Below are 144,179 nucleotides of genomic sequence, written 5' to 3'. Positions count from 1 at the left end.
GACCTAAAATTTTTAAATTCATTTTAAAGGGTCTTCAGAAGTGATTTTTCAGGATATCTAGTAGCAACACTATCTCTGACTGATCATTTGCCTACCTTTGAATTGTTTGTAACAAGAGGTAAGGATCCATTTAGTAGCTAAAGTGAAGTGCAATAGCACTGTTTCCCACCTCCACATTTACTAAAAATGTAATGGATGAAACATCTGAAGTGATTTTCACTATTGTAGTCCTCACCTCTACTTGCAATGGATGGGACATATAAAGACATGCCTTTCATGCTGTTACAGTCTCATACCAGAGGATGAAGTTTTCCCTAAGAGGCTTGGTTACCCTGGAAAGCATTTTCCTAGGGGCCTTTGTGTCTCCTGAATGTTTTTTTTTAATATTTGTTAGCTTTTCAGTTTACTCTACCCTTCACCAAAATGATCTAGATTCTTGGTGACATTTTAGACCCAAAAAGTTCTCATCAGCAGTACAAAGGTTTTGTTGTTGTTGTTGTTGTTGTTGTTGTTTCTGGGCTCCTCTGCCAAATTTTGGAATGATGGCAGTAGTAGACTATGTTAGAAATATTTTCATCAAGATTGAAAAATTGGCTAAATCTGTAGAACTTGTACAAGTATCCATGAACTTCAAAGGTTTTTTTGTTGTTTTTTTTCAATGTCACACAACAACTCGTGCAAATTCTATATGATAGTGGGTTTGTTTGTTATTGTCATTAAACATGTTTTTTTGATTTGGGGGAATTTTGTTACTTCTTTGAATGTGCATTACCTGCTAAACTACTATTTTATAAAGCTGTTGCATGGTAAAAATCATTTGCACTCACACTGTTGATCATGGCCAAGTTAAAAAGGAAATGGATCTCATTTTTGGGTGAGAAACCTTTGAATTCTGCCTCTCCTTGGCTGACACATGATGTAACTGATTGTGAACTATATATTCTTTATTTTTTAAAAATTTTATTAGTTTTCCCTTGTATGTGTAATAGAGTAAGTACTCTATTTTCTTTTTTTCCTCTCATTTTTTGTACTCAAAGACATGTTACCAGTATTAATGGTTTTTTAAAAATTTGCAATAGGGTAAATTTAAAATGTCCATTAGCCCTAATGTCGATGCATACCCAAAAGCTTTAGACTATGGAAACCTGCCATTGATTGTTAAATATTATGGGACTTTTATTAATAATTGTGTCTGATTCCAGGAGAAGAGATCACAAAAGAGCCACTGCACAGTGCCAATAAGCACAAAGTTAAGGAGACCAACTAATCCTTGTAGGATTGATGAGATTCTATGCCAAGACAGGGGACTTGAACTTATTTTTTTTATTTTTTTATTTTTTATTTTTATTTTTTTTAAACCCTTAACTTCCGTGTATTGGCTCCTTGGTGGAAGAGTCGTATGGGTGGGCAATGGGGGTCAAGTGACTTGCCCAGGGTCACACAGCTGGGAAGTGTCTGAGGCCAGATTTGAACCTAGGACCTCCCATCTCTAGGCCTGGCTCTCAATGCACTGAGCTACCCAGTTATCCCCTTGAACTTATTTTGAGGTTGCGGCTGTTTGACATACGTCAGACACAGTCTTCCCCATGCCACATTCCGACAAGTACCTAAGTTTGGCTACAATTCTGGCTCCCCTATCCCTGAGAGCAAAGGTAAAATCAGACCAGGGAATGCTATTTCTCATCTGCTTCAAAATCTAGTCCCTTTTCTTTCTTTCATAGTGTGGCAATTTTCTATAGTCCTGGCTGATGATTGAGTAAATGCATAATTGCTACTACAGGCTTGTGGGACATAAATCACTTTAATTGGGCCCTGATTCAAAGACCTGTTATAGGTTTATTTTTCCTTACTTAGAATTTTTACATATAAGACATTGATATTTTATATTTCATCCAGAAGTTATTTTTTCCTTTTTTATTTGTTTTTTTTTTGATGTTTTTTATTTCTTTTGACAATTGATTCATATACCTCATAATTCAGCCATGTATTCCTGGGTGATCCATGTGTTTGTCAACACTCTCCTTAAGGGGGATTGTATTATTACCCTATAATGCAAAGTTCAAATTCTTTTGAGAGTAATTTTAGGATAAGAAACTTGCTACCTCCCTGAGTCAAGAAAATGAACTGTTTGGAGAAGGCACCATGAAGATGCCTGCAGAAACCACACACTGCACCAAAAGATCCAGAGTGAACTTTGGGATGTGGGGATTTGAACTGTGGGGGGTTGGATGCATTTATTTTGAATGTACATTCTTATGCCAAAGGGGACTACCCCTTAATTGGCTTTTTGTCAGTGCACATAACATTGGTTTTGTTCCTTTTCTCTTTTATTTCCCTCTTATCCCCAACTTATTATAATTTCCCCTTAGAAAGTGCGATATTGTATGTATCTCTAATTGAAGAGAGATATAAGTTGGTTATATGTACTGATTCCATGGGGAAACTACCATGTAAATCTGGGAAATTTCTACATGCTTATTTTCCATGAGAATCACAGAAAGAATTGTGTAACTAGAATTTCTGTGCCCTAAAACTACTATTCCCAGCATCCTGCTTTCATTCTTATATTATGTCCTTATGTTCTGGAGATAAAGTTTCTATAACTCTGCCCTCTCACTCTCTCTCTTCTCCCATGAACATGGTCGAGAAAAGCTTCTCTTTACTCAGGCTTTTACTTTTGCATTTTATTTCCTCTACTTCAAGCGATTATTAATAAATCTTATAAAATATAATACTTGGAGTTACTGGATATTAATTTTAATCTTACAGAGCTTAAGAATGATCAGATTTTATGATAAAAATTAAACAGCTGTTAATTTGGAACATAAATTTAATTTTGAGGAATTGAATGTAGCTCTTTGTTCTATTTTGTGGTATGGTTTGCCCTGTATGGCCATTGATTGATCTCTTTATCTGACAAAATGAAAATTTGGCATCCCAATCTACCTTTTAATGCATACTTAACTCATTTGGGAGAATATGAAAGAAAAATTTTAAGAGATTTTGATAAACTAAAGGAAAAAACACTAAGTTCAATCACTAATTAAATGTACCTATAAAAGATAGTACATTAGTGTTTCCACAAATTAGAATGCACTAAAAAGTACACAGAAAATGATAAAGTTCTCCCTTTCGGAATGAGATATCTCACTTCAACCAAGAGAGAGGCAAGTAGAAGAACAGGCTTGTAGGTCAAGATCTGACAGTACATCCATTCTAGATCTCCCAGATGTGACTGTGTAGCTAAATGGCCATCTGTTATTTGCAATCAATCCACAGATACTCCACCCATATATCTAGATATCCTCTGATTATATATGACTGAGTCTTGCTTGTTTTCCTATTCTGTCAAAGCAGGTTTGCCTAGTTTCTAGTCACAGTCACCCATGGCCCATCCCTTTTGCCAATTAAGCCCTGGAATTGACTCCAGGCCCAGTATTCTATCCACCATACTGCCTAGCTGCACCCTACTACACCCCCAAATTACAACAGAATATAGATAATGTTAATGCATAATTCTCTAAGTTAATATGGGCTCACAGAGATCGTTTTATTCCATTTAGTACCTCCCACTACTGATGTTGCTTAGGGGTAGGCTGTAAAGAGCTTTAAAAGCCAAATAGAACTGTTATTTGATCCCAAAGGCAATAGGGTGTCACTAGAGTTTATTGCACAAGGGAGTGACATGATTAGAATAGCACCTAAGTGCATCACTTTGGCAGAAGTATTGAGGATGGATTCCAGTGAGAGAGACTTAAGACAAGAAGGGCAAACAGGAATCTACAGCAGCCCAGATAAAAGTGATAAGAGATTAAATAAATCAAATTATAATTATGATGAAAATATATTTAGTCTGATATTTTGATAGATGGATTTATTGTATTGGCTATTTCTTTCACTAATACAAATCACAACTTTTCTACACTTTTCAGCATCTGAAATATGGCTTTCCATAGATCTTCCACAGGTATTATTGTCTCATAATAATCATTCAGCATGCTAAGAACCTTCCTATGGTAACTAAAAAATACCAAAGTACTACTTCAGCAATTGTTTAAAAGAGACAAGCATCCCATCTCCATTTTTAGTGACATTCTCAACATTGTCTTTTGGATCAGTTTTTATGCATGTCATAAATTGTTAGTACTCTTTACCATTGCTATCTTTTTAATATATGCCCTACATTTATTATCTATGAATATGTTGGCTCCCCTTATTAGCCCCTTAAGTATAGGTAGTCTCACTTTTGAATTTTCATTCCCAGTGCCAGGTCTAAAAAGACAATAATGCACATCATTTATGTTTCTATTGTACTTTGAATGTATAAGGAAGGGGATGAGTAGCCCCAGTATGCATACTGGGGCCCACCTGTGGCATAGCTTTTTGTTAAATGGCTCCAAGAAAGGTTGAATAGATATTGCTAGCCTCTTCTCCCCTGATCCTTCTCCAAGGGAGATTTTCATACCTGCCAAGAGAGGAAGCAAGAAGTTGGGCCTAGAATCCACTTTGCTCATTCAGAAAGAAGAAGCAGTAAGCTAAAATTATATCCATCTGCTCTCTTAAATATTGTTCATCCAGGGAATATGATTGGATTTTCTGATTGTTTTGTCATTGCAAGGGAAAAGAAGGATCCTAAGCTTTTTAGCCAAGGCATGACCCCTTTCCCACCTAATACCAGTTCCACAATGAGCACACTATATACCAGACTATACAGAGTGAAGGAACAAAGTAATTTAGTTCAACCAAGTCTTAGATCTCATTCAAAGGGAAATTCACTAAGTATCTAGAGTAGCAAGCAGGGAAAAGGGGAATAATGGAGTCTGCCAGCTCCTCTCCTATAAGCTTCTTCAGAGATTTTGCTTTCAGCAACTTGAAGTAGAGTTGGCCTTTTCCATCTTCTCTCTTAAAGATGGAAGCAATGCTATACTAGTAGGAGATTCTGGTTTGAAGAGTCCCAAAAGGGGACTCCTGCTTGAAGAGTCCCCAAAGGGAAACTTAATGAGGACTCTCCCTGAAAGGGACTAGCCTTTGGAGAGTCCCAAAGAAAAATAGATGAGAACTGAAGCTCTAGTTTCTCCCCAACTCTGCCCTACCTTTCTCATAGGACAGGGCATTCATCTCCACCTATAAAGAGAGTTCCATATCAACAGACTTTGAGACAAAGGTTATATATATATATATATATACATATATATATATATATATATATGTATATATATATATATATATATTATAGATACATAGATACATAGATTCTTTAGAGACAGGAATGTTCCATGATTTTAATCCATTGCAGTAAAATCAACAAGCATTTATTACATCTATTGTGTCCTAAGTATTGTGGATACAAAGAAAGGCAAAATAATCCCTGCCCTCAGGGAGTTCATAATCTAATCAAGGAGACAACATGCACACAATTCTGTACATACAAGATATATATACAAGACAAACTAAAGATAAATACAAAAGGAAAGAACCAACACTGTTACCTACCAGGGAAAAATATGCATGGAAACTATATACATGGAAGATCTACATAAATGGAAACTATATAAATGGAAGATTACCTCAGAGGAAAGTCACTAATAATGAATGGAAAGGAGAAGAAGGGAGCAGGAAAGGACTTTTGAAGAAGGAAAGGTTTGAGGTGAGTTGAAAGAGACTGGAGAAATCAGAAGGTAGAATCAGAAGGAGAAAGCATTTCAGTTATGGAGGAAAGAAAGCCAATGAAGAGAGATGGAGTCAGGATGCATGGTACATTCAAGGAATGGCAAGTGGTCCATGGATTATAGCTGGATCACAGAGTGTGTGGAGGGTAATAAAGCATAAGAAAACTGGAAAGAAAGAAGCCAGGTTGTAAAAGGCATTAAATGCCAAACAGAGCATTTTGTTTCTGATCTTGTAGGTAGGAGTGGGTCACTAGAGTTTGCTGAATACTGGAGAGTAATGACATGCTCAGACCTATAATTTAGGAAAATTCTTTTGGAAGCTGAGTGAAAGATGTCCTAGAGAGAGGAGAGATTAGAGTCAAGGGAGATCAATGAGAAAACTATTTCAATAGTGAAAAATGGAAGCTGTATAAGTAGAGAGAAGGTTATGTGTAAAAGAGATTTTATGAAAATTGAAATGACAAAAGTTGAGAACAAGTTAGATATATGGATGAGTACAACTAAGTCTACAATGACAATGAGGTTATGTGTCCAGTTTAACAGGAGGATTTAGCAGAAAAGATAGTAAGTTTTATTGTGGTCATAACTGAGTTTGCAGTGCCTATTTGAGATGTCCAAAACATAGCTGTTAACATGGTACTAGAGCTCAAAGGAGAGATTAGAGATAGATATATAGATGCACAGAAAGATAGCTCTGGGAATCACTTGCATAAACATGATAAGTGAACCTGTAGCAAACAAAATTAAGGTAAACTGAGACTTTGGCCAAGCAGATAAACATAGAAAGTTTACAAATAGTGAAATTTAGCAAAGTTGTCTTCTTTTTTGCTTTTCACACAAAATAAGTAATTATTCAATAATGATTATTCTTTCCTTTTAAAGATATGGAAATACCTACATGAAATTATGAAGTGAATGAGCAGAACCAAGAGAACAGAAATATTATTTGAAGAATGACTTGTGTATGTCCACCTCCAAAGAAAGAAGTGACAAATAGAAACAAGCAAGACATAGCTTTATATAAACATATCCTTTTTTTTTACACATATCTTTTTGTCAAATGATGCCTTCTCTAGAGTCATGAGAGGAGAAAATGAGAGAGATATCTAGGACTTTTCATGTAAAAAACATATATATACACCAAATATACCCAATCAAATACTTCATAGGTTTTAATATTATGACAATAGTTTCTAATAACTTAATTAATAATTGCACATCATCCCTACCAAAGAGTTAAATTTTCCAATGATACAATTGCATTATCTTCTTCATAGAATTTCTTAACTAATGGATTTCTGAAAATCACAATACAAGAAAAATTAGAAACACAATAATAACATATAACATCATGTATCTAAAATATGAAACAAAATTTATTATCAGAGAGATAACATTATTCAGTTGAATCTATTTCCAAATTATCATACATGCATAGAAAATCATTCATTTCATCACCTTTAGCATTTTATAGTAGCTACATTTAAAAACCCCAAATAGAGTTACCCAGTATTGAGCAATTATATTCAATTTTAAAAATAATAGTTATAATAACAATTGTTAGCATTTACATAGTGCTTACCATATGCTGGGTACAGTAGAAAGCACTTCATAATCATTATATCCTTTTGATCCTTGCAAAAGTCCCAAGAGATAGATCATCATTACCCTTACAGATCAAATTTCTGAGGTAAACAGAAGTAAGGTAACTTGCTTAAGGTCACATAACTAATTAATTTCTGAGACAATTTTGATTCAGGTTTTTTTTTTCTGAGCCATGATCATTTTAATGCCAAATAATAAATGTAGTTTGTATTAGGTTCTATTTTGCCACAATCATCCTATTTAGTTTCAGAACAAAATTTCATCTAAATCAAATCTATATTTTTAATCACTAATGGTAACATTTAAAACTTCAAAAATTTCCCCAAGGGCCATTAGTTGGCAGTACTTCAAAATTTAGAGTCCCTCTTTTTTGTTATCAGTTAGTTCAATTTCAAGATTCATATGGTGACATTCCTAGTTCTCCATAAGTTTCCTTTTATTTCCTTTTAAATCACCCAAAGAATCAAATCAATTATTTCTGTTTTCTCAATCTAAACCTACTCAAATACTTTAAGAGGGTGGTCTTACCTTTTCTGGAGGCAACTATTCTTCTCCGTAATTTTTCGTTTTTAACTGGAGAGACTTTACATGATGGTCTTACATTAACATCCCTTGCTTTTAAGGTTCATGAGGATTTTATATTCCTCATTCATATAACAATTAAATATATTCTTCTAATGATTCTTCAAGGATAGAACTTCAGTATACTCTTTAAATAATTCCACATTTTCAATATATTTCTATAATTTCCACATGATATGGAATAACTGGGGCAGTTAGTGCAGTGGATGGAGAGCCAGGCCTAGAGATGGAAGGTCCTGGGTTCAAATGTGACGTTAGACACTTCCTGTGTGACCCTGGGCAAGTCACTTACCCCCAATTATCTAACCCATACTGCTCCTCTGCCTTGGAACTGATATTCAATATCAATTCTAAGACAACAGGTAAGAGTTTTTAAAAAATCACACAATGTTTTTCAAATCTTTCTTATCTCAAGAGATCAAAAACCTCTCTAAAACCCGTTTCCAAATCTTCAAACCCTTTACTTTCAAATCCTTCATTTACAGTCAGTGCCAACAGTCTAAAGCTTTAACTTTCTACCCAGTTCCTCATCTGTTATAAGGAAAGGATAAGTTATAGCAGAATTGATGGTACACTGTTACCTCTCCTCTCTCACCTAAAAAAAAAAAAAAACCCAGTCCCTGTTCTAGATAATCTGCACTAAATCCTCTTAGTTGCTATAACTTATCCTTTCCTTATAACATAACTCTACTTATTCAATTTTATCTCTTTCTTCTTATATCCTTTCAAAACTTCACCAGTCTTCTTTCTTTCATATTCTGATCCAACACTACCCTTACTTCTTTCTGTTTGCTCAGTTTCTTTCATCTTTATTTCTTATCCTATCCCAGACTATCTATAGAACTAATCTTTATCCATTGATTACTTCTTTGTAATTTGGCACATAAATTTTTTCTTACATAATCCTGGTTAATTGCAATACTGTTGCCTTTGGGGTTTTTAAGAGCTTAGAAACAATGATCTTATCCAATTTCTTTTGGAGACTTTGCTTATAGTTTTCCTAAAGAAGTAGTTCTGTTCTATCATTCATGGAAGAAAAAAACAGTGATAACACCAAAACATTCTTCTAAATTAAATTTCACTTACTCTTAGTTGCTCCCTGATTTAAACAAGGTTTTCTCTTTTTGTAGTCAGGGAAAAAATTTAATAATGAACAGTTCTTAAGTACCAGATAAATTTCAACCTTAAACTGTGACATTTTTTTTCTTTCTCTAATCAGTAAATTCACCTTCCCCTAATACTAAAACAGTAAATCGATTTCTCTAGGAAAAGAGTGATAAAATCTTGTTTCTATGTAATTTCCAGTTTTAGTCTTGTTTTTCCTTAAAACAAATTCTACAGTGTTATCCCAAAAATCACTAAAATATTTCAGCATTTGCAAAAACATTAAAACTACAGCATGAAAATTCATAGCAGATAAATTACATTCCAGTCACAAATTTCATCTGTAATTAATATATGATGCTATAAATTTCTATAGATTGGGAACAGAGATTTTCTCTTATCTGTCTCTTTTCCGACCTCTAAGTTGGCAAGAATTTAGAAAGGCAGAGAGAAACTTTCTTTTTAAAGAAAAAAGTTTTCACTCCATCTCCTTTGGCTGCCCATACCCCAGGGGAAAAAAAAAAGCTAGTTTGGCTTATAAAACATAGATTATATGACAAGACTAATTTTAAAAAAACACAAAAACTGGTGTGTACAATTAGAAGTCCCTTTTCAGACTGAATTTGGGATACTTCTTGTATGTTTTAGGCCAGTGACAGACAAACTTTTTAAAGAGGGGACCAAAGGAAAGAAAATGCTCATCTATCAGTCTATTTCTAAGGCAACTCTTTTGAAGTTTCATTGTATTGTATCCTATTCGTTGTATTCGTCAGATTAGGAATAATGTCACATGGCCAGATAGAACATTTCAGGGGGCCCACATCTGACCCCATGGGCCATAGTTTGCCCATCACTGTTTTAGGCTAATTTTTCTCTATGATGTTAGTTACTCCCTTTTTGCCTGGAAATGTTTCCCTATTTCAAGACTTCTCCAACCCCTTCTTGAATGGGAAATATCCTTTCAGCTTGAACCAGGGGTTTCCTTGAGAAAAAAACAGAATTCAACAGTCTATTAATGAATTTCCTAAGGGGCATCTATATGCATTGTTTTGGATTGAATCAGGAGCTCCCCATGAAGGAAAAAATTCTACCAGGGTCTCATCTCTTAGGGAGATTTTCCAGGTTATTATTTGCCAGTTATTGCCAAACAGTCACACTAAGCCCAAAGAGTATATGAAAACAAATAAGCATAGTTGGAACTTACCCAATAGTGTGAAGTTTCAGATAGGAACTTTGAAGCAGATTCTCACAAAGTGGTCTCTTGGTAAAAATACCTCCAAGCATTCTGAACGGTTTCCTCAGAGAGACTGCCCCCAGAGCCAACATCCCCTCTTGACTCCTGGCTGGTTCACCCACTGTATTGATTGAAATTAAGGTAAACTGAGGCAACAAAGTTCTGAGCACATTCAATTTATTGGAAAGGCTCACAGGTACCAATAAAAGGTGGATTTAGCTCCTCAATAAGCCCAAAGACCTTGAGATGCAAATTAGTTTATATAGATTAGAGAAAGTGAATAAAAATAGAACATGTAGGCAGGATATAAGATTAAGTCATGTGGTTTCCATAAGAGATGAGATTTTCTTTCTTGTCAATAGGGAAAGCCCATTGGTTGTGTCTATCTATAACTTTGCAAGAAGTAATGGCACAGAGATAATAGGTCTGGATATAAAGACAAAATAGTGATTTACAGGAAGTCTGAACTTCTGGACTGTAAGAAGAATGTAACTCAGAGACAAAGAAGCATGACTTAAGAAGTTATACAAAATGTCAATGTTTAGTTTAGAATAGAATCCATTTCCAAATGGAATCAGTTTGGTTTTCTCAAGCTCATGTGAGCTTATGAGATCACTTGAGTGAAAATATAAAGGGAGAAGAGACTGGGCCTAGAGCAGACGATGATCAAGTAGATAGGAGGAGAACCCAAAGAGTGCAAGATTTTGGGATAGAAAGAATATTCAGGAGGAATGAATGACTGACAATATCAAAATCTGCAGATAGGTCAAGAAGAATGAAAGGACTTTTGATTTGGCGGTTTTGGAGAAAAGAGTTTTATTTGAATGAGGAGGCTAGAAGATAGATTGCATGAGAATTTAGAAGTGAATGAGTGGAGGTGGGAGCATCTAATAAAGGTGGTAGAACAGTGTAATATAAAAACAATATAATATTTCTCACAGTATTCTGACAAGGAGAGTGCTAACCCCACCGCCACTCCATGCCTGATGCCATACCCCTCCCCCCATATGCTGGGTATGCCTCACTCCCTACCCCCTTCTTATCCTATACAGGGGAGGGAAGAAGCGCTCCCATTGGGCTGCTAGTCAGAGGGGTGGGAGAAGTGAGGAATGTCCTGAGCAAGTGAAGAAAGGGGAAGGGGAGTAGCCCCAGGGCTTCGATTCTACTCCAGCTCTGCTGCCTTTGAGATGCCCACTTTACCCACTATGTGATCCCATTTGGGCTTCTGGGCAGAGGAGGGGGGGTAGGGAGATGGTATTGAAAAAATGTCAGGCACAGTGGAGAGGGGGAGAGGAGCAGCTCTGCCCAAGGCCCTCTGCCTTTCTACTAATGAACCCTGGGGGTAGGGAGTGGGGGATGGGAAGAGAGAGTGGCCAATCACCTACCTAGAGAGCTCTGTGTGCCATCTTTGGCACCTGTGCCATAGTTCACCATCACTGACATTGATTTTTGTTTTGTTTTGTTTTGTTTTTTAAACCCTTACCTTCCATTTTTAATACAAAAATTTTAGTACAATAAGTTTTACACATGAAACTCTTCTCGAATGCTTCCATTTACAAAAGCTATATATTTGCTTCTTTTTCTTAGATCTTTATGTACAAATGTCAGACTATTTGAAAATAATTATTTTTAAGCCATTAGAAGTCATCAAGGACTGACTATGACAAACATTCTGCAGAAGACAAACCTTAAATTGTCTGTCACTGCCATATTAAGGCTGTTTTCTGATTTAAACTTATCTATCCTTCACTTTTGTTATTCTTTAGTCTGGGTGATTTTTTTTTAAACCCTTACCTTCCATCTTAGAATCAATACTATGTATTGGCTCCAAAGCAGAAGAGTCATAAGGGTAGGCAATGGGGGTCAAGTGACTTGCCCAGGATAACACAGCTGGGAAGTGGCTGAGGTCAGCTTTGAACCTAGGACCTCCCATCTCTAGGCCTGGCTCTCAATCCACTGAGTTACCCAGCAGCCCCCAGTCCGGGTGATTTAAAAAAAAAAAACTTTTCAGAAATATTGGTCAGTTACTAAGAAGATTTTTTAGCAGAATAAGGCTGATATAGAGAGGATAGAAAAGAATCATATCTGAGGAAATATGAATGGACATTCTAGTGTATCATTGTCCTTTATAAACCATGGTGCTAGAAATTAATAAAATACTCTATATGAGTTGTGACAAAAGGTGAAATGGGATTATCAGCCTCCTATTCCAAGAAACTATGCCTATATTAATTGAGCCCAAAGTTGCTTTAGGATTTGGTGGGGGTTTTGGATGCTAGATCACATTGTTGATTCATATTGAGCTTGTAATACACTTAGACCTCTAGATCTGATTCAGAACAACTACTACTATCTAACCATACCTCTTCTATCTTGTAACTTGGGTAACTGATTTTTGTTTTGTGCCCAAATATAAGACTTTATGTTTATCGCTATTAAATTTAATTTTACTAGTTTCAACCTGATGTTCTCACTAGCCTGCAGATATCCTTTTGGAGGCCAGTAGCCATTCAGTATATTGGAGCTCTCTCCCAACTTTGTGCCTTCTGCACAGAAGATAAGCTTTTATCTAAGTCATTCAGAACTTCCTTTATGAAGACCTCCAAGTCAATACCATCTATTTCCCATTGTTATAGTTACTATAACAGTCCTTTAACATATGTATGTAAAAATATACATAAATTTATGTCTGCATTTATATTGTATATTATTATAAATCTAATTAGCATAAGTCATAGTGGCAGGGGGTCTGTGTTTTTTACTTTTGTTAACATCACAGTTCTTAATTACTACAGTATGGCTACTCACTGTGTATTGTGGGATCCATATTACCAGGATTCCAACTGCCTTTAACTGCCCCCTCTCTTAGAGTTCTAGGGGGCACTATGGAATTCTTTGATGCAGCTTGAACCCCTTTCAGTAATATGGATCCAACAGTGTTTAATAAATATTAACTAACAAATGGCAATAGTAGCACAAACAGGTGGAGGTGTTTAGGGTGAAGCATGAATTATCTGAATCACCATCACATGAAGGTAAATTAGGTCAAACAATTCATTACCATCCAAAGATGAATAGCTTAGTGTATATAGAATTCAAGTGCTGACTAGATCTTACTGGTTTTCATTCTATTTTTTTCTGAAAATTTTTTTTGGCAAATTAATAGTATTAAATATTCTATTCCATCTCATTGAGGGGCTTGACTTTAAGAAAGAGAATGCTTGGTTAATGAATTAATCAGTATATTAAGTCACTTTTACATTTGAAATATAGCATGGAGATGGTAGTTAACAATTTTCCTAAAAAAATATTTTACTGGTACTGTAGCTTAATTACTTTAAAGATAAATTCCAAAGCCTTTAGTAGAAAAGCTCAGAGAACTCTGTGTGCTACCCAAGAATAAATAGGTCTCCCAGGGCCCCCTTCTGCTCCTCATCATTCACAGTGAATCTCTGTTCAACTTGGTTCTCTGCATGGAATTTCCTCAATTATGTAAACAAACCCCTTTGGAAAGCATACATATCCATGTTCTATGCTTCACTTGATGTTTTTTATCAGAGGGTTAATGAACAAAGTAGCTCATGCTATTATATATTTCAAAAAATCTTGAACAGAAAACTGTTCAAGAATGGATATTTAATGTAAGAATAAGAGACACCTTGTTGGAAGAGAGCTATTAGGATAGCATTGTTATTTTATAAAATCAGATGCTTTTTCAAAGTCAGAAAAACAATAAACCAAGTAGGATTTTATATTATTTACACTGGATAGTCATCCAGGAAATAGAACTGCTGATGACAGCAGAATTCTTGTGGTATAACTTAGTAGTTTTGACCTGAACCCAGGGAATTTTCTACTGTTGGACTAGACTCAGACACAGGAAATTGCTACATAGACTCCCTATGATATTTCTGATAGCTGGGAAATTGAGAGCAGGGACCATTGTTATTTATTTGATCTGCACAATGCAAATGAGGGCCTTTAATAAGTGCTAGTGATGACAGTGGTTGTTTGACATCATATTATTCTGTTTGCTAATCAGCATTACTAGGGAATAGGATGGTTTAGAGCTGTGTTGGCAAACCTATGGCATATGTGCCATAGAGGGCACAAAGAGCCCTCTTTGTGGACACCTTGACAGCCAGAGTTCTTTACTAGAAAGGCAGAGGGACTGGGGCCAAGCTGATCCCCTCTCCACTTTGCCTGAGGACATTTATCACATCACCTGCCCCTCTGCCCAGCAATCCAATGGGAACACTTCCTCCCTACCCTTTCTGGGATAAGGAGGGGCAGGGTATAGGGCAGGGTATAGCACAAGGTCTCTTAAAGGTTCACCATCACTGATTTAGAGTAATCATTGGGTATTATATATGAAAAAAAGTACTTTGGAGAAATTTACTCTGATGGCAATGGAATTATCAATAATACTAGTCTGATAGAATTTTTGAACCATTCTGGAAATGTCCTTATTCCATGCTCTCTCAGGAGACCACAGCATTCTTTCTTCAGGTATTATTGGTTCATTTTCCTTCATAAATCATTTGTTAAGTAAGTTTTTAATTCTTTTCAAAGTTTAACTCACTTTTGCTTTTAGAATTCATTCTGTTGGTTTACTTACTTTTCCTCTTATCTTTGATGTGCTACTTTCTTTTTCTTTTGTCCTCTTGTCAATCACTAGTCTTTCCTGCATCTTTTTTTATGGAGACTATTGAGTTTGTGTTACCAAGCTGACTATACTTCTTTGCTTTGGGAAATAGAGGGTTCCCATTTCTTAGTAAACTCTGGAGAATTAGAATAGCCCCTGTTGATTTTCCAATTCCCTTTTCCTCAGGTTTGATGCCTGGGCAAGAGCATTTTCAGGTCATCTGCTTCTTCTTTCTGCATTCTACATTCCCTACATATGGTTAAATATAATTAGTATTTGCTACTTTTTTCTGGTGATAATGGTGAGGGATTGCTTAAGCAAATCATTGAGTCATACTCATCTACTTAAAACAAATTATAAGATGCTCTAATATCTAAATGAGCTAAAAATTAATCTCAACCATAAGCTTTAGTTTCAATCACAGTTTAAGACTGAGAATAGTTTTTGGAACTAAAGTGACATTACATAAGAATCACATTTAGATTAGCTAAGAAAATATGGTTATACTCAAGGAAGGGTTCATTTATGAAAATATCAAGTTACTTTAGAAACAGGATTATTTCAGAGATTTGAGTGTGGTATTTCAGTAAATCCTTTGAGGAAAAAGTGTTAGAGAGTGAAGGAGAAGTCTTGGCATGGGCCTTGGCCCAAGTTTCTATCTGTCTACTTCTCTCTTGCAGGAAGACTTCAAAAGCTTTAAAGGGTTCCTAGGACTTTGTACTACCTATCTTTCCATAGGTGTTCTAATAGCATCTTCACATCAGCTGATAGCAGTGTCTTCATTAGGAGTCCAAAAAAAGACTTAGTTTAGTTTATTCCTGTTGGCTCCTAGAGGAGCATAGGGCCGCAACCATCTCATACCAAAGGACTCTGTTCTGGGCAACTTCCCCCATCTAGGCCCATGTCATTTCAACAGCCTTTGTTTCGTTTTCAGCAGATCTTCGCCAGGTCTGTTTTGGCCTTCCGACTTTCCTCCTCCCTGGTGGGTTCCAGCTCAGTGACTGATGGGATACTGAATTGTTCTTTCCCAAAGCCTGGTATTGGAAATCTTTTCAGGCCATCTGATGTTCAAGATGTGACGTAGGCATCTGTTAACATCTGCCTTGGTCATCAGAAGATTTATCAACGAACTGGCTTCCCAAAGGCTTTCACCAGCATGTGTCATGGACTCTGTTGGAGAGCAATCTTCCAGACTAGGTGATCGTTGGTTTTGTTGGTTTAATGAGGTTGCCGTTTCTGTAGCAAGTGAGATTTTTTACGGGGTGAGGTTGCTAGCCTCGCGCCCAACCCTCCTCCTTTTTCAGCAGGGCTTGGGACCATCCTTGGCAGAGTTTGGTGGAGTATGCGGGTAACGATCCCGCTACCTCTCGGGAAATTTTCTGTATCAACTATTTTTGCCATACCACCCAAGTAAGGACCCCTTTTGAAAAAGCTACTGAAACCTGGTTGACAAAATAGATTCTCAATTGAAAACAGTGGGAGAAACAGTGGTAGGGCATTGTGAGATATAGCAGTAGGAAAAAAAAATCCTTCAAGAATAGTCCCTTGAAAGGATGTAGCCAAGCTTAACAGACTTGACTAATGAGAAGGGGAGCTAAGATAAAAGCTCCTTGGCATGTGCTACAGTGGGGTGGAGGATGGGGAGTATTCAGTGAATGTCACTCATTTGCCAAGTTTGGCCCTGGTTACAAAACTACAACTTTATGTTGTGTCATCATCTACCTTTAAGAGTGATTTATCTGTGTATGAAAGTTCTCTGGTATTAATTCATATATATTTTTATGGGGATGGGGAGGAGGAGGTTCTGTTTTCTTAAGGATTTAGTTTTAATTATTCTACTTTTGGTATTTAATTTAGTACAGAATGTTTGGGGTTGAAGAGGTTTGGAGAAAGTGATAAATCTGCCATCTTCCTTTTTACATGGCCCTTGATATTTTGAAGCTATATTTTTAAAAAACAATATTTTCATCTCTACAAACAAGTGGTTTTTTGTTTTTCTTTGTCTTGGTGTTGTTTTTTTGTTGGTGTTCTCGTCTGTGTGCCTAATGAGGTGTTTTCTATAATTTTATGCCATCGTTTATGTGAAAGCTGAAGAAAATACACAAGAGTCTACAAAGTTATACCAACTAACATTTTAGCTCAATAAATAGTTATTGAAAACCAGCTATGTGTTACAAGGAATATCTTTGAAAGGATATACATACTCTAAAAGACAGTAATATCAAACTAAAATAGAAATGACAGTCATTAAATCATATATACAGGACAACAAAGTGGTGCAGTGCTGGGCCTAGATTAAAGAGGATTTGAGTTCAAATGTGGCCTCAGACACTTATTAGCCATGTGACCCTGGGCAAGTCATTTAACCCTATTTGCCTCAGTTTTCTTATCTGTAAAATGAGCTAGAGAAGAAAATGGCAAATCACTCTGGAACCTTTGTCAAGAAAATCTCAACTGGATCAAGAACAGTAAGACACCACTGAAATGAATGAACAACAACAATCCATATATAAGCGTCCCTGCTGGCTGTATGTTGACTAGAAAGTCAGAGTAATATTATCTATATTTTATTTTTACACCTGTATTTTTATGTATTTTGTTAAGTATTTCCCAATTACATTTTAATCTGAGTATTGTAGGTCACATGTTTAACCCCTCTCATATTTCAATGTCCTCAAATATTCAATTGAGAATATTGGGGGTGGGGTAGAGAGAATAAATTTATACATGGAAAATGAGTAATTTAGGCAGTATAAATGCCAAATAAGTAATACAATCAATGTCATACTAGTTTAGACAAAGGAGATCACTGTGAAAATGGTATAGGGAAGGTTTAAAGGAGGAAGTAGGATTTAAAAGACATAAATTTAAATATGCAAAGAAGCAGTAGGAGGAAATAAAGTGAGGAAATAACATTAACAAAAGAATGTGCAAGGTATATAGATGATATGATAGCCAAAGCAGTATTAAGAAATAGTGTGAGATAATTTTAGATCCCAAAAGTTGTAGAAAAACTGTCCAGATCTTTGAATGCCAGTCTGAGGAGTCTGAACTTTAAAAACTTTATCTTGTAGACAAGGAGGAACCATTAAAAGTTTTTATGATGGTTGTGATATATGTATAGTGGAAAGAACCTAGATTCTAGTTTTGGCTCCTCTATTAGTTTGACTTATGACTAAACAAATAATTTCATTTTTCAAAAATAAGGGCAGGAGTTAGACTGGATTATCTTTGGATATCTTCCATTTCTAAGATGCTATAATAAGAGCTTCTACTGAAAATGGAAGAAATAGGGAATCATTTAGGTGGCTATTACATGAAGGCATAAAGGGACTTTCAGGAGATCACAGAATTGTTGGTTTCTTTTTCTTGTTATTTTATTTTACAGATGAAAAGGGAATCTTCAGTTTCTTTGAGGTGTCTCTTCTAGTTCTAAAATATATGACTTCATGAATTTAATCCAGTGCTCTGGAAGAACACAAGTCAAAATTCATGCATATCTCATCTATAATTTCTTATAGAGATGTTTGTCACCAATATATCATCATCATTATGACAATGAAAGTGTGACAAATGCTGTCAAATATTAGTTAGTATATTATTAACCAAACTTTAAAATGGGGGAATTGGATTATATTGTAGGATGATAAATTGTAGGATCACTACTTTCTTTTGTTTCTCCTACCTAGGAAGGAACCTCAGAGGCCATCTAGTCCAAATTCTTCAGTATGAAGATGAAAGGCCTGGGAGGTTAAATAATATACCCAAGGCCACATATGTAGTTAGTATCAAAGGTAGAATTCGAACCTTCGGAAATTTCAGACTTCCAGCTCAAACTTTTTAGGGGCCTGTATATAAGAACCTTTCATAACTGATCTTGAACCTGTCTAAAAGACTGATGTAAATACTATATATAAATGAACAGGGTAGAATATGTCAACGAAACAGAGTATATATTTTGAATTATTAAAAACTAATAAATCAGTTTTTCTCTGAAATACAATTTAAAGTTATTTTTTCTCCCTTCTCTTTAATCATGTGTTCAAATATATTTTGTTTTGACTTTCAAAAATAGAAAAAGAATGCTGGAAAAGAAGTTAACATACAAATTCAAACCTATTAAACAAGAGATACCAAATCAAAGCCCCAGGATTGATATTAGTTTTAAATACTGAGTCTTAAAATTTTTAAGATTTAGCCTTAAAATAGATTCTAATTCATTATTCCTTTTCTTTTTTTAAATTATCTCAGATCAGTAGTAGAATTTCAAAGGACCCATAACTGTTGTACAACAAACTTAGGTGTTTAGAAAGAATATATATATATCATTCATAGCACACAAGTTCACCTTTATTGAAGAAATGATTCATAAAGAAATATTTTCATGCTGAAAGGAATAAAGAAATGGAGGAATTCCATGTGAACTGGAATGACCTCCAGAAATTGATGCAGTGAAAGGAGCAGAACCAGAAGAACATTATACACAGAGACTGATACACTGTGGCACAATCAAATGTAATGGACTTCTCTACTAGCAGCAATGCTAGGACAATCCAGAGGACCTTGTGAGAAAGAAAGCTATCCATATCCACAGAAAAAACTGTGGAACCAGAAATGCATTAGAAAAATATATGCTCGATCATGTAGTGCAGTGCAATAGGGATGTGATTAGGGTTTTGATGTTAAAGGATCACTCTCCTGCAAATATAAATAACATAGAAATATATTTTGAACAATGACACATGTATAACCCGGTGGAACTGCTTGTAGGCTTTGGGAGGGGGTAGGAGAGAGCAGGGATGAGGGGGATTATGAATCATGTAATCATGGGAAAATATTCTAAATAAAAATTATATAAATAAATAATATATTCATGAGGAAAAGAAGAAATATATTTATGAACATTTTGAAAATTTGTCAATTTTACTGTTTTTTGGGATGAGCTAGTAGCCTTGATAGGGGATGTGGTAGAAGACCAGGAAGCCTGACTCATTACTTCCTGCTCTGAACGCCAGAGTGTGGTAGCCATCTATGAGTCTGAGTTCATTCCCTATTAGATCTCTAAACTTTACCCCATTTAGAATGATAATAATGCCAACTATCCCTATCCTATTTTGCCTCTCTCCTATCCTGGGTCCTTTGTGGTTTCTAAAGTTTCCTGTGAATTCATGCATTCCATTTTCTGAGGCATTTCTTTGCTGCATCATAATCCCACACATCTTTTTCACTTTTCCTATAACCCACTGCATTTTAAATTTTTCAGTCACTATTAAGCTTAATTGTACACCTATGACATAAAATAATGCAGTCTACTATACAATATAAACTTGGCTACCGGGGACCTGAACTAGATGTGTATTAGACACCTTAAAAACAAAATGCCCAAAATTAAACTCATTATCTTTCACCTCAAACTCTTCCTAACTTCTTTACTACTGTCAAAATTCATCCAAGCTCACAACCTAGGTGTCACCTTCAACCCTTTGATCTCTTTCACTCTATCATTTTTTGCCAAGACCTATAGATTTTACCTAACGGCTCTCATATACATCCCTTTCTTTCCTTTCACACTACACATCAACCTGGTGCAGGTCCTCATTATACACACCTGAACTACCATAACTGGCTGCTTGATCTGCCTAACAAAATTTCCAATTGCAGTCCATCTTCCACTCAACTGTCAAAGTGAACTTCCTAAAGCATGAGCCTGGCCACTACTCAATAAATTCCCATGATTCCCTATTCACCTTCAGGAGTAAAAATAAATCTTCTCTTTGGCATTCACTTCCCTTTATAATCTCCTCCCATCTTCATGCCCTCACCTCCAGTCTTACTATACTGTAATCACCACTGGCCAACTTACTCTGTGATCCAGTGATATTGGCCTCCTTGCTGTTTTCTGTACAAGATATTCTATCTCCCAACTCTGGGCATTTTCACTGGCTGTCCTTCATGCTTTGTAATTCTCTTTGTAATCATCTCCACCTTCTGACTAATTAAGTCCTGCCTAAAATCCCACCTTTCCCCATCTACCTTAATTCTGATACCTTTTTGTTTGTGTGTTATATTGCTGCAGGAACTATTCTTTGCCTTTCTTTGAATCCCTCATACTTAGCCCAGTTCCTGGCACATAATAGGCACTTAATGTGTATTGACCAACTGTACTTGTAGTTAGGAAGAAGAGATATGTTCAGATTTTATTAGATGGAAAAACACCTCTGGTGGTTCTGAACAATCCACAGTTGTGAGGATAAAATGAGATGATGTATGCAAAGTGCTTTGCAAACTTTAAAGTGCTATATAAAGGTTAGCTACTAAGATTTCCAAAGTTCTTTCCAGTTCTTTCTAAAGTTCTAGGAGTCTTCTCATTTTACAGAAGAAATCAAAGATCTTAGAAGTTAAGTAGGTTTCCCCAAAGTCTCTCAGTTAGTCATGACAGAGCCAAGACTAAAATTCCTGCCTTTTTTTCTACCATACCATTAAGCATCTCTAATATCTTCTACTGGTGATTTAATGATCTGAAAAGTCTCTTTTCAGTTAATTGCTTTTCAAGTCAATTCAATAAAGATGCAGTATTTTCTTTGGGCAGAATCTAGATGAGAAAATATAAAGAGAAAACAAAACAAAACAAAAACCACAAGTCTCTAACCAAAAGGAATTTACATTCTTATCCTATAAACTATATAAATAAACATATATTCTACTCAGCAAACTGCTGGGGCTTCCTAATCACCTCCAGGAACAAAGATGAAAGGCTGGATTTGACATTCAAAGCCCTTCATAATCTAGCCCACAAGACTCTCCATCTCTCAGCTCAGAGCATTTTTCTCTGGCAGTTTCCCCATGCCTAAAACATTCCACTGACCTCTTAAGTATCAACTAAAATCTCACTTTCTAAAAGAAGCCTTCTCTAACCTCATTTAATTCCAGTACTTTCCTTCTTTTAATTATTTCCCATTTTCCTGCATGTAACTTGTTTTGTTTGTAAATATATATATATATATAAAATGTGTTTTTACGTTGTCTCCTCCATTAGATTTTAAGCTCCTTGATAACAGAAGTTGTCTTTTCCCTCTATGTAATCCCAAAGCTTAGCACAAAGCCTGGCAGAGAGTAGGCACTTAATAATGTCGAATGAATGACTTGCAGAAGCAGGCTTTGAATTCTGATCTTCTGATACAAGAGCCAGTGTTCTTACCATACAGCTTTTATTTTACAAAAGAGGCAATTGAAGCCGCTTTGGTTCTCTGACACCAAAAGTCTAGTGTTCTTCACGCACACAAACACTTATAAATAAATATAATCCCTTCATTTTGGAAATGGCAAGTCAGTACTATTTGCACACGTCAGCACACACCTACACCACCCTGATTTTGCATATGAGGTAACTGAGGCTCGCAGAGACTCTCTCCCCGCTTTAGGAATACGACGTATTAAGAACAGTAGGTTTTAAGGCTGTCCCATGGAAGTCCAGGGCCTGGTCCAGAGAAGCTCGATTATTGAGGAATGAAGGGGAGGATGATAGCCAGGAACAGCCTGACACGCGCACGCGCGCGGCTTCTAGGGGGTCTGTCCTATTCTCTCCAGACTCCAGAGAAGGACAGAGGTTTGGGAACCGAAAACCACCCTCAAGGTTTTCGGGATGGCGAAAGACGATACTAGCCTGAAGAGGGTTGACAGTACGACTGGTCGAAAGTTAGCTTCCAGCCAGACTTTTAGCTCACATCGAAGTCCGCCTGAGCGCGTCAAAGGCTCTCCTTCGGATGCATTTTTCCAGGCGACTACGTCCCCAGAAGTCCTTTTGGGTTTTGCTCAGGTCCCCAGGGCCGTAGGTTCCAAGCTAATCTTCAATTCCCAGTCCCTCCTTCTCACCCTGCTGTAGACATGGCAACGTTCCACCTGACGTCATGCGCCGATGCGCGTCGCTCCTTGCTTGCGTCACTGCCGGTGATTGGCTAATCCGGCAGGACTGTCCCTCCCCTTGGCGGCGCCCGGGCCTCGCTCTCGTCGCGCGCGCCCCCGCATGGAAGGGACTGGCTGGGCTGCCGGGGGCCCCGGACTCCCCGCCTCTTCTCTCCGCCCCCATTCCCTGCTGCAGGGTGTCCTCGAGCTTCTCCGCGCGCCGCCTGGCAGTTTGCCTCGTCCTCGTCCTCGCGTCTCTCATCCATGGCTGCCGCCGCGACAGAAGAGCCGTTCCCCTTTCACGGGCTTCTCCCGAAAAAGGAGACTGGGGCTGCCTCATTTCTCGCTCGCTACCCTGAGTACGATGGGCGAGGGGTGCTCATTGCTGTGTTGGACACCGGGGTAGACCCGGGAGCGCAGGGCATGCAGGTGAGGGAGCTTTGGAGGCCGCAGCCCCAAGGATGGGAACGCTGGAGACCCGGCACAACGAGGGAGGGGTTGTCGGGGAAGGGGACGCTGCCGCCGGGGCGCCTCTGGGGCTGCCCATCGCGGCTGTGGTATGCAGGAGGAGGGGAGGACCGGATCACGCGCAGGCCCGCGGGTGGGGGACTAGTCCTCGCGCGCCCGCCAGCAGTGGGCTCGCCGCCCGCCCTGGGGATGCTTGGGGCTCCCGGAGCTTGGCGGCTAGGGAAGGAGGGGAAGGGAGGGAAGGGGAGGGCCGGAGGGTGCACTTGAAATAGACAATAGCGGCGTGGCGGGCCCTTCAGATTCTCTGGGGACTTGTGTCTAAGGGCCACCACTTCTCCTTTCCTGGTGACCCTGCCTGTCCTGAAGCCCCTAGATATCACGAATAATCAGGGTTTTTATTTTTTATTGCTGGGGAAGGGGAGGACCATTTTGAATGGGTAATCCAAATGAAAAAAATTGTCTTTGAACATTCTGTTTTTTAATTTGTGTAGCTTTGTTGCGAGTGGCGGGGAAGCGTTTACATTTAACGTCAAACGAAACGGATTTCATTAAGTTATCTTTAGGGGAGGTTATCAGCTTCCGGGAAGTTCCTTCTAGTAGTTTTGGCTATTCTGGTGTTTTTGTTGTTGTTGTTTTAATTATAAATTAGTGCTTTCTTTTTCTATGGTGTGTTTTGAATCTTTGTGTTGCATAAGATAAAATGGCGAAATAAAATGAAGCTTCTATAAATTCCTGTTTTATTTGAGGATAAATTGAATCGGGTTTTTGTTATTCCTAGGAGGGTGCTCTTTTTTAACATGACAAGTTTTAAATAATTCTTTAAAGGTTTATTATACCAAGCCTTCAGGAATACTTAGAAAAAAGACTATTTCTTGCACTTATAATTACAAACATAAAAAGCATTTAAAGTTTCATATAACTATGGGATTTGCTGCTGGTCAGTAACAGTATTCGGAGAACTCAGACATTGGGATAGGTAGCTTTTTTTCTTTCCGTCCACTGAATAAAGAAACAAATTCTTCTAAAAGAAAATATCCCTGACTAAACACTCTACATTTTGATCAGTTTGTTACTTGGCATTCCCTCCAGACTTTGTCTGTCTCTTGATACTTTATATCATTTATTACTTTCTTTCCAGAGTTACTATGTGTTTTCCTAACTATTCTTAAGAACTCAACACTAATACTTCTTTTGTATCAGCTGCTAAACACACAGGTGGGGTAATTTGCTATAATGTTAATGAGAGTCTAGTTTAAGTTCCAGTTCAGAGTTTTTGGTTTTGTTTTGTTTTGTTTTTTTTGGTGGAGTTGGGTGTGTGTGTGTGGACTTTGTAACTAAATATTGTTCCTCCAGCATTTTCTAGTTATTTGACCTCATGGTATTTATCCTTGGTGAGAGTAAGGAGTGAAAGGTAGGTAAGCAGCAACATTCTTTCTGAATATTAGCTCTTGAGCTCAGTGAGCTTCTTCATTGTGAAGCAGTGAGACTTAATGGATATCACTAGATGAGAAATCAGGAAGGACTGAGTTCAAATCCAGTCTGAGACATTTCCTAGCAGTTTAATGCTGAACAAGTTATTTAATCTCCATTTCCTCATCAATAAAATGAGGTTAATGATAAATATATCCTACTTCTTGTTGTGGATAGGGTAAATGAAGCAATCTTTGTAAAGCACTTTGAAGTTCCTAAAGCTCTGGATTTAGTAACAGAATTTTATGGCCTTGCCATTTTGTGTGATTTCTGCTATTTCTGGATCTCAGGAGCTTCAAATATAAAATGAGGGGCATTTTACTTCTGAGGTTCCTTCCATTTCTAAATCTATACAATCTTGTGATTCTAATGACTCTCAAAGTTTAATTGTAGAAGTTACTGTTAATATCTGAGTCCTCCAAATTGTTTGCAGGGTCTGTTAAAGTATTTAATATTTCACAATTGTATTAACACTAATAACAAAACTCCAGAAATCACTTCATTAGTATTTTCATTGACAATCAGTCTTTTCCATTAACTTGTATGAATTTTATTACTGGCCTGGTAGTTCACTGATTAGCTTGCCCAATCACAGTAATTAAGTGGATCAAAAAAGTTTTAGAAGTGAAGACCTTTAGAAGTCATTGTATTATTTTTTTCTAACCTCTTAGATATTAATTGATCCTTGAGTACAGAGAATTGAATTGTTTTATTTTTGTATCCCCATACAATGCTTTATGCTTAATAAATGTTTGTTCACCTGAATGAATATAGTAATGAACCTGCCTGTCAAATTGTTCCCTTGTTCTTTTTTCCTTCCCATAAAACAGCAATGTTTGCTTCCCTGGGATTGCTTTGAAAATTAATTATAGGGAAAGACTAATTATACATGAGTCTTTAAAGTGCTCAAAGAAAAAAGTGTTATATAATCACTCATTTTAAAACTAATATTTATTGGCAGAAACTTGTGGTGGGTCTTAAAAATAATATCCTTAGCTTCAATAGTTCTTATTGGATTATATACTGAGTGTAGTAATGCAAATTTTTGATAGAAAGGATGAAATCAAATAAAAATCTCCCTTTGTCTAATAGGAGCATTCATTTTGTGGCATTTAAAGGTCTGTAAAAAGGACAATTCAGTCAATTCTAAAGCATTTACTAAATGCCCATGTGGCATACTCTGTGATAAAAAGACAAAAATGAAACCATTTCTGTCTCAAAGGTGATCACTGACATTAAAATACAAAACATATACAAAGTAATTTTGGGGAGAGGGTATCAGAATAAGCATTCTTTAGGAATTGAACTTTAAAGGGAGAAGGAATTTTGTTATGAGAAAATGAATGAATGAATTCCAGTCCCAGATGACAGCTTGTCGAAAAGGACTGAGACAGAATATTACCTATGAGGAACAAAAAAAAAGACTGATTTTGCTAGAATATTGAGTGTTTTTGGTGAGCAATGTGTGAGAGGCCCAAGAAGATAGGCTAGAGGTAGACTGAAGGACTTTAATTTGAAACTAGAATTTATATTTTTCTTAAATCAAGAGAAGGTCACTGAAGCTTCTTGGGCAGGTTGTAATATTGTCAGAACTGTGATTTAGAAAGAGCAGCTTGACAGCTCTGTGGTATAAGAATTGAAGAGGGGAAGAATAGAGGCAAGAGAGCAGTTAAGCTAGTATAGTAGTCCAAAGTAATGAGATCCAGAGGTGAGAAGTGTAGTCAGCAACAATGGGCAGCTGAGTTTGTGGAACATGGTGACTTCAGAATTAGGGAGTCTGCATATCTTTGAGACAAGGAAGATGTACCTTTAACAGAAAAATAGGGAATTTAGGGAAGGGGATAGTTTGGGGATGATGGGGAAGATAATAAATTCTGTTTTGGACATTTTGAGTTTGAGATGCTTCAAGACATCCAGTTTGAATGTCAAATAGGGAATTCACAGAATATTGAATTAAGAGTTCAGGAAAGAGTTTAAGCCTAGCTACAAAAATCTGGGAGTAATTTGCATGCAGGTTATAGTTGAACCCATGGACCTAATAAGATCATCAGAAGAAAGAAATAACATGCAATAAGTTACCTTCAAAATATGAAAGTGTTACTTTTTTAGATATTTTAAAGCTTTTCCTTGTTGTGCTTTTTTGGACTCCAAAAAGTATGGGGAAATGTATCGCAATTAGGAAACTACAAGAGAATAGTCAAGGAAGTAATATATGCAGGAGGGCCAAAAAGGAAAAAATTAGGACACAGAATGTTAAAGGCATAAGTGATACTATTTGATGAAAATGAGAATCTAATGTAAGTTAACATTTTGTTTCTTCTTGGCACAATTTTCCTGTATTGGTGTCTCTTCTGGCATGGGAGAAAGAAGAGTAGAACAACTGAAGAGAAATATAATTTTTTAAAAATTCATCAAGTATTTGAACAGGGTCCCAGCATTAGCTTACATTAAATAATCAATCATTAAGCATTTATTAAACACGAGCTATGTGCTGTCTACTGTGATAAATGCCATATATATGAAGATAAAAACAAAAAAAAATCATGCCCTCAAGGAGCTCACCCTTTATATTTGATTGAAGATCAAATTGTTTGGCTTTTAAATGCTTCATAGTCCTGACTCCTATCTTCTCAGTCTTGCACCTTACTGGCTTCCACTTTCAATCCAATGATACTAGCTGCCTTGCTGCTTCTCATACAATACATTCCCTCTCCTAAGTGGTTATTTTTATTTGCTGTTACTGCTCTGGCTTCTCTGACTTCCTTTAAATCCCAACTAAAATTCTTGCTTCTATAAGAATAAATTCGTGCCTTTAGGAATCACCCTATATGATAGTGCCTTCCCACTGTGATTATCTCTGCCAGTAGACTATGAGCAGCTCCTTGACTGCAAGAATTTTTTTTTTTTAAATTTTAAACCCTTAACTTCAGTGTATTGACTTATAGGTGGAAGATTGGTAAGGGTAGGCAATGGGGGTCAAGTGACTTGCCCAGGGTCACACAGCTGGGAAGTGTCTGAGGCCCGATTTGAACCTAGGACCTCCTGTCTCTAGGCCTGGCTCTCAATCCACTGAGCTACCCAGCTGCCCCCTGCAAGAATTTTTTTTTTCAAAAAAAAATTTCTTTGTTTCCAGTGTTACAGTTACCAGAATATATAGTACGTCAGGAGGTCCTAGGTTCAAATCTGGCCTCAGACACGTCCCAGCTGTGTGACCCTGGGCAAGTCACTTGACCCCCATTGCCTACCCTTACCAATCTTCCACCTATAAGTCAATACACAGAAGTTAAGGGTTTAAAAAATTAAAAAAAAAAAAAGAATATATAGTAGGTGCTTAAGTGATCATTGACTAGATTATTTGTTCCTTTAAAGGATATATTTACATAATTGGTAAAAACAAAACCTATAGTAAACAGATTCTCTATACAGTAGAGCACCTTTTATCTTAAGGGTTCCAAGACCTACCTTGAATAACTGAAATGATAGATATAAGCTAACATGTGCTTACCTCATATATATGTGCTCTGTTGCCCCTGCTTCTTAGTCTCTAATACCCGACTCCCCAACACACACACGCACACACGCATGCTCAGGAGAAAGTGAAAGCAGAAGAGATTGTGAGGAAGAACAGTTCAATGGCTTGAGGGAACCTCTATTGCAGGGGTGGGCAATGTATGGATCTTGAGTTTCTGGCTCCACCTCCCAACCTGCCAGTCCTAGCAGAGCCCCAGGATGTGCCCCAGGGGGCCTTTCAGCAGCCCCCACCCCCACCCCCCAGATTTCAGTGCCTTCCACCTCCATTCTTCTCCTTCCCCATGCCTTTATGGCTCTCACAGATAAAAAGGTTGCATTGCTTTCCAGGTGATTTTACAGCTATTTCTAGTTAACTGTGGATGAATGAAACCTCTGAACGGAAGATAAGGGCCCCCTACTGTACCTGTAAAGGTAGACTTTTAGAGACTATGAAGATTTAATAAGTTATTATTAGCTTCCAGAAGGAAATGGAACCAGAATTAGGCAGAATTTGTGTAGGGGAACAGAGACCATGTTATAGGCTAGGGGAAGACCTGTATTCTAAAGTAAGGAAGCTAAAATGCTACATTCTTAGAACTGTGAGACCAGCCTGATTAGAGAGTAGGGTATGTATGTGCAGCAGTTAGACAGGTTAGGGTGGAGACCCACTGTGGTGGCCATTAGGTGCTTATTTTCTGTTGAATATTTCTTTAGATTTGTAAACCTTGATTAATATTTTTATTAACTGACTAGTATTAAAATTGATCAGAAAAGCCTAGATGGCAGTCTCAGAAAAGAAAAAGTTTTGCCCTTTAAGTAGCTGAGAATCATTAATAAATGCTTGTCATTAATTTAATTAATTTAATGATTATTGGAATAATTTTTTTTCCCAAAGTTGGGATTTCTGAGGTTTAGTATTTAGTATGATGCTTTTGTTGTTGGAAGTGCATTTTCCAAATATTTTGTTGTTGTTAGGTCGTGTCCCACTCTTTGTTAACCCCATTTAGAGTTTTCATGGCATAGACACTGGAGTGATTTGCCATTTCCTTCTCCATCTCATTTTACAGATGAGGAAAGTGGGGTGAGTGACTTGCCCAGGGTCACACAGCAAACAGCTTTGAATTTAGGAAAACAAGTCTTCCCGACTTTAGGCCTGGCACTCATCCAAACACCATATAGCATGATCTTAAATTAAACTCTTTTTTAAAACTCTCATTTTTATTTTTTTAAATTTTTAAATTTTCATTTTTATTTTGAATATTTTCCCATATTTACATGTTTCAGGTTCTTTCCCTCTCCCCAAACTCCCCAACCCCCCATAATTCCACTGAGTTTTACATGTATCATTGATTAAGCCCTAATTGCATATTATTGATAGTTGGGCTAGAGTTATCATTTAGTGTTTTCTTCCCCAATAATATCCCCATCAGCCCATGTGTTCAAGCAGTTGTTTTTCGTCTATGTTTCTCCTCCCACAGTTCTTCCTCTGAATGTGGCTAGTTTTCTTTCTCATAAGTCCCTCAGCCTTGCTCTGGATTCTTGCATTGCTGCTAGTAGGGAAGTCCATTATTTTTGATTGTACCACAGTGTATCAGCCTCTGTGTATATTATTCTCCTGGTTCTTCTCCTTTCACTCTGCATCAATTCCTGGAGGTCATTCCAGTAAAATCTCATTTTTAAAAGTACTCTTTCAAATACTGGCTAATGGTACAAGAGAAAGAGCAGTAGCTTTGGAGGAGTCAGAGGACGTAGTTTTAAATTTTAACCTGCATCTCCCGATATGTATATTTGCCTACATCACCTAGACAACATTAACTTCTCTGATATTTTCAGCTCTAAATCTGTGGGTTGTTGTTTTTTGTTTTGTTTTGTTTTGTTTTATTTTGTTTTGTTTTGTTTTGTTTTTTGGTGGTCTGGTTAGTAAGTGAATGCTTTTATTTTTTAACAGTTATTGAAAACTTGTTAAAGAATTCAGCAGTGCCTTAGGAGGGGGAAAATAATAGTTACATCTCACTTATGTGGGGGTCATTTATCCAGTGACCTTGACAAAAGCCTGCATACAAGTTTATAAAAGGTCCTAAACAATGAACATAGATACCCCAAATATAGGTACTAAAGCTTAGGACTTGATGGAGAAAGGAACTATCATCCATGCTTGTAGAGTGATCAGCAGGGTTGACCTTCCTTTCCATCATTCCCATACCCTTCTCAATTCCCTTTCCTTCTTTACCCTTCTTCCTGGGGAATTTTGTTGCCCTACTATGAACCCTACTGTGTACAGCCCCACCAGGGAGCCCTGCTTAGAACAAAAGTTCAGCTTTAGTTGGGCTTCAAAAGAGAACCTCTCAAGTCCTATTTCTAAGAGCTAACTTGTTCTTTCTTGAGACATAATTCTAAACAAAGTTATTAGAATTATATTAGAATTCAAAGAGTTTGTTAAATTGGTTATCTGGCTTCTCAGGTAACAAGTTAGAACGTATTTCCAAAAAAAAAAAAACTACTTCCAACTTGGCAAAACAAACATAAATCAATTCAAATCTATCTAAGTCACCCAGGGAAATGAATCTATTTATAGGAAGTTAGATTATCTATAACTTTTCAGGACTATCTTGATTTGCATAGTGACAAATATTTATATAATTTTTTGTTGATTCTTCAGAGAGTCAACTGTGAAATATAGGTACTGTGGATGTTACACCCTTTTAGCACATGAGGAAACTGGCTCAGAGAGATTAGCTAACTTGCTTGCGGTCAAAAAAATGTAGAATTGGAATTGGGACTGAGGATTCCCCTGACCTTAGGTCTGGTGCTCCTTTCCACACACATCAGTTCTGCTTCTCTTAACTGGGATATACCCATGGGGGATTGCAGTGAAATTCTTGTACAAATAAAATAGATTGAAATAAGAATATGTGGGAAATTGGCCACCAAGTTACTGCAAATTTTATTCATATCACTGCTTATAAGCTTTTCTTCCTGGAAATATTCATGACTATTTTAGCTCAGCTAGGGCACTGAAACGGACTTTCTGGGACTGATTAGACAAAGGAATGATAACAGAGGTGGGCACTACTTTTTCCAAATTACATTTAAAATAAGCATATAATTTTTACCATGTTTGTTTAACATGTACTCTACCTGGGTACATCTGAATTTATTGGAAACTTGTCATGTCTGTTTTTAGGTTTTTTTTTCCCTCTCCATCTAAGAAACTAAAATATGACTTAAATATAAACACTTCAAGGCTTGATTGTCTTCCTACTGAGACAAAATACCACCTTCTTGATACTTTATTGCCTTAGCAACTCTGCCACTGTAAGGAACTCTTATCAACCATAGCTGGAATTGGAATCTGGATGACATCTCCTCCCTTGCCAACTACTAAGAGAAGGGAATTCTCTTGGGAATGAAGAGGTTTTCTTTTATACAGTCATTGGTTGGGACTATCTTCCCTAAAATTGAAATTCAGATCATGTTTTCTCCTAGAGCCCATAGGTTAATGCACTGATGGCAAACCTTTTAGAAACCTTAGAGCCTGAGTGCCCAAACTGCAATCCTTATGCCACTTGTGAGCCCCCCCCCCCCCAACCTTACTTCATTTGGGAGGGAGGAAGCACTTCCATTATGCTGCTAGACAGAGGGTCATATGAGAAATGTCCTCAGACAAGAGGGGGAAGGGAGCAGCTCCCTCCAGCACACAAGCCATAGGTTCACCAACACAGGGTTAATGTATTTAGCTAACCTTTATGTCATTGCTTCTATGGGTGGGGGGATTATTTTCTTTGCTTCAAACAGCTGATTGAGAAGCAAACTTTTAGAAAGCAACTTTTTTTTATAGGTTGAGGACCATCTGGGTAATGAATTAGAATTCCATACCAATAGAATTCAAGTAGTCAAAAGATATTTCTGGATCAATCCATTATGTTCTTAGTAAATTATTCATTCTCTTTCTTACCATATTTCACGTTAAATTGTTCGAAGTCTTATGTCTATGCAGTAAATCTTTTCAGTAATACTTTTATGATTGGGATTTGCCAATCTTCTCACTTATAGGATTATTTTTTTAAAATCCAGTTACAAGAATCCTGGTCATTTGGGGTTTCTTGATTTGTTTCCTATTTACATAATACCTAAGTAAGGAATATAGTCATTTCTTTCTCAATTAAACTTGAATTTCTTATTTTTTAGATTACTACTGATGGGAAACCTAAAATCATTGATATCATAGATACAACAGGAAGTGGTGATGTGAATACCTCTACAATAGTAGAATCAAAAGATGGGGAAATTGTTGGACTTTCAGGAAGAACTCTTAAGGTAAGACATTATTTTTACTGTTACTTCCCTATATTATATATTCTTAATATCCTTATAATATTGTTCCAACTCTCTATGGAATGAGGAAAATGATAATAGCCAGCATTTACATAGCATTTTAAGGTTTGTAAAGTGCTTTTCGAATATTATCTTTTTATTTATTCTCACAACAGTCCTGGGAAGATGGGTGCTATTCTTATCTCCATTTATTAGATAAGGAAAGTGAAGAAGAGGATGACTAGTAAGCATTTGGGTTAGGATTTGAACTTGGGTCTTCCTGACTCCAGGTGCAGAGCCTTATGTACAATGCTACACTTTGCTACCTAGAATAATGATCCTGGGTTTGAGGGGAAATTAATAAGATCTGGTATAATTTTAGGTTTTTTTAAAGTAAGTTTTAGATTTCTTTTTAAAAAATGTATCTGGCTATTATGAGGAAAATCTTTGGGAATAAAATAAAGCAATATAGCTTTCAGCCTAATAATGGGCTAATTTTGTGTCTTTAGAAGAAAATGTCTTCGTTGTTAGAGACTTTAGTTTTGTTGTAAAACAAAATAAAACATGATTATAGAGAATTTAATGTTATTTATATAAAGTTTTAGTAGTTTGGGAATAACTAGAAAGTTGGTAAATAATTGTCTTTGATCGTATATGATAACTTTTTCCTAAAGATGTTTTAGTGTTTATTGACATTGTAGGTATTCAAGTTTATACAAAATTGTTTAAATCTTAGTGTTTAGACCATGGATTTATAGCTTGAAGTAACCCTAAATTAGGGATTCTTATTTTTTTTCTGGACTCTTTAGAATAATGATGTTTTTAAATACATGAAATAAAATTATCAGAATATCTTTTTTAAGTTCACAGCCCTAAAATTAAGATCCCCACCCTCACTCAACACCTCTCTGCCCTTAAATTATTTAGGTCTTCATTTTATAGAGGTTTTAAGTTAACCTAGCTCTTACCAGAACAAGTATGTATGTGGGACGGGCAGAGATGGTAGCTATTATTGTTATTATATCATCATCATCATCATCATCATCATTATTATAGAGACAGTCATACAAGTTTTACTGATGGCATTGTTTTCTTAGTACCCTTTCATTGTCCAAGTCCTCCTTTCGAAAGGAATGGTAAAAGTGTTGGGAAGACCAGAATATCAAATTATTGGATTATTGGGGTTGGAGGAGTAGAAATCAGCCAGTTGGTTAGCAGGAATTTTTTAAATACCTACTGTGTGCTAGCCATTTTGCCAGGTGCTTGGAATACAGATAACAAAATAAATAATTCCTCCTCTTGACATTCTATCCTGGGAAATAGCATGTATATAGATAAGTATATGCAGAATAAATACAAAATAAATATAAAGTATTTATATTCATGGTAGAAGAAGGGAGAGCACTTGTAGTTGGGGAGATTCAGGAAAGGCATCATGTAAAAAGATGGTGCTTTACCTCGGTATTGAGTTAGGGATTTTCTAGGTGAACATGAGTCAAGAGGGATTTTAACTGCCATGGAGGTGGTCCGTACTGTTATAGAGAGGGTTCATGTTATATATACTAAGAATAGAGAAAAGCCAAGTTTTGCTAAAGAGTGTGGAAAGGGACTAATATGTAATGAGGCTGAAAAGAAAGATTAAAGCCAAGTTATGAGGGGTTTCAAAGCACAACAGAGAGGTTTATTTTTTCTTTTCCTAGAGACAATTGGGAGCCATTGGAGTTTGAGTAAGGGAGTGATAAAGTTACTTTGGTATCTGCATGGAGGATGCATTGGAATAGGATAAGGCAATTAGGACATTGACAGTAATCCAGATAAAAAGTGATAATGAGGACCAGAACTGTGAAGTGGTGGCTGTGTGATTAAAGAAGAGTCGGATATAACATGTGTATGTAGAAATAGTAAGATTGTGCAACCGAATCCTTGGAGAAAGAATCAAGAGTCTAAGACAATGTTACAAATCTGGAGACTTGAATTATAGTAATTTAGAAATTGAAGAATATAAAAGCTAAGGGGGGGGGGGGTTAAACAAAACCAGCACCTGAAAATTCCAACATTTTCTGCAATGTTTCATACCCATAATCCCTCTAAGAGGGAAAGAAATCACTTCTCTTTTCAAATAGTGCTCCACACTTCTAATTTTCCTCCAGTCAGCCATAGTATTTTTTAGGATTTTCATAAGTTATGTCATTCATAAGTTAATATTGCTCTTAACTGCTTGAGATAAGAGAGTAATCTTTACAAGACTTTTTTTAAAACAATCAATTATCACTCGATATTTGATTATAGGCTCTCTAAGGCCTCTTTTAACTCTTAACAATTTCTCTTTTAAATAATATGTTCATTGGTTAAATGGTTTTATCATATACAGTAATTTAGAAGTAGCAAACAAGAATAAAGAGTGTTGTTAGTCAATCATAGTGACAGAATGACAGGTAACACTAAAATACAGGAGGGAGGGGGAGATATCCAGACAAGATTGAATCATGTTTTTTGTTTAAGAAGTCAGGAAAATTTAGGGCTTAATTGCTATAAAGTAACAAGATTGATTCCGCAAATATGTGTCATTGACTTGTATACAGTGCAGTTCAAAAAGATTTCTATTAAGATGATTTTTAAAGGTTCTTATCAGCACAATGACCAGCCACAATTCCAGAGCACTCAGCTGAAACATACAACCCACCTCTAGGTTGAGGAGTCAGAATGTAGGACTTAATTTTGAGGGGCTAATGCAGGAATTAATTTTGTTTGACTATGTATGTTTACAACATGTTTTGTTTATCTTGCCCTATCAATGTGGAGAGAGCAGGAGGTTGAGAGTGAGAAAATTTGGAGCTTAAAATAAAATTGAATTTTAAAAAAGTTTTTAAAAAGTTCTCGTGTGACATGGGATAGATTTCAATCTTTTCTGAAAAATCACAAGTGAAATAATCTATTTCCTAACTGATGTAGATGTTATTGTAATTTAGTGAAACAGTTTATCTTTGGATGAAAGACTAGAATGAGTTCAGAATTAAAACTTTCAGTTCCTGAATTCCTCATATGTTACTTAGCAGATGAAATTTTGCTTTTGATGTCAGGAAAGGTACGTTATAGCATGGGATAGATATTAGATCTCTCTGTGCTATTTGTACTTTTGACATTTTGATGGATCTATAATTTCACTGATGGTAATACTCCTGGACCAGAGTATAACATGACCATATACAATTATTGTTCATCAACTTCCATAAATCTTCATTATTTCTGAGACATAGTAAATAGATCACTTGACCAAAGCCTTACACTAATTGGTGGGACACCTTGATTAAAATGCATACTCTCAATTCTCAAGTTATTTATACTCTATTTTGGTTGCAAGATTATTGTACATTGTAGATTTTTAAAAATTAAGTGAAAAAGAATAAATTTGAGACATTAAAACATATTAGGCTTTTGAGTTAAAATCTCTAAGGAACTCCAAAGTTTCTATTATGTGAGTAATTCTCTGTTCCACTTCTGGAAGTGATAGTAATTGGCCATATAGCTACTAAAAATAGTAATAATGAAAATACATATGATAATACATAGCACCTTATCATTGATGAAGAGTGTGGAATTAATTTAAACATTTATTAATATTCATTTTTAACATGGTTACATGATTCATGCTCCTACTTTCCCCTTCACCCCCCCCTCATTCCCCCCACCCATGGCCAACGCACATTTCCACTGGTTTTGTCATGTGTCCTTGATCAAGACCTATTTCCAAATTGTTGATAGTTGCATTGGTGTGGTAGTTTCGAGTCTACATCCCCAATCATGTCCGCCCCGACCCATGCATTCAAGCAGTTGTTTTTCTTATATGTTTCCTCTCCTGCAGTCCTTCTGAATGTGGGCAGCGTTCTTTACCATAAATCCCTCAGAATTGTCCTGGGTCATTGCATTGCTGCTGGCACAGAAGTCCATTGCATTCGATTTTACCACAGTATATCAGTCTCTTTGTACAGTGTTCTTCTGGCTCTGCTCCTTTCACTCTGCATCAATTCCTGGAGGTCTTTCCAGTTCACCTGGAACTCCTCCAGTTTATTATTCCTTTTAGCACAATAGTGATGAAGAGTTTTTTGTATAGTACCTCCTTCCATTTTTCAGAGTGGATAGAATCCTATGAAGCAGATAACTGAAGATCAAGTTATATGACTTGAAAAGACAGTCATATAACTTTTAATGTTATGAAACAGAACCTAGATGATAACTCAGCTGTCTTGACTGAATTCATTGGTCTTTTTAACTCCTCTGCATATGCTGCTCAGATTCTGAATTGGAACAGAGACAAAGTCTCAGATTCATTTGCTCTTCTTATTGGTTTTTATTAAAAGCAGGTAAACTATTGCTTTAATTTCATACATGAAGGGTACAAGACATGCATCTATCTACCTGATCACTGTTCTAGGGTCTAACTTTGGTCAGATTCTAGGAAGGTGTACATAGGCAGCTTGTTCTATCAAAAGTGGTTCAAGATAACATGAAGGTCTTGGGGTTTTTTCAGTTTCAAAGAAGGTATGAAAAAAGAACTGTAGCACCTTCAAATGGTAAGCAAACTATAGATACCTTTGATTGCCCCAGTTGTGAGTAGATCAGGTAAGGTTGAACTCAGGGACTTGGAGAATCTTTTGATGTCAGTATCCAAACTCAGATGTTAATTATTCATATCCCTTTTCTTTATATATCTCCTTTTCTCCCAACCTGTTGTCACATTAGGATAAGATTTTTCGTTACAATAACAGGTGTCTTAATCTTAATTTTACAGAACAGTGTGTAATTTGGAGAGAACATTTAATGAAAGAAAAAATTTTTTCTCCTTTTCTCCTCTCTTCACAGATTCCAGCAACCTGGACAAATCCCTCAGGCAAATACCATATTGGTATAAAAAATGGTTATGACTTCTATCCTAAGGCTCTTAAAGAGAGGATGCAGGTAATGTGTGACACTTGTCACTTATGAATACTATAATTACTCTCCTTTCTTACCCTAAAGAATTCTCACTTCCACTTGAAAATGTTTTCCTTGAATCATCTCATCGTTGTTAGTGTTTTTCTGCTTGTTTTTTTTTTAAACCCTTGTACTTCTGTGTATTGTCTTATAGATGGAAGATTGGTAAGGGTGGGCAATGGGGGTCAAGTGACTTGCCCAGGGTCACACAGCTGGGAAGTGGCTGAGGCCGGGTTTGAACCTAGGACCTCCTGTCTCTAGGCCTGACTCTCACTCCACTGAGCTACCCAGCTGCCCCCCATTGTTAGTGTTTTTGCCTTTTTTAGAATGTCAACTTCTGTTGCTTTTAGACTTCCCTAAGAGTTTATGGTCTTTGCCAGAATAAATGAATGCTATCTATTTAAGAACTGTATTCTCTTTTTCTACTGACTTTCTGACTTAGTCCCCTGTGCTGCCACAATCTTACTATCACCTTCCTTATTGATCTTTCTCATTAGTTCCTACCTCCATGAATTTTATCGGTTAACAGTTGGTAAAATCAGAAATTGCTATTACAAGATGTAGATTATTAGAAGTCGTGGATGGGCTTAGTGAAAGGGAACTTAGTATTTTTCTGTACTATTCTAGTCCTTTAATTATAGTTTAATTGGGAACTCATTTACTACATATAAACTAAATACTACCTGCAAACTCTTTAACCATGTTAAACATGTTTAAAAATTGCATTTAAAAAACTAAGCCTAATTTTCCTTCCAGTGGCATAATGAATTACACATTAATAGTAAGGTTTATCTTTATGTAGTGATTACAGTAACCTCAATTTATCAAATGAGACTAGGTTATTGTTGGAAAAGCCTTCTTTTTTACATTTAAATTTTAGCTCGATATTCAGAAATACAATTTACACATTTTAAAATGACAGCTATAGTACTATTATTCTGTAAAGCCAAAATAGTTCTTAAAAATTCTGTGAAACTTTAAAATTATTGAAAAACCCAGTGCTAAATGCTGTCAGTTGCTTTTATTATATTTTTTGTGATTCATAGTTGGGAGTGAATATAGATTATCATACTTTAAATTTTTAATTAAAATATATAGTTTCCTATTTTAGTAATTTTTATTTGAAATAGTAATATTTTTATTTGGAAGCAGCAAATTTTGATTTGGTATAGTTGGAGTTGTAATAAAAAATTGAATAACAATACACTTGATTTCTTAAAATATGCCATAAATCTTTTTTTCTTTATTATCTGACTTTTATAGCCTTGCTTACTTTACTAACATTTTATTTACTTTCATTAATTTCATAAGGCATCCAAATGTAATAGCAATGGGGTTTATAATTAAAGTTGTTTAAAATAATAAAATGTACTGTAAAATTTTCAGAAAAAAATTTTTTTTTTTCCAGAAAGAACGTAAGGAGAAAATTTGGGACCCTGTTCATAGAGTTGCACTTGCAGAAGCCTGTAGGAAACAGGAAGAGTTTGATGCTGTTAACAACTCTTCTTCTCAAGTTGGTGCTAATAGTATAAATAAAAATATTGGTAAAGAATATGCAACATTAGGGAATAAAAACTCTATTTTTGGAATTTTTTCTTCAAAGCAATTTGTTAATTTTCGAGATCTATAATACCATTCCTCCTTTTAAAGTTGAAATAGACTCTGTCAAGCTCTTTTGCCAGATAAGATCTTTGAATTTGGTTTAAAAGTGAGATGTTGATTTGTATCTTATTAAATAAAAAGAATTCATGTTCTGTCACCTCATCATGGGAGAATAATAATTTTTAAATAATGGAAAATTAAGCATTGTTAAAGGACAAAACTACAGCAATGACTTTGAGACATTTGAGAATCATCTTTCTTTCTACTAATCATTAGGCTAGATATTTTTTAACACTGAAGAGAATCACTTAGTCTTTTGCTAGTCTGCTGGCCACAATTTAACTTTTTATTTAGATTTTATTTTATTTTAAAATTCTTTTATTTCCTGTTTGATAAATCATAAGAATGTTAAATATGCATTGCTGAATGCTTTAGAATGAAAAATGTTTTGTAATAGAGTGGTAGCTGGTATTAACCATTTGTTAAATGTCTGTTCTTTCAAATGTTTTTAAAACATCCTAGATTTTTGCAAGATTTTACAACTCTAAAATAGATTGATTTGATCCAGTAAATATTGTTTTTTTTCCTTTATCCTATTACATTTATAAGAATTGAAGACCTATTGTTTCTATACTATACTATAGATACCTAAGGAGTTGATTTTTTTCCTAGAAAAAGCCTCAGGATAAAAATTTGATCTTTAATGGTCTATGTAATATGAGCTACTAGATTAAATAACTTGATTTCTTTTATAACCAGTTCTTAAAATAGCTTATAAAACTCATTAGAGAACATTTGTGGTTTATTTTATTAACTACTGTAGGAATAAGAGAAGACAAATGTTCTTATCATAAGGTTTGAGAACTTAATTGACAGCCATCTCATTAGATGCAACCATAAGTTAGGGTAGTACAATAAAATGACCTTTTATTTAGCTGGAGGAAAATTCATACAAGAAAGTAGAAAATCAAGAAATGGTATGGTGTTTTATGCAGATTATATTGGCATATAGAGTGGTGATTTATTCATTCTTTAGAAGCAGAAATGTACCAAAAATTTGCATGTTTGTGTTATCTTTTTTAGTTAAGTAAATTAATCAAGGAGGAGCTTCAAAGTCAAGTAGAACTGTTAAATTCTTTTGAGAAAAAATATAGTGATCCTGGCCCTGTGTACGACTGCTTAGTTTGGCATGACGGTGAAACCTGGAGGTAAACCCATTCTATGTATCTTCATATTTTAATCATTTTTTAAAGTGCTTACATATGGATTAGACCAAAATTAAATCTTAGAAAGTACCTAGATTGTTACTTTATATATTAGTGATTTTACTGACTAAAGTATATGATAATCAAGTTGGTCTTTTTTTTTTTTTTAAAAGAAGCAGTAGTAAAGATTGCATATTTTAGCTATACAGGGTGTCCCCAAAGTTTTAATGAATTTTTAGAGTATTAAACCTTAAAAGTCACTAAGACTTTTGAATTTTCTTTTAAGAACTACATTTTTAAAGTATATTTCACGTTTTGTCACAGGTATATTAATTTATATTAAATGTGATCATTTTGTAAATTGTATTGCTTTAAATGCACTTCATACTGTTTAACTGGTTCCACAAAACCATGTTTGGCAAATGACATTATACGCTGCATTGAGGTAAACAGTAACTTATTACCAATTTGAAAGGCATTACTTATTGATAAAAGTTCCAACTTTAAAACCTTCAGTCTCTGGAATGATGTAGTATTTTAATGGTAATATGTACTTTTTTTGCCCTAAGCTCTTTCCTTGTCCCCTAATGTAATGAGTAAAAAGAGGAAATGACTGAGAAACAAAGATTTCTTGCATCTGAGCATATTGATGTATTAAGCAATACATGCCAGTTGCCTCAAAAATCAGATCCAAGTACTCAGTTTAGAACTGGTCCTCAAGTACAGGGGAAACAAACCTTTATATATCAGAAACAATCAACTAAGGCCAATTACTTAAAAGGAAACAATACATTAGGCAATCTGATTACTTATTCATAAAATATTAGGGGGAGAATGAACAGGTAACAGTTCCCTGAATTCAGAAGTGTCCCATATCCTCTCAAGTGTCCATATATAATAAGAGGAACATGGGAACAATAAATGACTAGGGCCAGTTTTCAGATAAAATATATAGGTTTCTTGAGATGTACAAGTACTAGAAAACTCCTTGCATTAATCTTAGGATCTGACTGTGTTTCTGGTCAACACATAGGTCCTTGGTTAAGGATCTCTAAATAGCAGGTACAGGTGGTCCAGTTTCTCAGCCATGCAGGATTAGGTTTAAACAGTGCAATAAGTTTTTCTACTAATTTCCACAATTGAATAAACTTTTCTAACAAGACAGAATTTAGACTGGGCCCATAATTGAATAGAAAGAGAACTAAGCTAACTTTAGAACTTAATTACAAAATGGAGTCTGTGTTTCACTCAATTCCCATAGTTCAACCATGATGTCTTAATCCCCTCAATTCTCACATTAGATATCAGGAGATTTAAAAGTGGTAATAAGGGAATAAAGGATTCCATTGATGTGATGTTATTCCCATACACAACCTCTTGATTTTCTCCTTATGACTAATAGCCATCCTAATCTCACTATTTTCATTTGAGGCAGGTATTATGGGGAAGGAGAAAAAGGGTTTTCTGGTTGATGATTTGTTTTATTATTTTCTTGACTCCTGGTGATGAGAAAATAAGAGACAACATGGTATAATAGAAAGAACATTAGGTTTAGTCAAAGAATCCTGGGTTTTTGAATATTTACTTCACTACTTAATGACTGAGTGAATACCAGCATGACTGTGATTAAATCATTTAACCACTTGGGTCTTCATTTTTCCTATTTAAATATAGAGAGCTAGCTAGATGATCTATAAAAGTACCTTTCAGCTCTAAATCTGTAATCCTAAAGTGATCCCATGGTGTATCCTTGACAGTTATTTTCTGATTGGTTTGACTATTGAAAGCTCTGGGGGAAGATGGAGTATAGGAAATATTTAAATCAGATCAGTGATCCATCCATCCCAAGTGTTCTATAGAAAAGCAAAGTTGATCCTTTGTATGATGTAGATATCACAAGCATAATGGGTCTACTTTTAAAAATATTTGTATGTGTGTGTATAATTTTGTCTATACATTATATACTACTTGAGTCTGTTCATCAATTTAATTCAGACATTTATTAAGTACCTTCCACATGGAAGGAAGGCACTGTGTTAAGTTGCTAGGCTTAAGAGTGATATTCTTATAATCAGATTGGGAGGGAGCAAGGATTATACTTTTAAAATAGCACATATATATATATATATATATATATATATATATATTTAAAAGGTAGCTGTAAGCAAAGGAAAGATCTATACAAAATGCTGAAAGAAAATTTGTGTAAAGAGATCATTTTCATTGGAACTAAGGGAAGGCTTCATAGAGGGTTTGCCATGTAAATTGGGTTTGAAAGGAAAAGCAGCTTTCCAGCTGGTAAAAATACCGAGGGAAAAATCTATGGAAACAGGGGGATGCGGTAAGGATCAACTAGTTGTCTACTTTAGCTGAAACAGAATAATAGATGGGAAGTACAGTTGTCTCTCACTATGCCACAGTTCACTTGTTGCGACTTCACTATATCAATACAAAATTATATACATATGTATATAATTTTGTATTGCGGAGTTATACTTATTATGGCACATTATTGGCTGATGGAATAAAAGGTGACCAACCACAGTGCTGTGTTCTGAATCCTGGGTGCTGTTTGGCTCAGTGACTGTAGGTTAATAAGAGTGTGGAAAAGGTTTATGGAGAGTGGGAAGGGTTTATAAAGCCTTAAAATATATATAATAAAATAAGTATAATATCACTACTTCATGGATTTTCACCTATCATGAGGGCCTCTGGAATGTAACTCCTGACATAGGTGAGGGATCATTGTATTGTAAAATAAAGTTGAAAGGTCCAGTTGGAACCATGAAGGTCTTTGTTCCCAAGCTAAAGAGATCTTATTTTTTTTCCTTTAGGTAATAGGCAGCCAGTGAAGCTTTTCTTGAGCATGCTTAGGTCTATACATTAGGAAAGATTATTTTAGCACCTGTATAAGGGGTGTACTTGTTATGTGAAAAATAGAGGCAAGAGACCACTTAGAAAGTAATATTCCAAAGATTTGTCAGGCTGTGGAAATCAATGGAAAAGAAGACTGTTTAGGAGAGAGAGTAGTTAGAATCAATAGGACTTGAAAAACTATTGGATATGGGGAATGAAGAAGATAGAAGACTAAAAGATATCTTTCAGCATCTCTATTTGGGGCAATGGTGGCAATATCAATAGATATTACTAAGTTGAGAGGAAGGTCAGGATTTGAGGAAAGATGAATTTGGTTTTTAATATATTGGCTTTGAGGTACTAGGGAGTGTGTTATTTGGAATTTGGGGGTTCCATTGAGAGGTATTTAGGGCTCATTTGAGCCTTAAAATATTTAGATATATGACAAATTTCCTGTGGATGTTTAGGGGACTTTGAAACTACATTTTCCATGATTCAACGGGTTTCCAGTCTTGACATGAACAAATGTAAAACGTATTTAAATTGGGAGGTTGGGCTTGAGACTTCCTCTTTTGTTACCTGCCCGCTGGTTGGTAGGTTGCTCTCTTTGGCATGGGACAAGGCAGGCACGTGGTCTAAGGGGAGAAGGTAATGACTAATGGCAGGCGATTTGAAATAGATTTTAGCAGGCGTGTGGTCGATTTTATATTTTACCAACATGCCCATAATTAAAATATTACTTCTCCTTTTACTCTCAGTGTATATTTTTTATAATTATAACAGTTGACATAGGAGAATTTATTTCAACAATGTGAATTGGAGGTTAGGTAACAGATAACACAGAGCTAGATATAAAAGGGTCATCACTAACATTTAAATACTACTATAAAGTTTTCAGAGTGCTTTGTATATATCATCTTATTTGAGTCTCACTTTGATCTTGGTAACTATTATTATCCCAAGATGAGAGCTTTGATTCAGGCTAAATGATTTGCCCATTGTCACAGAGTTAGCAAAGTAAGTATTACAGAAAGGATTTCAACCCAGGTTGGCCTTGCCCAGGTCTATTGTGCCTTGTTGTTGATAATTCAGTTAGGGATTTACAGACCTTTAATAAGAGGAATCTACTTCCATTTTAAATACTTCTAAAGCTTTACATTGCACTAGCCATGTATAGGGCAATGTGTTAATGTGTTTTCTTTTATCCTGGTAGCCATTATTTGGTCATGTGGCTACTCTCTTTTTAAAGCTCTTTGAAGGAAGAGATCAAAACTTGGCATTTACTTTGATATGTTGGAGGTAAGTATGGTAGACTTTTAGCCTCAAGGAATAATGATTATGAAATTTTCGGAAATAAAAGCGAATTGCCTGAAAAGTGAGGGGAGGGGAGGAGAAATTGTACTCTTAGTAACACATAGTTGTCTGTAAAATAGAAATTTGAATATTAACTATTCCTATTTTCAATTCACAGAGCCTGCATTGATTCAAATGAAGGTGGGGATTTGAGTAACAGCACTGTATTGAGAAACTACAAAGAAGCACAGGAATATGGTTCTTTTGGCACAGCTGAGATGTTGAATTACTCTGTTAATATATATGATGATGGAAACCTACTTTCTATTGTGACCAGTGGAGGTATTTCTTTAATCTGTGTAGCTGATAAATGATGAGTATTTTAAAGTTAAGATATAAAATACTAACTCTTTGATTTGCCAATGATTTTACAGATTCCAGCCTACTTATTTCAACTAGTTAGTGGGACTGAACCTCAGGTCTCCCGGATTCCCAGTCTACCCTAAAATAGTGTTACTATTTTAGCATATTTAAAAAAGAAAACATGCTCAGAATAATGAAGCTATATATACTTGAGTAGTTTAATGGATTTTAAATGTGTTTCCACCTTTGGGTGTTCTTTTTATCTGCTTATTTCAAAAGGGCTACAGAGTCCAAATTATCCAAAAACTCATTATCAGGTACTTATAACTGAGTTTGTTTTGTTGTGATCCAGACTTGTGATTTCATTGTTGTAGGGACATCTCTAGCAGTAGTACTGCCAGTGGAGATCAGCAAATCCTCTTAAGTTGCCCGAGGCATTGTGTTGAGTGCGTTGGCCATTTTAAATGGTCATACAACCACTCTGTGCTAGAAGATGATTTAAATTTAGATCTTTCTGACTTGAGGCCAGCTGTACTGTTCTCTATGCTATTTCTCTATGAGATTGCTTAGGGGAGCAAAATTTGTCACAACACATGATCATGAATCAGTTTTTCTCTTTATACCCAGCCCTGTCCATCTCTTGGAATTTTTTTTTTGTTGTATTTTATTTTTTATTTTTTTTAGAATATTTTTCCTTGGTTATATGATTCATGCTCTTTCCCTTGCCCCCAACCCTTTCTCCTCCCTCCCTGTAGCCGACACACAATTCCGCTGGGTTTTACATGTATCATCATTGATCAAGACCTATTTCCATATTATTGATAGTTGCACTAGGGTGACCGTTTAGCATCTACATCGCCAATAATATCCCCATCAACCCATGTGTTCACGCAGTTGTTTTTCTTCTTTGTTTCTACTCCCACAGTTCTTCCTCTGCATCTCTTGAAATTTTTATTGGTCTTCAAAAGAATGATTTTAATATTAACTAGTTAAGAAAATTGATGGAACTTTCTATTGGGTTATATTATGTTCCTGCTTTGAAAATCAAAAGTAAAATCCCATCATATAATTTCTTTAGAAAAAATTCAACACTGACTCATCTCTTCTTTCAAGTATTAGCACAGAGTTGCTCTTATAACCTAATATTGTTATCGATGACTTTATTTACTTTCATTTATGAAATGAAGTCTCAAACCTTGTTTTCTACTATTTACTATGTATTTATCCCCTTTTTAAATGGACTTTTTCTAGAAGCAATTTACCCATTGAATATGGAAGACCTCCTCTGTTAAGATTAGAGTTTTATATGTTTGCCATAAATATAGTAACTTTAGATTGATTTATCCCCTGTGTCTTTGTATTTGTTCAGTATGCAAAACACAACAAAGTAATAAGTTAATGTCAATTTACTTGATAAACATCCATTAACAAATGATTCATTCTATTAAAGGGCAAACCTGTCACAATCACATTCCACAAAAGAGGGGGTCTATACCCAGTATCTGCATTTCTTTACTTTCTCCTCCTTTGTTACCTTTATATTCTGGTTTTCATTGCTGCTGCTTCATGGAATCCTGTGCCTAATTAAATCATTTTTTTAGTCATCTTCTCATTGGGTCTGTGCTGGATTTGGTATTGTTGATTACCCCCATTCTCTACTAATTTCCCTGTTTTTATTACTGGCACAACTCTTCTCCTAACTTTTTAGGATTAAAGTTGGAGTCATGTTTGATTTTTCCCTCTTTAATTCTTAAAGATTTTCTTTGAAATGTCTCTGATTTATTAATTTCTCCATTACACTTTTACTAAACCTAAGCCAGTGTGTTGCTACAATTTGGTTAACCTACTGTGTTCTGTTCCTATTTCTTTTTATTTTGTGTCATATCAGTTTTAGATTGATTGATATTGCTGTAACACCATTTTTATCTTGTCACCTCCATGCTAAAGAACTATAATGGCTTCCTATTATGTGTTGAAGCAAATCTAGGGTTCTCACCCTGACATTCATAACTCTTCCTGTATTTTATTTAAACTTGCTATGAAATCACTCTACTTCAAAAGCTTTGTTCTCAAGATTTTATTCTGGTAAATATACAACAACTTTTATTTTTTATTCAGAGTAGCTAATTCATTGTTAGTATTAAGGAGAGCCACTGCAGATTTCAACTCATTTATTTGGTGAGAGGGGCCTGGAATTAGCCATCTTAAAGACTACTAATAAGGAAATTTTTGGTTAAAGATATTTATGTGACAGAAGCTTGGAGTGCTTGTTCTACTTATATGGCTCCAATTTCATTTCTTAGAATATGTGAGTGGGAAGATGCAGGAGAGTCAGAAAGGCAAATAGAGGCCATTTAAAATTTACTCTAACAATCTAAATGAATTCCAGAGACTGGAACTACTTTAAGAAGAAAATCAGTGTTGGCTAAGATAGCCTAAAAAGGCATTGATGCCAAGGTAACTCAAAATTGATGAGTCTTGTACCAGCTCTTGGAGAATTACATTTCAGGATATGAGATAAATTAGAAATACTGGAATATCCCCAAGTAATTATCCTTACCCAACATTATTTTGCACTAACTTTACTGATGTATTATATACGAAATCTGATGTTGTAAACAATATTGTCTTTAGAGAACCATTTGAAGCAATAAAAAAGGCTATAGTTGAAAGAACTCTGAATTTTAGTCAGATGAGTAAGTTCAAATTTGACTTCTGTCTATTTTCTTGATGACCCTGGCCTGGGAACCTTACCATTCTGAACTTCATTCACCTCATTTCTGAAGTAAGAGGATTGAACTAGATCAGTGATGGGCAAACTACAGCCTGCGGGCCAGATGGGGCCCCCTGAAATGTTCTATCCCTCCAGGGGACATTATTCCTAATCTGACGAATACAATGAGTAGGATACAATATAATGAAACTTTGAAAGAGTTGCCTTAGAAACAGACTGACAGACTGAGCATTTCCTTTCTTTTGGCCCCCTCTTTAAAAAGTTTGCCCATTAACTAGATCATTACTGAGATCTCTTTAGCTCTGAATCCACGAACCTGTTATTCACAGTAATATTTCATTTAAGAACCTTTTGACAGATCCATTTAGCAGTATCAGTTGGAGAATGCCTATAATCTAGTGAGGATCTAAGGAAAGACCTATAAAGATGTGTGTAAGAGAGTCTACCTTAGATTTCTTTAAAATTTTTAAATTGAAATTTCTTTAAAATCTTTACCATATATATTTTTCATTACATGTATTATTTTCATTATTAGTTTATGTCCATGTTTTTTACTTTTAAGATGTTTTATTGATATATTTTGTTTTTTACTTTTTTCTTTCTCTTCTGTTCCCTAAAGTGATCTCTTTTCTATTGATGAAGAAAAGTAGTTAAGCAAAAAACATCCTATACAGTAACATAATCAGATGGCATTTGTAATGGTCTACTTTAGTATTCCCCCACCCACACACACTCTCTAGGGAGAGAGACATAGGTTTCATTTTCTGTTCTCTTGGACCATTCTTGGTTGCTAAAAGTTTGGCTTCCTTTTAGTAATCTTTTCACTTATATTGCTGTAGTCATTTTGTATATTATTGTTCTGATTCTACGTAATTTATTTTTAATATCTGTTCATACAGACATTTCCATGTTTCTTTGAATTCCTTGTAACTTCATTTTATACAATGATATTCTGTTATATTCATATACCACAGTTTATTCAACTTCCCTATGTGTTCATCTGTTTTAGTTAAGATGTTTTTTTTTTTCTTTTTAAGGAAAAGCATGTCTATATTAAGCTTAAAGCAAATCTTGTCCACTTATGTTTACTATGCCATAGATTTTATTGTCTAATCTATGTGGCCCTGACTGAAACAGTGCCACCTGATGTTATTGATTCAAATTGCAACAAAAATAGTTAAAAGGAAGGGGAAACAGCCTTTTGAATGTTCTGATTAAGAAATCCAATGAATTAAATAGAGTGATATGGTGGAAAGAAGTTTAGTCTGGGCTCAGAGAATTTACTATTTAAGACCTAGATGAACTTGGGTACGGCACTTAGGCTTTCTCTTTTCCAAATGCAAAAGAAGATACTTGATACATCTCTAAGGTCCCAGGACTAAATTCTCTTATTCTATAAATGACAATAAAATTTTATACTTTACCTCTTCTTACATATGGCAAATCCCTGCCTTTGTAGGAAATTTTGAAAAGTATATTGATAAATAGTTCTCTCTTTTCTTTGCCAGTTTATTCCATACATTTCCTTTAAAGCCAATTTCTTATTAAGCCTTTCCTGATTGATCTTTGCCTACAATTATAGTTCCTTTATCTAACTATATAACCTTTGATCTGTTTATACAAGTTAACTCTTATTGAAATATTGCTATGGTTATTTTGAACCTGAAATTCCTATACCACTTTCAGAGTCTTAAACACAGATGAATCTTAATTGCAAATCATTTGAGAATTCTGTAATATAGTGCAAGGATGTGATATAATTTTAGGCTTAGGGAGCTGTATGATGAATTAAATTGGTGAACTGTTTTAATGCTGATGAGTTAGCGACATGAGTAGTAGGATCTTAGAATAGTTCTATCCAAAAAGTCTTATTAATAAATTATAACTAGGTGGAAGTTAAAGCATTGCTAAGGTTTTATAATTAAAAGAGCTTTCTTTTTAAAGACATCTGAAAATTATACTTCAGTTCCTTAGGTTTTCTATTTTTTTTTTAAACCCATACCTTCTGTCTTAGAATCAATTCTAAGTATTGGTTCCAAGGTAGAACAGTGGTAAGGGCTAAGCTGTGGGAGTTAAGTGAGTTGCCCAGAGTCCCACAGCTAGGAAGTGTCTGAGGCTAGATTTGAACCCAGGACGTCCTATTTCTAAAGCCAAGTAAATTTTTTTCCTATTACAATTATAAATGTGTAAAACCATTATTATAATATGTTATATTTTCTCATCTTTTCTTGTTCATAGGAGCTCATGGGACACATGTAGCTAGTATAGCTGCTGGATACTTTCCACAAGACCCTGAACGAAATGGCATTGCTCCTGGTGCTCAGATTCTTGCAATCAAGATTGGTGATACAAGATTAAGCACTATGGAAACTGGCACAGGTCTTATAAGAGCTGTGAGTATTCATTATATTAATCTAGACCTTTTTAGTGCTTAGCCTTCTGATTGCTTGTTTACCTCTTGGCTTATTCTTCTTCATGTGTAATTAGCAACTCCATCAGGGAATGGAAGATAAAATAGAACTCAAACCCCATAATTTGATGTATCTGAGTCTGTTTCACTTTTATTGTACTACGACATTGAACTATTTAGGTAATTTAAGGTTTTTTTTATACAGAAGTGTCTTATCTATATGTTAGGTAGACTACAAATGTCTTTTAAAAAATTATTTTGGTTGTTCAATGCCTCTAGTTTTTTTCAGTCACATATTCTTAGAGCTGTGACATTCATTCAACCCCACTGCATGAACCCCACAATAGTCATCTAGCCTTTGTTTGAACAGTTCTAGGAGCTATGAACTCATCAGATCTTAAGGCATCATATTCCATTCATTCTAACTAATCTGGAGGCCACAAATACGAAATAAAGTGATGGAGCAAGTAAGAGTGAAAGTGGTTATTTCTTTTGTCTTTTATATAATCATGAAGTAATGTAGCTAGAAGAATTTTAGAGATCAGATAGTCCTTCCCCATCATTTTCTAGATAAGAAAATGGAGGCTGTTGGAGATACAGTTACTGTCAAGTTCATACAAACTGCCTTGTCTCTCCCCTTAGAAGTTTTCTATTTTTAAACCCTTACGTCCCATCTTACAATTGATACTAAATATTCAGTTTCAAGGCAGAAGAGTGGTAAGGGCTAGGCAATGGGGGTTAAGTGACTTGTCCAAGATCCCACAGCTAAGAAGTGTCTGAGGTCACTTTTGAACCCAGGACCTCCTGTCTCTAGGCCTGGCCCTCCCTTGAGCCACATAGCTGTATCTCCCTGACCAGAACTCTATATCTTTTCAAGAACAGACCTATTTCAACATGTGAATGAATACTTATTTTTTTGTTTGCATATAAGCAGATGTGTATAAGATGTCAAGTTCTTAACAATATATGCCTATAATATGGTTAGTGATAGAAACTATATGACTCAGAAGGTAATTTGGTCTGAATGGGGAATATATGGCCAGGGAAATGTAGATTGGCACATGGAAGCTAGAAACATGTTTTTATTGAAGGTATGCCATTATTTCATTATACGGCTTTAGTTAAATGATTCTTTTGTCTTTCCAGTTTTCTATATTCCTAAAGTGATGAAAAAGATGTTCTCTTTCCCATCTTAGAATTTTTAAAACTATTAAGGTCATCATTACAAAAATATTAAATGGTTCATTTGGATATGATTGTGCTAAATTCTAAAGGGAGGGAGGGGAAGCACCATCTGCCTGGAAATTAAGTTTCAGCAACCTCAGCTGTCTGAAACCCAACTTAAAAAATAGGTGTAAGTGTAAAAAGCTTAGGCAACAAAATTGACAAGTCCATGAACTTAATTATTTAAGAGCCACAAATTCCAGTAGCAGCAAGAAATGAAACTATTCTTTTCTAAGTAGAAAGAGGAAACAGAGGAAAAACTTTTAAGTCATAGTCTTCTAGGCCCATTCATTTTAGAGATAAAGAGCCCCAAGTCCTTCAAAAGTCTATAAGGTTTCTAAACATAGGAAAAGTCATTAATGTTTTCATATAATGATAATCCTAAGATATCAAGAAAATGTTGTATTCAGCATACTCTTATTTAAGGTGACAAGCAAGTAAATATTGCATTCTGTATTTCTAAGAAAATTGGGTTAAAATATTTTGGCACTTAAAGGAGTAAGCTTAAGATATTTTGACATCTGATCTGGAATACAGTTCCCTAGCAGTGCTAGATATAGGAGATGTTATTGAAATAAACTATTAACAGACTTTTGTCAGTTTTTTTAAGACTTGCTAGACTGGTACTAATTGCTGATGCTTTCGTTCTCTATTACTTCCTGGGAAAGTGAGGTTTGGTGTTACACTCCCATGTTCACAATTAAGATGTCTTTATGAATGTTGTAACTCTTAACAAGAAGATATTAGCAAAATTGTATTTTTTGTATTCTCTTTCCCTACCCACATCCCTGTCCCAGGAAATTAAAATGGTTAGTGAATTTAAATGATCTTATTGAAGCTTGTGTTGTATTGACATAGCCTTCAGAAATCAAGATAGTTTCCTTAAGTTCTTTAAAATCTTTTACCTACTCAGGGACCTTTTCTCAGTCTTCATCTTCCTTGACTTTTCTGCCACCTTTGGAATTATCACTTCCTACATTCTGACACCCCTCTTCCCTGGGTTCCATGACCCTGGGATGATACAATAGGATCATAAGATCAGCGATTTAGAGGTAGAAGGGATCTCAGAGATTAACCCCCTTATTTCACAGATTAGGAAAAAGGAGGCTTAAAGAGGTTAAGAGACTTTTACCTCAGGATCATACTAAATATTTATTTATCTAGTAGCATAACTGGGATTTGAACTTAAGCCTTCTGATTATAAATTCAATGCTTCCCACCCCTTCATGGTTTTATAATTTCATCATCCTTAATTCTTCACTGTCTCTCAGTGCCTAATCCCAAACATTTGCCAAGTTTTATTTACTCCACAATATCTCTTGCATTCTTACTTTTTATTTTTCTGCTTACCTGGACCCCGCTTTAGTCCCCTATCACTTCTTGATTTGACTTTCGTAAGACTTTAGCCTTTTAGGTGGTTTCAATCCTCCTTGAGTCCATTTTCCACACAATTTCCAAAGTATTTTTCCTAAAGGACACATCCACATCCAAAAACGTTGTCACTCTGCTATACACCTTTAGTATCCCTGTTTGAAGCTGCTTAGCCTGACATTTAAAGCCTTTCACAATCTGGTTCCAAACTGATTTTTCTAGTCTCACATAATCCCTTTTATCCTTTGTATTTCAGCCATACCAGATTCTCCATATCTGAAATTTCTACTTCCTTGAATTCTGAAAAGCCATCCCCATGCCATTAGATAGCCAGTACCTTAAAGACAGGAATGTCTTTTGCCTTTCTTTGAATCCCCAGTGTTTAGCATGGTGTCTGTTGCACCTATTATGTAGGTACATAATAAATACTTATTGACTTGAATGTATTTCTTTCTCATCTGTACCTTTCAGGGTCCTTATTTTCCCTCAAGATTCTGATCTGGTGCTATTTGCACTTGAAGTTTTTTGTGAATCCCTTTACCTCCCCTTAGTAATAAACCTTTCTTCACTCAAATTGACTTATATTTATTTATCTATATATGCTGTAAAATGTCTTCTGCCTGCTCAAGTTGCCCCTTCACCATGCCTACCTACTCCACTCCTAGAAGAAGGTGAGGTCTTTGGGGATATGAGGTGTTAGAGAAAGACTGTAATGGAGGTTGTCATTTTGTCATTTGTTTTTTTTAATGATTCTTTTTTTTTAAATAAACAGTGACCTTGACCCTAGATTCATTTTGTAAAAATGAGTTTTACCTTGTAGCTTAACCTACATGTGCCTACATTACCCTGTAACTATTGCTTGCAATAGCAGGTAAATTGCTAGGGTAAATTTTTAGTGCTAGAAAAAGGAACCTTATGGAGACTCATCCAATTCCATGCCCTCCTGGGAAAGAGGAGAACTGTGGCCTCAAGAACTCAAGTAGCTTGTTCAAGGGTTAATTACTGCTAGAGTTGAGATTAGAATACATTTCTCTTGATTTCTAGACTAGGACTCTTTCTGTATATCTCATTCCCTTCATTGCCCATTTCAAATTATCTAAACATGCTTATTCTTATTTTTCAGATCTTATATAAATTAGATTTGAGAGTCTGGAAGTTCCATGTTTTCCCACTATTGTATGGTATTTGTTTATGTCTAGTATTTGATGTACAAAAATAAAAGCCTTTTCTCAAACTGTTAGTAAATATGAACTGCACTTATAAATGTAAATGATTAGAGAAATTTTTAAACTTTTATTCAAAATATTTTTTAATTGTAATGATTTTTTTCTTCAAGGTTTTTTTCTTAATGTATATATAATGCTAGACATAAAGTCACTGAAGTTTCTTGATTTAAAAAATTATGTAAGAAATTTATGGAAAAAAATTATGGAAGAAATTTAATTTATTGATTTTTAAAATAAAAATCCTTACCATCTATCTTAAAATCAAAGCTATGTTGGTTTCAAGTCAGAAGAGCAATAAGGACTAAGGCAATGGGGGTTAAGTGACTTGCCTAGGGTCACACACCTAGGAAGTATCTGAGGCCAGATTTGAACGTAGGGCCTCCCATCTCTAGACCTGCCTCTCTATCTATTGAGCCACCTAGCTGCTCCTTTTAATATGCTTTTTAGAGCATTATTTCTAAAACTGATAATTGAAGTTTCCTGAAATGCAGGTGAGTAAATTTTTACGAGGTCATGGAAACTTAAGCTATAGATAGAGTGGCATAGCTATAGTACATACAGAAAATAGGAATAGGATGAATTGAACTTCTCAAGCTTTTACAACTTTCTTGCTGAATTTCCTTCTTCTTAAAAGATCGATTACAATAGAAATACCATAATTACAAAACTCAAAATAATTGTTTGGGGATAATAGCACCTGTCAAATTAACTGAAGTTCATGAACAGATTATGCTTTGTAGTTATTAACTATTTTGAGAAGGCTTGCATATTTTTTTCTGAAACTTTGAGTCTTTTAAAATAGTATGAGCTTGGTCTATAGAACATACTCTTCCTGGAATCAGCATGTAAGCAAAACTCTGAATTTTTTTTTAACAGATGATAGAAGCCATCAATCATAAATGTGATCTTGTTAATTATAGTTATGGAGAAGCAACCCACTGGCCAAACTCTGGGTAAGTATAAATAAAATGTGACTAATGATTTGTGATCATATCTATTAAAACTGCCACATAATCTTTTGTGCCTCTAACTCCATTTTCCTCATAAGCTCAGTAGTCTTTATTGCTCAATTTACATATTTGAGATGCTTTTGGAGAACATTAGTGTTATAGCAGGGGCAGCTAGGTGACATAGTGTTGAGCCTGAAGTCAAGATTTTTCATCTTCTTGAGTTCAAATCTGGCCTCAGATACTTATTAGCTCTGTGACCCTTGGCAAGTTACTTAACCCTGTTTACCTCAATTCCTCATCCGTTAAGATGAACTGGAGAAGGAAATGGCAAATCACCGCAGTATCTTTGCCAAGCAAACCACAAGCATCTTGATATATGCAAAATCAAGTAATAAAAACCATCAGGCTTATGAGGAAAATGAGTTCAAGGCATGGCACTCAAAAGCTTCATCAGTGACACTTAAAAAAAGAAAAGAAACCTAACACATATGTATTAAGTGGTTTAGAAATACATAAGCACTATAATCATGACCACATCCACAAGCTCAGGCTGTTGATTAGTCTCATTGGAATATGCATTATAGCAGAATTTCTTGAACTTGTTAATAACAGTATTGAATGCCATCAGTGATAAGATGAGCAGGAACCAAAAGAAAATTATTAGATATAGATAGGTTGTGACTTAACTATATTTTCTCAAACCATGAAGATAAGCCATTCTCATCCTTTAGTTAAAATACCTTTAGGTAAGGCAATAACTGAATCTAAATGCAATCTCTGCTGCTGAGGAATCAAGCTTGCCCTGATATTGTTCAACTCTCTTAATATCTTGTATCATTTCATTTTTGTATCTGCTCTTACTTCTGCTCCTGACACCTGTTATCTGTATAAACCCTTGTACTCTTGATTTTTAAGATAGACTTACTTGTATTTTGTAAGTATTCTTTTAAAGCGTATTCACTCCTAGTCCTTCGTTTCCTTAATTTAAAAAATTCTTCAATATCTCCTTTGTTTTGCTCTTGTTCCGCCCTTAAAAAGCTTACTATTATGTAGAATCCTCAGTCTCTTTCTCTGGCCTATTACCTTTTTCATGATGAATCTACTTCCTTGCGTCCCATCATAGCTTTAGCTGCTAGAAAAACAGGGCCCTTGTCTCATTTTATCTTTTATCCCAGCCTTCAGCGTACTATGCTGCACATGGTCAGCACTTAATAAATTGAAATGAGTTTTTCTCTTTCCTCTCTCTAATCTACATTCTTCCATCTCTTCTACCAGCATATTTCTCTCAGTTCCCCTCCAGCCTAGCCAAATTCTGCTCTAATTAAAACTTCATAGAGATTATCTATATGCCATTTTTCCTGCTTTTTTCCTTTACCATTTTAGGTCATCTCCATGATCTTTTAGTTCCACGATGGGCAGTTCCTGATACAACTAATAGTTGTTTTGTTTTTGTTTTTGTTTTTCATATTTGAATTATATATACTTACTACAAAACAGCTTAGTGTTTGAGTTCCATGGAAAATGTTGGAAAATGTTTTGTGCATTCAAAGGGCTTCTGTCTCTCTTTCAGGAGGATTTGTGAAGTTATTAATGAAGCTGTGTGGAAGCATAATATAATCTATGTTTCAAGTGCTGGGAATAATGGTCCTTGTCTCTCCACAGTAGGTTGTCCAGGTGGAACTACTTCAAGTGTAATAGGTTAGTTCTTTGCTTAAAAAGCCATTTGTGCATATTTTGTTCTAATACTTATTGATACCTATGATAAGATTCTGTTCAGTGTGATGAGTGGCAAAGTCAGAATATTTTAAGAGGAAAAATACACCTTTTTGATAGTTAGTTTTAATTGAACTTAATATGCTTTTGGATTGATACTGCACATTTTGAAAATTCATAGATGATAGATATATTGTAAAATGTCCTCTACCCATCCATGTTCATTATCTCCCCACTGTCAAGAAAATGAGTTCTCTGGGGTGCAGGAGCAATTTTTTTACTCCTATAGTCTCAGCACCCAGCTTAGCACTCAGAATACTAGACCTAAATCTTTCTTTTTTTTTTTTTCCAATGAGAAAGGATTCCCATTTCTTTTGTGGAAGACAGAGATGGAAGTATTTACTTTAATTGAAGTATAATTCTTTTGAATGGTGAAAGGTACTTGTATTATAATATAACTCCATTTTTTCTTATTATTATATCAGTTGGCACCTATAAAACAAGAATGATTGGAAGATCTGAATGTTGCCCAGTGTGTTATTTTAAATTTGTTCTATATGCATAGTAATAGCAAATTAAAAAAAAAAAAACTGGCTTTAAATGAAGTGTACTCCATATCCCTCATTTTCTTTCATCAAAAGACGCCAGAACTCTGAACTCTGCTCCTTCCTGATTTCTCAGTCCCCTATTACTCAAGCATTTCTTTTTGTTCTGCTTCTTAAAAACTGTACATAACTTTTTTTTTATTAATGTGTTTGAAGTTTTCATTAAGTGCTATAGGAAAACTTATTTGGGAAGACATAAAGTAAAGCCATTGGAAAATCTGATAGTATTTTAGAAGTATTATTAAAAATGAATTCTGGTCCTAAATGGCCTGGATCTTGATCTTTTTTTCCTCTCTTTTTCCTAACACTGCCCTTATTCCCCATTTTGTCTTCAAGTATAACCTATTCATTTTTATTTAGGCTCAAGCTAAATAAATCAAAGTATAGATTTCCAAACTATAGATTTCTAGTTTGGTTTTGACTTAGTGTCAAAATATCTAGAATCTACCTATCTAGGTCTTAGCATTTGGTATGAGGGCTCAGGCTTATGGCAAAACCCCTTTTATGTACTGTTTTTACCACTGTTTCTGTTCCAGCTTACCAACATCATATGAATGGTTTAGAATAGTGATGGGCAAACTTTTTAAAGAGGGGGGCCAAGGAAAGGAAATGCTCATCTATCAGTCTGTTTCTAAGGCAACTCTTCCAAAGTTTCATTGTATTGTATCCTATTCATTGTATTTGTCAGATTAGGAATAATGTTGCACAGCTGGGTAGAAAATTTCAGGGGGCCGCTTTGGCCCATCACTGGCTTAGAAGGTGTCCAGTTCCTCCCTGACACTAGTTATGAGATTGCCCTTGCCTTCATTTAGATCACCAAATAAGAAAGAACATCCCAGGGCTTTTGCCAATCGTTGGAAATTTTGTTGCCTTTGAACCATCTTTACTATAATAGTATAAAACAAATTCTCTAGCTGGATATGTAGTAGCTATAAATACTCTTTATGGCAAATAATCCCCTACCATCTCTAAAAGCATGTCATTCTTGTCATAATTCAACTATTCTGGAATTTTTAAAAATCATTTTCTTCCAATGTTGCTTTTATTTTCCCAGGAAAAGGTTTTTAGCAAAATAAGCTATTGAACTATAGCCCATTCTGTTTTTTAAAAAAAAATTTTGTTTATGTTCTCTTCCCACCACTTTTATTTCCCAATTCTCTTTTTAACTTTTCCCAGTTCCTTCTTAACAAAGGGGGGAAAAATAAAACAAACATAAGATAGCAAGCGTCTTACAGCACTTTCCACATCTGTTTCTCCAGTTCATCTACTTCTCCAGTGAGTAGAGAAAATTTTAAGATTGTTATCCATTTTATAGAAATACAATTTTTAACTCCCACTAAATTAGAGGAGTTTTAATTCTACCATATAATAGAAAGAAAAAAAGGTAATTTTTGCTTGAAACCACTGTTTTTAGGCATATGAAGAAATCTTTTTTTAAGCTTGTCTTCATGATCCTCCTTTCACTAATAAGATCAATTTCAAAGAATTCATAGTTTTAGCAACTAAGATTTTTTTCAATTTAGGTCACTACCAAGAGGTGGCAGCAGAGAATGGTGATTTTAACACACTTTTCCTTATTTCAAGATGGTTTCTTTCCCCTTCATTTTTTCTCCAAATTTGTAAACCAAATTTTCCAGTGTAGCTGTCCCATTTTTTTTCAATTAACAAGCTTTTATTTTCTCTGTTGCCCTCAATTAAAAAGAAATGCCAAATTCTTATGACAAATATGCATAGTCAAGCATAATAAATTCTTTCATTGTCTATATGCAAAAATTTATCTCATTTTTGTATCCCAAGCTACAATTCTATAAAAGTATATAACTTTTGAGATATCTGAACTTAACACTAATATGGTGAGTACAGCATAGTGGAAAGGTTAAGGGTGTTTAATTCTGATCCCAACTTGGCTGCTAAGTAGATTTTAGGTGTTTGTCCTTGATATTTAGTATTCTTTTGGAACTAGTTTCTTTATTTGTAAAATGAGAACTTTAGTATAGGTAAGCTCTAAGAGTTCTTAAATTCTGTTATTCCTATGAAACAAATCTTCAATTAAATAGCAAATATCTTCTATTAGCTACTTTCTTTTCCTTTTAATCATTTTAAAGGTTCTAGATTTTAAAATTTCTCATTTCTTATCTTATGTACTTATCTTTTGTATCAAAATCCCTTTGTCATGCTGTCTGTTCTGGCTGGATTCTGCTGAGGGAATAATTTTCTAATTGTCTCATGCTGGTAGATTTGCAAAGTTCTGTCTTATTTGGAAGGAATTCTTGGCTCCTTCAGTGTTATCTCTGTGTAGTTTCTCTAATGAAAAAGTCATTAAACAGGAAGGTATAAAGAAGGGTTATTTTATGATTTGTGAAGTCCTTTACCATATGGTTTACATCTATCTTTTCTTTTTACTATAACTCCCCAACGCACATTCTATTCTAATCAAACTGACATGCTAGCCTTAACCTCTGCATGGGATTTCTTTTTTTTGTCTTGGTAACACTTTTGCACTCTTGCTACCCTCTGTCTGAAATGTCTACACAAATCCCATCCTTAAATGCTTCATAGGATTTCTAATTTCCATTAAAACACAGCTCAGATCTCAAATCTTACAAGAGTTTACCTAATCTTCCTAGGTACTCACATTCTTTTAATATTGAAATTACTTTGTAAATACTTCAGTTGTGTTGTATAACTCTCCAATAGAAATGAGTAGTCCTCAAGGATAGGAATGGCTTCATTTTTTATGGTATTTCATGCCCTTGTTACCTAAATAGTGCTTTACACATATTATATGTTTATAATAAATATTTATCCAATTGAATTAAATAAGTAGTTACATATCAGATTCAATAGGTGGCTTCTTTCTATGAGAATTAAAAAGCACAAAATTATAGATAGATTTTAGGGACTTTAGACATCACTTTATCTAAACCTTACATGTATATTATGCACATGACCTATTCATAGTTCTGTAATTTATTATTTAAACTAAAATTATTCATGATAGTTAAAAATACTAATTACAAGAATGAATATTACTTTTTTTGTATTTTCTAAAAAAATAAAGGATAAAGAACTCCTAAGACCTGGAGAACTTCTTTATTTTTAATGCAAAAAGAATATACTGAAAACATTTTCATGTTCATTAGACAATTTAATTTTAAAGTTTTCTGTGAATAATTCAATTTTATAACTTTGAGTGCTCAACTTCATTGAACAAATTCATTAACTACTTTATCAGTTTAGTAAACTATATTTCTGTATACTTCTAAGATAAATTTTAGTCTCATTTATCCAATTCAGTTCCACGAGAATATACTAAACTCCATTTACATATATGGTTCAGTGCTAGGGAAGGGCAGATACATTTGACATGATCCCTGCCCTTTAGGAGTTTATAGTTAAGCCTAGGAATAGAATGTATATACAGATAACCAGATCAGATTCTGTCTACTCTGTACTCAAGTTCAACTGTGCTCCTTGACTTAATCTTTTTTAGGCTCAAACTTCATCTTTTTTCATTTGTAGTGTTTACCTACTAGAGTTTCTTGCTCATAACATGATAGGAACCTTAAAAAATGCAGATCATCACTTTGTTGACTTGGAAAAAACTTTGGTCTGTGAGCTAAAGGATTGTAAACATCAGGAGGCTTCCTATACATACTTAGGTTTGTAGAGAGTTACTCTCAGGCCAGAATTATGTATACAGTTTAGATTTGCCAGTTTGACAAGTTGTGATATAGGTTTTCCAAACAGCTTATTAGGAATAGCAAATCAAAAATAGAAAGAGCTACTAGAACCAGACTTTGAGATGTAATAGTTAGAAGAGGGAAAGGAAAGAAGCAATAGAACCATCAAATACAAAAATGTTGGAGGCCACTATAATTCTAATGATGATAGAAAAAGATAGTATATACTCATCAAGTGATCAATTTTGTAACAATTATTGGTCCAGCAATGGAATATTACTAATCAATCATAAACACACACATAAACAGAAGTTATCTGTAAATACGTCTTGAATTCTCATCCCCAATACCTAGGTTCTGTGGCAGTACTGTGTAGTAAGAAAGGACATTCATTTGTTTGGCAGTTCACTCTGTTGCTGTGTGACCATAGAAAAACCCTCTAATGTATCTGACCTCAGTGTCCTCATCTGTAAAATAAGATGCTTGGACAAATTATTTCTAAAAGCTTCTTTTAACTTTTAAGTCTGAGAATTTACATACATTATGATTGTTTTGCACTTGTATATTTTTCTGTACTGTCAAAATTTTTCTTACTTTAGTTTGTCACATGTATATTTGCATTAGTTTTCTTCTTCAAATTGTGAATTCTAGTAAATAAATTTATTCATCTGTTCTTTGCAGCTTTTTCTGTAATCTTAATATACATTTAGCAAATGCTGTTGACACATCAGTTAACTAAAAGTGACTTTCTTTTTCTTCAATAAATCTAGTGGCATTTTATGGAACAATTATTATTTCCATATTACATAACATTGGAGAGCATTTTTGTTTTTGTTTTGTAATTTGTTAATTCTGATATCTGTTTCTTAGGAGTTGGTGCTTATGTTTCTCCGGACATGATGGTTGCCGAGTATTCACTAAGAGAGAAATTGCCTGCTAATCAATACACTTGGTCTTCTAGAGGCCCCAGGTAGGTCAAAATTAATATCTTGAAGGCATTAAGTTAAAGATACAAAGCTATAATGAGGGGGAGGATACTAAAGACCTTATATTTAGGCACTGTTTGACCTCACACCAACCATTTTTCCCTTTGGTGGTACTTAATTTTCTCATCTCTAAAATAATTGGATTAGTGCTTGAAGGGACACTTAGCTAATTTATGACCTACATGTAAACTTTGTTTTTCCACATGTGGACTCTGGATAGAAGTTTTAATTTTATTCAATCTCTGTACTATTATGTACATTTGACAATTTCTAATTTTACTGATACTACTAGAACAAAGTAAACTGCTGAATAGAAGAATGAAACTCAATTCAATTAATTCATTGTATTTTCTGAATATAGTTTGGCAAAAAAAAAAAGTAAAATATAGAATAAATTCTGTTTCTATCAGTTCTCAACTATTATAATCTGAATAGTTGCAACACTATGACATTCTTGTTATCTTTAGGATAATAATATAGTTACTTCCATCTTGTGGTACTAAAGGTTTGAATTATGATAAAAGTCAAACATTCCTTCATACATTTGCAGAGCTTTATCACAACAGCAGATTTTAACAGCCCTTTTAAGGCCAGTTCCACTGCGTTTTAGTTTTTGAAGATAATAAAATTGGGTTGGGAAAAATTCAAACTCACAACTGGAAGTAACTGTATAGATTGGTTTTTTTTCACCCTTACCTTTACTTTCTGTCTTAGAACCAATTGGTTCTAAGCCAGGAGAGTGATAAAGGCTAAGCTGTGGGGGTTTAGTGACTTGCCCAAGGCCACATAGCCAAGAAGTTTGAGACTGTCTTCAATCCACTGAGTCATCTAGCTACACCTCAACTATATAGTTTTAAGTAAGTGTTATTCCTTTTTTAGATCATGCGACTGCATGTGAGCTAAAAAGCATTCCAGAGATATAACAGTTTCTTAAGCATTTTTTTCTTTCTTAGGCTAATGGTGTTTGCATGCAATGAGAACACCTGGCAAAATAATGGTTAAGGGGTTCTCTCCTGGGCTTTGGAATGGACAGATGATAAAGAGGATAGACAAAGTGAGCTCTCTACTCCATTTGATTTGAGGGGGATGTGGGAATTTCATGAGTTTCCTTTATAAATTGTAAATGGCACCATTCCTATGAAGTTCACTACCTTAAGTTCTTATGTGACAACTTGTTAGTTAACACAGTATCATAGAACTAGAAAAAATTTCGGGGCTTATTTATTCCAAATTCCTAATTACATAGTTAAGGAAACCAAGGCCAGAGGCATGAGATAGTATTCCTGGAGTCAAATAAGATAATAAAGTGACATAGATAACCATTCATATAAATAAAGTTCAGTGTACTTTTTAGTGCTTTATAAGAAGAAGCAGGCATACATACATACATACATACTATTTACTACTCTAAGGATTTATTAATTCATCATTGTGTATACTGTCTTCATAGAATAAAAGTGACCCATTGCTGACTTAAAATTTTCCAAAGTTCCTGGGACTGAAAAAATCCATCACTCTGAAGCCCACTTTACGATAAGATTCTCTGAATTAGTTAAATTAGTCCTTCTGTGATAGACATACAGTCTTTCAGTATGACCATATTTAAATCCTCCAGCTTTAGTATAGGATCATATAATGATCATTTACCTTTATATATAAAATGCTTTTACTATACAGTGTATTTTCCCTACAAAAGCTCTGGGTAATAAATAATATAAGCATTATTTCCATTTTATAGATGAGAAAAATGAGGCTCAAAGTGTATAAATGACTTTCTCATGGTCATATAGCTCATTTGGACCCAGGATATAAACCTAAGTCTCTTGACTCCCAAGGCCAGTAGATTTTCTCCTACACAGCACTATCCTTGTTTACAAGTAGTATAGAGTTCTGGCATTTCCTAATGTTTTATCAGTATTCCATTATAGATTAGAAAGCCCTAATAAATTGTCATTCCTCAAACTTTTATTACCTCTATTGCTTATTAAAAGTTAATAATTTTATTTTTATTCTTAGTACCGATGGGGCACTTGGAGTGAGTATTAGTGCACCTGGTGGAGCTATTGCTTCTGTTCCTAACTGGACGTTACGAGGAACTCAGCTTATGAATGGGACATCTATGTCCTCTCCCAATGCTTGTGGAGGCATTGCTTTGATACTCTCAGGTAAATAAATCATGTTTGGTTTTTAATATATTATTTCCATTCTTTAATGCATCTATGGACCCATATAGGTATTCTTTCCAGTTTCACAATTTGCAGCTTATTGATACCATCTCATACCATATGCACTTTACATGTTTTCCCATAATTCTTTGTAGAAAAATCTGTCTAGTCACTCAATGCATTATTTTGAAGCATCTGTTATGTGTTCAGCACTCCTAGGCACTGGGGATACAAAACCAAAAACAAAAGTCTCAGCCCTCAAAGAGTGTGCATCCTGTTGGAGGAGACAGCATGCATAGTCCATTCAAAATAAATACAGAGTAAGGGAGGAGGAGGGAGAGACCTGAGATCTTGGAAGTATCAGAAAAAGGCTTCCTTTAGAAGGTAGGGCATAAATGAAATCTTGAAGCAAACAAGGGATTCTGAGGTGGTGGTGAGGAGGTAATGCATTTCAGACATGAAGGATATTGCCAGAGTATGGAGAGGGGAGATAGAGTGTCATGTGTGAGGAATAGTAGAAAGGTCATTTTTATCAGACTTACAGAAGGAAAAAATTATCCTAGAAAAGTAGTTTGTGGTTAGATGGGAAAGGATTTAAATGCCAAATAGAGAAATTTATAATTTTATCCTAAAAGCAATAGTTTAGACAGTGGAACGTATAAGAGTGATGTTGTTGAGCCTGCAACTGTCTAAATTATGGGGTTCATCCTTTAATTATTTTTAACTTTCTGTGGGTAGCTGGCAGCATACTATTTTTGTTCTTGCCGTGTGACAAGCGTACCCCTCCTTTTCTGATCATAGTCATCATGTCATGAGTGGCATATTTTATTCTTCATTTTACTTGGAAGTAAGTCATTATTCATAATAAGTGGCATTACCCTGCCATTCATTGCTCCATTGCTCTTCAGACACATACAGTTACATCTGTCTTTCATCTCTTTTGTTGTCCTTTGGCCACCAAAATTTTGATTGGGACAGTGTAACTTCTGAAGGAAGGGTGGCTAGAGTGCTAGCTGAGAAGGGGGGTGGCAGGGGCCAGGGAGGAGTCTGAAAGAACTGGGGCCAAATCCTGTCACAGATAACTATTAGCTTAGTGATCTGGGTAAGTCACTTTTTTAATCACTATGATCCTTAGTTTCCTTAGATAAAATGTGATAATACTTCACAAGGTTTTTATTTAATGAGATGGTGTATTATATTAAAAAAACTTTACAAATCTCAGTTGTTAAAGAATTGTTTCAATCATGTCTGACTCTGATCTCAATTAAGTTTGTTCTTGGCAAAGATAGTGGTTGATTTGCCATTTCCTTCTTCAGCTCATTTTATATTAGGTAAGGCAAATGGGGCTAAGCGACTTGCTCAGTCACCCAGCTAGTGTCTGAGAGCAGATTTTAACTCAGTAAGATGAGTCTTGCTGATTCCAGACCCAACACACTATCCACTGTGTTACTTGGCTGCCAAACTTCAAAGGACCTCAGTAAAGTTTAACTATTATTATTTCAGTAAAATTGTTTTTTTATTTCCAAATCAGAAATGATATGCTCTAAATTAAAAAAGCCTATATGTAATTCTAAGTTGAAATAAAGTATTTTCTGCAGCCAGTTATCTTTAAACAGATTTTCTTTTCCCATATTTTAGGACTGAAAGCTAATGACATTCATTACACAGTTCATTCAGTCAGAAGAGCACTGGAAAATACAGCAGTGAAGGCTGAAAATATAGAAGTGTTTGCCCAAGGACATGGTGTTATTCAGGTATTGTTTTCTTATACCTGTAAATGGATTATAAATCATTAAAATGACAACCTAGCACAAACTTAATTTATTTTTATAACCCTTACCTTCCATCTTAGAATCAATGTTGTATATTGGTTCTAAGGCAGAAAAGTGGTAAAGACTAGGCAATGGAAGTTAAGTGACTTGCTCAGGGTGACACAGCTAGGAAGTGTCTGAGGTCAGACAAACTTACTTTAAAATAATCCCTTTTGAAATTTTTATTTTATTTATCTAAATCCTAGATTGAAGTACTCAGTTCTTTTACTTAGTATAGTTTCTTGTGCTACAAATAAAAAGAGAATATTTTTTCTGTTTCATACATTGCACCCAGTCTTTTGCTTTTTTTTTTTTTTTTTTTAAACCCTTACCTTCTGTCTTGGAGTCAATACCTTGTATTGGCTCCAAGGTAGAAAAGTGGTAAGGGTAGGCAATGGGGGTCAAGTGACTTGCCCAGGGTCACACAGCTGGGAAGTGTCTGAGGTCAGATTTGAACCTAGTACCTCTTGTCTCTAAGCCTGGCTCTCAATCCACTGAGCTACTCACCTGCCCCCTCTTTTGATGTTTTTAAGCAAAATATTGGGATATAAAGATGGAGCCATGACTGAGAGCCTAGAGTTGGTAGAACTAGATTATATTATGGTAGATTGAGTGACTTCTAAATTGTAATTACTTAGGAATAAGAGTATGAGCAAAGTTCCGGAAGAAGTGACAAATTGGTGGCATTTAGAGACTACTACTAAAAGAATTCTTGTAAACTAAATTACTTTTTTAGATTGTTACTTTGTAGATTGAGTTATCTTGTGTTTACTAAAATCATGACATAGTTATTATGTAGATTTAGAGGTAATCATTACAAAAATTTTTTTCTTTTAATTTGAAAATAGAAATTAGAAATTGAAGCAGAACTATTTAATTCTTACAAAGCTGGAGGTCATCATTTATTAAGTAGTAGTCATACTCTTGTTATATATTATAACATAGTCAGTATTCTGTTACTAATTTGTTACAGCTACTTCTCCTTTCCACACCAGCATTATTTCAATGCTCTTAGTGGTAAGAGGCCAGCACCAAACCAGTGTGAGATCTAGAAGCAGTTTAATTACATTTTAAGATCAAATATAAAAACTATTTTCAAATGAACAATATTACTGACCTTTATCATCACATGGAATTAGATTTGGCAAGATTTGAAGAATAGAGATGTTTTCCCACTGAAATAATTTTTATCACTGTTTATTATTAAGTTCTTCACATTTTAAAAAATGATATCAGGACTACAAAGTTAATTATTTCTAGTCTAATGAGCATCTAGTTCATCTAAAGTTTAAGATTCTTAGGGCCACACATAAAATCGGTGTCATTTAGAGTCTGATGATCCAACCAAGGAAATTCAATGTATATTACTTATCAGTTCTACTTGTAAGTCTTCAAAGGAGCTATAAAATTCTTAGGAGCGTAAGCTTGTATTTTTTAGGGTAATTTAATCTTTTTGTACCTTTTTTTTTTTTTTTTTTTGCTTAATTGAAATTACTGGTGATTTGCAGCCAAGCAAATTTCTAGACCTAAGCCTATATTTTACTAATTGTCAATTTGTTTTTCTGCTTAGGTCGATAAAGCATTTGACTACCTCGTTCAAAATACATCATTCACCAATAAAATAGGTTTTACTCTTACTGTTGGAAGTAACCGTGGCATCTACCTCCGAGATCCTGTCCAGGTAGCTGCACCTTCAGATCATGGGGTTGGCATAGAACCTGTATTTCCTGAGAATACTGGTAAGCGGTAAATAAATAATGTAAATTTTGTAAAAATGTTTATATTCAAATTTCATGAGCATGTAGGTACTATTAGATTCTATATGGGGCAAAATACAAATGCCCTAATAATACTAATTTCTAACGTTATAAATGAATAGTTTAGAAATATATATTCAAATTATTTTAGTTATAAAATTTCTGTTTTAGTAAATCATCACAACATAGAGTAGAATGAGAAAGTATTGCTAACTATGATTCATGAGTTAAGGTGGCAGCATGCTTTATTATTGTTCAGTGGAAAACATTGCTGGACTTGGAGTCAGAAGACATGTTTAAATCCTAGATCATCTATCTACTTTGGGTAAATCACTCTCTCTGGGACATAGTTTCTTCATTTGTAAAGTGAATAGATAGAATTGTATGACATTTAAAGCAAGTTCTAGCTTTAAATATGTGATCCATTGATTTCTTTTAAAATTTCTCTAAAATGCACATAATGAGAGGGTATCCTTCATGCTTTTGTAGATGATCTGTGCAGCACATCAAAACTTCAGTGATATAATTGATTTTGAGTTATTCTGTTTTACTGATTTTTTAATATACTGTTAGACTTTATTAACAAAACATATATTAAAATAATATATATTAAAGATTCCTTTTTATACATAGGCAAAGAGATAATTTTGTTCAACAATTCTTAGATTATCAGTATAAAGCAAGTTATAAGACAGAAGCATATATGCTTACCCCAAAGGACTTCCTCAGCAATATTCAAATGAAAGAGGGATTCCATATTGATTGTAAGATTCTCCAGAAGCTCTTGTTTACAAACGATATTGTCCTCATTTCAAGGCATACTCTGTCATTCTTAAATCATCTCAGAAAGGTCTGACAGCCTAGTAATTCCTATAAGAAGAACCAAGTGAAAAAATTGCTTATCAATCACATTATGAAAAGCAGTTGATTGGTAATCATTCAGAAGGCGATAAGAATATGTAGACAGTCTTAAGTGTGGCATCAGTATGCCTGAAGTAATTAAGAGTTAGAGGAAAGTCCTCAGAGCATTCATTAGATGTCTTATGGAGGATTTATAGAAGGACATGGCTAAGAATAGTACAGCTCAAGAACACATATATAGGTTGCACTCTGTTGGTAGAGTATACTTACTGGAGAGAGAAGTCATAGATCCATGAAAACTTCATTGTTTTTAACAGCTTTAAGAAAATAAAATTAGGTCATTTGCTGGGCATGATTGTTTGTACTTGTAATCCCTGGTCCCAGAGGAGATTAAGACTAAGTGGATCTCTCAATAGTAGATCTAGAGCCAATCAGTGTCTTCACTAAGTCTGGATTCACTATGATGAGCCTCCAGAACCCAAGAACAACAGGTTGCTCAGAGCATGTCAAAGTTCCTAGAATGATCAGTATTGGGTTCATGTTCATGAATGGCCATTGTGCATCTTGTTTAGATAGGAAATAACAGTCCTCCAAAAAAAGTCCGTCTTGGTCTGTGCAACTCAAATTGTTAGCTCCTCAAGCTTTTTTTCTAAGAGTGCTAGTTGGATTGGTGTCATTTTTTGAAATTGTCCTTTTTTTTGTATTTTGTGAAATTAGTATTCCCTGTCACTTTGCACTACCTGGATATGGGAAGAAACTTCTTTTGATGTGGGGAAAGGAGAGGCAGCCATAAAGAATTACAGGTTTTCCTTCACAAGCTAAAATATATATGTATTTTTTCAGTTGCAAAGAGTTAAATAATCACCCAATGTATGAAACTATTTGAAATAAATTTTTTAAATCTGTTGATAGGGATTAGGCCTTTGATTTAAAATAAGTACTTATGTTCAATGAGAAAAATATTGATATGTAGCTTTTTTTGTCTTTTTAATGGCAGATAATTCTGAAAGAATATCTCTTCAGCTTCATTTAGCTTTAACTTCAAATTCTTCATGGGTTCAATGCCCTACTCATTTAGAGCTCATGAATCAGTGTAGACATGTAAATATACGAGTGGATCCTCGGGGCCTGAGAGAAGGACTACATTTTACAGAGGTATTTTTTAAGCTCTCTTTAAATTTTCCCCGAAAATTCTCTCTTATTTTTACTTTCTTATATTTAAATGAAAAACTCCAAAGTACTGCTTTCTAGGAAATATTTAAAAGTCTTCATACTTTCCTGATTTAGCTGTTAATTATGCCATGTTCATTTTCAGTTAAAAAAGAAATTAAAATTTTTTTAAAGATACTGTAATTAAAAGAAAAAGCATATTACAACCTACAATTTGTAACACGCTTTTTCTTTTAATTTAATATCTTTTAAACTTCCCTCTAATTTGAAATTTTTTCATACTTAAAACATAGCTGAAATGAAGCTTTAGATGGGTACAGATGGGTACAGTGGATAGAGCAGTGGGCCTGGAAATCACTTAATCCTTATTTGCCTTGATTCCTCATATTTACAGATGAGGACACACTGGAGGAGGAAATGGCAAACCTTTCCAGTATCTTTGCCAAGAAAACTATTGACAAAGTCTATTTTTAGACATTTTAACATAGAAACTGTTACTACTACAAATCTCCTTCATGGCACTAATTTGTTGGCATTTAAAATAGAATAATTAAGCTTCATTTTTAAATGACACAGTGGACAGAAAATTCTTCTTGGAGCCTGGGAGACCTGATTATAAGTCCCTTCTGACACATACTGGTTCAGTGATCCTGGGCAAACATTTAACCTCTCAATGATTGAGAAGGCGGGGGCCTGCTTTGGCAGGTGGGGTTTGCTCCTCTAGATATTCTCTATGTCATTGAAATCATAAATCCATTCCTTATCTCTTCTCTTCTTTTAATTACAGAATTAGTGTTAATTAGTGAGGTCTTAATTCTGTAGATCTGAATGAATCAAAATCTAGTAAAATTGTTTATCAGTTTCTGAAGTAGATCACAGAGATTCTATGCCCTTTTTTTACCCATCGTGTTCTGTCTTAGAATCAAAACTGTATATTGGTTTCAAAGCAAAAGAGCATTGGAGACCAGGTAGTGGAGGTTAAGTGACTTGCCCAGGATCCCACAGCTAGGAAGTATCTGAGGTACTATTTGAACTCCAGACCTCTGATCTGAAGGCTTCACTGAGCCACTTAGATAACTGTGGTTCTATGCCTTTTTAAAAATAACCCTGAAACTGGAACATTATTCAGCCATTTAATTTAATCAACATTCATCTGAGTATGAGTAGGTATGACAAAGATATTGAATTCCATCAAATATGTTAGATTTCTTTAAAGTCTCAAGTATAGATACTTCTATGGATCAATTTATTCTGTATCTTCATTTTAATTCTTGTTTTTATTTTGCAGTAAAACACTGTATTAACTGATATAAGTAATTTTTTTGTTAAAGGTATGTGGTTATGATACATCATCACCTAAAGCTGGCCCTCTATTCAGAATTCCAGTAACTGTTATCATTTCAGCAAAGTGAGTATATATAGCATATTAAAAGATATATCATATGGAATGCTTGTTGGTTATTTAAATAATGTGATATAGAAAAAGTGGCAGATCCAGGAAAGCTGAATTCTAATCTAAAGTTTACCATTGCCTTATATTTGAGCACTGCATTAGAAATCGGAAGACTTGGATTCTTTTTTCTATTTCTACTATTAACTAGAATGCGACCTTAAATGTATGCAATTTCCTGCCACCTCTAATAGTCTGTTAGTTCTTTGACTTCAAACAAGTCATTCTAGTCATTTAGTGTCTTAATTCTCTCCATATAATATATCTTCTCTGACCTTGTTTCTGAGCTATAATTAATACCGTACCAGAGAGAAACAGGTGAAGCTTGAATATTCTCCCTTCATTCTAGCATTTGGTATGAGAATGAGAAGTGATATGACAGAAGCAGTTGGTGTAGACAACCCCGTTTCATTCAAGCAGCTATAAAACCCTTGTATATCATTGATTAAACTCCATTTTGTAAAATGAGAGGTATATGGATAGCAGAAGAGGAGGGAATATATTTTAACCTTGGTTACAGATTCATGTGTAGTTATCAGATCAAGTTTAGAGTCTAGACCAGAGTTGAAAAACTCCTTTTCTTTCAGAGGACAAAAGTCACTCTTAAGGAAATATTAGTAAGCAGTATAACATGTAACTATGTTGTTAACAGAAATCACATCCCAGGTTGAATTGCAATGACAATTTTTTTAAGAGGGGGTGGGATAGGCTTTTAGGCAACAGGTTCCCATCCCTGTCTAGAGTCTAAGAGCACAGGCCTTTGACTAGGTTACAGTTTCATGCCTGGAGGTGAATGGTGATGGTAGGTGTGTGTGTGTGTGTGTGTGTGTGTGTTTAATTTTATTTTTATTGTCATGCAAAACATACTTCCATATTGATCATTGTTGTAAGAGCAAACTCATACATAACCAAAACCCCCAAATAAAACCATAAATACACTTTTGTGATAGACTACTCCAACACTTCTTTCTCTGGAGGTAGAGAGAATTCCCCATCATAAGTCTTTCCAGATTATCCAAGATCATTACATTGCTGAGAGTAGCCAAGTTTTTACTGATGATCCTTGTACAATATTGCTATTGTTGTGTACAATGTTCTCCCAGTTCTGCTTATTTCATTCTGTATCAGTTCCTGTAGATCTTTCCAGCTTTTTGTGAAATCATCTTGCTTATCATTTCTTATAGCACGATAGTATTCTGTCAGGAACATGTACAACAATTGTTCAGCCATTCCACAATCTATGGCCATCCTCCCAATTTCCAGTTCTTTGCCATTACAAAAAGATCTGCTATATGCATATTTGTATAAGTAGGTCCTTTTCCCCTTTTTTTTTTATTATTTATAATCTTTTTTTGGGATACAGACCTAGTAGTGGTATTACCAGACCAAAGGCCATGCACATATAGCCTTTTGGACATAGTTCCAAATTGCCCTCCAGAGTGGTTAGTGTCCCAATTTTACCACATCTCCTCCAAGATATACCATTTTCCTTTACTGCCATATTGGCCAATCTGATAAGTGTGAGGTAGTACATTTCTCTAAGCAAGAGGGATTTAGAACATTTTTTCATATGATTATTGGTGGCTTTGATTTCTTCATCTGAAAACTGCTTATTCATATCCTTTGACCATTTGTCAATTGGGGAATGACTTATATTCTTATAAATTTGACTCATTTCTCTATAAATTTGAGAAATGAGATCTTTATTAGAGAAATTGGTTATAAAATTTTTCCCCCATTTTGTTGTTTCCCTTCTAATCTTGGTTACATTAGTTTCATTTGTGCAAAAGCCTTTTAATATAATCAAAATTATTCATTTTATATCTTATAATCTATCTCTTATCTGGTCATAAATCCTTCCTTTCTTCAAATATCTGCAAGTAAACTATTCTGTGTTACCTTTATTTAGTTAGGTGATGATTTTTATAGTGAACCCATAATCATGAGAGTGAGGAGGAAGCAACAATCTTTAAAGTTGGAGATGCTGATGGTCCAACTTCACAGAGCAATGGACTTCCTATAAATTTAACATTCAAATGGAGATTGAATAGATAACTGCTTCTTATTATTTCTGCACTTCTGAATGCCTTTAGCATATCCTGCAGTGGCTATTCCAAAACTTTCTTAATCTCATTCTTTCATACCATCCTCTTCTTAGCTGGTAAATTGGCTAAGAATATGAAGACCTTCTGATGTAAGCTTCCCTCTATTCAAGGGAAATAAAATAATAATGACAGGGAAAAGGTCAAATTATTTTATCACATTTTTTTTAATTGAACAAAATGAGGAGGAAATAGCTAAGATTCAGAATCCAGAAAGATAATAAACAGTGAAATGAATCTGTGTGAAATTTAACAGAGATAAATATAAATTTCTATTCTTGGGGTTTCCTTTTTGTTTTCTTACAAAGAACTCCAGCAGGTTATTGATTTCCTATTTAAAAAAAAAAAAAAAAAAAAAAAAAAAAAAAAAAAGCAAATACATAGATTCCCATACAGGGAAACTACAGGTTCTCACCCAAGAAATTGACATAGTTTAGTTTGGGAATAGGAGGCAGACAGACAGCTATGCCCAGAAGCAGTAGAACAAAAGCTGCCTCTAATCAAGGTATTAGTCTCTTTGAGATCCTAAAATTACCTATGTTCTTTGCTGAATATTACATTCCTTTGGAAAGATGTATCACTCGGTTCTATGGATAGAAAGAAGTAGATACGAAATTTATTTTCTGTGTGAAAATTATTTCAACATAAAAGAAAAATAGGATTTAAGATTGTAAAGGATCAAAGTATTCAATTTCATTCATCCTTATATATTATATGTAATATATAAATACAATATATAATAAATGCTTATTGAATATTTGTTTTCTTTCTAAACTTCCATCACATTTATTAATTTAATTTTAATTTTTCCAGAGTAAATGAATCATCACATTATGACCTAGCCTTTACAGATGTACATTTTAAACCTGGCCAAATACGAAGGCATTTTATTGAAGTTCCTGAGGGAGCAACTTGGGCTGGTAAGTAAAATGAAAATGTTTTTTTACCAAAATTTTCCATATATTATGTCCTCGTTTCACTAGACTATAAAAAAAGAAAACAAAACAACACTGTTCTGTTTTGACATGAAGATTACTTCTATGTTTATTTAATTAAGCAAACAAAGCATGATACACATACTCATTCAAAGCATTGCAAACTAATTACTTTGGACTGTATTTTTTAATGAATCAATTTTATAAGCATATAAACCATGAATATTGTTTTTAGAAAGAAACTTATTTTCTATATTAAGAATCTTTAGGAAGCTTGTCCTACGCTTTAATTTATCACATTACCTATGAAAAGATTGTTAAATAATTGTGATTCCAGCATTTGCTTCAGTGTCTTTGTTATCTTTGCACAAAATTACATAATATTAGAACAAAACCTGAAGATCAGAGCAACCAAAATATTCTATTTGTGGAAAATGGAGAAAGACCTTTAATCTCTGTTCTAATTTCTCATTTGATATTAGAAAGTATTAATAAAAACAGCTAGCATTTATAGAGTACTTAAAGGTTGCAAAGTGCTTTACAAATATTATTTTATCCTCACAATAACCCCGGGAGAGGTAGGTACTTTTATTGTCTTCAGTTTACAGATGAGGAAACTGATACTAGGAGAGATTAAATAACTTGCCCCAGGGTCACATATCCAGAAATGTTGCCGGCAGCATTTGAACAGTCTTCCTGGCTCCCAAGTCCAGTATACATTAGTGCTTTTGAGATGTCAATGTGTTTTTTATTTTACAAAAAAAAAATCCAAAAACATGCTATTTATTGACTATCTTTAATAATGGAGAGAAACAGGAATATTGTAGATGTAAAATAGTAGATGACACTTCTTTGTTTTGATTTGGAGTATATATATATTTAAATAATAGTGTACTTGATATTCGTATTCACATGAATAAAATAAGTTAATTTGGGAAAATCTGACCCTGGAAGAACTGTGTCTAGTTTCCCATCTGTTCTCTTGTATCCTGCCCTTCAATCCCTAAAATGGCTAGGAATTGATAGCAATACTCTGAGCAAAATTCAGGTTCCAATGAATTAACAGCTTTGATTTTTGGAGAATTCAAAGTAAGAATAAATACTTACTCCTAATACCCATTCCCAATAAAATATAGAACTGTAAATTATTATCATTAATGAATATCCATTAAAAATTTAAAAATATATCCTTCTAGACATGTTAGTTATTTATCCAAGCTATCTTGTAATTTGACCAAATTAGATTTACATTAGGGATGCAAGGATGGTTTTGCGTTCTAGGAGCACAATCAACATAATGAATGATATTTAAAACAAAAACATCTAAAATCCACAGGATTATTTTAGGTGCAGAAAAGCCCTTTGACAAAGAATAACAATCCTTTATGCCAAAAATCCCACACAATATAGGCATAGTCCTAGAATTTAAATACCATTTAAAAAAGTGTCATAAAAGCAAGCATCATCTCAAATGAGGATGTACTAGAAATTTCCCCAGGAAATACAAGAATAAGTGAAGGATGTTCTCCCCCCCCCTTTCCCATTATTTGATATAGTTCTAGAAATGCCAACAATAGTAATAAGATAAAAAGAAATACTTAAAGAATAAATAGGGAAAACAACAGGCCAAAAGTAGCCAAAATGCAAGAGTATCATATTTTAGGGAAGTTTTTTCTATACCCTTGGAAGTGAGGATTTTATGCAGTAGTATCTAATTAGAATAATCCTTACATGGATGATTAAATGTTGATTATACTTGAATATATAAGAAAGACACTTAGGGTGGGTAGAATTTGAGCTCTACAGAGTTGCTGATAATTTTATCCTTAAAGAAATAGAAGTAGCACTATTCCAGACTAAAAGAATGTAAAATACTTGAAAAATAGGGATTTTTTCATTTGTATCTTTGTATCTCCAGTTCCTATCATAGTACTTGACTCATGAATAGAATAGTTGCTTAATAAATGTTAATGACTATTTGATTGACATACTCTTACAAAAAAGAACAGGAAGTAGAAATGATGGGAACTTTGGGAGTAAATGACTTGACTGCCTTTGAATTTATGGTAGAGAAAGGCACAATGCCAGCCATACTCTGAAAAGATATTCTGAACTTTAGAACAGCAGATGAAAAAAATGTCCATAGAAAAGCTAGGTAACTATGTGGCATAGTAAGTCTTGAGTTTGAATTTAGTGTCTCTTATTAGCCTCAGTCCCCCTTTGAAATGGGGATAATAAATGCATTTTATCCTCCAGCTTTGTTCTGAGGATAAAATAAGATGACATTTGTAAAGCACTTCACAAAATCTAAAAGCCTATGTAAATGCTACTTATTACTGTCCTAAGATTCTAACAGAAAAGTCATATTAAGAGGCAATGAAGACTCCCAAAAGGAAAATTGTGATGAAACTAACAAAAAGATTGCTATGAGGGAAAAAATAGGGAGCTGATTTAAGGGAAATGTTGTTGAACAGGGAACTTATAATGACTGACTTTAAAATGATGAGATGAGGATGATTACACAGTTTTGTATAATGCTGTGAAGAGTAGGCCAGGAACAAACTAATATAGCAAATGTTATAGACTTCAAAAATACCTTGTTAAAAAGTTATTTTGAAAGCAACAAGATGATCAAGGAAGAATTGAAATCAATGTATTAAATGGAAGGAACTATAAAAGATAATTGTGGTAAAAACAGAAACAAAATAAGAGTAGTAGCCTTATATTCTGTCTAGTGGGAATGATCTTCCAACTCCACACAAATGGTTAGTAGATAGAGTGGGAAGAATACTGGCATTAGGCTCTGAGTTCAGATTTGCCCCTTTTGACTACCTAAGTGACAATGGGCACATCCCTTATTTCCCTGAGATTCCATGTGCTATAACAGAAAGAATCAGAGGAGTCAGGTTCTGGTTAAATTCTGGCTCTGTTCTCTTCCTGACTGGACACAACCTCTTTGAGCCTCAGTTCCTGACCCTAGAAAGAGGCTTGTTTCTAAGGAGGATAACTATATCTTTAGAGAATCTAGAAAAGGATTTGTATACCTAGAGGGACAGTGTTCCTCATCTTTGGAGAGCTATATTCCAGCATAACTTACACTGGCTTTACCTCAAATTTAACACCTTTCTCCTGTGCCTCTGAATTCTCACAAAGTCCTCTAGCATTCCTAGAGCATGCTATTCTATCTTTAACACCACCTGACAGAATATTTTTCTTCAGGGCTTACTAACTCATGTGGCACCACTTACCTCCTCTGAAGCCTTTCCTGAGCCGTACCATTTGCTGGCACTCTCCCTTCTAAATTACCTTGTAATATGCTCATCCTCACCACCATTAGGGTCCAAGTTCCTTGAAAATAGAAACTTTATGCCAATTTTGGATATTTATATTGTAGCATAATCTTTTTACATATTGGTCATTTGCTGCTAATATTATAAAGCAAATTTCTGCATCAAGTATGGGTTAAAAGATGTCCTCTGAAATCTTTCATCTCTGACATTTCTTGCTTCCTTAAATTATAACCAACTATATATATAATATGAGGGGAAAATGAAAGAACATAGACGTTATATTTCCTTATGTAGCTGCATTATCTTCATTAATATAGGAAAACAATAATATTGATAATCCAAATCTGAGCCATTTTTTAATTAGTTTCAAATTTTGTTGCTATTTTTCCATCTTATTTACTGTCATCTTTATGATTTGTCTAGGCTAATAATTAAATTAGTTTGTTTCCTCCAGGCACCCATGAAAATGTGGAAGAGAGGTGCCCCAGGGAGCATCCTTAGGTAATGATAGAATAGATTAGTATTGAAATGACCTACAGGTAGTTTCTTCTGCACCTACTCATGTGCTGCTAACACTGTACTAATGGAAGCCACAGTATTGGAGTGCTACAAATTTATGTTATCTAATTCCAAATGGCCTCACACTTCTGCAATGCAATCTTCTTACTCTTTGCTAATAGATTCTTTCCTATTCCCTTCAGCTCAAACTTTTAATTTTTTCCTCAACTCTTCCACATAATCTACTTGCCTTCTTCCTCAGTAGAGCACCTCTCCTCATATTTTTCTGAGAAAATAGGCCATTTTCCATGAACTTTCCTCTCTTCTTCCTTTTTCATCATCTTAAAAAGCCCTCAACATCATCCCTCATTCTTTTCCCTTTTTCTCTAGGCTATATGGAAGATGTGGCTATTGTTACCAAGGCCAAAATGTCTACTTGTCCCATTGATCCTATACTCTCCTTCATATTGCGCGTATAGTCATCCTGCCTCCCACTCATGTTAGTCTTTGAATACTGGCTCCTTCCTAGCTTTATACAAACATGCCTTCAAAATTCTTCTCTTGTTCTGCCATTCCTATCCAACCATTAATCTATATCTTCTCTCTTTCACAGCCAAACTCCTAGAAGAAGCTCTTTACACTCATTGCTGCCTTCTCTCAAGTCTCAACCTTTTTAATTCTGGCTTCACATTTAATTATTCAACTGAAACTGCCGTCTCCAAGGTTACCAATGATCTAATGGAAATCCAGTGGCCTTTTCTCAGTCCTCATCCTTGATCTCTTTACAGCATGTGATATTCTTGACTCCTCTCCTTATGAGTATTCTTTCTTTTAAGAGTTTTTGTGACACCACTTTTTTGATTTTTATCTTTCTTTGTTCTACACCCTTACTTTGAGCTCCATCTAGTTAGTCAGTAATCCTTAAGTGCTTATTCTGTGTTAGGCACTATGCTAAGCACTGGGAATACAAAGAAAAGCAAAAATTTGATCCTTGTTCTGAAAGACCTCACATTCTAATGGCAAATCACCACATATGTAGAAACAAAATTTACTCTGTCCGTGAGTGATAATCTTAGAAGGAACTTGATAGGCAAGAAAAGACTAGCAAAAGATGTCATTTGAGCTGAATCTTGAAAGAAACCAGGAAGTATAGACAAGGAGGAAGCATTTGGGGCAGGAGGACAGCTAGTGGAAAAGCATGGAGTCAGAGATGGAATATTGGTTGTGTGGAACAGCAAAAAGGCCAGTTTTGTTGAATTATAACATATGTAGAAGATTTAAATTTAGTAAGAAGCCTCCTGTAAAGGGAAGAAAGGACCAGGACTTCAAAAGCCAAACACAGAATTTTTTATGTTGGATCCTGGAGATACCAGGGAGCCTCTGGGGTCTATTGAGGAGGAAGGTATACTTTTGACAGCTAAATAAAATATGGCCTTCAGCTGAGAAGGGATTTATTAAGGCAGAGACACTAGCCATAAAGGTATTACAATAATCTAGGCATGTGATGGTAAAGGCATGCACCTGGATGAAGAATAAAGAACATATGCAAAAGGTGTTATGAAAATAGGAACAAAAAGGTTTGGCAATAGATTGGATATGTGTGGGATGAGTGCAAATAAGAAATTAAGGATGGCATTGAAGTTGTGAGAGTCTTGCATGACTCCAGTGATGATAGTATCCTTATGGGTAATAGGGGGCTTGGAAAGAGGTGACGATTTGGTGAGGAACATAACTGAGTTCTGTTTTAGACACACTTGAGTTCAAAATGTCTAATAGGTCATGTGAGTCTGGAGGTCGTGGGAAACATTACGGACAGATAGATACTAGAAACATCTACATAAATGATAATTGAACCCATGGGAGCTGGTAAGATCTTCAAGTAATTTAGTTTTAAGATAAAGAGAAGAGAGAATAGGACAGAGCTTGGGGGAGCAGGGATACTAGTGGGAGTGAGCTAAATAAAGATATAGAAAGGGAGACTGAGGAGTGGAAAACTAAGAGGAATAGTAGAGAGGAAAAATATTCAGCAGAAAAGGGAAATCATGTCAAAGGCCACAGAGTTCAGAGAGGACAAACATCAAGAGGAGATTTGTGTGTGTGGCAATTAAGAGATCATTGGATTGAAACACTGGTTAATAATGACAAGATTAAGGGTATGAGGTGGCATGGAAGAATAAATAAAGGGAAGGGAATTTAACTATATCTTTGGTTAATATTAATAGCCAAACATGGGATGAACTGGATTTTATATTTAGAAAGTATTAGGTAGCACAAACATATGAAGATGAAAATATCTATATCTAATACTGTGTCATGATTTTATGACCATTGTTTCACGGTTGATACTACCAAAATTTACTATTAATAACCAAATACGAACCCTCTTTACTTTGGCCTTTAGCTTTTTCTATAAACTGTAGCTAACTTTATTTTCTTAGAAAGGTGATAATTTTTTCTTCATGTATAATTTCATGCTTTGATAATCCTATAGCCAATAAAACATTCTTATTGTCATAATTACAGATCGATTTCGATTATCGTAATCAATTTATTATTTTACTTAAAGATCAATAAATTTAATCTTTTCTCTTATTTTAGAAGTTACAGTATGTTCGTGTTCATCTGATGTGTCAGCTAAATTTGTTCTTCATGCTGTACAGCTTGTGAAGCAAAGAGCATATCGAAGTCATGAATTCTATAAGTTTTCTTCCCTTCCAGAAAAAGGAACTGTGACAGAAGCATTTCCTGTTTTAGTAAGTTGATATACTTTGAACTGTTATAAAACTTTTCTATTGTGTTGACTTATGGATTATTTAGTTGAATTAGTAGTAAACAAAAACATGTAGTGACAGGTAGACTGTGCCCAAACTATTATCCCTACTTTATAAATTAAGGAACTGAACTCTCAGAAGTTTTAAGTGACTTGCTTATATTCACATAGCTAATAAATATCCTTTTTGTCCTACTTTATTTAAATCTCCATATATTGATAACTACATATATTTCCTGATATCCCTCCCTGTACCCTGAATAAAGTCTTCCATTATTAATCGAGCAAAACTATCTAGCACAATGACTTTATCTGACGTCTTGGCACTAGAGTTAAGGAACTGGGATTTTATTGGCATAGAGAAGGTGAGGAAACTCCCTTTACTTTATCTGCAACATAGAATCTTTGAACTTGGATCTTCTATCTTAAGGTCAGCTCTATGCCCACTATATCCTACTGCCTCTTCTATTATAAAATATACTATGAATATTTTACTATATATGAATTCTTCCTATCTGACCTTTTTGCAGTATATTCCCATTATTGGGTTCACTACACATGAACAGTTCAGTAACTTTCTTATATAATATCAAATATCAAATTGTTTTCCAGGATGGTTGTACCACTTAATAGCACCACCAACATCATAGTGTTAGTGTACCTGTCTTCCTATAGACTTTTCAATACTATTTCCATTTTTTAAGACATCTTTTCCATTTTTTCTAATGATATATTTTAGAATTTAAAATTTGTCATTTATTTTTGTACCTGATTTTGAGCACTTATTTAGTTTTTCTTTTTGATAACTTCATATCACTTACTAATTGGGAGATGACTTTTGGTTTCAATTATTTGTGTTTAAGTCACTATTTACCCATATCAGACTTTTATTTGTAATAGTTAGTGCAAAGATGTTTTCCTCCATTTGACAACTTCTCTTACTCAGTTTGCATTGTTTTATTCATGCAAAATCTGCAATTTGCAGATTGTATAGTTCATCTTTGATTTTTTTAATCCTCTTGTTTTTGATTTTAGATCCCAAAAGGAACTTCCATTCATTCCTTCTTATCATCCCCTCTTTTTTTTTTTTTTTTTTTTTTTGAGGTAACCTTTATATTTCTTTTTCTTGGGCATTTGAAGCTTATTTCAACATGCTTTTTCCATTTTCCATTGATTTGCTTTTCATTTCTCAGAAATTCTTGTCAAAGAGGCAGACTTTTCCCCTAATGGTTTGTGTTTTTGAGTTATTGAATTCTTTGTTACTATGTGATCTTCCAAAAGATAACTTGATCTGTTCTGTTCCACTGATGTGCTTTTTTGTTTTTTTAAGAAATACCTAATAATTTTAATGACTAAAGCCTTTTCTAATACAAACATATACAAATACACACACATACAGTTAGTCAACAAGCATTTATTAAGCATTTACCACATATCAGATATCAATATATAAAGGCTATAGAGAAAAGTGAAACAGTACCTGCCCTCAGGAAGCTCACATTCCATTTATTTATAAATAAGGCCATGCTAAAAGGGAAAATATATTTCAGTGGGAAAGGCTTTAGCAATTTGGGATTATTAGGATGTCCAATAGAAGGTGGGACCTGAACAGATCTTAAAAGAAGCCATAGAAACTAAAAAGAGGAGAAAGCATTCCAGGTGCCAGTCTTTGGTTCTTTTTGTTTTTGTTTTTTTTTCAGATTTGATTATGATTACTTTTGTATATTTGAGGGGAATTTTCCAGCCTTACTTCGTAATTTTTGACATTTTCTCATCTACCTAAAATATAATTAGTTTTCTCCACTATTGTATTTTTCTTATTTAACTCCTTAGCCCTGAATATTATGAAACCCATTACTATCAAAACCTTTGACAATTTCCTTTATTGAAAAATGATGACATTGAATCTTCTCCAGTTTGACCACAGAGAATATGCTCCCTATAAGAAAATGCAAAGTTTTCTAATTTTCTTATTTTGGGATTTTTCAGAAGTTTTTATGTCTTGTCTTTTGGTTATGCAGTTTTTTCAAATCTCATACTGTTTCTCCTTATCCATATTGTGTATTTTATATATCATGCTATAAACTTTTCTAATGGATTTTCTTCTTTTCAACTAAATAAGACAGTGCATGGCTAAGAATATTAACTGATAAGTCATTATTTGAGAACACCTATCCTAAATTTGAATTATTATATTAGTTCTTAGTTTAGATGTATGCCTAGCTTGAAACATTGAGTAATGATATTCTGAAACTTTGGGTGATCTCAGAGTTTTAGGAAAGGTAATTAAATATTTATGATTTCATTTTCGTGTTTTTATTCGCAGGGTGGAAAAGCAATTGAATTTTGTATTGCTCGATGGTGGGCAAGTCTTAGTGATGTCAATATTGATTACACAATTTCCTTCCATGGGATAGTTTGTACTGCTTCTCAATTAAACATTGTAAGTATAATCACATTGCCTTAAAAAAATAGTTCTATTTCTTTTTGTAAAATCATATCTCATCATGGCAATAATACATAAATTAATGATTTTATTGCTGTTAGTATTTTGTCTACTATGGCAGGTGATACATATTTTTCCAGACAGTGTGATTGCTTCATTGGTTGTCATGTTCAAAGAATTAAATGGCCAACCTGCTGGTGATCCTCCTTTTTATATCTAATTATATTGATCCTAAGTGTATTAGTCACTAAAAACCTGTTTAGATCCTAATCTGGTGGAATCTGCCAAGGAAGAGTAGTAGAGGCAAACCATGCTAGACCCATTATGAATTAATTCATCTTGTACTAGGGATTTAAGTTAAATCAATTTGAATGGAAAAGTGACTATAGTTCTGTTGAATTCAAATGGGTTTTTTAATTAGCTTTAAATAGTATTTTGATGTATTTCTTTAAAAATTTAGATTGATTTGGAACACTGTTGGTTATGTAATAGGTTCATTTGCTTACTTGGAAGCAAATGGTGTTAACATTTTAAAGCCAACATAGAAACCAATTCAGAAAAATCTTGTTTTTCTGTAGCATGCCTCAGAAGGAATAAACCGTTTTGATGTTCAGTCTTCCTTGAAATATGAAGATCTTGCCCCCTGCATAACGTTGAAGAGCTGGGTCCAAACTCTACGGTATTAACTATATTTCTGTGAATTATAACTATTAGTTGCTTTGTATGGGGAGGTACTACTTCCTTATCCAAAACTTTTGATAGTTTGGACTGTAAATACCCTCACGTCCCAAGTGCTAGAACTATCCTCAAACCAGATCAAGACAGCCATGTCTATAGTTTCCATTTTCACCCCAGTGGAAATAATTTGTATTCAATGAATTGAATGTCCCTGGTATTTAGGAAGTTATCATTTTTATCTTACGCTAAAAACAACAGTAACTAGCTAAAATTTAACAATTTCTCCCTTTTTAACTATTAATATGAACCCGGAATAAGATGGAAATTGTTCCTGAGTAGTATAAACATAGAAGTAATTTAGTATTTCCCTACCCAAGTAGCTCTTTTTGTAAAATGACTATATTAATGTATGTTAATTATCTCATACTTGAACTATGAGGATAAATTAGAGATTGAGTGAAAACTCTTTGTAAAAACAGCACTAGTAAATACAAGGAAGTATTATTTATTTTTATTGTTCAGATGAATCTGATCTTAACTCATGTCAGCATGGGCGCCATTGGCAAAGTACATTACAAGTAATCTAATGCTGGGAAGAAATCTCCTGGTGATATACAAAATATCTAGAAGTATGACCTAGAATTGACAACAAAGCATGATAAAGTCGAAGTTCTGTAAGATATTCAGCCATCCAAGTTGCTACATGTCAGCATTTTAAGGCTGAATACCAAAAATTGAGCTGCATCTCAGGGAAGTAGATGATCCTCACAATTAATTTTACTTATACAATTTATATACTGTACTGAGAACTGTTTTTGTCTACTCTCTACATTATAAGCATCTTGACTCTTCTCATATAATGAGAATTATATTGTTTATTGAGTATTGTCCTGTTTCTAAAATTCTTTGTAGTGTGGCTTCATGTTGATTAGTTCCTTACCTTCTGCTATTCATTTTATCCAGTTTGGTTACAATTGATTCATTAGATTTATCTGAAACTAAAATCCTTAATCTCTTCACCTGTCATTTTGCTAAATATGATATTCTGAAACCTGCATAATTAATTTGCAAAGTCTAGTTTTGCAATATTGGGAATGAATTTTTGAATTAAAAAACCTATCTTAAAAAAATCAATCTGTCCCTTTCATCTTACTTGATGCCTACTTTAGATTTCAGAATATCACAACAAAATTTAAGGGTCATTTCCTTATGTTATACTTGATGTTTTCTCTAATCACTTTCATGAAAAAGAATATCTCATCTCTATTTCCATATTAATCTTCTTAAAATGGGTATATTAAAGCTACAATTCCAGTCCTGTGTTATGCGAACTCTTTGAGCTGTTTAAGTCTTTGGCTGTATTTACTATTGAAACAGATCAGTTATTTTTGAACATTTGAAAATCTTTGTTATTCAGAGATTAATTTGCCTTTTTAATTTTCTTAAAAGGAAATTTGTTAATATTTTTCTGTAAGTAAAATGCCATTCCAGTTTTAGAAATATAAAGTACTGTTTGATTAAATGAATAATATTTTATTTAAATAAAACTATAATTCCCTAATTGCAGACCAGTGAGTGCAAAAACAAAACCGTTAGGATCCAGAGATGTTTTGCCAAATAATCGTCAACTTTATGAGATGATCTTGACATATAACTTTCATCAAGTAAGTATTTGAATAAAGAAAAATATGTTATTTACAGTCAGAATATTATTCTAAAGTTTGCATTGTTTTCGTGAATCATCATCACTGAAAAGTGAGACTATAATGTAAGAGGTGGAACAAATAAGCAACACTATCCTAAAAACTCTGGATACAGTGCATATATTACTCCCACCATAATTCCATTTGGTCATCTAGCATTTCTTAAATGCTTGCTATGTGTCAAACTCTGTGCTAAATGCTAGAGATAAAGACTTTAGTGAGCTCACAGTCCAAAGAGGGAGACACTTGCAAACAACCATGTACAAATATAATCGATAGATTGATATGATGTATTAATTGGAGGTAATTTCAGAGGTAGGGCACTAAAATTAAAGAGAATTGGGAAAGACTGCTTGGAAAAAGTTAGATTTTAGCTGAGACATGAAGGAATCCAAGTGGAAGGGATAAAGAGGCTAAGTTCCAGGCAATGGGCTAGCCTGCAAAAACTCTTCAAGAATCTAGTGATTTAGAGTGGCTTATGTGGGGTAAAAGCAAGGAAGCCAGTGTCACTGAATCACAGAGTATGTGAAAAGAGGGGAGTAAGGTGTGCAAAGGCAGAAAGGTAGGAAAAGACTAGTTTAGGAAGGACTTTAAAAGCCAAATAGAGGATTTTATATTTGATTCTGGAGATAATAGAGAACCACTGGATTTTATTTAATAGTGGGGGTTGCCATCAGACTGGAGGATGGCCTGGAGTACAGAGATCATGAGACCGAGAGACCATTCAAAAGGCTACTGCCAGGTATAAGGTGATAATGAAGGACTGCATCAGGGTGGTATCAGTGTCAGAAGAAATAAGGGACTATATTCAAGAAATAGTATAAAGGTAGAAATGACAGAACTTGACCAGTGATTTGAATACAAGGGGTGATAGTGAAGATTTACAAGCTTAGGTGCCTGCAAGGATGATAGCATCCTTCATAGTATAGGGAAATAAGAAAGAGGGAAGTATTAGATGTTGAGTATAGACCTTCAGTTTTAGATATATTGAATATTAGGTGTCTACAAGATTTCTAGTTCTAAAGATCTAGAGGAAAGTTAGATAGGCAAGATTTGAGATCAGCAGAGAGTGTTTAGGTTGAACAAGTAGATTTGAGAATCATCAATATAGAGATGATAATTGAATTCATGAAAGTTGATGAGATCACCAAGGGAAATGGTGTATTGGGAGAAAAGAAACGGACCCAGGAAAAAAAACCCTGTGGCACATCCCTGATTAGCTGGTAAACCCTGGATGAAGCTCCATCAAAAGATACTGAAGAGGAGTGGTCATATGGAGAGGAAAAGGAAAAGGAAGATATTAGTATCATGAAAAGGAAGAAATTATTAAGTACAAGATGTTTGTTGACAGTACCATAGGTTAAGAAAGCTAAGGATTGAGAAGAGATCATTGTATTTAAGAGAAATTAGTAACTTTGGAGAAAGCAGTTTCAGTTAAGTGGTTAAGTTAAAAGCCACAAAAGGAAGGAAAGTGGAGCCAATGATTGCAGATGGTTTTCTCAAGGAAACTAGCCACAAAAAGGAAAAAATATAAGACACCAGTTGTGGGATGTGTAACAAGAAGGCAGGATTGTTTTGGAAAATGGTAAGCTAGTAATTTGAAGTACCAAAGTTGTTTGGCACCAAACATTTCAAAGTAGAGAGTGCCTGAATGTGTTTTGAAAATTTATTATAAAACTGTTATTAGGTTCACCTGGTATTAAATAGTGAGGGAAAAGAGCAACATCTTTAATATTTCCCAATATACCCCTTCATAACTACTTAGTTTCAAATAGGTAAGTCCTCATTAATTTTCTGTAGACTGGTATGAGGTATATGCCAAGTAATATGTCTCAGATTTTTAAGGAACTTATAAAAAGGCACATTCAGCATTTTCTTTTGCTTTTTTAAAAAATAACCCTTACTTTCCATCTTAGAATCAGTACTGTGTATTGGTTCTATGGCAGAAGAGTAGTACGGGTTAAGAGACTTGCCCAGGGTCATACAGCTAGGAAGTGTCTGAGGCCAGATCTGAACACTGGGGCTGGAGACACCTAGCTGCCCCCTTTAGTTTTCTTTTTATTTGTCCTTTACAAGAATGTTGAGATATTATCATATTGAGTACAATATGCAATAAAATGTTTACATATGTCTTTTTGTTATTATGATGACAATGAATCTTAAGTATCTTTCTATATGGAAGATTTTTTAAAATTATTATATAAAAACAGTAGGTAAAAGTTGAACACTTTCATATAAGAGTCATTTGTGGCTATGGCTGGTAAAAAAAATTTCAGTTCAAGGTTTGTTTTTGTTTTTATGTACCAATTCAGAAAAGTTTTTTTAAAGGTCTAATTGTGTGCTCTCTCCTCACATTCTCTTTCTCCTTCTGCATAAAGTTAAATAAATACATTTCTTTGCTCTTCTTGTATTTAAGGTAACTGTTTTAATCATAGCATTTATTTTTCTTTTGTAAAGTATAAGCCTAGTGAGTATTTTACTTTTCAAAGTTCCCTCTTCCTAGATTTCATTTTATTCTACATGCCTTTCTATTTTTTGGCTGTTTTAAGCTTAATTTTAGTTGTATTATCTTAGGCATTTTTTTTAAATGATTTTTGTAAAATGATGGTTGTATTTTTCTTTTGGTAGCCCAAGAGTGGGGAAATAACTCCAAGCTGTCCTCTGCTTTGTGAATTATTATATGAATCAGAATTTGATAGCCAACTCTGGATTATTTTTGACCAGAACAAGAGACAAATGGGATCAGGTGATGCCTATCCTCACCAGGTATCTTTAAAATAATTTCTTAGCTCTAATTATAAAGTAAATATAGTCATTTAATCTGTATTTTCAACAAATCATATTAACTTAAAAATGAGGGGGGAGTGGATTGTGCTTCTGATATCTGTGAATTTCTTAATTATTGTTAGATTGATAGATTAAAGGTATCCTATATAGGGTTCTTAACTTCGGATTTACAGGCCTAATTTCAGTGGGTCAGTGAATTCAGACACTTACTGAAAAATGATCCATAAACCTTGCCAGATTGCCTAAAGGATTCATGACACAGAAAAAAAGTTTTAAAACTTATATTATAGATAAATATAAATCAGTTTCTGTGTGATATTTTCATGAATTCGCTTGTGACATTCTTGTGGTCCAGATAAGAGAAATACATGCTAGATAGATGGATTCTGGTTGTATTGGTCAAAACCAAAGAAGAGTCTAAAGGAATGCCACTAATAGAATGTTGTAGCAATCTGTCCTTAAGTGTTTTATATTTACCATTTCTTCATTATTTATGAAGATATAAATAATAGTCTTATCAAATTTTCAGATGATAACACAGAGAGAGATAGCTAACATATTGAAGAGTAATCAGAATCCCCAAAGTTCTTGATGGTCTAGAAAAGTGGACTGAATCTACATTTATTTATTTTTCTCTGTCTTATTAATTGAGTCCAATTAAGTCATCATGTTGAGAAAACTAACTTTACAAGTACAGGATGACAGAGAAATGACTGGATGATGACTTGTATAAGAAAGATCTGGTAATTTTAGTAGACTGTAATTGCGCTCAATGCAAATTCAGAATCAGGCTGTCTTAATAGGAGTCTAGGCCTAATGAAGAGAATGAAGCTGTTGATAGCTGCCCTGTATGGGTACCACTTTTTAGGGGAAATGCTGATAGACTAGAATATGAATGTGACTGACTAGGTTGGTGAGAGAATTCAAGACAATGTCATATAATGTTAGTGATGGCTAACCTTTTAGAGATTCAGTGCCGTGCTCACCTCCCCCAGAGACCAAGTGCTGTACCCCACCCTCGCCCCAAGACCTCCCCTTTCTACTCACCCCCTACCCACTACCATCACCGCCACCCTCACACATACACACTTTACCCCAGTCAGGGGAGGGAGGAAGCACCCTATTGGGCTATTCAGGTACATGGAGAGGGAGAGGAGAGCACCTTCACCCTGAGTCTCTCTAGCTTTCTTGTAATGAACTCTGGCAAGTGACTGCAGGCATTTGCCCACAGGGAAGGCTCTACATGCCCAAAAAAGTAAGCATGCCATAGGTTCACTATCACTATCATATAAGTTTCCATTAAAGGAACTAGAGCTGTTTAACCTAGATAAGAAAAGATTTACAGGATCAAATAGTTAACTCTCAGTGTGGAAGATTTAGATTTGTTCTGCTCAGCTCCTGAGGGAAGAGCTAAGAAAATAGGTGGACTATTTAAGCTTAACATATTTAAAAGTTTTCTGGCAATTAGAACTTTTCTATGAAATACATTACTTCATGTTCTTCATCATCTATTTTCCTTTTGATAGTTTCCCTATGGCTGGCTTTAAAAAAAGTTGGATGACCATTTCTCATGGATAGTGTATGAAGGATTCATGAACTTTTTATGTCATTTTTTTAAAAAAATTTTTTAAAAGCCCTTATTGACTTCAACACAGAAGAGTGGTAAGGGTAGGCAATGGAGGTCAAGTGACTTGCCCAGGGTCACACAGCTAGGAAGTGTCTGAGGCCAGATTTGAACCTAGGACCTCCAGTCTCTAGGCCTGGCTCACTGAGCTACCTAGCTGCCCCCTTTATATGTCATTTTCAATGACATCTGAAGTCTATTCCTGCTGTGATTCTGTGTCACTAGCTGGAGAATTATATTATTATTCCTACAAATAATTCTAAATAATTCTAAAATAATTCACAGTTAGTAGCTAACTCTAGAATTCAGAGTCATTTTCTTGATCTGACATTTGCTTGCTTAATCTTTATTTTTTTATAAACACTATTTTTTCAGTACTCTGTGAAGCTGGAGAAGGGTGATTATACAGTTCGCCTACAAATACGTCATGAACAAATCAGTGATTTGGATCGTCTTAAAGATCTTCCATTTGTTATTTCTCATCGACTATCTAATACTTTAAGCTTAGATATTCATGAGAACCATAGCCTTGCACTTCTTGGAAAGAAAAAGTCAAATAGTTTAACTCTACCACCAAAGCATAGCCAGCCATTCTTTGTTACATCATTATCTGATGACAAGTAAGTAATACTGAATTAATAAAATAAACCCAAATAATGTTTACATTGTGTTCACTTCATGTATTTCATAAACTTTATTTGTAATATATGTTTCCTCCTCTCTCCTGCCCTATGCCCTGTTGAGAATTCCAAAAAGAATTATTTCAGTTCAGTTTGGTTCTAATTTTTCCCTTTTAAAACCCTCTTGCTATGTTTTTCAGGATACCCAAAGGGGCAGGGCCAGGATGTTATCTTGCAGGATCCTTAACATTGTCAAAGACTGATCTGGGAAAGAAAGCTGTGAGTATCTGCTTTATTTAATAAATATGCTATTCTAAAAAATCACTTATTTCTATAAAAAATGTGAAGTTACTCAGTCTAGCAGATAAGTCAAACAAAAAAATTAGATCTAAAAACTCTTGCCACTTTTTCATGTGTTATCACTATGCTGCTTTCTATTATTATTAGCTTTAGAATTATTTCTTTGTTTTTTTAGGCCATTATTTTTTGTTAATTTTTGAATGACTAAACTAAACTCAAACTTCCCATTATATGACTATGCATTTTTAAAAGAAGAAATTCAGACTAGAATAATTTTAAAAAGCAATTCAAAATCAAAATAATTTTATTTCTAGATGTTCTGCTAGGCTAATTTTAAAATTGTGGAGATTGGACCAATTTGCTACATTTTATTATGTTGCTTCTAAAATTTTATTTTTAAATACTGTAATGAAATAATAGGGTTTTCCCACAATTCTATAAAACTTTTGGAATGAAGATTTTAATAACTGAGTAGAGAAGTGTAATTTTAAATTTATGGGTATGCTATTTCTGGATTACATTTGTTCATGCATGTTTTGTAACAGTGGGATTTATTTGGTTTTTCATTTTTAGCTAATACAATTTACAGCAGCCTTTTACTCAACAAATAAATGCTGTTGCAGGCCTTCTTTTTTGTAGATTTTTTGTTTTTAACTTTTCTCATCCACTCTAGTGTTATTTAGATTTCTCTTCTGGAAATAATATTTCTCTTTAGTCACTTCTCTTGAACATTACCCGTCAATTGCCATAATTTCATTCAATTTTAGCTTAACCTTACCTGCAAAAGCTAATCCAGCCTTTCATCATTTTGCAGCTTGACAATATCGGCAAAAATCAAATCAATCTTTTGATATCCTCATGTTGGAGTTTATGAGTTGTTATTGAAATGGACAGATTTCATAGGGGTATTAACCATTTTTGAATGTTCCCAATTTTTCCTTGACTTATAAAAGTATTCTTAGGGTTTGTTTGTACATTAAAAAAAACTTTGCCTTGGAGTTACTTGCCTCAATTTATGTTTCATATGTTCTGTAGAAATAAAAGGATCAGAATCTCCTGGTACAGTGATTTTTAGAAACACTGGTTTCATGTACAGACTTTATAGACATGGCTTTCAATCTGAAATCTAGGGTTTATTTTTTTTGTTTGTAGATCACTTGTTTGTTTTTAACCACTTTGTGAGGCCTACGTAGTAAAAAAAAAGAAATCACTTAAATTTTAAAAAATATATTCTGCCCCATTAATAAAATTCCGCAAATGAAAAAGTTACTAGTTCATGATTAGCTCCTGAGGCAATTGTGGAATCAAAGAAACTTGGAAAACTTGTGAGATTCGCTAGTAGCTATTGTCAGATTTAATAAAATCCTGTTTCCTTTGAAGTAGAAGAGGAAAAAGTCCACATTCAGTTTAATTTCATTTTCCACCTCATTCTCATAATCATTCCTTAGCAGATTTCTAGCTTTTAGGAGTTTCTTATTTGAAAACAATACTTTTCATAATTTTTCTTATTGTGACCACCATAAGTGGTACATTACTTTGCATGGTCCATTTTGGGGGAAAGCTTATGAATAGAAATTGTGCTATTGTTGTTATTTAAACTGGCATTAGAAAAATAACTTGTACAGCTTCTTGTGAATATATAGTTAAATGTGATTTTCTAAGATTTATTTCAATCATCATGAACTTTGGTCTGGTTGATCTTTGAGAGAAGTGTTTACATTTGCCTTGGAATAATCACATAAAAGACAATTATGTTTAAGCACATTAGCATTAAAAATTGTAAAGGCAGTAGTGCTTTAAAAGCATGTCTAATCTTCATCATAGACTTGACACTTGAAGTAGTGTGATCCATACAAGTGGAAAGTAAATGAGACCTTATTCAGACAGAGGTGGTATCTCCATCCTGTGTAGTGTGTGCATGTTTTCTTACAGAATGTTGTTCTAACTCCCAGGGGCAGTCTGCAGCAAAACGACAAGGAAAATTTAAAAAGGTACTGAATGTCAGTTCTTGAAAAAGATGTGTTAAAGCCTTTTTGCATATGACTTAACATTTTTCTGTCCATATATCTTTTAAAACCTTCCCCTCAATTTCCTTTCCTTTTAAGTTCTACAGTTCATTGCTACTAGCCACACCTACTATAATAAACACTGACATGCTGCTTTTCTAAATCTCTTTGAGCAGCATGAATTGCTATAAGATCCCAGTTCTTTATATCTTGTCTTTATGTTACTCTTCTAATCATAGTCTCTTAAGTATTCATGATGTTGAGTTAGTAGTATTCTAGGATAAAGTGCTCTGCTACTATTCTCTGTCCTTGTGTAAAGCATTTCCATTGTATTTATATTCCTAACTACCTTATTCAGAATTTTGACATTTTATATGTCTAGAAAATTATAGGGAGAAAATTGTCTTTATATATGTGGTCTTGGTATGTATAGGTGAAGGGTATATGTTTGCTTTGGCTTTTGTTATCAGTTGTCTGAGGGAGAAATTCTCTTTCGAAAGATTTAGTTTAATGGAATAGTCCCACCTTTGAAATGAAATTTTCTACTTGTTTTTAAGACATTTAGTTTAGGATGTCAAAGAGAGGAATAGAAGAGAGCAGAGCAGAAAGTAATAGCTGACATAGAGTATCCTTTAGTTTATTATTGCTTGGAGAGCATCCTGTAGGATTTAAAACAAGATCTATAGATCTATAGAGTAGAGAGTACCTTAAAGATCCATTGAAAAGGGGAAATTCTGAAATAGTGTTATGAATTCCCTGCTTGTTACAACCACATTGAAACTGATAAAGAAAATTTACTTTAATGTGTGATTAGTAAGAAAATTACTTTGATGTCTTATTTAGTAAGACTGCTAAAAGAAAAACTGGAAAAGAGTTAAAATATTGGATGTTTGATGTAGAGATGTAAAGAACTCTTGGGATAATTTTGCTAGCATCGATCAAACTTTATTTTAATCCCATAATAATAGATTTTCATTTGGTTCATTGATTAATTTATCCCACAAGGGAAAAAGTGAATAATCGAGATTCCTCAGGTTCAATAAATGATTGACAAAAATTGGTATTTTTTAAAATGTAATTCTTTTAAAAACCTTTGGAACATAAAATTTTGAAGTTATTATTTTTCAAGAGCAAGAACAATTTTTTTATTAAGAACTTATTCTCACTTTATAACATGTAGTTGTAGAATAATATTGTTTTAAGATATATTGTTTAAAATTTTTTTCCTGGTACTTAGAGAAGAAATAGCTAAGGACCAAACCTTATAGGTAATTAATGATTGAAAATAACCCAGTAGGAGGCAGGTATCATTCTGGCTATCCCCACTTTTTTTTCCTCTGTGTTGGGCATCAGTTTGGAAGTCATTGGCTTTTATATAGATTTGGTTGCTTGAAGGTGAAGAGCGTTAAAAAAAAAAATTACTCCTACTTAAAATAGTAACATAAAAGATGCAAAAGTAGTTCAGTTACTAGAAGTCATCTTTGTGAACTCTATTTGGAATATAAGGCCCTTGAGAGAATAGGAGTTGTACCTTTTTTGTTTTTCTACCTAGCATAGTACTTGGAATATAGTGGGCACTTCCTAATCAATGCTTGTTGATTATTTACAGTATACAACCAAGTTGATTATGAAGAATGCTTTTTATGTCAAGTAGGATTAGAGGAAGTACTTATAACAGAATTTTGCCAGAGTAGGGGGGTGGGGAACCAGAATAACAAAGCATTATTTCTATAAGATATCTTTTTAGATATTGAAGGATCTGTATAAAGAAGATGTTTCTTTGTACTGGACCCCCATGGAAGTGGCTCTTTATCATTGAAATTGTTTGGTGGCATGGTGGGTAGATCACTGGACTTGGAGTCATGAAGACCTGAATTTGAATCCTGCCTCAGATACTAGCTGTGTGAATGGGCAAGTCACTTAATCTCTCTCGGACTCAGTCTCCTCATCTGTAAAATGGAGATAATAATAGTAGTTTCCTGGTTTTGAGAATCTGAGATAACATGTAAAGCACTTTGAAAATCTTAAAGAGCTATCTGTATAAGCACACGATGTTATTACCATTACTACTTTATCCTAAGAGCTACTTCTGATAGCTCATTTAGAGTAAATCTTATAATGTTTTAAGGATTTGCAGAATTGTGGATAATGTTACATTGATGTTTAAAGACCATTGAATGATGACCTGAAACCAGAAGCCTGTAATTTGAGACATATATGAATCTTAAAATCTACTAAACCCATACAGTTTTTGCAATTTACTTCACTTATCTCCTGTGTTGCTTTTTTGTCTTTTTTGTTTTTTCATTCTCTCCCTGTTTTTGATTTTTTCCATTTCTCTTCCTTTTTACTTTTTCCACTCCTTTTACTTGCTTTCCTGCCTTTAATGTGTTTAACTTTCCTTGAAGTTTTATAATATTCAAAGGCTTAAGTAAATTAGTGCTGTAAAAATATACTAATACTGTACTCATTTTTTAGATTCAAATCTGCCAGAAACAATTTCATATTAATATCTAAGCATTTCTAGTTTGGAGAGATGTCCTCTGGCAACACTCTAGCTCAAGTTAGTTTACATTTACAGAAATCTTTTAAAAAAGAAAATTGCAATACATAAAAATATAGTTTGGGTTAACATTACAAAAATTTTGGAAACCACGTCAAAATTTCATTCTTTTTTGAACCACTTTCTTCATGTAATCTGTATTGAGAATCTTTTCTGAATAGGAGGCTGAGAAGATACTTCTCTCTTTCTTAGAACACTTTCACAGGTGATTCCTAGTACTTATAGCTTCAGAATAAGGGTAGTGAGTGAATTTAACTAGACAAGAGTTAAGTTTATTACACTTAATCATTTTTTCCTAAGAAAAGTCATCTTCTATTACAATGGCAAATAATAAGCTTATATTTCCTTATTTTATGCTTGGCTTGATGCTGATATTCAGTGGCCCATGAGAACAAAGTTATCTCCATAGTTACATCATTCCTAGAATTTTTTTTTTATTTTACTGGTAAATAAGAAACCTCATTTAAGAGAAACCTCTAAGTCTTCCATTTTGTTTCATGAAGTCAAATAATTCTCTGAAGACAACAAAGAATTAAGCACAGCAGTATCTTGTATACCCCATAAGCTTTTGATTCAAGAGTCTGACTATGAAGATAAAAGATTTTCCTTAGAAACCCAAGCCTGTCTGGTTGTTTCCTTTTTTTTTAAATCAGGAGTATCCTTGATGAGTACAGGTGAGCTAGTAGTTGCTTATGCCATTTCAATCAACTTTTTTTTTCCTTTTCTTGGTGAAAGTTCTATCTGTGATCTTATTTCTTCTTTTGAAATCTTCCTTCTCTTTTTTGAACTAGCTTGAAAAATCAATTCTTAGTCATTTTTAATATTTTGTACTATAAGCTTTGATTTCTTCTATATGTATTTGGTTTTGGGTCCAGCCACTCTTCCTGATTTTAACCTCTTAAATATCATTGCCATATTCTAGGTATAATAGATCAGGTAATAATAATGTAATACCATGTTTATGACACTTTAAAATGTGATATCATTCCAGTCCCCAATTTACAGTAGAGAAAATAGAAAAAAAGTTTTAAGTAGTTTGCCCAGTGTTATGCAAGTAGCAAGTCCACTGCTTTTCCCATTGTACCATCCTAAGTCAAAATATAGGGACTCTACTCTTTAACAGATCACCACAGAAGTAATGGAAAATCTATTCTATTTCACGTGTATTTGTCATTTTTCCAATTTAAAAACAAATACTTTTGGATGATCTAGCTTAATTGGGGCTAGTGACTACTTGTAAGCTTGTGTTCCCTTCAACAGCTTTTTGTAGTTTTATGAGGTTAAAGTGTTCATTGTCTTCTATTATCTTTTTCTACTATATTCAGTAAATGAGTTTGTTCTAATACCACATTGCTCTTAAATGATTGATGGGTTTAGGCTCATTTAGCATTCTCATTATGGCAGTTATTTTGTATTGCTTCCATCTTTTTTAAGACAGGGTTATATTTAGTACCTTCAGTTATGTCCATTTTCTGTTTTTCATAGTGATCAGTTTGTTTAAATAGATTAGAAGTACTGTAATTGGAAGCAATATTTTCTTTTCATCTTACCTTCTAATTTGATATTTTGGCCTTTGTTCTTGATTTGACTACACATAGGCATATGATCCTCAAATAAATTCCATGTCAGTAAGCAAAATAGTCAATTTCAAATTTTTGAAAATTGTTCATTGCTCATCTCACTTAACACTTTCAATTCTATTCTTCGAGAAAGTCTTTATGCTGTGTAAGGCTTCTGAATATAAGCATTTGGTCTCTTATATTTCTGAATTTTAAACCATATTTTCTAATTTTTTTCACCATTCTTCCTTATGCTCACCTTTTAGTATAGTAACTAAACAGCATAATATGTGTGACTGCATGTATATTGTCTTAATTTGTAGGATCTTGTCAAAATCTTCATAGGTTTTCTTCTATATTTTATCCTCTGCAGCAGATGTTGGTGCACAAAGCTGCATTTTTTTTAGAGGTACTATTTGCCATACTTCATTGTGATCAATGTTATGATGTATATACCATAAAATGGTGTTTCTTGTTGCTTCCGAATACACAATGAATCCAACTTCTTTTTGTTCTCCTCTGAAAAGAACCTGTGAACTTTTAAGCTGAGGCACTTTTGTCTGGCTTCGTCTTATATTGATCATAAATAGATGTGGCTCAGTTCTTAGTAGACAGGCTAATAAATTAGAATTTCTTTATAACATCCTTTGTTTCCTTTTTAACCAGTTACTGCAGAAGCAGAAGAGTACCAGAGATAAATTTTTTATGATTTTTATCTGTTTTATGTTCACTATGACCAAAAATAATTCACCCTCTGTCTTTTTTACATAACAGGGAGGAGTCCTGAAGTAGCAAATATAATTTATTACTTGGATCATATTTGTTACTCTCTGCTGATATAGCACTTATGAAACCAGGTTTATTATCATGCTACGACAAGGCACCAGAGTAGGTAGGACTTCTGTAGAGAAGCAATGTAATTTTTACAAATAACAAATAAGAGTCAGTATTTAGTGTATTGTGTTTAAAAGATACTTTCAAGTTGACAGCTATAGGTAAACCCATTTTCACTAATACCAATTCGGAAGTCAGCAAAAAAAATTGATCTAAGAAAACATCAAGAATATATAAAGTGCCTTTAAATTATATTTTATAGCTATGTTATTTGACTGCCCTGTAACTTTTAGAGTGATTACTCGTAATTTAGTGAGAAATAGTTATTTCTGCTTTTATGTGTTGAATCATCACTGCCAGACTCATATTAGATATATATTAGATATATACAGTAAGTAATTGAAGGACCGAATAATGAACTTGATAAATGTAAAATAACTAAAGGTCAAAGTTTCTCTTCTGATTAGAAAGTAATGCTAGTATCTCTATATTTTAAGTAACCGTCTTTTCATTTTATTGATAAGGTACTGTAAGATCAAAGCATCTTTTTGTTGTTATTGGTTTAGTTTAATTTTTCTATATTAAATACAGATTATCATGGTTTGAATAAAATTACTTCCGCTTCTACCCCAGCATCTTTTATTAGAGTCCTTTAGCATGAACTTCTGTATTTTTAAGAAAATAAGTTTGAGGTTGCCATTTTTTTGTTTATTCTTTAGTTTAAAAGTTATATTAGGGGGTGCATCTGGGTAGCTCAGTGGATTGAGAGCCAGGCCTAGAGACAGGAGGTCCTAGGTTCAAACCTGGCCTCAGACACTTCCCAGCTGTGTGACCCTAGGCAAGTCACTTGACCCACATTGCCTACCCTTATCATTCTTCTATCTATGAGCCAATACACAGTATTGACTCCAAGATGGAAGGTAAGAATTTAAAAAAAAAAAAAAAAAGTTAGTAGTGCTTGAATTTTTATTAGGTACAATTAGGATATATACAATTCTGTTTTTACTGTTTCCCCACCCATATTATAAAAAGTCAGTTTTGGACAACTTTAACTTGGATTTTCAAAGAATTGCCATTCTTCTAATGTAGTACTCTAGACCTCATCCAAATCTGGGCTAGACATTCTAGAAAAAAAACTTAAATTACTTCAACTTAAATTATTGCATCTTTTAACTAAAACAATTCTACTGCTACATTTTGCCATATATGAGAAAGCTGTTACTTATTTAAGATGCAGTTCTTGGTCACCATAGTACATAGACCACTGGAAGTACTTCAGTGTTCTTTTTTCAAAGCAAGTGTAATTAACATTAAAGATGACATAACTGATTATAAAGCAACTAATGGGCTGAAGGATATAAAAATACTGTACAAAATAATATTTGTTGTACAAAGATCACTTATAATAGTAAGATGTTAATTCTTATTTGCTTTACATACCTGTTTTTTCTGTAATTGATTGAGAGCAATCTGTTTATACGTATGCATTTATACACAAATATATACATACATTTATGTTTGTGTATGTGTATTAGTAAAATTTTAGTTTTTGTACTTTTATTTAGTCTTTGGGGCCAGGGGGTGGGGGGTGGATCACTGCTTAGTTTTCCTCTAGTCAGATACTTTTTAGTAAATATATCATCTATAAGAATTTTTTGAGAATGAAATTTTATTAAGTTGTACCAGTTAGTTCGTGAAGATTCCAGTGAAGGAAGATGGGAATAAATAAAATAAGTATTAAAAATTCAGAATTATTAGCCAACTAGGGTGAAATGTAGAAGGCATTATTTGAGAGCAATGGAATTTTCACACAAAGTAACTATTTTATTTAGTTTATTGTGCTAATGTTAAATATTCAAAGTATGTCAAGGGAACTACTCATAAAAATGTCTTGTAGAAAGTGTAAGTTTTACCACATTTGAGTTGCAGTATATTTTATGGTCCAGTTAAACATATTCTTGCATTATAATAGCTCCTTTTCTGTAGCATTTAAGTTTTTAGAGTGGTTTACATTTTTTTTTATTTTCAACAACCTTGTATAATAGATACTACAAATATTCTCCACTATTTTACAGAAGAGAAAATATAGGGTTAGAGAGAGTAATTAATTTGTCCAAAGTCATACATCATCTACTAAGTGGCTAAACTATAACTATAAACCAGGTCTTTTAACTCTGAGTCCAGTGGTCTTTCTACTACATCTTCCTGTGAAATTTTTCCATCCTTATTTAAATGCTAAAATCAATATAATTAATATATTTAGCAGTATGCAATTAGTGTAATTCTATTTTCTCTGCTTCTCACTTTATTACAAAAGAGTCACATAAACAATACTCATTTTTAATAGTAAAAAGAGCCATCTAAGCAGAGTCTCAAATTAACAAGTTGACATAATTGTTATGGCTAGAAAAGGGCACAATGTGGGAAATAGAGAAAATTAGGAACAAACTTAAATACTGAGAGTAAAAACTAGAACAATCTAATAACTGGAGAGAAAAAGTTTAATATATTGTCACCATTTTTTCAGAAGAGTATTAAGCAATCATTATGTTTTGTTAGTTATGATAATTTCCCTATTCTGAATTTCTAATAAAAAGGAAATTTCTTTTGCCTCATATTAATTCATTTTAGGGAAATCTGTATTCCAGTATTTTTAATGTAAGATATTAATGAAAATGATATAAATCAAAAGAATCAACACATTCTGATTACCTTTTTTTAAAGTACAGTACATCAGAAATATCAGCTTTGTTATCAGCCTTGGAGAGAATTTTGCCCAGACATTTTTAATGAAGTATTTTAGTTCACCTTGATGATCTTTTATTTCATTTTCATATAGAATTTTCTATATGTATTATTTAATCCTCCAGCTTGCCACCACAGGCACAATACATCCAATAAAATAGTCAAGCATAATAAACAAGTGAACAATTTTATGTTTTCATTATAGTAAGGTTCTTTTATATACTCATAGATTATATGTTGTTTAGGAATATTATTAACATGCAAAGAAATACTTTGGGTTCTATAATTGCATTAGATTTTGGGGGTGGGTAGGGTGATACAGTGCTTTGCATCAACTAAGCCATCAAATATTAGTTAATTGTGAAAAGTATTACAATGGATATGCTGCTATGGACTTTATATCTAGATGACTTCCCCCCCTCCCCCCCTCACTTGTAATCCTATCTTAAATACTTTGCATGTAAGTCACATTTTTTTTTTTAGCAAACTTACTTACCACAGTATACTGTTGCTTACCCTTACATTGCTTTTCTTAGACTAGTAAAACATATTTTAGTTACATTTTAGCTGAAGGTTTTTGAATTTGGAGAATTTAGATTGGCATAAGAATAAAATTTGTAATACAGTAAAAATACTATCTGTGTTGTATATAAACTAAGAAATATTTAACTATTTCTGTTTGCATTAGGAACATCCGATATTATAGTCCAAAAATGCATCTTAGCAGTCATTTCATAATGGTAGTATGCAATTTTATTTTCTGGTGAATTTATAATGCTGACTTTTCAAGACTCAAGTGTATATATACTGCTATAGTAGCTAGAATAATGGAAGGACGTTTGAGGTCATTCACTTGATAATTGTTACTTAGAATTTGGGGGGGGAACAAAATTCTTACCTACAATTAGAATTAAATCATACGAGAAATTTAAAAAAATAACCCCCCAATTCTAAATATAGTTACAATTCCACCTTAAGTTCAGCCTGGCAAAAAGCTGGGGCTATTTGTTACTTGTTTTTAAATGACTTTTTCCTATTGGCAGGTATAAAATGTAGAGTTATGATCCCTTACCCTTTTTACATTTTACTCTTTAGATTCTCTTGTTTGAATCTGCCTCTGATCCCATTAGATGAGTATGATTATTTGAAGAAATGCCTTGAGGAAAATGCTTATAGTATATTATGGCAGTTTTCCTACTTTTCATTTAGAATTCAGAGGGGTAAAAAATTTTAAATCAATGCACAATGGAATTTAAAAGCTTCATTCCTGATTTCTGGAATACTTGGATAGCCCACTTCAGCAACACACTAAAATACAAAATTATACATGTATTGCATATGCCAAATCATCACCAGGATATTATTTTTTCAAAGATGTTAACTTGTCTACCTTGATCCAAGAAACTGATATGTTTTTCCCCCCACATACACAGGATATAATCCCTGTTCATTACTACTTAATACCTGCACCAACAAAGACTAAGAATGGCAGTAAAGACAAAGAAAAGGATTCAGAAAAAGAAAAGGACATCAAGGAAGAGTTTGCTGAAGCACTGAGAGATCTTAAAATACAGTGGATGACAAAGTATGTTGATTTTTGTTTTCAATGTTGCTTTTAAAACTATGAAATTTACTAGAAAATTAATTATGAGATTTGGACACAACTTATTCTAGCTTATTCTAGAATTAATCTTTTTACAATTGTGATTTGCAACAGAGGCATTTTAATATATTTCTAACATGTTTCTTTGTCTAAGCACAACATAAATATTTAGAAACCACGTTTCTAAATAACCCACTTTTTCATCATGATCACCTCCTAAGTCAGAAACGTTACCATGTTAAACATCTCTGATTTTAAAGGAAATGAAATAATAACTATTTCTCCTGTTTCCAGGTTGGATACTAATGATATTTATAATGAATTGAGAGAAACCTTCCCTAATCACCTTCCTTTGTATGTTGCACGACTTCATCAACTGGATTCTGAAAAGGTTATAAGTTCTTTGTTATAAATGAGTCCTATATTTAAAATTTAGTTATTCTTATTTGTTATTTGATTTGCAATAATAACCTGGGAGGAGCAATGAATGAGTGAAGATGGTATTTATCTAGTGGTAGCATTTAACAACAGATTGGTTATTTTTTTTCTGTTATCTACATTAATAGACTGTTTGTAGGTAATCACAAGTTGATTTTATTATTTTTAAATGCTTGAACTTAGTTCTAAAAATGCTTAAATTGGACCAAATCTCACAAGTTCTTACAGCAGATAAAAGTATGCTTAACCTAGCCAACTAAAATTCTGCAAGTTTGGAGGAGATAATAGAAGGTAATTTTTATGGAGGAATACATTAGATTCACAATAGAAGGAAATAGACATCTGAAATTAAAAAAGGAATTGTAGACATACAGATCGCTGCTTTATTTCTTTTTTTAAGAATTGGCAGGAACATTTATCTCACTTTATCGAATAATTACTCTAAATGACCTGTTCGAGGGGGCAGCTGAGTAGCTCAGTGGATTGAGAGTCAGGCCTAGAGATGGGAGGTCCTAGGTTCAAATCTGGCCTCAGACTTCCCAGCTTTGTGACCCTGGGCAAGTCACTTGGCCCCGATTGCCTACTCTTACCACTCTTCTGCCTAAGAGCCAATACACAGAAGTTAAAGGTTAAAAAAACAATAATAAAAATAAATAAATTCTAAAAAAAATAATAAATGATAGATGGCCTGCAAAATATATTCAAGCTCTATATCTAGTGATTACATTTTGTGAGTGTTGTTCCTATTTTGCTAATTCTCTCATAATTCCATTCAATCTCACTGCAATGTGATAAAAAAAAATTATTGCTGTGTTTTGTTTTTAAGATAAATTTGCTATATGAATAAAGGTTTAACTTCCTTCCCCTGGCCAGCTATGTAACTCATGCCTTCCCTGGTCCTATCAGGTACTAGATATAAATAAGGTTAAAGGAAGAATTAACTTTAAAAATAAAGAAATGTGAAAGCCAAATTTTTCTAGAAGCAAAAGATTATAGAAATACTTTGGATGACATTAGAGGACATCCTCCAGGGTCCATCCTTATGTGTAAACACATAGTTTGGGTTGTGCATTTGTGTGTTGTGTATGTTAAGTGGTTGAGACACCAGAAAAAAGGCATTCAAATGTAAATAAACATGTTTCACTGTATGGATGCATGAAATTTTACCTTTAAATTCCTTACTTTTTCTTTTTCCCCCTAAACTTAGGAACGAATGAAAAGACTTAATGAAATTGTTGAAGCTGCAAATGCTGTTCTCTCTCACATAGACCAAACGGCTCTCGCAGTTTATATTGCAATGAAGACTGATCCCAGGCCTGATGCTGCTACTATAAAAAAGTACCTGACCAGTAAATACTCTTTCTTGCATCTCATTTTTAATCACTTAAAATAGGGATTAATGCTTTTTAAGGATATAGAAAATGAAAAAAATTATATTAGATTTTTGTATCTGCATTCTCTGTTTTTGAGGGTGATTTGTGATATAAAAAATGATAATATGGAAATGGGTTTTTAATTGTTATTTATGAACTGGTCTATATTGTGTCAAAAAAGTATATTAAAGTATAAATACTTTCAAGTACACTAACATGAATGGGATAGCATTAAAGCACTAATTGTCATTTAGGGGTTTCAATAGTTGCTTGGCCATAAGATATAAAAATTTACTCCATTCCTGGATGGTTACATTAGCCAAACTGAAAAAGTAAAGCATATCTTGTTTGAACAAAGAATTAGGTGTAACTGTATGTGACAGTTTTAGCAGAATCTTAGATTGGAAGAAAGTATTCCTTTCCACAGATTCCTTTGGTAATATTCATCCAACCTCTGCTAGAGGTTTTCCATTTTTGGGAAACCTACTCTCCTGAGGCACTTCATTCTACTTTGGAGAGCACAGTAAAGGTTTTTTCTTTGTTTTAAGCCTAAATTTGCTTTACCTCAGCATCCCTACCTATTGCTTCTCTGAGACCAAGCAGAACAATTCTTAATTCTTTCATGCAATGGTTTTTCCCTATTTGAAGATAATTCTTATATCCTTAATAGAACATTTTCTTCTCTAAACTGGGTGTTGTTGACAGTTCTTTTAATTGATTCCTGTATAGCTCAAGACCCTCTTCTCTATACTCATTTGAATCCCCATCCTTTCACTGTCATAGATATCATATTCAATGTGCTCTAATTGGTGTTCTCTCTGAAATGTGGCACTTAACAATTCAGCGGAATTATGGATTTAGTTTGGCTAATAAAAAAAGAAACAATGAATATTTGGACATAAATAATAGGTATTGAGTTTTTCCTATAGATGACAAAACTGACTACTTTCAAACTGTGTGATCAGTAATTGAACTTTTCTGGACCTTAATTTCCTCATCTGTATTCATGAGATTGATTGGACTAAATGACCTACCATCCCTGTCAGCTCTGATTCTTTGATGATTTTGTTGCACCTTGCCTTTAATGTAATTTGGGTGGAAGATGGGCGATATTAATTATGGTTTTTAGCAACTTTTTCAATTAAGTGAATTCTCTACATATATTTTAAAAATAATCATTCATGTGCCAAAATTCATATATTAGATGTACCACATTTGAAATTATTGAATTTTTTTTTCTTTCTGTATCAGTGTCACATTAGCTAGCTAAATAACAGTGAAATTAAGTTTGAGTTTGAGACTTTAAATTATATTTAAATTTGTTTCATCAGTCATTGAACTCCTCTTTGGTGTTAAAATGTCTTGCTATGTGATCATAAAAAGTAGTTGTTTAGTTAACCTGAGTTGTCTCAAAGGATTACATAGCAATGTTACAGTATTTAATATCTTTTGCATTCTTGCCATTTTAATTTTTGACCCTGATAAAAAATGAATAGATATGAAAATTTTAGAACTATGTGATACCTGGATAGTTAATTTTAGTTCTGTTTTCAGGCTCTATTTTTTTTTTTTTGAGTTCTGTCTTACTCAACTAAATAAAAAGATAGACATTAAATTATATATCATGTAGTAATCAGTAAATATTTACTAAATATCTACTTTGTGCCAAGCACTGTGCACTAGGGATACAAATATGAAAAGGAATATCCCTTGAGCTTCTCATCTAATAGAGGAAGATACTCCATCAAAGGAAACTGAAAAGTGGGGATAGGAAAAAGAGGGAAAAGTTTTTGACATTGGGGCATGGTAGACAAAGTCAGAAGCTTCCCAAAGAGTGCAATGGAAAAGAAGATGTCCTACCTTCTACTCTCTAATGAAAGGAGAAGAGAGGGTAGTGATTGAGTGTCAAGGTTTCCCAGTAAGAAGGCTCCTGGGGTATATTGGAGCAGTCAATATATAATAGCTTACTTGGTTTTTATTTAATACAAAATAATAATTACATTTTAAAGTTTTAATTGTCTATAATAATTATGACATGCAGAAAATGTGTTAGTTTAATTTTAGATTTAAACAACATTAAGGAAATTTCACTGTTAGAATTTTTTTCCCTCTCTGCTTTACAGTGACATGGACAAACAAAAATCTACATTAGTAGATGCCATTTGTCGAAAAGGATGTGCATTGGCTGATCACCTTCTTCAGTTGCAAGCTCAAGATGGGGCTATTTCATCAAGTGAGACAGAAGGGAAGGAGGAAGATCGAGAGAGCTATTTAGATTCTCTGACAGAAACTTTCTGGGAAACCACAAAATGGACTGACCTTTTTGACACTAAGGTAGTTTTTCAGTAGTTTGCATTTTTGTTTTCATTTCAGTGCTGAGTAGTTCATTATTTCTGCTCACCTTCCAAAAGTATATTTTCTTAATAATCTTTCTGTTCAATCCTCTTATTGCTGGAACTACTGCATGGCTGAACTAACACCAGAAGCTAAAGTACTAAATATACTGAAAAAAATTTTTGAAAGGCTTTAACTCCTCATCATGAGAAGATTCTATATTCTCTTAAGAAAAGTTTTCTAGTATTCCCCCAGTCCATGGAATGGAAGTTCTGTAATCACATTAACAATAAAAAACACTTTGAGGCTATTTTTAGAGGGGTTTTTTTTTGTTTTTTTTAACATAAGCAAATATCAGTATAGACAGAAACTACAGAAATTTCTTAAGGGAATTATTGTAATTCATAAAATTTAAATCGATAAAGTATGAGAATTTCCATGTTTAAAAAATGACCACATTGTTATAAAAATGATGATTCTATTTCCTATTTGATATTAATTGTGTAGTTTATAAATGGCATCAACATATGTCATCTGGGGAAATAATTGAATAGATTTGATGCATTTTATATAAACTTCAGAATCTGATTCTAGTTCCTAATCCCTAACTTCTAATTTACTTCCCACAATATGGGAATAAGAATATGTTTGTTTTAAAGACATTCTATAGTTAGGTTATTTGGCTGAGATTAGCCATCCCTAACAAATTATTTTGTTATTAAAATTGTTTGAAAAGCACCTTAAATTTTTAGTTGATTAGGTGGGGTATGGAGGCTGTCTTTTATGAAGGAAGGTTTGGAGGTGGCTGTTGTAAAACTGATAAATTGTTTTTGGAGTTTGAGATTCATATAAACTAGTTCCCATTTAGAAAGATGTACTACCTCATGGCATTTTTCTTCTACTGTTTTCTCTTTTGTACTATAACCATTTAAAACTCATAGGGTTAGGCAAAAACTTTATTTTAGAACAATGAAAGCATTCACTTTTTCTAATATATTATGCTTGATGAGAATACTAGAAAAAGCTTTCTTTTTGTTTGCTTTTTGCTGGTCATCCTTAGGAGTCTGAATTGTCTTCTTAAACCAAAAAAATAAGGATTTTTTAAAATTATTGTAGTTTTTCCATCAAGATTACTAGAAAATATAATATGCAAAAAATATTTTCTTACTTCCTGTGAATAAAGCCATTTACTCTTTGATGCCTTTGTATTCTCCTTATCACTACCACCAGTAACCAATACCAGTCTCCCTCAATGAACAAATATATACAGTGAGAATAGAATTTCATTTTTGGTGCAGAATTAAATATTTACTATTTTCCTAACCATATGAATATTTTCAGTTTTCAGTAATTTTTATAGTTTTAAGAATGTTGGGGGCAGCTGGGTAGCTCAGTGGATTCAGAGCCAGCCTAGAGAACAGGAGGTCCTAGGTTCAAATGTGACCTCAAAAACTTCCTATCTGTGTCCCTCGGCAAGTCACTTAACCCCTATTACCTCTCTTCTGCATTGGAACCAATACCTAGTAATGATTCTAAGGTGGAAGGTAAGAGTTTAAAAAAAAAAAAAAGAATGTTGATTTCTTTGGCATTATTTGTTCAAAGTTGCGATGCAGTCGGCTTTCTTTCCTATTTTTTCCCCTTTTTTATTGTTAAATTTATCTCTGTTGTAAAAATAGAATTAAGGAACGAATGATTCTTTGAGCCTTCATATGAATATTTTAGATTTTTGGCTTTTATCTTTGTAATACAGTTAAACCTTATTTATACTAATTCATTTGCTTCATACCTGTGAGGTTTATAACTTTCCCCTTAATAACCTAGTGAGCTTATTAGCATAGGTATTCTTTAGATGATATACTTAGAGTTCATAGCTTTCCCATGGTCACTCAGTTGTCCAAGGCCTAGTTTATCATAGAGGCAGACATGCACCCTTGGCACTCCTTGGTCTGAGGAGTAAAGGTGCTAGATCTGGGCAGGGAAAAAGATTGCAGTCTTCTCTCCCAGACTACTTCATGATTGCATTGTATTTGTTACCTCTCTAGTCATAAAAGTTCCTTGACAGCAGGCACTGTTTTATACTTTTTCCTTGTATTTCTAGCTCTTAGCAAATGCTTCATAAATGCTTATTAATTGGGGTAAAGTTATTAACAAGACTCTATCCTAGGTTAAGGAAATCTGTGAGAATCTCTCATGTAGTCATAGGATATTAGAGCTAGAAAGAACTGTAATGCCTTCATTTACAGATTAGGAAATAGATGCAGAATGAATTGTTTTTCAGACTATGTAATGACTGGCAGAAGCAAGATTAGATCCTAGTTCTCATCACTCCCAACGATATCGTCTTATAGCTATGCTATACTGTACTACACAGTGTTTGTCATTTTCTCTCAATTGCCATGTTTCTCATTTAGTTGTCAGTATTCAAAATGTGTCCTATAGCTTAACTCCCTAAATCCACTCTTTTTTGTTTAAAGCAGATCTCTCTTAGCAAGAGAAGACAACATGTACATACAAAATTGATACTAGATATTTTTGGCAAGAGAGCATTTAGCAGCTAGTAGCAACCAGGAAAAGTCCTCAAATACAAAGTGGTATTTGAAGTGAGTCTTGAAGGAGTCTAGAGCTTCTGAGAGTAGAGATCTCTGAGAAGGAAGTACATTCCAAAGTGGAGTGTCACCTGCAAGAAGGCCAGTTTGTCTGGACTGCATTTCTGTCTACATGAAAAAGAGTCATGTGTAATACACCTGAAAAAGTAGGCTGGAGTAGATTAGGAAGAGCTTTAAATGCCAAAAAAGTCATTTACATTTGATCTCCAGAGAGTTATTGAACTAGAAAGTGATAGCGCCACACTTTAACTTCTGGAAAATCACTTTGGCATATGCGGAAGATATATTGGAAAGGGGAGAAAAGGTTTGAACCCAATTAGGAAACTACAGTAATCATCCAGCTGAGTTAATAAAGGACTGAATTACAGAGTAGTTGATATCTGAGTGAAGAAAAGGAGGCAGATATAAGAGATACTTATATATCTCTTTATTAGATTAGAGATTAGAATTTTTATTCTTATTAGAATCATTAAAATATACAGTTTGTTTAAGGGAAATTATTAGGACAAAAAGAATTCCATCAAAGCACAGTTGACAACTAGGAGATAACCAGCTGTGATTGAGCTATACCTAACCAAATGATCCCTAAAGAGGCAAGGAGCTACATATCTGCTTTAGAAGTCACTCAGGGCAGCCTTCTCAATGTCTTGAGAGCATGAATTCGCCCAGCCACACCAGAAATTTGTCCCTTTTTTCTCACTGGCAGAGGATCCCAGGATGAGGAGGAATATTTTCCATTGATTTATGAATAGTTATAGGTGATTTTGTTGAATGTTATAGTTTAATTGAGTGCTTTGGAGATTTGCCTGGTCTTTGAATAAAGTATATATCTAATCGAGGCCTAAGTCAAGATGATTTTTAATATTGTATTTTCAGTGTCACAAGTGCATAAATTTTAATTTAAATTGTATTTATTTACCTATTGTAGGTTTTGACATTTGCATATAAACATGCATTGGTAAATAAAATGTATGGGAGAAGCCTCAAATTTGCAACCAAACTTGTGGAAGAAAAGCCAACTAAAGAAAATTGGAAAAATTGTATCCAAGTAAGTAATCATAAAAAATAATTAGTCTGTCACTAGTATATACTTAATAGGAAAGATGGCTAAAATCTTTGTTGAAATAGTAATTATTTTCTATGAATTAAATGTTTTAATATTTAAACAACTTGTCATATACAGTTATATTACAGACAAAATGTAGTATAAAAACTAAATTAATCATGAATTATGGAAGATTTTTTTTTCAAATTTTAAAAGACTTAAAAATCAGATTCCAGGAAAACTGTTTAGCATTTGCTATAGAAGTAGTATCGACTTTTTCATAATTTTAAGATATGAGTTGTTTTGTTACCTTATTAGTAATAAAGTACTTTTTTATCAGTAGAATATAATGGAATTTTTTAAAATGGGTATTAACTGAAAAAAGTTTAAACTTGAAAGATTCTTACTTGATGTTAATTCTTTAGTGGTAGTGGAAAACACTGTCGTGATAGAGGTTTTTTGTCAATGTTGCCCAGTTAAAGTATATAAGATTTTTTTTTAATTTTTGGTGGTAATTGAATATGAGGTTATAGTAAATACATAAACATGGTGAGTATTATAATTTTGTAGGTGTATGTGTAATAATCTGTGATTACTAATAATGTGAAAGGAATGCAAGGAAATGAAAGAATATATAAGACATTTCTTAATAGAGCTATTAATTTCCCCTCACTATAAAGACTATGTAGCTGTCCTTTTATACAAAAGATTTTAGATTAACATATATTTCAATTCCCTAAAGAATTTAGTAACAACATTATCTAAGTGATTAGTAACTACATCTTTACATAAAAAAATTATACCTGTTTGTAATATATGTTAAAGTATCTGGACATCATAAATAATGACAGGAATTTAGAAAACAGATTTTAGGTGCGTGGTAGATTTTGGAAGTAGGTTTTTCTTATCCGTAAGAACATAAGAGAAATGCTATTGTTTTCCCATATTTGGCAAACTAATGATCCATCTATTCCATAATCTGAAAAGACTTTAATGGGGGTAATTTATGGTGACGTATAGTAGCTACTGCCCTTCATGATTTTGCTTGTAGAAGTTACACTTAGGAATCGTTAAAGAAAAAAAAAAAAGCATTTTTGTTGATGTCTTCCATTTTCCGTCATTATAGTTATTCCTACCATCCTTCCCCCATCTTGAGAACTATCCTGTGTAACAAGTAGTATTTTTTAAAAGGAAAAAAAAAAGAGAGAGAAAAATTTACCACAACTGATTAATATTTTGAAAATCAAAAGAATGTTAAAATCTGTGGACCTCCTACCACAAAGAGTGGGTTAGAGGCATCTTTTCCTATCTCTTCATTTGAGAAATGCTTGAAATGTGTTCATTTCACTTTTGGTTTTTGTGAATGATTGTTCTTTTCATTTATATTAATGTAGATCTTTCCATGCTTCTCTGTGTTCATCACATATGTTTCTTACAGTACATTAATGTTTCATTACAGTCATGTACCACAATTTGTTTAGCCATTCAGATGGTCATCTACTTTGTTTCTATTTCTTTGCTGTCACAAAAAGTGCTGCTGCTCTAAATGTTTTTAGTATATGTGGTATTTTCTTATTAATAGCTCCTTTGAAAATATAAGATCAGGGGGCAGCTGGGTAGCTCAGTGGATTGAGAGTCAGGCCTAGTAGAGACGGGAGGTGCTAGGTTCAAATCTGGCCTCAGACACTTCCCAGCTGTGTTACCCTGGGCAAGTCACTTGACCCCCATTGCCCACCCTTACCATTCTTCCACCTAGGAGCCAATACGCAGAAGTTAAGGGTTTAAAAAATAAAAAAAATAAATAAAAACTACTCTAAAAAAAAAAAAAGTATAAGATCAGTAATAGAATCTTTGGTTCAAAAGATAAAGATATTTTTAGTCACTTTATTTCATAATCTCAAATTTCTTTCCAAAATGGTTATAAATTTTGTCAGGTCACGGCTCTAATATATAGTATTATATTATAATATGCCTCTCATTTCACAACCCATCCAACATTGACAATTGTCATTTTTTTGTCATCTTTGCTAGTTTGCAGAGTGTGAGGTGAAAACTCCAGGTTATTTGGATTTGTATTTCTCCATTCTTTCATGTGTTGGCAGATACTTTGGAATTCTTTTGAGAACCGTTTGTTCATATTCTCTGACCACTGATCTAGTCAAGAATGGCTACTAGACACTTAGTCGTTGTACTTTAATTGATTGTTTGAAATTTTCATCATTTGATTGATCTCTGATTTTTTTTCCCCCCAAGAATAGAAAAGGAGCTAAGAAAAAGTGGGAAGACAGAATAGTGATTAGAGGCAGAGCCAGTTTATAGAGAATATAGAAAAGTGATTTAAGAATGTAGAAGAAATAGTTGTATAAACCAGAGAGAACAGAGAGGAGATAAACCAGTAAAATATTATATATTCTTGAGATTAAAAGCTCTAGAATGGAAACAACCTAGCCTGTGTTCAACTAATTACCCATTTTTATAAGCTTAGTATGGCAAAACCCCACATATTAGTTTGCTGTTATGAGGAAATAGTCAAAGAACAGAAGACAGAGAAACTCCCTTTTATCCTTGGATCACACATTACCAACTCCCATCACTCTTCTTGAGTTCTACAATTGACCCAGTCAGACTGCTGTATCACATTTTAACCTCATTGATCTATCTTTACTGAAATTCTGAAAAATTCTATTTTTAATTCAGCCAAAACAAGGCTGAAGTTTTCCAAGAGAATTTTTTACTTCGAAACTAAAATAATCCATGCTCACTACCTCTTCCAAAAAGACAAGTAGGGGCAGAAAATAATATAAATGATTTGAGTAAATTTTACTTGTCTGAATTTAATTAAAGGTTAGTCATAGATAGCTTGGCCTGCTTAATTCTAGGTATCTTAAATTCAAATTCCTCTACCTTATTTCAATCCTGCTTTGACATTATGTTGGTACCTAAGACACAGATTTAGTATACCTAAAATCAACTGTTATTTTAGACAGGCCCTAAAATTTAAAATATGTTTTAAGCCACAATGAAAAATTATTTCTTTTTACTTTGTTCTGCTAATAAATATAATTCTTTGTATTATGGATTCTTTCTCATTGTAAAATGTTTACTACAGAATTTAATGAGAATTAGGTGGTTGAAAGTAATTTCTTTTTCTACTTTAACAATATATTAATTTGTTTCATTTTAGTTGATGAAGTTACTTGGATGGACCCATTGTGCATCTTTTACTGAAAACTGGCTCCCCATCATGTATCCTCCTGATTATTGTGTATTCTGAAATATCAACTAAGACTTGAAATTATTAAAAAAAAAAAAAAAGATGTTTTATAGTGACCAGATTATACAACAAATTTGTGACATTTTTATTCTGATGCATGTTCATCCACTATTAAAATGATGTGTATTTATCAGAAAATTCACTGGTGTGTGGCTTAATACATGTAAACTCAGACCCCTGACATCAAGAAGTTTTCTTAGTGCATCACATTGCTGGCAATGGGATGTGTCTTTACTGCCAGCACCAAGGATTTTCAGTTGGGTTGCAGCTTATTGCATGCATATTAGGTTTTTAACTGTTAATTTGAACTGCAAACCTGTAAAATTTCTATTTTTATTTTATAAATGGACAGGGTTTTAAAATGCTTGACTTTAATTTTTTTTTTCAATTGTATGAAGGCCTTAAAATAAGCTGCATTAGGTGTAGCTAAAATTATTTATTAGACTAAAGTAATGGAACCTCATTCATTTTTTTGTTGTTGGCAAACGTTTACATTTCAATTAAGGAATCAAATGAAAAACTGTTACAACTAGTGTATGTCATTTGATGGAGCATAGCTCCTCCTATAAATCTTCATCTTGGACTTATTTCAGGCAAATCATTTTTTAAAATATACACGTGAAGTTCAGAGTATCAGGACGAACTGATACATGTATAAGTGCCAGACAGCTAACTCTTTATCAGGTATTGTAAAGCTATACATATGGTATGTTTATTAAAGTTGAAATAATGTAAAACACTTGAGAATAAATGTGCAAAATTGAAGATCAAAGTACACCATATGCACTCTGATACCTTAAGGAAATTTTTTTTATAATTAATAAAAATGAATATTGAAGCTACTTCAAGTTGGTCTTAATTTTTCATAAATAAAATTTTGAAAAGCAGGTAGCACTTAACAAGAAATATACATTAAATTTCGTTAGTGCAGTATTTTATGTTGAAATGTTCTTTGTAGGATTGAAATTACTGAAATTCTTCCTGTGCCACCTACCAGTTGTGTTCCCATGGATAAAACTCTTAATCTTTGTCAGTCTGAGTTTTCTCATCTGTAAAATGAGAGGATTGGACTAGATGATCTTCAGGTCCCCTTCTAACTCTAAATCTAGATATGATGATTGTATTTTCATATATTTTAAGTTCTAACTGTACTATTCAACTCTATAGTTGACCATACATTAAATTTTTCTTTCTTTTTGCCCTCAAAGCACAAGGAATCGTGATAATGACTATTCCATATTTACCCACACAGCTCTTTTATTACTTTATAATAGTTCCTTTAAAATTATCTGGTAGACAAACCATTGAGTATTAGTTGGAGTTCTGAATACCTGAATTCTAGAATCAACGAACTTTGAAGATAGACAAGCACCTCTCTCCACCCTTACCTCTGGCCCTACAGTACAGTTCCTGAAGTCTTTCCTGAGATCCCATTAATGTAGATAGGACCCATGGGAAGTACTCACATTTTTAAAATATCATCACTAACCTTGGTGCATGTTCTACTTATTTCCCCCATCCACTCCTTTGAATCCAGCATGAAAAGTAAAAATAGTGCCATTGGCTTCCATGATACCAAATAAGAGGTATCCCAAAACATATCTTCTAAACATAACCTCCCAGTTCATTGGCTCAGTGATTCCTAGTAATTTTCCTAATTAGTTTTTTCTATGCTTGGGATTAGATTTTAAATACTATTTTGACATGAGATTGATGTAATAACATCATAAATATTAAATAGGTTATGATTGGTGCCACCACTAATTGTGTGATTGGTTGTCATTTGACCCCTATAAAATGAAGGTGTTAATGTCTGCCTCACTTGGAATATAAATACAAAAATGAGATGGTCCACACCTTCAAAGACCTTATATTGTATCAGGCCTGATAAATGCATGTTGCTGTGGAGGGTAATAACAATGGAGGGACTCTGGAAAGGCCTTTAAAGGAGGTGGCACTTGAACCGAGCCTTCAAGAGAGATAGGCACTTCAACAAGCAAGGATTAGGAAGATGGGCCATTCTGGGCTGGAGTGGTGGCATCAATGATCAGAAAAGAGATATCATGTGAAGAGCAGCAATAGAATGGCTTTGTCTGTGACATAATATGTACAGCAGAGAGTTTGTAAAGATATGTCTTGGGTTATATTGTGAAAGTTATAAATGCCACAATGGATCTTGTAGAAGCAATGCCATGGGAAATGAAATAATAGCAAGATGTGTTCAACAGCAAGAAAGCCAATTTAGCCCCTTTAGAGAAAAAGAAGAAAGTTATATGGAATCACACTAGAAAGATAGGATGAACTATATTGTGTAAAGAGCTTTAAATGCCAAAAAGGAATTTGTAACTCACTGAAGCTTCTAGCACAGGGGAAGGGCATGGTCCAGCACGCACTTTCAGAAACAGGATCAAAGAGGAAAGACTACATGAACCAAAAGTCCAGGCAAGAGGTGATAATGAAGTCATCACTTGTGCAAAATGACTAACATGAGAGAGGTATGGTATAAGAGGAACTGAATTCTGACAAGTGCCAATAGACCCAGCAGGACATAAGCTATACTGAAGGTTAAGAGCCCTGGCACCTCTTCCCAGTTTCTTGTAAGAAAAGTAAAGGAGATTTGCCTGTTCCAGCTGACACTGCAAAGGGACTTGGGGAACTGCAAATTGAGGAGCCATAAATGAGGATTTTTATGTAACAATCTTAGCACAGGGTAGATATGCTTTTATGTGCTTGCACAAATGAACTCCTCAAAGAAACAGACTTTACCTTTAGAGCCACCTCTCTTATGTCTCTGCTTTGGTTTCTATGCTCGCTATCTTCCAATAATCCAAAAGTCCTTTCTCTTCAGTTAACAAGGTTTGAAGAATAAAAATTACAAGATAATTTAATTTTTCAAATTTGGGGGGAAAAAAGGGAAAATGGGCAATTTTTTTAGACTGATAAAATTACCCTTAAGTACAGTGCTGAGTAAATTCAATATTGCCATTTATCATCAAACTTGGGATGGAAGTGTGCTGAATGCACATTGATGTAGAATGATGGCACGCTAGAAACTACACTAGACTATAGACACTGCCATCAGGATGAAAGTGGAGCCTTCTGTTACCACCTGGCCTGGATAATGAAGAGTAGAATTAGAGGTCGTCCTGTGTGTTTCCCCAGAAACAAGTGAACACAATATCTTACACACAATAGATGCCTAATGTTTGTGATGAATTAAGTAATCTGGCATAATTCATTTGAGATTGAACTAAATACTTGAGAAGCATTAGCCAATACCAATATATTTTATAGAATAATTACCTTCCTCAAAGATTGACTATAGGGTCAACTTTTACCAAACCCAAAGTGGCTTCCCAGTGGCATACATTATAAAATTGTTAAATGTCATTATTAAAGAATAATAGATATTAGATCAAAAATGCAATAGTTTCAAATCCTACCTAAAAATAATTTTATCATCACTAATACACGAAACATTCTCAAACCTGGAAGGTTTGGGTTTTAAGCTGTTTACAACTTCACCCTACAATCTAAGTGATATTATACAGCCTTATTGGTCTTTTTTTCAGTTCAGTGTGTAACTATAGTAATAATAGTTTAGTGTCAAAAACTCTTTAGAAATTGTATTTGGGTTAAGACCTCTACAAAAAACATTCTGGAAACTACATGACACAGAGTCTTTATGTTCCTGATATGCATTCTATATTACATTTATTTGTACACTTATTACCCCTTTAAAGACAAAAGACATCCTAAAGACGCTCTGAGCCCAGTATATAGTTTTGCACATGGCCTGTAGTTCTCATTCTGTTCCAATAAATTATTAGTATTCCTCCATTCAGGGTGGGAAGCTCCAAATATCCCTTTGAATAGTATCCCATTTGGGATGCTTATTTGCATATTATTGCTTGCTTCCAATAAAAGAATTCTTGCAAACATGGAATAATGATTCCTGATATTCCTATGAATAGTAACTGTTCATTGATTTTTTTTCCTAACCCTTTCTCTTATTAAATATTCTTCATTCTTCTGATGGTAACAGGGAATAAGTGGTAGTTAGATGCTATTATAAATAACACCTAGTAGCTTATGATTATTTCCAACCAAGTATAGATGCTACTTTTAGCAAAGAAAATGTATCCCAGGTCAGGGCATCTTCGGTTAGCTGTAGCCAGAGGAGGCTGGTGTGAAGTCTGGAAGACAGCTGAGTTAAGAATGGGTTATGAGGGGCAGCTGGGTAGCTCAGTGGATTGAGAGTCAGGCCTAGAGACGGGAGGTCCTAGATTCAAATCTGGCCTCAGACACTTCCCAGCTGTGTGACCCTGGGCAAGTCACTTGGCCCCCATTGCCCACCCTTACCACTCTTCTGTCTTGGAGCCAATACACAATACTGACTCCAAAATGGAAGGTAAGGGTTTAAAAACAAACAAACATGTAAGCTAAATGGGATTCAGCTAGTTTAGGGGTGTTTATTTCTACTATATGAGCATAAAATCAATAAGGTAAATTTGTACTATTTCCCAATATGTAATACTCATTATAGTTTCTTTAGTATTAAGATTTGAGGTGTGTATGTAAGTATGACATTGTTTCTGAAGTTAAGTATGTCTACAAAACACTTTAAAAACATACTTGCTTAAATTCAGCTTACTTCATTTCTCATGTATTTATGTGTTTGGTTTCAAATGTAATGAGTGTATATCTGCTCTTGCTTCAAACAGCATACTAACATGATGCGTTTTTTCCATTTTATTTTATTTTATTTTTTTAGAATATTTTCCCATGGTTACATGATTCATGTTTTCTCCCCCCTCCCAGAACTGACAGGCACTTCCACTGGTTTCTACATGTCTTATTACTCAAAACCTATTTCCATATTATTCATATTTGTAATAATCTTTTCAAAACCACCACCCCAAATCATATACCCATATAACCAAGTGATAAACCCCATGTTTTTCTTGTGTTTCTACTCCCATAGTTCTTTCTCTAGATATGGAGAGCGTTCTTCTTTATATTTCCATTTCATTTTAGTCCCATTTTAGTGTTGCTTTGAAAATCTTGACTGTAGACTCTGGAAATTCAGCAAGTAGTGTTGTGTTGAAAATTTGCTTGAATTTTTCCAAAAATTCATAATCTGTGCTGAATCTGAATTTGTTTGCCCAGAGCAACACTGTCCCTGGCTGACACAAATGTATCATTGTCGTCAGCAGTTTATCCAGAAAGTAATGATGGTACACCACATCAGTGGCTAAGACAAAATCATAATAGTAAGATGACTTGGGGAAGTTCAGTTCAAGATCTTCCCCCCATACTAGTTCTCTCACTTCAGGTTGATGCATTGTAGATTTGTGGGTATTTTTTAAAATATTATATTGAAGGTTTCCTAGCACATCGGGAAGATCAGTTGCAGTGACATGTGCTCCTAAGAAAGAAAAAAAGTCAGCAATTACCAGGTAATGTTTGGGGGTCTAATGGGCACCATAATATGATCAATTATATTAAACATTCTGGAGGAGATACAAAGGAAATAAAAGGCATAGTTTCATACTCATTCATACATAAATTTGGGTTTGGTTTTCTTTATTTTTTAAAATTTAAATATTTTATATTTTTAGAAAAATTTTCCATGGTTACATGATTCTTGTTTTTACTTTCCCCTTCACCACCACCCCCATATCCTACACACATTTCCACTGGTTTTAACATGTGTGATCAATCAAGACTTATTTACATATTATTGATAGTTGCATTGGTGTGGTCCTTTTGGGTCTACATCCCCAACCATGTCTGCATCAAGGGTTTGGTTTTCTTTAAACTCTTACCTTCCACCTTAGAATCAATACTGTGTATTGGTTCCAAGGCAGAAAAGAGGTAAGGGCTAGGCAGTGGGGGTTAAGTGACTTGCCCAGGGTCACGCAGCTAGAGGTATCTGAGGCCAGATTTGAACCTACGCCCTTCTGTCTCTAGGCCTGGCCCTCAATCCACTGAGCCACCAAGCTGCCCCCTCTCAGTAAGTTTTAACTAAAATGGGAAGGTTAGAACATAACCAGATTTAGCCATATACTCCCAAACTTAAGAATTATTTTACTCATAAACTGTGGTTGGTATTTTGTGAATGTCTTTGTATGATGTCTATAATTTTATATTTTCCTGCACCTTATTATTATTTACATCACATTTTCTTACCCAGAGCCTTAGCATTTCCTTAACTTAATTGAAATAGGAATTCTAAAACTGAAGAATTCCTATATTTTTACAACAATCTTATTTTCAGAAAAGCTATAAAACAATTTGACGTACTAACCTAATAGACTAGCCACAATTGAGACAAGGCCTGGTCCAGCCCCAATTTCAATTACTGTGGCATCTTGGAACTTGAGTTCTTCACTGTGTTGTTCCAAATATTGGCACAAAGCTACAGCCTAAGAAATAGTTAAATATTGCAGTTAGACACAACCAAAAGATTAGAGATCAAAATTCTAGCCTTAGTTAGCTATGGAGGAAAGCAATTCCAAGGCCCTAGTTTCTTTGTCATAATAGAGATGGACTTTCTCCAAGATCCTTATCCAATTTAAAACCTGTGAACTAGGAAATTATTTGGTTTAGTTTTCTCCTGTGTTTAAAAAAAAAAAAAAAGATTTGGAATAAATGGATCTTAAATACCCTTTCCAATTCCAAATTGTTTTTAAGTATGGAATCCAGAAGTTCTTTTGAGTATGGAATTTAACAGCTACTGATAAGCAGGACCACAAGATTGTAAGCTTAGAACTTGAAGAGATTTCGATTTAGCTAGTCCATCCCCTCACACTCCCATTTTACAGATGAGCAAACCAAAGTATGGATAGTAATGTGGCAAAAAGACACAGAGGTAGTAAAAGGCAAAAAGTAGAATTCAAACCTAGGCCTTCTGACTCCAAATCTAGTATGTTTTTAAAGATTTAAATGGCAGTATTGAATTATAATATCTTAAAAATGAAGATGGCAAAGAAATCTGTAATATCCTGTGTGATAATACTAGTATTTAAAACAGTCTCCAAGGATTTAAAGGGATCTGTGGCCCTATACTGTCACATTCCCTTGGCTCCTGCTGAATAAATAAATTGTAGTACTAAATGAAAGTAATTCATTTTAGCTGATCGTAGCTACTCCCTAATTGTTCTAATCCTTTTGCTGTAAAACTTTTTGGAGTAACTTTTCTCTTCTGGTACATTATTTGAATTGAAATGGATAGAGGGCAGCTAGGTGATAGCCAGGCCTAGAGACCCTAGAGATGGGAGGTCCTGGGTTCAAATCTGGCCTCAGACACCTTTAGCTGTGTGACCCTGGGCAAGTCACATAATCCCCACTGCCTAGCCTTTACCACTCTTCTGCCTTGGAACCAATACGCAGTAGTGATTCTAAGGCAGAAGGTGAGGGTTTGAAAAAAAAAAAAGTTGGGATGAATATAGAAGATTTTCTTTTTTTCCCCCCTTTAATGGTCATTTAGTAACCATATATAAATTGGTCCATATAGGACTTTTCCAGGCCCTCTGCCCCTCCAAAAAATATTCCTTATTTGTATTTATACAGATTAGAGAAACATCGGTGCAGGGGGAAGTATATATACTAGACTGTCAGAAAATCTGGATTCTCATCCCAGTTTTGAAATTTTAACAACTGTAAAACCTAGCAAGCCATTTTAAGCTCTTTGAGCCCCAGCTTCTTCACGTGTAATAATATTTACACTACCAATTCACAAGATTATTGTGAAGATCACTTTACAATTAAATTAATGTAAGCTATTGTTATAGATTTCAATGGAGATTGTATACCTTTTGAGGTTTCTTTTTACAAGAATAAAGAGGTCCGTAAGGAGGGATATGTGAGGAAAATACTGATATTTGGACATAAATTATCTTTTAAGATGCATCAGGATTTAAAAGCAACAACTTGAGCCCTATGTGAAGCCATGCAACAAAACAGACAAGTGGCTGGCCTCGGAGTCAGGAAGACCCATTTTGAGACTTGCTGGCTTTATGGCCCTGGACAGTTATTGCTCTGCCTTGTAGAGGGAGCATCCTTACCCCAGGCATCCAATACCAGGGAAATCGGTGCTATCGATGTCCCCTCCCCCAAAGAAAGCGCAGTATTTCAAAAGCCATTTCTATGCATTCTAGGTTCTGTGAGCAAATGTGAAGTGTTTACTAAGTGCCCAGACTCCGCTAGATGTGGGGCTTACATCGTACAAAAAATAGAGAAATGTAGATAGGGAAGATATCTCTTCTCTTGCCCCTCACTCCCTATCCCCATCCCCAAAATAATGATTTGGAGGAAGGTTACATTAATAAATGGGGAAGATAAGCAAAACTCCAAGGGGGTGGTCCTTGAGTCTCAAAAGGAGACAGAAGTAAAGAGAAAGTATTTCAGGTATAGGGGACCAACCAACAAGCACAAGTGCAGAGATGAGAGATGGAATGTTGTGGAAGGCCAAAAAAAAAGTTCAATTTAAAGAGTGAAGAGTGCGTGAGATAGCAATGTATAATCAAAATGGAGCGTAGAGTCAGATTGGGGAGGTCATTAATTTCTAAAGAGGTATCTATTTTAAAGGCTTTTTGACCCCATTTACTTTCAAGATTTTATGAGACTAGGATGGAATTATCTTACAGTTCTATCTCTGAAATGATCAATACTGTTTCATAACATTTTACCAAATGGTTCATGTTTTGTTTATGTGGAACAGCATCCTGGTATAAAAAAGATCATAACCATATATTAACTTTTTTCCTGCCTCTTACCCCATCTCCAGAGTGTTAGGGGTATTCAGTTTAAATTACGTGTGTGTGTGTGTGTGTGTGTGTGTGTGTGTGTGTGTGTGTGTGTGTGTGCGTGTGCTGTTCTTTGTATTATGATGATAATTGTATTACATATCTGACAACAGGTTTCAGCTGTCACATGGAAGCAATTTTCCTCCCAAAGTGGGAGTGCTTTTTAGGTATCAACACTTGTCTTTGCCACAAGCTTCTCTTGAAACGGAACTGAACTAATACACCAAAACACACAAGTTTAGAGGAAAAAGAACTCTATTTGGAGTCAGAGGAACTGGGTTCGAACACCAGCTTTAAATCTAGTACTTCATAGGGCAAGTCACTTAATTGTTTCTTCATTCGTAAAATGAGGATAACCTTTAAAGTTCTTTTCAACTCAAAATTGTGACCTTTCCCAGAGAAGAATTTTGAAATTGGAGTTGGAAGGATTCTCCATCTTATGGCTCTTAGGAGACCAAGGCACCAATATGTTGGTCAAAGTTTGTTATTACAAATGTTTCTAAGCATTCTTAAATCCACATTCTCAAGTTTTCTGACAGAGTGAATAGATTCTTTTTCTGCTACAAAGAAACTTTGAAATAAAGGCATTCTGGCCTACCATGGCCATGGTAGCATAGTGTCTAGCATGTGGTAAATACTTAATAAATTCTTGTTTTCTTCCCCCTTTCCCCATAGATATAGATACATATGTACATAAATAGATACTTGATACACACACACACATATGTGGTAAATATGTATGACAAATATAGTGGCTTTACATTTCAAAAATTTTTAGTCATAAGATTTACAATTAACTTACACCTGGCCACACTACAGCTCCATAGCTCTCTATTGATTCTTGAATAATAATATTCTTTCCTGCATATGAATAATATTCCTTAGTATAACTAGCATAATTTGTAGGAAGAAATTTCTGGGGACTTGGAAGAGAAGAGGATCCTTCATCATTGAGCTCTGTGGGTAAGAAAATAAAATGTATTTTATTTATTTGCAATAGTGCAGTAAAGGTATTACAATAGAAACCTTTTTTTAATTAACTCTTTATAGATAGGGGAATGCTAAGTAATTCCAAACTTAAAACCAGATTTAATCATTTAGTCCATTATAGCTATAATGGTAAAATATCTATGTATGTGAATATTCAGACATGCAAAAATCCAGGTAATCAATCCCAAAAGATCTCTCAGATCTCTGCCTAACACTTTTAATTCTCTTTCCAATATTTATGTGATTTCAAGCTGCTAAATACTCCATGCTGATCACTAGATATGTATGGACAAGTTTACAGAGCAAAAGAATCCAAATAAAAGTAGTTCTAAATAGAAGGGAACAGTGTTAGTATGTTCACTCATTACTATTGGCCATACTTAAACTAAAGATAATAATAACAATTTATAATAATGTAGAACTTTATCGTTTGAAAAGCACTTTACAGATATTGTAATAAGAGGCTTTTATGTCTTCTTGTCAGGTGGATAATGAATACATTTTTTGAATCCACCCAAATAGAGGTGGCTACTGAAAAATCACCCAATCTAGGTTCCAATCTAGATGATCCTGCTAGATTTTTCTGTTAAACTATTTTACCATTAAATATTGCTACCTGGGTATTCGAAATTGAATGTAAGAAAGTCACTTATAACTCACTATGTGCCAAGTACTAATGCTAAGGAAACAAATGTCTTAAAGTGTGACATTCCTTGATCTCAAAGAGCGCTTAGCCCACTTGAGGAAGATAGCTCATTAAAGAAATGTCTGAATGTTCTAAGGGTTCTGTAGTAAAGCTAAGGGCATTTTAGGTTATATCAGATGACATCGGTCAGATGACACCCTCACCCCACCTCCCATGAATTGTTCTTTTGTCACACACAAATGCCATTAGAGCAAAATTACAAAAATTGGAACCCCATATAATAATTAAAATAATAAAATATCATCCAAGTCCTGAAAAAGCTTACAAGTGTACCTACCATGCTAATTATACAAGCTTTCAAATTATAAACTAAATGTCCAATGTATTTATGCAGCAGGAAATGTTACCTTTTTTGTTGTCTTGGCATTCTCCTGTAACACGGGAATGAACAACATTTTCCTGTAACTTGGGAATTGATTCATTTTCTTGGAACTTGACTTGTTCCTCTATTTTTTCTGTTTCTTCAAGCAAGACAGAATGCATAGTAGAACTTGAACACACATCCATAATCTGACCAAATTGGAGGGGAAATATCCAGGCAAGAAGCTGAAACAAAGCACAAATCAAGCACTGTTTTAGAACTTTGAGATTTGGCCTTTTTCCAGGAGCTCCAAGTTACAGATCTATGAAGCTTAGGCAACAGTATCATTTCTTGTTCCAGACTTTCATTCTTGCCAGTTTTGATGAGTCTAATTAATCTTGCTAGAACTTGTCTATCTATAGATGGAGGCACCATTCCTCAGAGCATCATCAAGGTTGATGAATTCTTAGTCATCACTTTGTATCTGTATCTCTGCCTTGTTTCACCTCCCTGAAACAAGATGCCTCTCCCAGGAAAAGCACATCACTTCTAATGTCTTCATTACACTACTGGCTTAAGCATTTGATAACATCTCCCTCAGCTTCATCTCCTCTCCCAAGTGCTGAAGGGTAGAGAACTAAACTCCCGAAGTCTTCCTCTTCAGAGGATGGATAGTGGACTTTCAGGTCACTCTACCTGGCATCTGCAGCTCTTGATTTCAACTCCATGGAACCATTTTCCCTGCATTCAGTATCCCCTTGATTTCTACACCTTCCCACCTCCTCTAATGCATCCCCTCCATGTGTTGGCTTTCCTGCTGTAAGCTCCTTAGCATAATATCTGGCACATACTAGGTGCTTACTAAAATATGTACTGAATCAGTTGGAATTTCTGACAAAATATATGCTACACTTGGTCACATCAATTTCCTTCGGACCACACTATCTTTTATTTAATTTTGCGAAATCAGTTCTGATGATAATGTCAGCAATATTAACAGCTTTCTAGTGTGTAGTTGGAAAGTTAATAGCATCTGACACCACTAAAATAATAGTGATGCCTTACTCATATAGGCGGGAGACTCAGATTTATCCCAATTTTATTTGTCATTTTTATCAAGCAATTTTATCAGTCATTCATAGGACCACACTTCAAATGTAAGGATCAAATTTTCAACAATCTAGTGAGAAAACAGTCTTCTAGGATTAAAAGAATACTTTTCCTATCTAGTCCTGTCTGGGCTAGAAATATTTAACAAGTGGCTAATAGCATTTTTCCTGATCAGATTCTAGGCAGACAGAAAGACATGGGGAATCTGCTAAAAAAAAGATGCAGTATAACCCATTTCAAAATGCTAAGCAAAGGCAGTCATGGAGAATTGCAGAAAATATGGTTCATATCCTGAGGGTAGGAAGGAACTATACCTTCCTCATCTTGAAGTACCTAGGGTAGTATCTTGTTGGTTTTTTTAGATCACACTTGTGATTTAATTCACATAGGGAACTCTGTCTACCAATGCAGATCAGCAATTGCTCTGCTATTTATAATTTTAGAGAGCTGGCTGAGAGATCATATGATTTGTCCAGTGCCACAATGAGCATCAGGGTTTGAACTCAGATCTTCCAAGTTCCAAGGCTAATCTCTGCATGCCATTCTGCCTCATCTTATATTTGAAGGCTCTAAAAATGTTGCCAAATTAACAAAACATTTGAATTACCTGTGAGATGACTTTTTTTAATGATAATGATAAAAAAGCAACTGTAGTCACTAACCAGAAGACAAATTATATGTGTGTGCTTTCATTTAGAAAAATACATGTGGCTCATGTACAGACCAGAAGAAAAGCATCTTCCTATATAAAAGTGAACACTATGTTCATTAACACACAGGATTATTCAGATGTGCAGTTTAGGATAAGTTCAGCCTGACTGGTGAAGCCTAGTGTGAACCTACAGGCACAGCTCTTCAAACCATTTATTTAGAAGTGGGATAGTTCATCTTTCCCTGCTGGAGATCCCCTGTTGAGGACACAGGCTGGTCTTCATGGAGGTGATACAGTGAATAAAACACTGGACCTGGAGTGAGGAAGATTTGATTTCAAGAATTGAACTTGAGTTCAAATTTAGGCCTAGATCCCGTGGGCAAGTCACTTAGCCCCTCTGCCCTCAATTTGCTCATCCATAAAATTTGGATAACAGCACCTTCTTCCCAGAGTTTATTGTTAGGCTCAAATGAAATCATATTTATAAAGTGCTTAGCACAGTGCCTGGCACATAGTAAATACTATATAAATGCTAACTGGTAGTAGCAATGAAAGCACTTACCTCCCAGGGTGATTGTAAGGTTCAAATGAGATAATATTTGTAAGGCACTTGCATTGTTGTGGGTTCTCTATAAATGCTTAAATCTCTTTCTTCCTTCCCTAGACCTCAGTTTCCTTATCTGTAAAATAACAGGGTTGGACTAGATGATTGCTAAGAAGGTCCCTTCTACCATGAAGCCTTTCACCTGTGATATGCTCCAATCTAAGGTACCTAATGCACGTGATGTAGCTTACTGATCCTGAGCAAGAGCACTGAATTAGGAATCAGAGAACCTATATCTAGATCCCTGTTCTGTTACTACCTTTGTGATTTGGGGCAACCTCTCAGGGTTTCACCCTTCATCCATAATGTGATATTGGAAAAAAGGAAGGAAGGAAGCATTTAAGTGCCTGTATGTTAGGCACTATTCTAAGAGGTTTACAGATAATACCCCATATTATCTTATAACAACTTGCCCAGAGTTAAAGAGTTTGAGGGCAGATTTGAACTCAGGTCTTCTTGACACCTGAACCATGTTATAAAGAAAGGATGTCCTATGGGAGAAATGGATATAGGTGAGGTTGATCTGTATCTCTGTATTCTCCCCTAGGTGCTGGTGATGGGGAACACCAACCCCAAACACCCTTTCTGGATGTTATAACTTCCCTTCTAAATAACAGTTACCTGGGAAGGACCCTGAACGGTCAGGTGGATGGGTAACCCTTTCAGGTCCCACCTGGGGTTGTATCAATTATTAATATTGGGCTCTAATTAGCCTTGGATCACGTTGTTCATCTGACTGCATTTGCACCCTCCCCAAAGGTCGTGATATAATGACCACTCAGGAAGGTACTTATTAAGTACTTTATCTATGATCTTAATTAGGGAAAAGATAATCAGGATACAGATTGTCAATCTCATATCTATAATCTATAATCACTCAGGGCTAGAAGCTATTGATTCAGTAAAGCTGGAGCTATTGTTCTTCATGACCCCTCTGGTTCAGCTTGGCCACTGTCAAACCAGAGAAGTGACAGCCCTTGCTGCACCTGTGTTGGTGATTTCCTCTCAGCTTTCTTATTATCAGTTTAGTAATATATTTGCCTTCACAGCCTTCAGGAAGTATTTAAACCTTACCACCCTCTTCTTCTCAGACCTCCCTTCCTCCCTTCACCATCCAGGGACCCAGTGACCTAAAGAACTAACATGATTCAGAGACCTAAAGATATAGGGAGATTCAGAGAGAGAACCAATGACCGACCATCAGAGACCCACCCCCCCCCAGATGGCCAACCGACTTTTGCCCCTAGCTCATGGCATCTGGGAACATTCCGATCTCTCCAACTGTTTCCCTTGTCAATCGAGGTGAGACGAACATTTCTCAGGGTTTGAATATAACAACCACTACACTACCTCGCTAGTTCTAGGTTGAACAAAGGCTGAATTCAGGATAAAAGACCTAGATTAAAACCTATCATCTATTACATATTAGCTACAATGCTGGACAAATCACTTAACTTCTAGATTTCATTTTTCTCATCTATAACACAAAGGCATTAATCCAGAGGATCTTTGATGTTTCTTCCTTATGCTAAATCTATGGTCTTCTCATTTAATAAAACAAATTACTGAGGGCCTACTTCCTATGTGCAAAGCAGAATGCTAGGCACTGGTGATATAAAGATAAAAGTAGGACAGTCTCTTTAAGGAATTTACTGCCTATGATCTTAGTTTGTTTCAATCCAATTAAACCATTTTATTTAAGTTTCTTTTTATCAGGTTCATATATTCAACAGACTGGGCTTCCAGCTTTAAATCCTTGATCCTTTGAAAGGAAAAATGGATAATACCTCAGCTATATTTCTATTAACAACTTGGAATGAATCTTAAGATAAACTAGGCAGCAATGTATATCCTTGATATCATCTCTTATAACTCAGCAGTGAAGCAAACCCCTCAGATCATTCTGTTAAAAATAGTTGTCCAGATAAGGACCATCATTGCTACAGAATACAAAGGCAGGCTTCCTGCCAAAAGGAAGCTTGCTGAGTCTGGCACTGGCATATTTACTTCTGGAGCTCAGCTTCTGAATGACATTTGACTCTAGTAGAGCCTCTGGTGATTTTTCTTATGAATAATAAGAAGAAATGTGGACAGATGAGAGCTTCAAGTTAATTTCTGACAGCTTTCAGTGTGCTCCAAAATTAGCCAGTATTGGGAGCATCCACAGTGCTTTCTTCCTCCCTACTGCTGTGAGCAGTGTATTTTGAATATTCAAGAAAGAAGAAAAAGAGACTAACACCATTCATCCCATTGAGGGCTGGTTATTATTTTTTTAAAAAATCCCTTGTATTCTTACTATCAATTCTAAGACAGAAGAGCAGCAATCCAGGCTGAGTGGCTCACTCGGGGTCACACAGCTATGAAACATCTGAGACCAAATTTGAATCCAGTTCTTCCCGACTCCAGGCCTGGCACTCTATCCACTGTGCTTCCTGGCTGCTCCGTGTGTGGGTTATCTCTTGTCTTACTTGCTATTTTCCACTGAAATTAGCAGATTGGGACAGTGAAATGTTCTTGATGGTTTACATAATATTGATTTTACCATATCTGTTTTAACAGTACAGATGTACTCTTGATGATGATAATGCTCCCTATTGTTTTTTTTTCTTCTCTAGGTTATTAAGCAGATGCCAGCATTCGCCTTATTGTTGCTGAAATCGCCTCTTCATTGGTCCCCTGCTTCTAGTCTTTCCCCTCTCAAATCCATTCTCCACATAACTGGCCAAGTACATTTCCTAACGCTCTGCTCTGCCCAAGTCATTCCAATGCTCAATAAGATCAATGGCTATTACCTCTCAGATCAAATACAGATTCCCCCATCCCACATTTAAAGACCTTCATGACTTGACTGAAGCCTTATATTACTCTCCTTCCCACACCCTATCACCAGGTCAAACTGGCCTTCTCTTTACTCTTTACAAACCCCCATCTCCCATTTTTAAGCTACTGCCCTGTCTTCCATCATTAGAATGCTCTCCTTCCTTGCCTGGCTCTCAGTCATCCTTTCCTTTAAAACTCAGGTCAGACCTTCTACAGAAAGCTTTTCTTGATTGCCACCAGCAGCTAGTGCCCACCCAAAGGAATCTAGTGTATTTTGTAGATTTGTGCATTTTTTTCTCCCCCCATCTGATGTTCAGCTCCTTAAGGACGAAAAAGTTTACATTTTTTCGTTATATCCCCAGGTGCTTGAGAAATGCTTTCTAATCAATAAGTGCCAAACTTTATACAAGATACAACACAGAAGCACACACCAGCAGAGTTAGAAGGGACTTCATAAGTCCATGCCTGAGCAATAATCACCTCTAAACATCTCTAAAAAGTGTTCATGAAGCCGTTACTCTAACACCTTGAGTTGTAAGGAGCTAGCTGCATCTTAAGGCAACTCATTCCACTTTTGGACAACTCTAAATCTTAGAAAATGTTTGGAGTGGCTAGGTGGCACAGTGGATAGCTAGAGCATCAGGCTAGAGTCAAAAAGATCTAAGTTCAAATCTAGGCTCAGATGCTTTCTAGCTGTGTGATCCTGGAAATGTCACTCAGCCCTGTTTGCCTCAGCTTCCTAATCTATAAAATGAGCTGGAGAAGGAAATGGCAAACCATTCCCATATCTCTGCCAAGAAAACACAGAAAAAAAGGGGTCACAATAAATCAGACATGTACGAAATGAATAGATAACCACAAGTGTTAAGAAGTTGCTTCTTAAATAGAGTTGCAGTCTCACTCTTTGCCACTTCCAATCATAACTTCTAGATCATGCCCTCTAATAGTATGCAGAAGAAATCTAATATTTTTATCAACTGATAGTTCTTTACAGATTTAGGCCTGAGAATTTTTAGTTGGAAGAAACCTCAAATTTGTAGTCCCACTTGCTCATCTTTTGGCTTAGGAAATTGAAGCCTAGAAAAATTAAGTTAATTACCCAGAAAAACACAGGAAGTAAATAGTATTTTTAAATTGATGAAGTAGATTTTTTTTAACCCAAAAGAAGATCTTTGTATTTCTCTCTTACATTTCATCTTTTTTACAATTCTTCATCTTTGTCAGGATCTTTTCTGGATACTCTTTATATTATCTGCAGATTTGACATGTATACAATTTTTGTCTTCCTCCAAATTATTGACATAAAATATTGAATGGAATTAAGCTAAAGACATTGCCCCCAGACCGCTATAGAAAACAAACACTGGTTTCTCTTCAGGTTGACAATCCTTGGGTCTGAGCCATTCATCTATTCCCAAATGTATCTAAGGACATTGGAAAACATTAAGATAAACTACCAAGAAGAGTAGCCTGTCAAGAAGCCCAACATACATGAAGAAGGCAACTGTCTATCTCAACGCTGTAGCTTACAAAGGAAAAGTCAGAAATCTTTTTGAAAAGAACCCTGCCCCACTTTTTGCTCTTATTTGGCATAGATATAATTGTAGAAGAGATAGGTTATGAAGGGCAAACCAAAAAGGTGCTAAAATTAATGAAAAGCTATCATCTAGTCCAGGGGTCGGCAACCTTTTTGGCCGTAAGAGCCATAAACACCACATTTTTTAAAATGTAATTTTGTGAGAGCCGTACAATGCTCACAGTGCGTGCTCCTGTTACAGCACCTGAAAAAAAAATGACTTTATGGCTCCTGCAGAAAGAGCCATATCTGGCCCTCAAAAGAGCCAGATATGGCTCGAGAGCCACACATTGCCGACCCCTGATCTAGTCCTTAGTCTCAGTGCTGCCCATAAGGATGTCATAAGATTAGGTTCTGCCAGTTTGGAAGCTGAATAACTTGATTAGGAAAAAATGTGCCTTACCCAGACAGACTGAGCAACCTTTCCTTCAGCAATAAAACCTCTTTTTTGTTTGTTTGTTTGTTTTCCTCTGATGTAGCAAAGGTGGTCTATAACTTGACAATTTATATAGAAATAATATATTATGTAATATGTAAAACAACATTCTAACTTCACATCACCAAAAAGAAATAGATTGCTTTAAAAATATTTTAACATTTTTAATTTAATTTAAAATTAAATTAAATTTTTATTTTAAATTTACTTTAAATTTAATTTAATTTAAAATTAACATTTTAAAACTATGTTAACATTATCAGACATTACCCTTCACTATTCAGATCATGTTTAATTTAAGGAGAGAATTTTTTTTTCTTCCCTGTTGCTTAATTTCCTCTTCTCTTAACTGTATTTCTTTCCCACCATTCAAAATTCTTTCCTCCATAGGTTCAGAGGACAAATCGTTGAACTGTGCTCCAGGAAGGGGTTAATCAAGTAGATTGATCATTTGTTTAAATTCATAAAACATCATTTGCAAGTCTTCGGAGTTAATTTAACTTTTGACAAGTATAAAACCCTACATCTTCTTTCCATGGCTCCTTTCCTTGCTTTCCTTCTTATGTATCTTATTTTTCACAAATTGTATTCTGTTTACCCAGAGAGCCAAATCTGTTTCTCTGTTATACATTCTGGAATGAAGAACTTTATCCATATTTAGTAAACATTAAATAACTTCTGGTTTTTTTAATGCTAAAATTTTATAAAAGATTTTTGAGATAAGTCAAACATAATTATCCCATCTAATCAATCACAGGAGGATTCTTCAGGAAATGCACACACATTCTTTGATTTGCGTTTAGAGGAAGAGAGGACAAATTAGTGGACAGAAGGAATCCCTATACCATTCCATAACATAAGAAATTTATTTTCCATTTCCAAAGCCAGGTGCACCTTGATGAGCAGCTGAAAAGCACTTGGGAAAAGAACCACTGACCCTCCCTGCGCGCAGTATTAGTCCCACATCATCAGCTTACAAGGTCAGTTTCAGAGTTGAACGGACTCCATCTGAAAGGTATTCCAAAAATGAGTTCGTTAGTGTCATTCAAGTTGTTCCTTTTAAGAGAGTTGTCATTCTTACCTTTGCACCAGAACAGGTTTGAAGTTGCCTTTACATCCTCCAATTCCGCCCGCACCGGATTTTATAGAGATCTGCGCCTCAAAAGAATTAGTGCCTGCACAAAAGCCAGCCAGTGGAAGTTCGTTCTATTTAGGGTAGCATTACCCACCGGTTCTTAGGTTCTTACGGGGAAGTTACTAGGTTACACTTCTTAATGTAGTTCTTGCAATGCAAATGAGACTCTTTCTCGAAAGTCCCAGAAAAGGAATTGTTCTCCCGCTTAGTTGCCCAGTTGGTGAGATTGGGTTTGAAAAACTCGTCTTCGGGATGTTCCTGTGGAAGGGGGGAGGGGGTGGGGGGAGTGGGGGAAGAGTACGGAAGACCTGCCAGCTCTCAGACGCTATCCTATGGCTGAAAAAGAAGACTGAGCCCAAGGCTTTAGTAAACACTCTGGTGGAGGAAACCAGAGATAACCCAGTATGGGCAGAAACTCACAAGATTAAAGTAAAATGCCCAGATAAAGGGACATGAGAGGAGAGATCAGGGTGTGCATTTTAGAATGCTATGTTTGGGGGAGATAGAAGAGAAAAAGAAATTAGGAAGATTCGCCCTGGAAAAAAAAATAACTGAAGCCCCTGAAATTATTTTGTGGCGAATGAGAGGCACTCTAATGGGGAAATATTTCTTCATTTAAGAAAAGAAAGGATGGAAGCCTAATAAATATGGAAGTTTACATTTTAGATAATGATCACATATATATATATATATATGAAAATATATACATGCATATCTATGTGCAGTTTATTTACTGAATATTTCTAATTTTGGCATTATATGATCCTGGAGTTCATTTAACTTTTAGAAATATAAAATCCTACATCTTCTTTCCCTGATCCCTCTCCCTGGTTTCTTTCTTGCATATCTTTTTTCTCCAATTGTATGCTCCTTACATAGAGAGTCAAATAGGTTTCTCTGTTTCATATTTTCTGGAACCGCGTACTGTGCTTAATAAGTAGCAAATAATCACTAATTCTGGTTTTATTTTTGTTTATTAGTGCTAAAATGTCTATTCTATTATTAGTGCTTGCAGTTCTGCACTTTATCCACTAGGTGCCAGCCATACTTGACATCAATATGAAAGAAGCCTATCCTGGCCTGGGCTTCCTTGCTTTTAAAATAGAGCAAAAATGTCATTTGGGAAAAAAAATATTACACACATATGTATGTGCTTAAATAATTTCACGAATATGTGCTTTCATTTGCATGTGTATTCTCCCCATCAGCACAGGTTACAGTCCATCAGGTACCTTTTATTCAGTGTGATCCTTTTTTTTTTTTAAACCCTTACCTTCCATTTTAGAATCAATACTGTGTAATTGTTCCAAGGCAGAAGAGTGGTATGGGCTAGGCAATGGAGGTTAAGTGACTTGCCCAGGATCATACAGCTAGGAAGTGTCTGTGGTCAGTTTTGAATCCAGGACCTCCCATCTCTAGGTCCTTTTAAAAAAAGTTTTCTTGGTTTATTTTTATTTATATTGATTGTTTTTTATTTAATTGTTTTAACTGATTTATATTGTTTGTTTTACTATTATATTAGGAACATTTATGGATTACTTCTTTTTGATGACAAAACAAAAGTTAAGTAAAATTAATAATATCATGATCTCATCTGAACATGCATACATTTGCACATCTATCGTCTTATCATACTCTTTAAAATTAATGTAAATTTATTTTCTCTGCCATCCACTACCCTATTAAGAAGTGGGGAAACAAATTTCTTATACTAAATATACATAATAAAAAAAAAAGAATCCTTCAGTGGATGCAAATAATATATAGATACACATAATATATGTATACATAAATATGTCTTATTCTACATGCTAAACTTATCACCTCTATTTTGGATGGCAGATTTCATTAGTCCTCTGGAATTATGAATGGCCATTATGTTGGTAATTCTCCGCATCCTCTTCTAAGTTCATTGGGACCTCGTAGCCCCCACTTTCCTCTAGATGGGATTTAGTACCCCCTTCCATAATTCTTACAGTTTTCAAAGATAATCTGTTCTTTTATGGTGTTGTTATTGTATAAATTGTTCTTCTTATTTCATTCTTCATCAGTTTATAAAAGTCTTCAAAATTATTCATTTTTTTAAGCCCTTACCTTCCTCTTTTAGAATCAATATTATGTATTGGTTCCAAGGCAGAAGGGTGGTAAGGGGTAGGCAATGGGGGTGAAGTGACTTGCCTAGGGTCACACAGTTAAGAAGGGTCTGAGGCCAGATTTGAACATAGGGCCTCCCATCTCTAGGCCTGACTCTCAATCCACTGAACTACCCAGCTGCCCCCTAAAATTGTTCATTTTTGTAATGCTGATGTTATAAATTATTCTTCTAGTTCTACTTCATTCTTCATCAGTTCCTGTAAATCTTTCCATGGTTTTTTTAAATCATCTATTTCCTCATTTTTTAAAGTTCAAAAGTCTTCTATCACCTTCATATTCCACAATTATTCAGCCATTTCACAACTAGTTACTGTCCAAGGCAGAATTCAGACCTAAATATCTGTTTGACTACAAGTCCAGTATGTTTTTCATTACATTTCATTGCCTCTTGAAGAAAACACAAAGTTCCAAAAAATTATGATATGGGAGGAATGCATCCTGGGCAGTGAGGATGACCTATGCAAATGCAAGGAGTTGGAAGAAATCTAGACTATAAGTTTAGTGGAATGTAGGTTCCATGAGGGCAGAGAATGTTTTTCATTTCATTTCATTTTCATTTCATTTTATCACTGTATCCCCAGGGCCTAGGCTAGTGCTTTGAAATTGTTTGTTGTTCAGTTGTTCCAATTGTTTTTTTTTTGTTTTTTTTTTAATTTAAATTTTTAAAATTTTGAATATTTTCCCATAATTACATGTTTCACGTTCTTTCCCTCTCCCCATATCCCCACCCCACCCCACCCCCCCGTAGCTGACACACAATTCCACTGGGTTTTACATGTATCATTGATTAAGACCTGATTCCATATTATTGATAGTTGGACTAGAGTTATTGTTTAGTGTTTACATCCCCAATAATATCTCCATCAGCCCATGTGTTTAAGCAGTTGTTTTTCTTCTGTGTTTCTCCTCCCACAGTTCTTCCTCTGAATGTGGCTAGTTTTCCTTCTCATAAATCCCTCAGCCTTGCTCTGGATCCTTGCATTGCTGCTAGTAGAGAAGTCCGTTATGTTCGATTGTGCTACAGTGTGTCAGTCTCTGTGTACAAGGTTCTCCTGGATCTGCTCCTTTCACTGCATCAGTTCCTGGAGGTCTTTCCAGTTCAAATGGAATTTCTCCAGTTTATTATTCCTTTGAGCACAATAGTATTGTTGTGTGCAGATGCAAAGCATGGAATCCCTGCAAAGGTATAGGGAGAGCCTCACCCAGAATTCCAGGGGACCCCCCCTGGAGAACTTTGGGTGAGGGGCAGTTGAGAAGGGTTGGAGACAGTTTATTTGTGGGATTGGATGTGAGCAGAGACTTTGCTTGTTTCTGCTGACTTGGGGTTTCTCCTGAGAAACCATTGTAGCTTAAGCTAGTAATTTCTACTCATAGGGTTAGCCTATTTGTTAGTACTATTCTTCATTAATATAATTATATAATTATTTAGTAAATAGAGAGTAAGATATTTATCTATAGCAAGCGAGCCAGTTTTAGTTAAATGCTTCATCCCTCCAGTGAGGAGGGGGAAGGGGCATCAATTTAACAGTTCGGGGTCACCTTTCCTTTATTCAATATACCTTCATTAACTTCCCTAATTTTCCTTGTTAATTCCTAATATAACTTTTTACCTTCAAATCTGTGCTTGATAATTATTTGGAAGATACTTACAATTCAGTCTGAACTTCTAGATTGAATCCTGTTGGCTGTCAGTTTAAGATCTCCTCTGTCCTCAACAGTTAGATAAATAATTTCTATATATCTCCTCTAACTGACCTGAGAGGAATATAAATTTAAGAAAGAAACATTATTGGGGTTTCAGCCATAACAGAAACTCACCAGAAGAATCTTATTCCTGTCTTCATTACCAACTGAAGCAGAAGCAGTTAGAGGGGGAGGGGTTTGAGAATCAGGAGTGTTTTACCCCCTCCTTTCCTCACTGTAACCTGTCAATCTAGGGCTCTTGACTTAAAGCTATATTTGGCCCTGACACATTTTAAAGTAAATTTAAAATAAAAATTTAATTTAATTTTAAATTAAATTAAAAATGTTAAACAGTTTTCCATCACCAGCATATACTACAATTTGTTCAGGCATTCCCCAATTGAAGGACATTCCCTTATTTTCCAATTTTTGCCACAAAGAGCGCAGTTGTTTCAATTGTATTGGGTTTTCTTGGCAAAGATACTAGAGTGGTTTGTTATTTCCTTCTCCTACTCATTTAATGATGAGGAACTGAAGCAAACAGGGCAAGGTGACTTACCTGAAATCACATAGCTGGTAGGTATTTGAGACATGAAGATGAGTGTCTGATTTGAAGCCCAATTATCTATCCATTGTTCCATCTAGCTACTCCAAATGGGAGTTATGAGTTCATTTACTTAGAAGAGTCATTGGGGATTGGTGGATAGTGTGAGATTCATATTGCAGAGAGGAATTCAAACTGCAAAGGGGGGTTTAGGCTACAGCTCAGAATTCCAGAGGGCCCCCCAAGAACTCTGAGAGAGGGGGCAGTTAAGGGAGTTAAGGGAGTTGGAGCCCTGGGATTAGAGTAGGCAGGTCACTCTGCTTGCTGGGTCTTGGTTCCTGGGTTGCTCTTGGGGCTTGAGGCTTGAATCTGAGAAAAGCCATTTTAGTTCCTAGCTGCCAAACTGCTTTACCCTCATTTGACATTCAATCTATATCACAGTTTATCTGTTTAGTTATTTAGATATAGAGGGAGAATATTTATAGGGATAGAGAGCAGATTAGCCATTCAAGTTACCTTTCTCCTTTGAGGGGAGGGGCTGCTTGGACATAACAGTTTGAGGGCTTTCCAGACCCTATCAATCCTTATTCCATCTCCCTTCCTTCCCATTCCCACCAATTATTAAACCTGTTATCAATTGGGAGCAGTGCCTAGTTACATATTTGGGATATACTCACAACCTCTTCAAGCTGAGTTTCACCTGCTTTGTAGCCCAGAAGTATAACCTATCCTCTGTGCCGAGGAGCTTCAAAGACATCAAGCTTCTCCTACTCTCTCCTATTCAATCCTGTGGGGAAATAGTTTAGAGACAGTTATCATCTTTAGGAGTTCAGCCTTTCCTAACCTACTGTCTGGGCCAAGAAGATATCTAGTCAGATTGCCCACCATATCTGTATTGTAACTGACTTTCTAACTGCCTAGTGGGAGGGGGGAAGTGAAGGAGCACCCAGCAAGATCCTGCCCCTCCCTTCAGTCAAACCTCTGTGTGTGTGTGTGTGTGTGTGTGTGTGTGCGTGCGTGTCCTCTCCATAGAACAAAGATCATAGAGATTTGATCCTACAGATCTCTGTCATTTTACAGCTTCACAAATACAACAATAGATAGCCATGCCTGGAGGCAGGAGATCCTGGTTTCAAATCTAGCTTCAAATACTTCCTAGCTCTGTGACCCTGGGCAAGTCACTTAACCCTAATTGCCTAGCCTTGTTCTTCTGCCTTAGAACCAATACTTAGTATTGATTCTAAGACAAAAGGTCTTTAAGGGTTTTTTAAAAAAGAAAGAAAAGTTATTAGATCTTTTGTTGTTGTTTTTATCTACTGGACCTGTGATTCCATCAGTCTAGGTAAATCTTTTTGAAGAAAGTTTGTTTTCCAATGCAGATTAGTAACTTATAGCCTTAGACAGTTATCTGGGATCCTGAAAGGCATTTGATGAAAATCTCACAGCCAATACACATCAGAAATGAGACTTAATCTTTCGACTTCTTGACTCTAAAACTGTCTCTCTTGACTACACCATGTGGCCTATTAATGAATTTTATCAGTGTGAAATATGACCGGGATGATACAAGGACCCTTGTTGTCATGATATGGAAGGAACTTTTGGTGCTAAAGACAATAAGGAGACATCATTGCACTTTTTGAGCAGAGGAGTAATATGGTCAAACTTGTACATTGGACAAAATATTTTGTCACTGGGTAATGGATTAAAGAATCAGAGAAGAGAGAGATGAGGCATATATAGACCAGCAGGATTATTACTTCTCTGATACTGGACATGGTATACCTTTTAATGCTATCCTAGGTTACATTAGCTTTTTTTCCTATTATGCCATGCTGTTTATTTATATTCAAATTGTTAGTCCACAAAAAACCCTCAGATATTTCTCATGTAAACTGGTGTATATCTATCCTTCTCCTGTACTTGTAAAATTGATCTTTTGAACTCAATTATGAGATTTTACACTTACCCCTATTAAATTTCAGCTTATTAGATCCAGTCCATCATTTGAGCCAATAGGAATCTTTTTAAAGATATAAACTGTCATCCAGAGTGTCATGTCATGTCTCTCTCCCAGATTCAAATCATCCATAAATCTGATAAGCATGCCATTTGTCCTTTTATTCAAGTCACTGATAGAAATTTTGAACAGTATAGAACCAAGGACAGTTCTCTAAAGGCAGCACTTCCCTGAAGTTGAAATTAATTGATCAAATGACTGCTCTTTATCTATAGTTATTCAAGAAGTTTTGAAGTCATCTAATTTTATACTAGTTGATCCTAAATCTCTTCATGATATTTATAAAGATTACATGAGACTCTTTGTCAAAGTGATGACATAGAAAGAATGGTGAACTTGGTAACAGGAAACCTAGATTTGAATTTCACCTCACTCAAGAAAAGTTCTTGCAAGCCACATCAATAACTCTTCCATTTATATGATCTGCTGAGGCCTTCCTAAAAATGTACAGAAAATATGTTCATAAGCCCCTAAACCAAGAGAGTGGGAAAGAGTGAAAGACAGATTCAGAGAGAGACAGAGAGATAGAGATAAAAAGAGAGAACTGGAGAGAGAGACATAGAGAGAGACAGAACTAGCATGTCCAGATGGCTGAGTTACTCCTAAGCATTAAGGTAATGCCTCTGTGCCAAGAGTGATGTTTCCAGAACTTACTTATCTATTTCTTCCTCCTGTCCAAATGGTTTGCATACCAACTGTTTCTCTTTCCATTGAGCTGCACCCAAATACTCTCCATTGTACATTTCTCTCAAGTTCCTGGATTTCCTCATATGAATATGTTGCCTTAACATATAATCCTATTCCACTACATCCCTTTATTATTATTTTTCTTCTTGAAAGAAAGCTATTAGACTTTTTATCTTCTTATCTTTATTTTTTTTATCTAGCAAGGGATGTTCCAGTGCAAATAGTATGGCAGGGTGGCATTATGTGGCTCAAAAGGAGGCAGAATCAGCATCTCTGTCCACTTCTCCCCTCCCTTTTTTCAAGAGACTTAAATTCCTTTCAGGAGAAGAAGGAGGAAACTGGAGTCAGAAGCTTCTTCACTCTGCTCTCTTCAGAGAGGAGATCCTAGGCTATAATTATATTTGTTCCCTTAAATATTAGTAGTCTAAAGGATATGATTTTTCAAGTTCAAGCTAACTTCTGGTTACTGTTCCATTAATGGGAGAAGCAGAAATCCAGGCTTTATATGGAAGGCATGACTTCTTTCCTACCACAAAGCAGTTCTACAATGAGCACACACATACCAATAAACCAGGAAAACTATTTGTCCCAATATAGCAAAACTGAAATTAAAGAATGCATGATTTGAGAATATATAATAGATAATAAGAGTTCTCCTTTGGGAGGAAGGTAACTTATATCAGTCAAGAAAGATAGTTCTAGATTGCAACCAAGAGGAATTTTCCCAATGTCTTCAGTGGCTGAGGATAGGGATAAGATGGAGACTTCTATCTCCTCTCATGTTAGCTTCTCCAAGAGTCTTTTCCTTAAGTAACCTAAAGTAGGGTTAACATTGTCCATCTTCTGTTTTGAAGTTGGAAGCCAGAATCCCCTAAAGCCCAAAGATATTCAGCAATAACATGAAAACTAAAGACTTATTCCTCTCTCCTATTCTTACCAACTCTGCCTCATCCTTCTTGCAAGTTCATGACATAGATCTCTACTACTTAGGAAAGATCTATAGCAATGGACTTTGGGAATGGATTATATTCCATTTGTTCTGCTCTGTTATTGCATTGAGAAAGTGTCATTGCTTCCTAAGATTGTGACCACACAGGCTATATGGGTCAGGGGTAAATCCCTCTTGATAAGAAGGTGCAATTTTAATACTAGGTGAGTTAGGTTTAGTGAAGCACTACCTCCTCTCCCACTTTAGGATGTAAGCACATCCTTGTTACAAACCTGTTTCCCCCAACCTCACCAATATCTCCTACTGAGTCTCTCTGAGGCAAAGGAAACACATTAAAAGCCCTTTCCATCTGCCTTTTCAGTTCCAAATATATTCCTCAGTAATTATCATCTGGTTTTGATAATTGCCTTAAACAAACGATGATGTGGAGGATAGGCATAACCAGAGCTGCCCCTCTCACCACCCTTACCGCCACCACCGCATTTGTTGGACTGGGACACTTCCCACTGGGCTGAGTTTGCATTTTCTGGCTTTGTAGAGTTTATGGAGCTAGATATTTGCTATCCTTCTACATACATTTTGCTCTCACCAAACTGACCTCCTTATTCTTCTCCATATCAGGACAATACATCCCCTCTACCTTTAATGTACTTTGTCCTCAGCTCTTAGAATTCCTAGTTTTCTCCAAGATTAAGCTCAAGTGCTGCTTCCTATATGCTAGAAGACTTTTCTGATCCACTTTTCCTTACCCAGTTATTAATACCTTGTACCCTCCAGAAACTATCACTTTTAAGGCAAGTATCTGTTACTATAACGTTCAGAGGAGATGCTTTAGTAGGGGTTTCCTCACCAAGAAGTTCCCTACAACAAGTAAATTCACAGGTCCTTTTCCAATCTCTGTCCATGTAATTATTTTTCAGATATTCTGCTTTGGTTTATCCTTTAAGTATTGCTTACCAAGATAGAAAATAACCACCTTGAGGGTAAGGTCTATCTAGATTTTAACTTAGCATTCCTGGCATCATCCCACCTTCTATTTAACAGGTAGGCATTTAATAAATATTGTTGGGAAAGAGTTAGATGGGATAATGCAGCTGAGTATCAAAGGGAAGGAAGGGGGGGCAGAAAATAATTTGAAACTCTGTCTTCTATTTTGGTTCTTTTTTAGGAGGTCTTACTGGATCTTCTTTCTACTTCTGCTTCATCCCAAGTTGCCATTGCTTCTATTAGCTAGCAGGCATAGTGGGACCCATTGCTTATGACTATGGCAACCTACAATGATATATACCTTTACTTTAAAAAAATGAAAAAAAAAAAAGAAAATTGCCTTGAACTTTAATACGCTGAAAAAAGGGGCTAGAAATATTTATTGGCCTCTATCAGTAAAATCTTTTGCTCACATACACATTCTGTATACATTTGCTAGAAGTACTTCATCCATGGACCTGTATAATTTTCATAAAATTCAAGATTAAAAAAAGTTTTTTTGAGAGAAATTTCAGGAAAAGAAACCCCGAATCAAGAAAATGAACTGTTTGGTGCCATATGGTATGGAACTGAAGGTACCATAAAGAAGCCTACAGAAACCACACACTGCATCAGAAGATCCAGAATGAACTGTGGGATGTAGTGAATCAAACTGAAGGGGCTTGAACACATTTATTCTGAATGTAAACCCTTATGCCAAAGGGCATTGCCCCTAATTGGCTTTTTGTCAATGCACCTACCAATCATTACTTTTGCTCCCTTTTTCTATTTCCCTCTTATCCCCAAATTATTGTAATTTCTTCTTAGAAAGTGAAATACTATATGCACTTCTAGTAAGAGATCTTTAGGGATATAAACTGGTTATGTGAAATGATTCATTGGGGAGACTAGGCATGTAAATCTGGGAAATTTCAACATGCTCATCTCTGAAAAGAATCACAGGGAGGATTGTGTAAAGGTAACCCCTTCTTCCCAGGATTGCCTCTGTTTGGAGCATTCCAGCCATGCTAATGGACTGGCTCAAATGAGAAGAAAGTTCATGACTCTGAGAGGAAGGGGTTCCCTTTACACAGAAAGGAGCCTATTATTCCTATATTTTAAATCTTCTACCAAAAATCAAAAATTAGATATCATTTTTAAAACAACTGTTCATTTCCCAAATCCAAATCTATCTTCTTTTTAAATTTTAAATCAGCAGCAATGATAAAATCCACAAATTCCTCAAAAGTCCAAAATTTTTTTCTTAAGATTAATATAATCCTGAGCAAGATTCCAAGTTCCAGAGTCATTTGTCCTCACATCAACCACAAGACTGGAGTAAGGGTTGTCAAAATTGACAAGTCTGATAAGACTCTCCATCATGTCCGGGATACATGCTCAAGGAAGATAAGAGACCTTTTTATTGTTAATGTCAGATCAACAAATATCCATTTTGGATTCACGTAGGAGGAAGTCACAAGCCATTACAGTTTACTTAGTCATCCTTTGGCTATTATTATTGGATGACCCCTCTCCTTAAGTAACTGGTGATAAGAAATATCATCTTTATTTGGCCCACAAAGAATTACTTAATCCTCAGAGAGTCTAGTTCCATGCTTTACAGGAAGATCCTTACACTTATTACATAGTTCTAAGAATTCAGTCATCCTTCCCTTCAAGATATTTTTTCAAAGTTTTCTACTCCCCAACTTCCTGCTACAGGTTAAGATGTCCCTCTAATATTCTTCATATTATTTTTTTTTCTTCTTGAAACATTTCTAGACTTTCAAAGAATATTTCTTTCCCCATGATTGCTTGGAAAGTTTAGATTCATTCTCTCACTCTTTCATCTTCTCTAAAAGAGAGTACCCCGAGTTTTTCCGGGTTAAGATGGCGGCAGAGTAAGAAGCAGCTCTTAACCTCTCCTGACCGAAACATACAAAACTCCTCAAGGGGACATAAAAACAAGTCCAGACGAACGGAGGAACCCCACAACAGGGCACAGCATGGAAGGTATGTGGAATCGAGGCATTTCTATGCTATAAAGGGGTGAAACAGCTCTCACTAAATCGCAGGCTGAGCAACCACCCCACCCCCACCCCCACCACACACAACACCTATAGCTTCGAAGCCAGCTAAAAAGAAATAGAGCAAGTTTGGGGTACCCATTGAGGCATTGGCAGCTCTGGGGTCTGTTCCTGAGAGCAGCAAGATTTAGGACCCCAGAAAGCTAAAGAAAACACACAAACTCTGAGCGCGGGAGCAGGGCGCAGAGAACAGATGCAGGGCGCAGAACGCAGGCTCAGAGCACAGGCGCGGGCAGAGGCGTGGGTGGAGGCAGACATAGCCACGAGCTAAAGCTCTGAAACCCTGAGTGGGGAACCAGTGCAGACGGGTATATGACTGTGGAAGCAGCGCCCTGAGACTTGTAAAGAAACCTCCGGCAGAGGATCAAGCAAGGAGGTCCACCAGGGGGCTTGACCTTGGAAAAAACCAGAACTCAGACCTCAGGAGCCAAAAGACCGCAGACAGACCGTGAGCGCAAGGATAAACCTGAGAAGCTGCTGGGCTAATGATGGCTACCCAGTCTCAGGAAGTTCAGAAGAAAAAGATTAACAACAAGAAAAAGAAGTTTTTTAACACTGACAACTTTAACACAGAGAAAATCCAGACAACCAAGCAAACAGAGGAGGAGAACAAACAAGCATCCAGACCCTCCTGAAATAAGGAAAACTCCTCACAAGCTATGGAAGAGTTCAAAACTGACATTTTGAGGAAAATGGAAAAGCTCTGGCAAGAAAATAACTGTTTAAAAGGTAGAATCTTGCAAATGGAAAGTGAGGCTCAGAAACCAAATGAACTGATAAGCAAATTGAACACCAGAAATGACCAGATTGAAAAGGAATACCAGAAGATTATAGCCGAAAACCAGAAGATTATAGCCGAAAACCAGAAGATTACAGCCGAAAACCGAAAGATCATAGCCGAAAACCG

General features: G+C 34.8%; 2 protein-coding genes across 3 annotated transcripts; one reads left to right on the top strand and one right to left on the bottom strand.

Annotated features, from left to right (window-relative positions):
* The first annotated feature begins 23,005 nt into the window (after positions 1–23,005).
* TPP2 (tripeptidyl peptidase 2) lies at positions 23,006–113,884 on the top strand. 2 transcript variants are annotated; one of them, XM_044670542.1, is made up of 30 exons: positions 23,006–23,170; positions 32,378–32,506; positions 37,364–37,459; positions 38,883–38,987; positions 40,160–40,284; positions 44,609–44,772; positions 49,766–49,920; positions 54,635–54,711; positions 56,279–56,406; positions 61,580–61,679; positions 63,712–63,860; positions 65,499–65,614; positions 67,242–67,410; positions 69,287–69,444; positions 70,791–70,867; positions 73,825–73,931; positions 80,333–80,487; positions 82,831–82,947; positions 83,529–83,629; positions 85,196–85,292; positions 87,960–88,097; positions 90,118–90,362; positions 90,563–90,641; positions 92,615–92,653; positions 101,803–101,954; positions 102,267–102,363; positions 103,618–103,748; positions 105,907–106,117; positions 109,652–109,771; positions 112,953–113,884. In XM_044670542.1, exons 1-30 carry the CDS (start codon positions 23,006–23,008, stop codon positions 113,040–113,042), a joined length of 3,792 nt encoding a protein of 1,263 aa, XP_044526477.1. In that variant the 3' UTR covers positions 113,043–113,884. The 2 variants fall into 2 exon arrangements, with proteins under 2 accessions (XP_044526477.1, XP_044526478.1); XM_044670543.1 differs by lacking the exon at positions 92,615–92,653.
* Positions 113,885–118,005: 4,121 nt separating this feature from the next.
* METTL21C (methyltransferase 21C, AARS1 lysine) lies at positions 118,006–132,192 on the bottom strand. Its single transcript, XM_044667190.1, has 5 exons — positions 132,129–132,192; positions 123,896–124,094; positions 122,655–122,809; positions 119,353–119,470; positions 118,006–118,470 (listed from the first exon to the last, which is right to left on the bottom strand). The coding sequence occupies exons 2-5, from the start codon at positions 124,053–124,055 to the stop codon at positions 118,076–118,078; spliced, it is 828 nt and encodes a 275-aa protein (XP_044523125.1). The 5' UTR covers positions 124,056–124,094; positions 132,129–132,192; the 3' UTR covers positions 118,006–118,075.
* Between the last annotated feature and the right edge of the window lie 11,987 nt (positions 132,193–144,179).

Source organism: Gracilinanus agilis, chromosome 3, assembly GCF_016433145.1.
Source record: "Gracilinanus agilis isolate LMUSP501 chromosome 3, AgileGrace, whole genome shotgun sequence".
Taxonomy (NCBI): Eukaryota; Metazoa; Chordata; class Mammalia; order Didelphimorphia; family Didelphidae; genus Gracilinanus; species Gracilinanus agilis.
This window is presented reverse-complemented; position numbering and strand designations above follow the sequence as displayed.

Excerpts from the sequence above, each read along its gene's own strand:
- TPP2 (XM_044670542.1), top strand. The coding sequence starts at position 23,006 with ATGGCTGCCGCCGCGACAGAAGAGCCGTTCCCCTTTCACGGGCTTCTC. Across the intron at positions 63,861-65,498 it reads CATTGCTTTGATACTCTCAG|GACTGAAAGCTAATGACATT; the intron begins GTAAATAAATCA and ends CCCATATTTTAG. Across the intron at positions 101,955-102,266 it reads AAAATACAGTGGATGACAAA|GTTGGATACTAATGATATTT; the intron begins GTATGTTGATTT and ends TCCTGTTTCCAG.
- METTL21C (XM_044667190.1), bottom strand. The coding sequence starts at position 124,055 with ATGGATGTGTGTTCAAGTTCTACTATGCATTCTGTCTTGCTTGAAGAA. Across the intron at positions 119,471-122,654 it reads GAGCTGTAGTGTGGCCAGGT|GCTGTAGCTTTGTGCCAATA; the intron begins GTAAGTTAATTG and ends ACTATTTCTTAG. Across the intron at positions 118,471-119,352 it reads AATTGTGGCTAGTCTATTAG|GAGCACATGTCACTGCAACT; the intron begins GTTAGTACGTCA and ends TTTCTTTCTTAG.